This window comes from Oncorhynchus tshawytscha, linkage group LG04 (genome assembly GCF_018296145.1).
Source record: "Oncorhynchus tshawytscha isolate Ot180627B linkage group LG04, Otsh_v2.0, whole genome shotgun sequence".
Lineage (NCBI taxonomy): Eukaryota > Metazoa > Chordata > Actinopteri > Salmoniformes > Salmonidae > Oncorhynchus > Oncorhynchus tshawytscha.
In genome coordinates this window covers 22771588-22902476 of record NC_056432.1, presented here as the reverse complement: position 1 = coordinate 22902476, position 130889 = coordinate 22771588, and the positions used below count along the sequence as shown (strand labels likewise).

Here is a 130889-nt window from a genome sequence, read left to right as displayed (position 1 = left end):
GTCAATGAGATACAGATGTTTTCACTTTGGCATTTAGGGACATTGTGTGTAAATTGGTGAGAAAAAAATCTATTTAATCCATTTTGAATTCAAGCTGTAACACAGTGGCACTCATTGTGCAGCCTGCGAGCCCTTAATTTGCGGCTCAGGGTGATTTGCCTATTTTCCATTCATAATACATAATGATAAAATTTCAATTTTGGCAGATAGATGGCAGTATAGTGCAGCTGTTGAAAGGCCGAAATAGAATGCAACTGCTCAGCTAAAGCGACTGACAAATATCAGTTTGCTGCTAGCTAATTTTGCAGGCTGGTCGACATGGATAGATTTATTGTCAAAAAAAGAAGAAAAAAAGAAAGGTAAATCTATTGACAATGAAAATGAGGGGTAAGAGCTGGAGAACAATGTGACAGCTATGAACAAACAACCACCGGAGAACCAGGAAAATCAGGAAGATAGCTAGCTGCATTTCCCCGCTGCCAACGTGGCTCCGGTGGCCAAGAGAAGGATGCAGTCTATTCAAGAAGAACACAGGAAGTTCTAGGAGAAATGGACAGACAACTGTTTTTTTGTACTGCATGATGGGGCTAGCTCACTTTGTCTTATTTGCTGGAAGGCAGTCAATTGTTTTAAACAAGCAAATTTAGAGCGGTATTTCCAGTCACACCATGCCCACTTTGACAAAACATATCTGCCACAAAGCAACCTCTGTCGTGGAAATTCAGTACTGAGAGAGGCTTTGTTCAAACAATCATCTTTATTTAATATCGATTAATTATTGCAGTAATGAAACCGTCAACTGCCTAACTGAAAATGAAAAAAAAAAAACATATTATATAGGACCTACAAATGCTTAGTCAGACTGGTTCCAACTCCCAAAAGCCACCTTGGTTATCTCCACAGGATGGTGTTTTACCCCCAACCCGGGTTAGTTTCCCAGATGCCAGGAAGATGAGACAATGAGAGATTGTTCTAAACTCCTCCAGGCTATCTTGGGTCACACACACCACATTTTGTCTATGGAATGCTAGCTGTAGGTTTTTAGGCTCCTCTCAGTTTACACATATATTTTATAAGAACAGAAATGTCTTACTATTAGTATATAAGTGTTAACTATTAATGTCAAACAAATCAAGTAAATAATTAATTTTGCTGTCACACCTCAGAAACAAGACAATAGCGCAACTCAAAGGACAACAACAAATGTTGGACAGATCCAGCACTGTTGCAGAGAAAACGACAGAGGCAATGTATGAGACTGCTTGGAGACTCGTGAGAAACAAGGCCTTCACAGATGTGGAGATTGTCAAATAATGTTTTTTGTCCTCAGCCGAAATGTTGGTTGCTGATTTCACAAACAACTTGCTTCAAAATAGCTTCCTTAAGGGACTGCAACTCTCCGACTCGACCATAACAAGATGTATAGAAGACATTGGCGAGGACATTGTTAAGCAACTGATTACTGACATGTCCGTGGCGCTGTGTTTTAGTATTGCGCTTGATGAAAGCACTGATGTAAGTGACATTGCATGTAAGTGACAATTATGTGTTTGTATCCGCTTTCCTCAAAACAAATCGTTCAGAGAGGAACTTTTATGTTTACTGCCCCTTCAGGGACAAACACGAGAAGAGGATATTTTGAAAGCCCTCAAATCTGGTATCTGTGTGCACTGACGGCGCCCCAAACATGCGAGGGAAGAAGAAGGGACTCATAGGTCTGACGAGAAAGAGAAAGGATATTCCCAAATTTGTTACGTTTCATTGTATCATTCATCAGGAAGCACTTGTGACTAAACTCAAAGAATGTGATGCAGCAAGTCATTTATGTGGTGAACATTATGATTGCGAGGGCACTGAATCACCGGCAGTTCCGTGAGTTGCTGGAGGAATACCAGACAGAATACGGCAACTTGATATTCCACAATGAGGTGAGAGGTCTGTCTCGTGGCAGAGTTTTAGAAAGATTTATCTCTCTCTTCCCTCAAATCCATGAATTTGTTGCAAGCAAGGGGAGAGAGGAGCCAGAGCTGGATGATCCAATGTGGATATTAAAGCTGGCTTTTTAAACTAACATCACCTACCACCTGATCACGGTGAATATCCTACTCCAAGGGAAAGCTACATCTCTGGGCAAAATGTTGCGTGTGGTCACAATTTTTCAAAATAAAATCATCTCACTGTTCATACCTGACAGACAGTTTGTTCATTTCCCAAAACTCAGACCAGTCACCACATCCAACCCAGACATACTGCAACATTTTAGCTATGATGCATTTGTGCATGTGTTGGAAGAGTTGAAGTTGGAGTCAAGATTCAAGGATATCATGGAGTACAAGGAGTTTTTCAACTTCATTGAGGGCACCTTTGATGTGCCAGTGTCATCTTTGACCCCAGTCATCACAGCCGTCTGTCCTGACCGTGCTGGCATAGAGAGTGAGATAATGGAGCTGCAGGCAAAAATTACATATTGTAAGGTGAACTAAGATCAGGTGTTGCCCATTTCTGGTGACTTGTGTCAGACACAGAGTATCCACTTCTGAAGCACTGTGTGCAAAAGGTGACAATTTTTGTCAGCACTTACAGTGGGGCAAAAAAGTATTTAGTCACCCACCAATTGTGCAAGTTCTCCCACTTAAAAAGATGAGAGAGGCCTGTAATTTTAATCATAGGTACACTTCAACTATGACAGACAAAATGAGGGAAAAAAATCCAGAAAATCACATTGTAGGATTTTTTATGAATTTATTTGCAAATTATGGTGGAAAATAAGTATTTGGCCACCTACAAACAAGCAAGATTTCTGGCTCTCACAGACCTGTAACTTCTTCTATAAGAGGCTCCTCTGCCCTCCACTTGTTACCTGCCTCCACTTGTTACCTGTATTAATGGCACCTGTTAGTACTTGTTATCAGTATAAAAGACACCTGTCCACAACCTCAAACAGTCACACTCCAAACTCCACTATGGCCAAGACCAAAGAGCTGTCAAAGGACACCAGAAACAGAATTGTAGACCTGCACCAGGCTGGGAAGACTGAATCTGCAATAGGTAAGCAGTTTGGTTTGAAGAAATCAATTGTGGGAGCAATTATTAGGAAATGGAAGACATACAAGACCACTGATAATCTCCCTCGATCTGGGGCTCCACGCAAGATCTCACCCCATGGGGTCAAAATGATCACAAGAACGATGAGCAAAAACCCCAGAACCACACGCGGGGACCTAGTGAATGACCTGCAGAGAGCTGGGACCAAAGTAACAAAGCCTACCATCAGTAACACACTACGCCACCAGGGACTCAAATCCTGCAGTGCCAGACGTGTCCCCCTGCTTAAGCCAGTACATGTCCAGGCCCGTCTGAAGTTTGCTAGAGAGCATTTGGATGATCCAGAAGAAGATTGGGAGAATGTCATATGGTCAGATGAAACCAAAATTGAACTTATTCACTATATTTTGGTGAAAACTCAACTCGTCGTGTTTGGAGGACAAAGAATTCTGAGTTGCATCCAAAGAACACCATACCTACTGTGAAGCATGGGTGTGGAAACATCATGCTTTGGGGCTGTTTTTCTGCAAAGGGACCAGGACGACTGATCCGTGTAAAGGAAAGAATGAATGGGGCCATGTATTGTGAGATTTTGAGTGAAAACCTTCCATCAGCAAGGGCATTGAAGATGAAACGTGGCTGGGTCTTTCAGCATGACAATGATCCTAATCACACCGCCCGGGCAACGAAGGAGTGGCTTCGTTAGAAGCATTTCAAGGTCCTGGAGTGGCCTAGCCAGTCTCCAGATCTCAACCCCATAGAAATTCTTTGGAGGGAGTTGAAAGTCTGTGTTGCCCAGCAACAGCCCCAAAACATCACTGCTCTAGAGGAGATCTGCATGGAGGAGGGCCAAAATACCAGCAACAGTGTGTGAAAGCCTTGTGAAGACTTACAGAAAACGTTTGACCTCTGTCATTGCCAACAAAGGGTATATAACAAATTATTGAGATAAACTTTTGTTATTGACCAAATACTTATTTTCCACCATAATTTGCAAATGAATTCATTAAAAATCCTACAATGTGATTTTCTGGATTTATTTTTCACATTTTGTCTGTCATAGTTGAAGTGTACCTATGATGAAAATTACAGGCCTCTCTCATCTTTTTAAGTGGGAGAACTTGCACAATTGGTGGCTGACTAAATCCTTTTTTGCCCCACTGTATTCATGTGAAGCTGTCACGACTTCTGCCGAAGTCGGTCCCTCTCCTTGTTTGGGTGGCGTTCGGCGGTCGACGTCACCGGCCTTCTAGCCACCGCCGATCCACTTTTCCATTTGTTTTGTCTGTGTCTTACACACCTGGTTTCACTCACCCAATTACCTGTTTAGTATTTAACCCTCTGTTCACCATGTTTGGTTGTGAGTGATATTTTTTTTATTGAATTTTTTATTTCACCTTTATTTAACCAGGTAGGCTAGTTGAGAACAAGTTCTCTTTTGCAACTGTGACCTGGCCAAGATAAAGCAAAGCAATTTGACACATACAACAACACAGAGTTACACATGGAATAAACAAAACATACAGTCAATAATACAGTAGAACAAAAGAAAACAAAAAAGTCTATATACAGTGAGTGCAAATGGGTAAGATAAGGGAGTTAAGGCAATAAATAGGCCATGGTGGCGAAGTAATTACAATATAGCAACTAATTACTGGAATGGTAGATGTGCAGAAGATGAATGTGAAAGTAGAGATACTGGAGTGCAAAGGAGCAAGATAAATAAATAAATACAGTATGGGGAAGAGGTAGGTACAGTGAGGGAAAAAAGTACTTGATCCCCTGCTGATTTTGTATGTTTGCCTACTGACAAAGAAATTATCAGTCTATAATTGTAATGGTAGGTTTATTTGAACAGTGAGAGACAGAATAACAACAAAAAAATCTAGAAAAACGTATGTCAAAAATGTTAGAAATTGATTTGCATTTTAATGAGGGAAATAAGTATTTGACCCCTCTGCAAAACATGACTTAGTACTTTGTGGCAAAACCCTTGTTGGCAATCACAGAGGTCAGACGTTTCTTGTAGTTGGCCACCAGGTTTGCACACATCTCAGGAGGGATTTTGTTCCACTCCTCTTTGCAGATCTTCTCCAAATCATTAAGGTTTCGAGGCTGACGTTTAGCAACTCGAACCTTCAGCTCCCTCCACAGATTTTCTATGGGATTAAGGTCTGGAGACTGGCTAGGCCACTCCAGGACCTTAATGTGCTTCTTCTTGAGCCACTCCTGTGTTGCCTTGGCCGTGTGTTTTGGGTCATTGTCATGCTGGAATATCCATCCATGACCCATTTTCAAATCCCTGGCTGAGGGAAGGAGGTTCTCACCCAAGATTTGACGGTACATGGCCCCGTCCATCGTCCCTTTGATGCAGTGAAGTTGTCCTGTCCCCTTAGCAGAAAAACACCCCCAAAGGATAATGTTTCCACCTCCATGTTTGACGGTGGGGATGGTGTTCTTGGGGTCATAGGCAGCATTCCTCCCCCTCCAAACACGGCGAGTTGAGTTGATGCCGAAGAGCTCCATTTTGGTCTCATCTGACCATAACACTTTCACCCAGCTGTCCTCTGAATCATTCAGATGCCCATTGGCAAACTTCAGACGGGCATGTATATGTGCTTTCTTGAGCAGGGAGACCTTGCGGGCGCTGCAGGATTTCAGTCCTTCACTGCGTAGTGTGTTACCAATTGTTTTCTTGGTGACTATGGTCCCAGCTGCCTTGAGATAATTGACGAGATCCTCCTGTGTAGTTCTGGGCTGATTCCTCACCGTTCTCATGATCATTGCAACTCCACGAAGTGAGATCTCAGAGGGAGATTGACAGTTCTTTTGTGTTTCTTCCATTTGTGAATAATCGCACCAACTGTTATCACCTTCTCACCAAGCTGTTTGGCGATGGTCTTGTAGCCCATTCCAGCCTTGTGTAGGTGTACAATCTTGTCCCTGACATCATTGGAGAGCTCTTTGGTCTTGGCCATGGTGGAGAGTTTGGAATCTGATTGATTGATTTATTCTGTGGACAGGTGTCTTTTATACAGGTAACAAGCTGAGATTAGGAGCACTCCCCTTTTTAAAATTTATTTTACCCCCTTTTCCCGGTATGCAATTGTTAGTAATTACTATTTTGTCTCATCGCTACAACTCCCGTACGGGCTCGGGAGAGACGAAGGTCGAGAGCCATGCGTCTCGGAGGACACAACACAACCCAACCAAGCCGCACTGCTTCCAAAAACAGCTCGCCTCCAACCAGGAAGCCAGCCGCACCAATGTGTCGGAGGAAACACCGTGCACTTGGCTACCTTGGTTAGCGCGCACTGCACCCGGACCGCCACAGGAGTCGCTGGTGCGCAATGAGACAAGGATATCCCAACCGGCCAAACCCTCCCTAAACTGGACAACGCTAGGCCAATTGTGTGTCGCCCCACGGACCTCCTGGTCGCGGCCGGCTGCGACAGAGCCTGGGAGCGAACCCAGAGTCTCTGGTGGCACAGCTAGCGCTGCGATGCAGTGCCCTAGACCACTGCGCCACCCGGGAGGCCGGGAGCATTGAAGCTCGTCTGGAGGTTAGTTAACACAGTGTCCAAAGAGGGGCCAGAGGTATACAGAATGGTGTCGTCTGCGTAGAGGTGAATCAGAGAATCACCAGCAGCAAGAGCAACATCATTGATGTATCCAGAGAAAAGAGTCGGCCCGAGGATTGAAACCTGTGGCACCCCCATAGAGACTGCCAGAGGTCCAGACAACAGGCCCTCCGATTTGACACACTGAACTCTGTCAGAGAAGTAGTTGGTAAACCAGGCGACGCAATCATTTGAGAAATCATGGCTGTCGAGTCTGCCAATAAGAATGTGGTGATTGACAGAGTCGAAAGCCTTGGCCAGGTCGATGAGTACGGCTGCACACTAATGTCTCTTATCGATGGCGGTTCTGATGTCGTTTAGGACCTTGAGCGTGGCTGAGGTGCACCCATGACCAGCTCTGAAACCAGATTGCATAGCAGAGAAGGTACGGTGAGATTCGAAATGGTCGGTAATCTGTTTGTTAACTTGGCTTTCAAAGACCTTAGAAAGACAGGGTAGGATAGATATAGGTCTGTAGCAGTTTGGGTCTAGAGTGTCACCCCCTTTGAAGAGGGGGATGACCGCGCCAGCTTTCCAATCTTTGGGAATCTCAGACGATACGAAAGAGAAGTTGAACAGACTAGTAATAGGGGTTGCAACAATTTTGGCAGATAAATTTAGAAAGAGAGGGTCCAGATTGTCAAGCCCGGCTGATTTGTAGGGGTCCAGATTTTGCAGCTCTTTCAGAACATAAGCTATCTGGATTTGGGTGAAGGAGAAATGGTGGGGGCTTTGGCGGTTTACCTCATATGAGTACATGAGGGCGATGACAACACATGAGGCAGCAGGAGATTACGACGAGCAGGGACTGCATCAGGAAGTCTTTGGGCAGGGGAAGCTCTCATCCCCCAGTGGAGGGCCAGTCATGTACTGAAACAACATAGGTGAACACGCAGGGACACAATAGCCCATTAAGATATCTGACATTCTTGATTTTGAATAAAGATTTCAAATAGAACTGGCACATTTACTTTCATTGCAATACATGACAATATTTTGATATATTTTTTATCCGGAAGTCGTCTTGCGTGATAAGGAATAAGGCAATTCATTGTTAAACCATAACTGAATCCTGTGATTATGTCCTGTGATTAGGGCTGTTGTGGTGACCATATTACCTACACACCGGCAGTCATGAGTCATGACCCCATAAAAAAATGGTGACTGTAGAGTCACGCTAATCTCCTTTTATGCACTCTGGACATGCGATAGTAGTAGGGTAACAATTAAACATAGTTAGTTGATTAGATAAATAACAATCTTCAGATTAATGTTAAAAGTCAAGTCATGACAATACAATGCCACAGATGTCTCAAGTTTTGACAGAGCTTGCAATTGGCACAGCAGGAATGTCGGCGGAATTTATGTATTTTTTGGCCCTGACAGAGATGGCCGCCTCGCTTCGCGTTCCTAGGAAACTACGCAGTATTTTGTTTTTTTACATATTATTTATTACATTGGTACCCCAGGTAATCTTAGGTTTTATTACATACAGTCGGGAGGATCTGTGCAGGTGTTGTTGCACATGGTCTGCCACTGCGAGGACGATCAGCTGTCCGTCCTGTCTCCCTGTAGTGCTGTCTTAGGCGACCGTTCCACAGGTGCATGTTCATTATTTGTTTATGGTTCATTGAGCAAGCATGGGAAACAGTGTTTAACCCCTTTGCAATGAAGATTGTGGGATTATGGCTGAAGGTGGATTGAAACCTGTATTGTAACGTAACATGGATACGACAACATCAGTCTCTCTGGTCACACCAAAACCAATGTAAAAATAAACAACCATGTTTTAGAAAAGGATAAGCTTTTTATCATGAATGGGAACTGTGATAACATTTGATTGAAAAATCATTCTGATGGATTGTTTAGACAAGAATCAAATGAACCGTGAAGAACAATTCATTTCCAAGCGGAAAAGCCAGTGTGACTCAGTGATCAGGTATCTAGAGCACCGTACTTACTTTCCTCATCCACTACAAAGGTTAGTAACAAAGGACAGGATCAGCAACAAGCATCAATAGGAGTAACTACAGTCCACTTTCCATTTGGAAACAAATGTGCATTTAGAAAAGTTCTGATATTGTCAAATACAGTCAGGTCCATAATTATTGGCACCCCAAAGTTGAACAAAAAATAATACAAATACTGAGCTATATTGCGTTCTCCAATTTATTAATTAATTATTTTATACTAATTCAATTGCCCAGAGAAAGAGATTGTGTAATAAAACACATTTCACAAAGTTAGGGTTCTATCTTTTTTTTATTGGCACCCCTGTTTTCAATACTCCAGCACCCTACCCTTGCGACAACACTGAGCCTTTTTCTAAAACGTTTTATGTGATTGGAGAATCTGACCACAGCACCACCTGGAGTTTGATATACGGCATCGGGACTTGAATGGTAACCGGTGCTTTGGTTAGATGACATGAAAATAGAGCTCTTTGACCACGCACACCAGTAGTGGGTTTGGCATTGGAAAACAAAACTATCTGCAGAAAAGTATGTCACACCATTTGTAAAATATGGTGGTGGATCTTTGATGTGATGGGGCTATTTTGCTTCCACTGGTTCTAGGGCTCTTGTTAAGGTCAAAAGCATCATAGACTTCACCAAGTATCAGGACATTTTAGCCAAAAAACCTGGTTGCCTCTGCCAGGAGGCAAAATCCAAGATTTGTATTTTATTCCATGTATGCTCATCTACATCAAGGGTGCCAATAATTATGGACCTGATTTGTATTTCTCTCTTTTTTTAATATATAACACATCAAGTGTCATTATTAAAAGATTGTCATCACACTTCTACCTTTCAATTATAGTTGCTAGTTTTCGATTTTATACTTATTTTCCATACTTTTATAATGATTTATAAAGTTTTTTGTTTTTCAAAATGCACATACAGTGCCTTTGGAAAGAATTCAGACCCCTTGACTTTTTCCACATTTTGTTACGTTACAGCCTTATTCTAAAATGGATTTAAAAAATAATTTCAGCAATCTACACACAATACCCCATAATGACGAAGTGAAAACAAGTTTTTAGACATTTTTGCGAATGTATACAAAATTAAAAACATAAATACCTTATTTACATAATTGATCAAATGGCGCTGGAGCAGAAGCCAGACATTTTATGTGCCCCCAACCAATTGTTTTTTTTTGTTTGTTTATCTCCGTTGTTTGTAACATATTTAAAAAATATATTTTGGTACATAATGTTGCCGCTACCGTCTCTTATGACTGAAAATAACTTCTAGACATCAGGACTGCGATTTTTCACCACGGACGAGCAGAATCCTTTTCCTTCTTTCACGACTCTGACGAGCCCGAGGTGGAGGATATACGGCTCCCTCTGGAACAGTCCCCAACCTCAATGATCTGCGTGAAGAGGAGGCGGAGAAAGAGAGGCCGGAGGTCGGGCTGCCTGCTGAGGAGTAGGAGGCGATCTAATAAACACCCACTCCCCTCAATTCTGCTCGCAAACATGCAATCATTGGACAATAAAATGGACAAGTTATTGGGAAGATTAAACTACCAATGGGACATTTAAAAACTGTAACATCTTATGCATCACGTAGTCGTGGCTGAACGACGCCAATATCAACATACAGATAGAAAAGCGGCGTCTGGTAAGACGAGGGGCGGCGGTCTATGTATTTTTGTAAACAACAGCTGGTGCACGATATCTAAGGAAGTCTCGAGCTATTGCTCACCTGAGGTATAGTATCTCATGATAAGCTGTAGGTCACACTACCTACCGAGAGAATTCTCATCTATATTATTTGTAACTGTTTACATACATACAGTTAAAGTCGGAAGTTTACATACACCTAGGTTGGAGTCATTAAAACTAGTTTTTCAACCACTCCACAGATTTCTTGTTAACAAACTATGGTTTTGGCAAGTCGGTTAGGAGATCTACTTTGTGCATGACACAAGTCATTTTTCCAACAATTGTTTACAGACAGATTGTTTCACTTATAATACACTGCATCGCAATTCCAGTGGGTTTACAAGTTTACAAAATTCCAGAAAATGATGTCATGGCTTTAGAAGCTTCTGTTAGGCTAATTGACATAATTTGAGTCAATTGGAGGAGTATCTATGGATGTATTTCAAGGCCCACCTTCAAACTCAATGCCTCTTTGCTTGACAAAATAAATCAGCCAAGACCTCAGAAAAAGAATTGTAGACCTCAACAAGTCTGATTCATCATTGGGAGCAATTTCCAAATGCCTGAAGGTACCACGTTCATCTGTACAAACAATAGTACTCAAGTATAAACACCATGGGACCACGTAGCCGTCATACCCGCTCAGGAATGAGACGTGTTGTGTCTCCCAGAGATGAACATACTTTGGTGCGAAAAGTGCAAATCAATTCCAGAACAACAGTAAATGACCTTGTGAAGATGCTGAAGGAAATAGGTACGAAGGTATCTATATCCACAGTAAAACAAGTCCTATATTGACATAACCTGAAAGGCCGCTCAGCAAGGAAGAAGCCACTACTCCAAAACCGCCATAAAAAAAGCCAGTCTACGGTTTGCAACTGCACATGGGGACAAAGATCGTACTTCTTGGAGAAATGTCCTCTGGTCTGCTGAAACAAAAATAGAACTGTTTGGCCATAATGACCATTGTTATGTTTGGAGGAAAAAGGGAGAGGCTTGCAAGCTGAAAATGGTGCACTTCACAAAATAGATGGCATCACGAGGAAAGGAAAATTATGTGGAAATATTAAACAACATCTCAAGACATCAGCAAGGAAGTTAAAGCTTGGTCGCAAATGGGTCTTCCAAAAGGACAATGACCCCAAGCATAATTCCAAAGTTGTGGCAAAATGGCTTAAGGACAACAAAGTCAAGGTATTGGAGTGGCCATCACAAAGCCCTGATCTCAATCCTATTGAACATTTGTGGGCAGAACGGAAAAAGCATGTGGGAGCAAGGAGGCCTACAGCCTGACTCAGTTAAACCAGCTCTGTCAGGAGGAATGGACCAAAATTCACCCAATTTACTGTGGGAAGCTTGTGGAAGGCTACCCGAAACATTTGACTCAAGTTAAACAATTTAAAGGCAATCGTACCAAATACTAATTGAGTGTATGTAAACTTCTGACCCACTGGGAATGTGATGAAAGAAATAAAAGCTGAAAGAAATATTTGTCTCTACTATTATTCTGACATTTCACATTCTTAAAATAAAGTGGTGATCCTAACTGACCTAAGACAGGGAATTTTTACTAGGATTAAATGTCAGGAATTGTGAAAAACTGAGTTTAAATGTATTTGGCTAAGGTGTATGTAAACTTCTGACTTCAACTGTACCACCACAGTCAGAGGCTGGCACCAAGATAGCATTGAATGAGCTGTATTCCACCATAAGCAAACAAGAAAACGCTCACCCAGAGGCGGCGCTCCTAGTAGCCGGGGACTTTAATGCAGGGAAACTTATTCTCATTTCTATCAACATGTTAAATGTGCAACCAGAGGTAAAAGAACTGTGGACCACCTTTACTCCACACACAAAGATGCATACAAAGCTCTCCCCCACCCTCCATTTGGCAAATCTGATCATGATTCTATCCTCCTAATTCCTGTTTATAAGCAAAAATAATTGCAGGAAGCAGCAGTGACTAGATAAAAATGTAGTCAGATGAAGCAGATGCTAACCTACAGGACTGTTTTGCTAGCACAGACTGGATTATGTTCTGGGATTCCTCCAATGGCATTGAGGAGTACACCACATCTGTCATTGGTTTCATCAATAAGGGCATTGATGATGTCGTCTCCACAGTGACCATGTATACATACCCCAACCAGAAACCATGGATTACAGGCAGCATCCGCACTGAGCTAAAGCCTAGAGCTGCCGCTTTCAAAAATCTGGACTCTAACCTGGAAGCTTATAAGAAATCCCGCTATGGCCTCCGGCGAGCCATCAAACAGGCAAAGCGTCAATACAGGACTAAGATCGAGAACACCGGCTCTGACCTCTTCCTGTCCGAGTCTGTAATACCAACATGTTTAAAGCAGACCACCATAGTGCCTGTGACCAATAACACTAAGGTAATCTGCCTAAATGACTACCGACCCGTAGCACTCATGTCTGTAGCCATGAAGTGCTTTGAAAGGCTGGTCATGGCCCACATCAACACCATCATCCCAGAGACCTGCCCGTGTGGTGCCAGGACAACAACCTCTCACCCTACGTGATCAAGACAAAGGAGATGATTGTGGACTACAGGAAAAAGACGACCGAGCACGCCCCCATTCTCATCAACGGGGCTGCAGTAGAGCAGGTTGAGAGCTTCAAGTTCCTTGGTGTCCAGATCACCAACAAACTAACATGGTCCAAGCACACCATGAGAGTCGTGAAGCTGGCACAACACAACCTATTCCCCCTCAGGAGTCTTGGCATGGGTCCTCAGATCCTCAAAAGGTTCTACCATCGAGAACATCTTGACTGGTTGCATCACTGCCTGGTATGGCAACTGCTCGGCCTCCGACTGCAAGGCACTACAGAGGGTAGTGCGAATGGCCCAGTACATCAATGGGGCCATGCTTCCTGCCATCCAGGACCTCTATACTAGGCGTGTCAGAGGAAGGCCCTGAAAATTGTCAAAGACTCCAGCCACCCTGGTCATAGACTCTCTGCTACCACATGGCAAGCGGTACCGGAGCGCCAAGTCTAGGTCCAAGAGGCTTCTAAACAGCTTCTACCCCCAAGCCATAAGACTCCTGAACATCTAGTCAAATGGCTACCCAGACTATTCACATTGCCCCCCCCCCTCTCCACAGCACTGACACTCTCTGTTGTCATCTATGCATAGTCACTTAAATTAACTCTATCTACATGTACATACTACCTCAACTAACCGTTGCCCCCGCACATTGACTCTGTACTGGCACCCATGTATTTATTGTTATTTTTTACTGCTCCCCTTTAATTACTTGTTACTTTTATCTCTTATTCTTATCCATATTTTTTTTACTGGTTTTGTGTCGAGGCACAGATCTGGGGAAGGGTACCAAAAAATGTCTGCAGCACTGAAGGTCCCCAAGAACACAGTGGCCTCCATCACTTTTAATTGGAAAAAGTTTGGAACCACCAAGACTCTTCCTAGAACTGGCTGCCCGGCCAAACTGAGCGATGGTCACTCTGACAGAGCTCCAGAGTTTCAATGTGGAGATGGGAGAACCTTCCAGAAGGACAACCATCTCTGCAGCACTCCACCAACCAGGTCTTTATGGTGGAGTGGACAGACTGAAGCCACTGCTCAGTAAAAGGCATGTGACAGCCCACTTGGAGTTTGCCAAAAGGCACCTAAAGACTCTCAGACCATGACAAACAAGATTCTCTGGTCTGATGAAACCAAGATTGAACTCTTTGGCCTGAATGACAAGCATCACATCTGGTGGAAACCTGGCATCATCCCTACGGTGAAGCATGGTGTTGGCAGCATCATGCTGTGGGGACGTTTTTCAGTGGCAGGGACTGGGAGCCTAGTCAGGATTGAGGCAAAAATGAACAACGCAAAGTAGAGAGAGATCCTTGATGAAAAGCACTCTGGAGCAGGTTAGAACCTCAGACTGGGGCGAAGGTTCACCTTCCAACAGGACAATGACCCTAAGCACACAGCCAAAACAACGCAGGAGTGGCTTTAGGACAAGTTTCTGAATGTCCTTGAGTGGCCCAGCCAGAGCCCGGCCTTGAACCCGATCAAACATTTCTGGAGATACCTGAAAATAGCTGTGCAGCAACACTCCACATCCAACCTGACAGAGCTTGAGAGGATCTGCAGAGAAGAATGGGAGGAACTCCCCAAGTACACGTGTGCCAAGCTTGTATCGTCATATCCAAGATGACCCGATCCTGTAATCGCTGTCAAAGGTGCTTCAACAAAGTACTGAGTAAAGGGTCTGAATACTTATGTAAATGTGATAATTCTGTTTTTTTATTTTGATAAATTAGCAAAATTTTCAAAAACATGTTTTGCTTTGTCATTATTTAATTAGGCAAGTCAGTAAGAACAAATTCTTATTTACAGTGACTACCCAGGCCAAACCCAGATAATACTGGGTCAACTGTGCCCCGCCCTATGGGACTCCCACTCACAGCTGGTGTCTTGTTTTGTTCAACTGATCAACTGACCATGACCTAAACATCTGGGTGGTCTTAACCAATCATAGGATACGGTGGTAAAATGCATCCAATTATAATTCAGTATGTTTACACATGTGAATATTACAGCTGGTTGGGGTCTGAACCAGGGTCTGTAGTGATGCCTCTTGCACTGAGATGCAGTGCCTTAGACCGCTGAGCCACTCTGGAGCCCATTATGGGGTATTGTGTGTAGATTGATGAGGGAAAAAACAATTTAATCAATTTTAGAATAAAGCTTTATCGTAAAAATGTGGAAAAAGTCAAGGAGTCTGAATACTTCCGAAGGCACTGTATAAGGTTCTTTCTCTCCATGATTCAGTAATGAGGTTATTTACATTCCATTCCACATTCCATTTTTCAACACAACCCACTCAGTTTTTTTAAAAGTCTGGTATTTATTTCCTTCCCTAAAGTATTTGGCAGCAATAACACAAAATGGCATGTGCAGTTTACACCCATAGAAATATTTATATATTTATATATATATATTTATATGTATTTATCATACCATTCCCACCCCACATGTTTTGTCATGCCTGCTTCCACTCCCTCTCTTAGGGGCCCACGGCCAGCCTGCCCATCATTACGCACACCTGTCACCATCGTTTGATTTTTTTTTAAACTAGGATGGTCAGTTAAGAACAAATTCTTATTTACAATGACAGCCTAGTGGGAACATTGTTCAGGGGCAGAACGACAGATTCTTCCCTTGTCAGCTCAGGAATTTGATCTAGCAACCTTTTGGTTACTGGCCCAACACTCTAACCACTAGGCTACATGCCACCCCATTGTTATGCACATCAGCGCTTCATTTTACTCACCTGGACTCCATCACTTTATTAAAATGCCCCCTCTCTATCTGTCCTCACATGTTTATTGTTTATGTAGCCCACCCATGCTTCTGGTGTCTTATTACAGACAACAATACACACCTGCCTCTAATTGAGAACCAAGCTAGGCAACCATAGACATATATAAACACCTAGATAGTAAACAACCCCAAAAACCTACAAAACCCCTAGACAGTACAAAAACACATATATCACCCATGTCACACCCTGACCTAACCAAAACAATAAAGAAAACAAAGAATACTCAGGTCAGGGCGTGACACAGTGAGCCATGCATCAGTTAATCATAATTTACAATGGGTGTTGACCATCACAATGGTGCAATAGTGTGCATTCCTTACATTCTTAAGTAAGGTTAGGCTGACATGGTAAACAACACATTGCATGTTCATCCTGTTGTTATTCTGCTGGAGACACATCAAACATCACTTAATTTTTTATACAGTAGAAGATCAGGATGAGCTTTAGGGACATTTGTAGCTGACACAGTCAGACTCTACTCATGGCTAAGTTCATTAACACAAACTGATTACAAGGCTTTCTAGGCATTGAGTAAGATCATCAATCTAATTTGATAGAAAGTTCCCTAATTGCCTGTGTTACGGACATCACTGTTCTTGCTTATTATACTTTCTCTCCTAGAGCAGCTCACACTGAGACTGACTGGAACTTGAGATCTCTGTCTTGCAAATAAACGTGACTACCCTCTTGACAACTTCTCTGGGGTGCGGGGGGAGACATTTCAGGCTGAGGAGAGAGGTTACAAATCCCCATCTGTTACACCTGCTCATTTGAATTCTCTGTTGCTGACCAGGTGAAACAATATGAAACAGACTGATTAAAATAATCTACTGGATTTGCAGAGAAAAATGTATGAAATTTCAGAGTAAAGGAGTAGCCTCTCCTTATATCACATTATGATCACTTTTGTTTGACACTTTGATATTGGCAAAAGAGCTGATCTGATTGGTCAAAATACCAATTTGTGGAAACATAATTGCGCTGCCTGTGTTAATGCACTGTTTAACTGAACAACAAGTTATTTATGGACACTTTATGAGAGCATAATACAACTGATTTCCTTCTTCAAGTGCTCTCTCACATACATTATGAAATAATTATCAAATTAAAACTCCAAGTAGTAAGTAAAGTATACAGTGGAAAGACATTAATTTGTCTGATAAGTGTGGTTAGTGATTACACTAATTTCCACAAAGTTAGGTTATCATGGAGATGACACAGAAAACAACAAAGTTATGGCATAGTCAATCAAAAACAACCATATATATCAGTATAAATAAAAATAATAATAAAATAAAAAATATTTAAAAAATAATATATATATATATATATTATTGTTATTTATTTTTTAATTTGTATTATTATTTTTTATACTGATATATATATATATATATAGCAGTATAAATAAAATTAAAATAATAATACAATTTAAAAAAAAATAAAAAAATAATAATAATATATCCATTATTACCCTGCACCTGTTGTTTCTGGGGAACAACATCAAATGAGATGTGCCCCAAAAAATGTCCTGTCTTCTTGAAGGAGCATCAGCTCATGGTACCTGTCCCCCTTCCTCACTCTGAGCCTGTCCCCAGCTTTTAGTTTAAACACCCCGGACGTGCAGAGAGACTTTTCCCAGTACTGAGTCCCTGACTCCTCCTTGCAGCCCTCTGAACCAGTTGGCTGACAGTCATTCGATTTAGGAATGCAGTCCACTGTGTCAGATGCTGTTAGCAGGTCTCTGTTTTTTTGGTAGCCCTTTGCAAACAGGATTACTTTTTGGGTGAGGATGAAACCTGATTCCTCCTCGTTACACACAAAGTGACCAGGGCTTCGGAACGTGATCTGCAGGTAAACCATGTACATGCCATCATTGAGCACGATGAGGTCGCAGTCATGATACTTAAAGCCGCTAAGGTGAGCAAGTCCAAGGTTGTACTCCCATTCAAGGTATATCACTTTTGAATGATTAAATGAGTATGGAGCTGGAGGAGAGACAAGAGAGGCCATTACTTTTTAGCTTAGTCTTAATGATTGGTCTTTCAAGGAATAGTGTGTGTGTATCATAATTGTACCTGTCAGATGGGCACTTAGATTGTTTTCAATTTGCTGCTGCTGTTGAACGCCACCTATGGTGGGATAAAATAGACAGTGATGATGATGATGATAATGATGATGATGATTAGATTATTATAACCATAGTCATAATAATAGTTTACCCATAGAATCACCTCCAGCTGAAGTGTGCTACAAATAAAAACACAAGATCCATTAAGATTTTATGAGCATAATATCTTAAAAATGTATTTCATTTGGCTCCCAAGTGGCACAGCGGTCAAAGGCACTGCATCTCAGTGCTTGAGGTGTCACTAACGACACCCTGGTTTGATTCCAGGCTGAATCACAACCGGCTGTGATTGGGAGTTCCATAGCGAGGTTAAATATATATATATATATATTGATCTAAATACAGTCCCCAAGTATTACCACAATTAGAATGACAAGCGTGTTCTGATGTTGGCTCTCTAATAATTATACACATTTACTGTAGGCTACTGTACCAGTTTCGTTTCTAACCACACACAACACTATCCATAAATTATTCTGAATCGGGGTTATTTGCAGGTAACAGGTTGATTTAATCGAATAACACTTGTGCGCTGTTGAATGAGAAGCTCACCTGGTAGTCTGCTGCTTTATGATGATATGCGTTTAGCAAGAGTACCAAACAAGACAGAAGTAAAGAGACAAGCGCAGCGAACCGAGTGAGGCACATTGGCCGCCCTTTGTCTCTGCGGTTCACTCGGGCATAACGACTCCTGTCACTCTCCGCAGGGATCTCACAGCAAACTGCCTCAGCGCCAGCAGCTGTCATGATCAGCATGTAGGGAGTACTCAATGGATTTTGACATTCAAGTCCGATTTATATCAATGTTGTCGCCCACGTTGCACCCAGGGGTGTTTCTAGGATTTGAAAACATTCGGAGTTTAGCCCCAAACCAGTAGGGAGGTCTGGGGGATCCTCCCCCGGCTGAGAGAAGATATTTATCGAGTAACTGGCACCTTCGTACCTGCCACAGCAGACAGTTCTAGTACTTAATTACAGTAGCTACTGTAGATCTCTACTCTGGAACACTCTCTACTCTGGAATACATACATCTACAGTCAGTTGTGGAAATAGTACACAATTGTCATACTTGAGTAAAAATAAAGATACCTAAAAATAAAGATACCTAAATTACTCAAGTAAAAGTGAAAGTCACCCAGTAAAATACTACTTGAGTAAAAGTCTAAAAGTATTTGGTTTTAAATATACTTAAGTATCAAATGTAAAAATAAAAGTATAAATCAATTCCTTATATTAAGCAAAGCAGACGGCCACATTTTGTATATTTTTTATTTATTTACAAACAAAGCATGTGTTTATTGAGTCCGCCAGATCAGACACAGTAAGGATGACCAGGGATGTTCTCTTGAAAAGGGTGTGAATTAGACCATTTTCCTGTCGAGGACTTTTGTGTGTCATGGAGAATGTATGGAGTAAAAAGTACAGAATTTTGTTTAATGAAGTAAAGTAAAAGTTGTCAAAAATATGAATAGTAAAATAAAAGTACAGGCCCAAAAATCTACTTAAGTAGTACTTGTATTGTCAAAAACCTCCATACCATTCAACAACTTGACCTGCCCAATAAGCTAAATTGATTAAAGAATCACACAGTACCGAAACACCCTCTCTCTCACACACATGCACACACTAGTTAGAATCCATAGAGCAGCTGTGATACAGTCTACTGTGTGCTCACTCCTCTTCCTCTCTCCATCACTTTTTCTGTGTCTTCTGTTGCTGTCTCTCTTGTCTGCCCTCTTCTGTTGCTGTCTCACAGTCTTCTGTATTGCTGTCTCTTGTCTACCCTCCTCTCCTACCCTGGTTGTAAAAACTGTAAAAGTAAACAATTGTTTAATGGTAATTTTACAGGCCTTTTCACCTCACCTGAAAATGATTTGGAAACCATGTTATAGTTTTTCACTGTCTGCATTTCACCTGTTATCATTTTTTTTGCAAATAAATCAAACTAATTAGAATCTATGGAGCAGCTTGTAGTGATACTGTCTACTGTGTGCTCATCCACACTTTGTTCTCTCTCCATCTCTTCTGTCACTTTTGCTGTATCTTGTCTGTTGCTGTCTCTCTTTTCATCTGTTTCCTGTCTTAAGTTCTTGCTTTTTACTGTCTCCTTTGTCTATCCTCTTCTGTTGTTATGGCCTGTTCTGTTCTTCTGGTGTCCCTCTCCATCATATCCTAGTCTTCTGTTGCTATCTCTGCTTCTTGTCTGGTGTGTTTCTCTTCAAATCAAATCAAATCAAATGTATTTATATAGCCCTTCGTACATCAGCTGATATCTCAAAGTGCTGTACAGAAACCCAGCCTAAAACCCCAAACAGCAAGCAACGCAGGTGTTAAAGCACGTTGGCTAGGAAAAACTCCCTAGAAAGGCCAAAACCTAGGAAAGACCTAGAGAGGAACCAGGCTAGGAGGGGTGGCCAGTCTTCTTCTTGCTGTGCCTGGTGGAGATTATAACTTCATCACCTATTCTTCTGTTGCTGTCTCTGTGTCTTGTCTGGTGTGTGTTTCTCCATCATATCCTACTCTTCTGTTGCTGTCTCTGTGTCTTGTCTGGTGTGTGTTTCTCCATCATATCCTACTCTTCTGTTGCTATCTCTGTGTCTTGTCTGGTGTGTCTTTCTCCATCATATCCTACTCTTCTGTTGCTATCTCTGTGTCTTGTCTGGTGTGTCTTTTTAGTTTTGCCATCCAAAACGGTAAAGGGCATACTGGGGTAGCTTAACTTGTTTTGGGCCTGTGTCTTGGTCACCTAAATCATCCTCTTCCCTACCAATTTCCCCTGGCTACTGCTGTTCTAAGTGCTCCAGTGGCCTGCTGTTCTCATCTGTCCTCCTCCTTGGTTAATCTGCAAGGATGCAACATAGAGGTACAACATGTTATTAGTTTGTTTTAAACGGTGACTGCACTTCCTGATTTGGCCTCGTTTTGGATTTGGTTCATTAAGAAATGCTAGCGGCCATGACTGAATTCAAACGTGAGGTGGTTTCAGGGTGTGGTTTGATGTGGGTGTCTCATGTGTGCTCGCAGGTGGGAAGAGTTATTTAGCCAATTAGCTTCAAGCAGACTATTTGGGGACTGTGAATATATTACACAATGTAAATAGGACAATATTTTCATGTTGAACATCATTTAGTTGTCTCATTAAATGCTTTCAATATTTGTATATGAATTTCTACAATTTATAGTTGGTTTGAGGTTAAGTCATTGCAATTTGGAGCTATTGGAGTTTTAACATATCCCAAGTACATTGTATAATTTACCAATGGTCCATAACTAGCCCCATAGGGATACCCAAAGTCACCCCGAATTTACCACAGGCATTACGATAGGGTCACGTGAAACTGCACTCCAAATGGATGATTACTTGTGTGCTGCCAGCTGTGGGCAGGATTGAAACAAAACCAACCTTCATTTACGTTGTGATGCAGTCACCACCACAAGTCTCACAAAACTCAATTTTGGACAAGACAGACATTATGACCAAAATGATCCCATTTACACTTTGTAGTCAATTTTGACGGTTTGACTCATATCGATGCCACATAGGCTGTTTTCTAAATGAGAAGTTGGTTTTTAGGGGCAGTTGCTCTTTAAAACTTCTCTAGGGTAGGGGGCAACATTTGGAATTTTGGATGAAAAGCGTGCCCAAATTAAACTGCCTTCTACTCAGGCCCAGAAGATAGGATATGCATATAATTGGTAGATTTGGATAGAAAACACTCTACAGTTTCCAAAGCTGTTAAAATAGTGTCTATGAGTATAACAGAACTGTTTTGGCAGGTGAAAACCTGAGAAAAATCCATTCAGGAAGTAGGATTTTTGTTGTTGTTGTAGTTTTATATTCAATGCCATTACAGTATCCATTGACTTAGGACTCAAATTGCAGTTCCTATGCCTTCCACTAGATGTCAACAGTCTTTAGAAAATGTTTCAGGCTTGTATTCTGAAAAATTAGGGAATAAGAGCAGTCTGAATGAGTGGACCTTGCTGTGTCACAGAGCTTTTTCATGCGCATGACCGAGAGAGTGCCTTTCTTGTTTACCTTTTATACTGACAACGTTATTGTCCAGTTGAAATATTATCGATTATTTATGCTTAAAACAACCTGAGGATTGAATACAAACATCATTTGACATGTTTCTATGAACTTTACGGATACAATTTGGATTTTTTGTCTGCCTGTTGTGACTGCGTTTGTACCAGTGGATTACTGAAGAAAACACGCTGGTTTTTGGATATAAAGAGAGACTTTATCAAACAAAATGAACATTTATTGAATAAATGAATGCCTTCTGAGTGCAACCATATGAAGATCATCAAAGGTAAGTGATTCATTTGATCTCTATTTCTGACTTTTCTGACTTGTGTAACTCTTCTACTTGGCTGGTTACTGTTTGTAATGATTTGTCTACTGGGTGATGTTCTCAAATAATCGTACGGTATGTTTTCGCAGTAAAGCATTTTTTAAATCTGACACCGTGGTTGAATTCACAAGAAGTTAATCTTTAAACCTATGTAAAATAGTTGTATCTTTTCTGAATTTTTATAATGAGTATTTCTGTATTTGAATTTGGCGCTCTGCAATCTCACTGGATGTTGGCCAGGTGGGACGATACCCTAGAGAGGATAAAGATACTGTATACTCACATGACCAGGGCAACTCGACTGTAAAAATATATTCAAGTGTCTGCGTAACAGAGCAACACAACTCCAAACATGTCAGATAAGAAGCTACATGAATATAAAGAAACATGAGCTCCCCAAAAATTACCTGTAGAATTGAATATGTTATAAGACCTCTATGATTCATTTCATTTTGTCAGTCTACCAGCTAATGTGAGATTTTTAGATTTCATAACATTTGAGGACACAATTTAAGGAGCTATGTATTTTCAATATTTTTCACAATTTAACCACAAAGCTGGCCATATTTCCCCCTCTCTTTCTGGATGCCCACCCCCTTCCCTTCTAAGTTCAAGTTTGTTTATTTGTCAGATGTACATGAAGTACACAGTGCATTAAAATGCTTACCGGAGCAGCATGTAGCCTATTGGTTAAGAGCTAAGAGCGTTAACCCAGTAATCCCGAGCCGGCAAGGTGGAAAAATCTGCCGTTCTGCCCTTGACCAGGGCAGTTAACCCCCAACAACAACTGCTCCCCGGGTACCCATGATGTCGATTAAGGCAGGCCCCCTAGCGCTTTGAGGTAGTTGAGGTCAGGGCACTGTGCAGGTCAGTCAAGTTCTTCCACACTGATCTCGCCAAACCATTTCCGTATGGACCTCGCTTTGTGCATGGGGGCATTGTCATGCTGAAACAGGAAAGGGCCTTTCCCAAACTATTGCCAGAAAGTTGGAAGCACAGAATCGTCTAGAATGTAGGCTGTAGCGTTAAGATTTCCCTTCACTGGAACTAGTTCTTGGACCGAACCATCAAAAAAAGCCACAGACCATTATTGCAAACTTTACATTTGGCACTATATATTGGGGTAGGTAGCGTTCTCCTCGCATCTGCCAAACCCATATTCGTCCGTTGAACTCCCAGTGGTGAAGTGCAATTCATCACTCCAGAGAATGCGTTTCCACTGCTCCAGAGTCCAATGGTGGTGACCTTTACAGCACTCCAGCCAACACTTGGCATCTGCCACTGCATACTCTCTGTTTAGGGACAGATAGCATTCCAATTCACTCAGTTTTTTTGGTTGATTCTTTCCAGTGCCAAATAGTTCTCTTTTTGCTTTCTCATAATTTAGTTTGGTCTAATTGTGTATCTGTCCTGGGGCTCTGTTTGTGTTCGTGAACAGAGTCTCAGAACCAGCTGGCTGAGGGGACTCATCTCACTATAGGTGAGGGCTTTGTGATGGAATGTGTAGGCATCACTTCCTTTTAGGTGATTGTAGAATTTAACAGCTCTTTTCTGGATTTTGATAACTAACGGGTGTGGTCCTAATTCTGCATGCATTGTTTGTGGTTTGCGTTGCACAGAAAGTACATTTTTGCATGAGATGTCTCAACTGGGTGTTTGTACCATTTTATGAACTCTTGGTTGGCGAGTGGTCCCCAGATCTCACAACCCAAGAGTTCTATAACTGAATGAAATCTTTTTTGACAGATCCTAATTGGGATGTTGAGTTTGATTTTCCTTTTGATGACGTAGAAGGCAAATTATATCTAGAAACCACAGGCAACGTGTGACATAATATTCTGGAATTTTCCAAGCTGTTTTAAAGGCACAGTCAACTTATTGTATGTAAACTTCTGACCCACTGGAATTGTGATACAGTAAATTATAAGTGAAATAATCTGTCTGTAAACAATTGTTGGAAAAATGACTTGTGTTTATTTATATAATTTATGTTTTGCCTCTTGGACCCCTATGGACTTGGGTCCAGCCCCTGACTCACACAATTGACCAGTAATTAATTACCCAATCAAGGCAGAGCCCCCAAATTACCAACGTGGGCCCCCTACCTCCTCTCCTCGCCCCATCTGACGATAAGCAGAGCGGCAGCAGCAGACTGTCTACACTCATTGAGAGCAGGCTCCTCAATAGAGTACCACAGTATGAGTCATAATACCCATAAAACCTAGCGGTCAAACAGGGAAATGGTTCCAAACGTTTTTCCACCATTCATTTTTTCCCATAGGGGATTTTAGAAACACTTCAAATAAGGGCTGTGTTTTGTGTAGATACAATTGTATCTGTCTCCTCATCAATCTACACACAATACCCCATTATGACAAGTCAAAAACAGGTATTTTGAATTTTTAGCAAATTTAGAAAATAAAAACTGAAATATCACATTTAAATACATATTCAGACCCTTTACTCAGTACTTTGTTGAAGCACCTTTGGCAGCGACTACAGCCTCAAGTCTTCTTGGGTATGACGCTACAAGCTTGGCACACCTGTATTTGGGAGTTTCTCCTATTTTTCTGTGCGGATCCTCTCAAGCTCTGTCGGATGTGGAGCGTAACTGCAGAGCCATTTTTAGGTCCGGGCTCTGGCTGGGCCACTCAAGGACAATCAGAGACTTGACCCTAAGCCACTCCTGCATTGTCTTGGCTGTGTGCTTAGGGTCATTGTCCTGTTGGAAGGTGAACCTTCACCCCAGTTTGAGGTCCTGAGCACTCTGGAGCAGGTTTTCATCAAGGATCTCTCTGTACTTTGCTCAGTTAATCTTTTCCTCGATCCTGACTAATCTCCCAGTCTCTGCCGCTGAAAAACATCCACACAGCATGATTCTGCCACCACAATGCTTCACCGTAGGGATGGTGCAAGGTTTCGTAAAGACGAGGCCCATGGCATTCAGGCCAAAGAGTTCAATCTTGATTTCATCAGACCTGAGTCCTTTAGGTGCCTTTTGGCAAAATCCAAGTGGGCTGTCATGTGCCTTTTACTGAGGAGTGGCTTTCGTCTGGCCACTCTACCATGAAGGTCTGATTGGTGGAGTGCGGCAGAGATGGTTGTCTTTCTGGAAGGTTCTCCCATCTCCACAAGGGATCTCTGATCTTCAGGTTCATGGTCACCTCCCTGACCAAGGCCCTTCTCCCCGATTGCTCAGTTCGGCCAGGCAGCCAGCTCTAGGAAGAGTCTTGGTGGTTCCAAACTTTTTCCATTTAAGAATGACGGAGGCCACTGTGTTCTTGGGAACCTTCAATTCTGCAGAAATGTTTTGGTACCATTCCCCAGATCTGTGCCTCGACACAATCCTGTCTTGGAGCTCTATGGACAATTCCTACAACCTCGTGGCTTGGTTTTTGCTCTGACATGTACTGTGGGACCTTATATAGACAGGTGTGTGCCTTTCCAAATCATGTCCAGTCAATTAAATTTAACACAGGTGGACTCCAGTCAAGTTGTAGAAACATCTCAAGGATGATCAATGGAAACAGGATGCACTTGAGCTCATCTTCGGGTCTCATGGCAAAGGGTCTGAATACTTATGTAAATAAGGTATTTCAGTTTTTTATAAATGTGCTAAAATTCATAAAAAACTGTTTTCACTATTGGGGTATTGTGTGTAGATTGATGAGGAAAATGTTTTATTTAATCAATTTTAGAAGAAGGCTGTAACGTAACAGAATGTGTAAAAAGTCAAGGGGGTCTGAATACTTTCTGAAGCCACTGTACCCCCCTTAGGTTCTCGAGAGCTAATGGGAACCTAGCCTCACTCTTACCAAAGAAGATATTGTAGCAAATATCGTGATTCAACAACAATGGATTCGAGTTACAGCTCTTTGGCCATAACTGGTTGTAGACTCTATCGTTATAACACAACAGAACACATAAACTGGCATGACATTTACTCATGGTTGTGCAAAAAGAAATGTGTGTAAAACCACACCTCCAAATATTCCGTCAACCTAGTGCCATCAACCTTACTGATGTTGTCTCCATGAACTGATGGTTTCCACGGTTGTGGCTAGATGTAGTACAGCTCCATCTAGTTGTTGCATCAGGGCCAACTATAGCATTTTAGCTTAGCCCAACCTAAGCCCTTTCCTAACCTGCTACACTAATTCTCCTAACCTGCTAAAAGTCATTTCTGTCCGTAGCTGTACTCCATCTAGCCACAACCATATAAGCCAATCAAGCAATTAGTTCCAAGAAATCATTAGTATCACCACACTGGCCTTGACAACGTTTGCCAGTTGCTCTCTGCTTGCTTTTCATCTCCAACACAGGGCACAGAGTGTAGATGTGGTTGCAAGAACAGTTTAACAGACATGTGTTCAGAGGGATCTGCCATACATCCACATTGCGCGCCAAAACACAACCACGTTACGAAAAGCAGTCCCATTGTGAGTAGTAGGCCTCTGGCCAAAGGAGGAGATGACTATCATAAAAAAAACTATTACAAATCTTTTTATTTTAGTCAATGAAAATGTGACGAGATGAGAATTCCACGTGAGACTAATGGACATTTAATATGACATGACATGCAGACTGCGGTGCGAGAACGGCAACACAGATGAAAGAATAACAGCCCCCTTGAAAATAGAGCTACTGATGTGATCAAAGCAAAAATTGCCTACATGTCTTGGCACTTTTTTTTTTTTTTTTTTGTAGTACAAAGTCATTTTCAGCAATAGGCTTTCTAAACGTTTTGCACAACTGTGATTTTCAATCATTGATAAAGAGTAAAATATTTGCAAGACAATTCTCAAACTGAGACCATTTGTTTACAGTGTATCTGTAATGTGTGTTCTCCATCTTTAACTGTCAGATTATGAACAACTGATATGATGGGCTTGTTAAGATTAGCCAAACATTGTAGGTACCAATCCCAGCAACAGACAGTGTTCCGTTGGACACTGCTCAAGGTTAGAAGTCCTTTTGAAGATCACTCTTTTTAAGATGCCCCCTTTCCATGAAAGAGCCATCCCTTACAGGAATTGATCAAATAGTTTTTACATACTTTGCCAAGCTTGTTTGTTTGTAGTCTCTTATCTTCCGTCACTCTCCTGCTTCTCTCTCATTCTCCTTGGTGTCCTCCTCCTCCTCCTCTTCCTCCTCTGCTGTCTTGGGCCGATCCAACTCACAGATCAGACTGATAGTGGGCACATCGAAGGGGTCAAAGCGATCCAGTTTTCTCAGGTCAATAGGAACAGAAATCCCCCTGGTTTTGGGATGGATGCTGAATGGGGCTCTTCAGCAAATGGTTGACTCCTTTACTGATGTTCACAACGAGCCTAGGGTAAAAGTACTGCACATGACCTCCTTCTCAAAGTAGTGGCCCTTGGCAGTTGTATGTTTGTTTTAGACCAGTCTTAAGTCTTCCCCAGCGCTTCTCAGGGTTTTTCTCAGTCTGGAAGCACCGCAGAAGCTCCTTTCTGACATCTTTGGGCATGAGGGACAGCACTTTGTCTGCAACCTCTTTGTTGCCCAGTATGTCCTGTCCCACTAGAAAGTACTGGGGAAAGTGGTGCTCCACCACCACTAGGGATTGAATTGAGTCTGACAGTACTACTTTCCTCACTGTCTCGTCTTCATCCTTGACCAGACTCAGGTACTCAGACACAGCGGAGCGGAGCACTGAAAGCTTCCGGGTGGCCTTGTCACACACCCAGCAATGCACCCCTCTCAGTGCCGGAAACCAAAGACATCTCCAAGGGCTCTGTCCACGATACGGATGACAATGGTCATCAGAGTCCAGCACTTTGGGCAGATGTCTGCAGCACTGCAACAGCTTCTGATATTGTCATAGTCTGTCATATCAACATCAAACACCTGCTCCTTCTCCAGAGCCTGGAAGGATCCAGACTTGACTGTGTTATACTGATTAGGCCTGTGACTGTAGACCGCTCCAATGTCAATCTTGTACAGATTTATCTTCTGCATCTCCTTCTCCAGCTCGTTCAGAGTGCTGAATGACTATTGTACGTAGATGTCATCCTTCAATGTGAGTAGTTCTTTGTCACTCCTCCATATTTCGGCCACCGGTAATATTGAGAGAAAGGGAAAAGTCTGCGGTAGTAGAGGGGTAATAGCTCCGGTAGAGGGGCCTGGTCGTAATCAGCAGCTGGCATTTCTGAAGTTATTATGCAAATGTATAGATTGAAGTGAAAATAATAAGAAAACGTCTAAAATGTTGATAGCCGACTGTACCCCTCAATTGTTTTAGTGTCCTGGCACCTTGCTTCACATCAGTTCAAACGATTGACAAGTAACTGAAGTGACAGCCTGGAGCTGTGTGGGAGACAATTCTGCCAATGAGAGAGTCGTAGGTAACTGCATACATGGAGTGTGTCTGAAAGTGGGCGTGTCAACAGAAGTGGGAGGATCAACAGAAGTGGGTGTATGGAAATCAGCTATTGGGCAGTTTTGTTGCCACTCAAGACCATTTTGCATGGCTGATTGGGCTGCATGACGAGTCTATTGTTGACAACTGTAGCATTTTAGCTAAGCCTAACACTTTTCCTAACCTTAGCCTCATTCCTCTAACCTGACACGCTAATTATCCTAACCTGCTATGTAAAAATTAAGCTGACTTAATTTTGACTCTTTTCTGGGACTTTCCATCCATTTCTGCAACCATAGCTATGAAGGCCAAGAAACCTACTTCACTGAAGCTCTGACCCTGGCAACCTAAACTTGCCTTTCTCTCACCAAACACCTCAGATCTCCAGCCCCGCAGGCACCCCTACAACTTTCTCCACTGAAACGACACATTCCTTTGTCTTACGCCCTCCTGCACACTTCTCACATCTAGGACTCTCCCTCCGACATACTGCTGCAACATGCCCAGACCCTACATCAAAACTCATCAAAACTTCAGTCACTCGTCAATCTTTTGAACTGATGCGAAGCCAGGTGCCAGGATACTTGACTTGTAACTAACCTCAACTAGGAACAATAATCTTTACTCTCGCTCTCATTTTCATGTAGCTATTCAAGCATTAAGGCCAGAGGGGTTGTGGTTTATTGGTCATATACCATAAACCCCCGAGGTGCCTTATTGCTATTATTTATTATTTTGCCATCATTATTTAGTTGATGTCGTTAGGCCTTCAATTCACAGAAATGCTGCCACTGTAGAAACAATATAACGAAAACAATTCCAGGTAGGGTAAACATGCAAATATAAAAGAGTTAAACACAGTTACAGACTAACCAATAAACCCAATTTTATTATAGCATTGTGTGTGACATTATCAGTTTGTACTATTTACAGTTTTTTCCATTCATTATTTAACAGTAGTTAGGGATGATGGCATGTAGCATATCCTGCAACATAATACAGAGGGTAGGTCTATTGATAGGTCATTTCCTGTGTGGACTGTGCCGAGCCCATATTTGAGTCTTTCAGTGTAAGGGTACTGACTGTTCTGAGCGTAAACTGCACTCTACCTGTACAATAATAATGATCCTATTCACATTCATCTGTACAATGTCCTACTCTTATCTACAGCGATCACACTGGGGAAAGAGGCATTCCCTGAGGAGTGAGTTCCCTTACTAGCTTAACTCACTCATGATACTTTTACCAGAAACAAATCCAGGATATCAATTGTAGTTTATTAAAAACACTTGAGCGGGATTAACGGTGATGCTGCCAGCAACACATCACCAAGATCTGTTTCTATTTTGTACTGTTAAGACTTACATAAGAAATTGTGGCTGGCATCATTGTGTCCTAGAAGTGGATTACTTAAACGAAACCAGCCTAAATGGACTAGTACTAAAAAAAAATTGCAAGAATTTGTTCAGCAACTTCCATTGAGGTAGGCATTTCTCAAACCAGCAGATTTGCACACCATCAGTAAATAGGTCAAAGTGATAATCATAACGAACAATAGGACCAACTGCCCTGCAGTGAACAGTAGTGAGTAGAGAGAGGATACAATGTATGTTTGTTTTATCATCTAAACACCCCTCGTTAATACTCAAGGTAAGGACCTGGAAATTCTTTATACAGGATACAACTGAAAACAAAAGAGGATGTCATTAAGCTAGCAGCCTTCCCATTTCCTATATCACTCACAAAAAAAGACATACATACATATGAAAACATTTTGCCCTTTTCAATTTGCATTCAATATAGCACACAAGTTAAAACACCATGAAACGCACATCTTACATGCGCAACATTTATCCCAAAAAGAAAACTTGAAAATAAATAAGAAATGAATCAAAATAAATGGAATAACAATCATCGTCTAGACTAGATCTCTGTTCAAGTTATAACTTAAACTGTTAGTTCGTTTTAAAAGGTTCTGAAATGCTAGGGTTTCTAGTGTAGTCTGATGTCCATTGAGCTGCATAAAGAACAGTGTGCCATACAACAGAGACATGGGAAGAATCTCAATTGCATACTCCTTGTGTCCTCTCTCCTCACTTCCTTTAGAGGGGAGGGACCTCTGACTTTCACTCTCATCCAATCTATCTGGAGAAGGAGGCTCGGAGAGATAACACGAAGAGTATGCAATTGAGATTCTCCCATGGTCCTCTACTCTTGCATGGGCAAACTCCCCATTACCTCAACCATCCACATCTGTTATAGTGCCCTCTGCAGGCACAACTGAATTTAAAAAGTCTACTGTTCTTTGGACCCTTCATCGACGACTTATTTTACGTGAATCACACAAATCTGAAATGGAGCCCAAACGAAAGGACAAACAGAAACATTCCATTCCTTTTCTCTTTGCAAACATCTGTCAGTATGTTGGTGTCCTTCTGCTCCACAGAAGGAGAGAGGAGCTGGGTAGAAGGAGTCAAGTTACGCATTGAGCTTTGGGTTTGGTGTCCAGCAGCTTTGAAAGTCTTTATCCATTTCATGCCTCTGTCCTGTGAAGCAGGCAGCCAGGCCGGAAGCCTCTCCGGGAGTGTCCAGTCTGTCCGCAGTGTGCTGTCTGTCTGCCCTGTGGGCTAGGCCTTGTAGCAGTTGCCCTGGTTGGTGAGAGCCAGCTGGCCGTTGGGCGCCACCTCGTTGGCCTCGTCTTCCAGCAGGCCAGACACGTCAGCGTTGGGAATGCTGTCATGGTAACTGCTGAAGCTGATGTTGTCCTCCTTCAGCTCAATGGTCCAGAAGGGAGCGTTGAGCTTGCGGTTCTGGTACTCTCTGTAGGTGTACACTCCTCCCACGAAGCCCAGCAGCAGCACCACTACTAGAATGATGACGGCCAAAACGATGATGTTGAACTGGGTCCAGGAGACCTCCGTGAGAGCCGCCGTGGTATTGACTGTGGGGCTGCCCAGGCTGGTGAGCAGGGCCTGGGTGGTGGCTATGCTCAGTAGGATGCTGGAGTTAGTAGTGGAAGGGGGAGCACTGGTGGGCACTGTGGCAGTCAGGCCGTTGCTGCTGGGGGTTGGAGCAGAGGTTGTAGTGGTGGTTTTAGGGGTCTCTGTTGTTGTAGCAGGCTCTGGGGTAAGAACGATCCGTACTGCTAGAAAACAAATTATTCACAATGTGAATGGGATTGAATTGAGCTACTCATGGCTCATTCAATAACTAATACTCCTCTGCACCAAATTATTGAATGACGCTTACCTGGGTGGGTGCAGTTGTGGGCAAGGGCGTCCCCTGTGAAGCCGGTGGCACAGAGCTGGCATTGAGGCCCCGTGGTGTTGACGGTGCAGCTCAGGCAGTGGCCAGTGTCAGGGTGGCAGAGCTGGGCCGGCCCCGTAGGGTCTGCGTTCCCACTGCAGTCGCAGGTGACACACACACCATTGGCACTGTAGAAGCCAGCCTTGCACTGGTCACACTGCTGACCGCTGTACTCAGACAGGCACTGGTCACACACTGGGAACCCATCAGAGTCTAGGGAAACAAAAACACACACTAATACATGTCAGTCATAAAATAGACTTGGCTGATGCACCACCACTAGATGGCACCAGAATGCCAAAGAGATTGATTTCTAATACAGTACAACACAGAGGGTAAGCCCTCTGGCAGGGTTTAGTAGTCTACAAGCTACATACGGGCTACATACGGGCTACACATGGGTTATATAAGACTACCCTGGCTAATAATAGGATTTTCTGTTGAAGAATGAGACATTTTTTAACTTCCCCAAAAGACTCAGTGAAAATATTCAACGATAATAACATGCCATTTAGCAGACACTTTTATCAAAAGCAGCTTACTAACACACATCTCTACAGTGCGGAATCAAATTCAGTTGAACTGTTTTTAAAGACTGATCCCTTGTATCAGAGCAGCATCATCATCACTCATCATTATCAGGAGTCAGCTTTCTCCTCCGGCCTCTGGACCTTAGTAATATGATGCTACTATACAGTGCCTTCCTTCTCTCCTAATGGCTTCACTAACTATGATATATCCCCTTTTGATGTTGTCACATCCATTAAGGGCCAAGAGCTCTGACACCAAATATTATTGAGCACAGTAATTAGGCTTGCTGCATGTCACTAGTGTAAGTGTTGATCACCTCCTACTAAACAAGTTCATCAAGAAAATAGCCACACATTTAATGGTACCTCAAATTTGTGCTGCAGGCTGTAGTCTGCTTAAGATCATTCATCTCTAAATCATATCTAACTCTTTCAGACTTATGGGAACAATATTTGTGCCCACAACAGACACACTTTTAAAAGACACAATACATTTTCAGAAAAGAGTTAGACTAATAAAGTGCAAGAGTGATAACAACTCTTATCTATAGGCAGTTTCTGATTGGTCTGTTTTAACACCGGACTGTTGGCAGTGGAAACGCTTCAGTCAGAGTGAGCCGATGTGTTATATCACCAGGAGAGAACATGACCCAGTCAGCACGGTGACGGCTGGGGGGGCAAACCTTCACATGATGATACTGTACAACCTGACCTGGATATTTACCCAATACCTTTACCATTCCCCCTGTCTACTGCAATACAGCCAGCTCAGTCACTTACAGGCCTGAACATAATTTTCAATCCAGTTCTCTCTCTCTCTCTCACACACACACACACACACACACACACACACACACACACACACACACACACACACACACACACACACACACACACACACACACACACACACACACACACACACACACACACACACACACAGCCCCGTGGCACTCACTTCCGTCATCATGAAGTGTTTTGAGAGTCTAGTCAAGGACCATATCACCTCCACCCTACCAGACACCCTAGACCCACTCCAATTTGCTTACCGCCCCAATAGGTCCTCAGACGACGCAATTGCAATCACACTGCACACTGCCCTAACCCATCTGGACAAGAGGAATACCTATGTGAGAATGCTGTTCATCAACTACCAAACTCGTCATCAAGCTCGAGACCCTGGGTCTCGACCCCGCCCTGTGCAACTGGGTACTGGACATCCTGACGGGCCGCCCCCAGGTGGTGAGGGTAGGTAACAACATCTCCACCCCGCTGATCCTCAACACTGGGGCCCCACAAGGGTGCGTTCTGAGCCCTCTCCTGTACTCCCTGTTCACCCACGACTGCGTGGCCATGCACGCCTCCAACTCAATCTTCAAGTTTGCAGACAACACGACAGTGGTAGGCTTGATTGCCAACAATGATGAGACAGCCTACAGGGAGGAGGTGAGGGCCCTGGTGGAGTGGTGGCAGGAGAATAACCTCACACTCAACCTCAACAAAACAAAGGAGATAATCGTGGTCTTCAGGAAACAGCAGAGGGAGCACCCCCCTATCCACATCGATGGGACAGTAGTGGAGAGGGTAGAAACTTTTAAGTTCCTCGGTGTACACATCACGGACAAACTGAATTTGTCCACCCACACAGACAGCGTGGTGAAGAAGGCGCAGCAGCGCCTCTCAACCTCAGGAGGCTGAAGAAATTCAGTTTGTCACCAAAAGCACTCACAAACTTTTACAGATGCACAATCGAGAGCATCCTGTCAGGCTGTATCACCACCTGTTTCGGCAACTGCTCCACCCACAACCGCAAAGCTCTCCGGAGGGTAGTGAGGTCTGCACAACGCATCCCCGGGGGCAAATTACCTGCCCTCCAGGACACCTACACCACCCGATGTCACAGGAAGGCCATTAAGATCATCAAGGACAACAACCACCCAAGCCACTGCCTGTTCCCCCCAGCTATCATCTAGAAGGCGAGGTCAGTACAGGTGCATCAAAGCAGGGACTGAGAGACTGAAAAACAGCTTCTATCTCAAGGCCATCAGACTGTTAAACAGCCACCACTAACATTGAGTGGCTGCTGCCAACATACTGACTCAACTCCAGCCACTTTAATAATGGAAAAATTGATGTAAAAAATGTATCACTTGCCACTTTAAACAATTTCATATAATGTTTACATACCCTACATTACTCATCTCATATGTATATACTGTACTCTATACCATCTACTGCATCTTGCCTATGCCGTTCTGTACCATCACTCATTCATATATTTTAATGTACATATTCTTTCATTCCTTTACACTGTGTGTATAAGGTAGTTGTTGTGGAATTGTTAGGTTAGATTACTCGTTGGTTATTACTGCATTGTCGGAACTAGAAGCACAAGCATTTCGCTACACTCGCATTAACATCTGCTAACCATGTGTATGTGACAAATACATTTGATTTGATTTACACACACACACACACACAAGCACGTACGCACGCACACCCACACAAGGCAGAGTTTGAGCTGAACATAGAGCACACTGAACATCATGGGCACAGCTGGGCAACTTCACAGCAAGCTAGTCAGGCAGCAACAGAACAGAGGGGGGTGGGCACCACACTCCATTGACTTCACAAGGCAGCAATAGGAGGATCATGTTGTGTGTGTGTCCCTTCCCCTCGCAGTGCAGTGATGTAGCTGCTCAGATTAGCCCCCCTCAGCACTCAGCCCTGGCCGGGCAAACAACCTGACAGGCTTCAGAACCCTCTCCACATGGCTGTTGCCAGGCTGCTGGGACCCAATGGGAGGCTGTCAGCAGTCACATGGCTGCGGCTGATTGGTCAGATCAGAGGTAGGGAGGAGGTGATAGAGAAAGACAGACAGACAGGGACTCTATGTATGTCCTTGACACCAAGGCTCAGGCCTCAGCTGCTGAGGTATTAGTTTAGTATGGGTACAAACGAATGCTGGCTTGCCTGGTTAAAACATGCTTAATATCAAATACGTGTCTACAGGAGCACAGACATACACTGTGACCTAGACTTTTGTGATGAAGCTGATGTGAACAGACCCATGCTCGGTGATGAAACATAACTTGACCAGCAGGGATAAGACAGATAGGTGGGATTAAACATCATCAACCAGAGGGTCCAGATATTGATTCTTTGACAAACCATCACAAGTAAATTGCAATTATCTGTGAAAGATTAGAAGTATCCCTGCGGATGGGGCTATAATAATTGTCAGGGGTGCAACTTTCACTGGGGACGGGGGCCCCACATTCTGAAATTGCAATTTTGTCTTCCCCAGTTTTATCATTGGAATGTGATACAAAACGAGTCAACGGGGTGCTTTAGGATTTTGCGGATGCCTCCTAGCAGTCGGGTAAGTTGTTTAGGGAGGCCCCCCCCACTTCTAAAACCAAAGTTGCACCCCTGGTAATGGGGACCAGAGCCTTCATCCCTGGCAGTGACTGTTGATGGTGTTTTGCTGTTGGAACATTAAGAGTACTCCCGGGCCACTACCTTCTGTGGTCACTCTCTCTATACCAGGCAGGGCACACCAAGACATAATGCCAGATACACCAGCCTAGTAAAAGAACCACGAGAAACCTTGAAACACCATCCAACCTGGAACTGAAAAGATATCATCCTTGCAATCTCCAAAACATAACAGCCCCAACAGGACAACTTTTTCTGGACGTCGTAAAAGACCATGCGCCAAAACTGAAACGGAAGAGATATAGCTAGCTAACAACCTCCTTTTCCAAGTTGAAGAAAAAAGCTGGACAGAGACTTGCTAGCTATGTTAGCTAGCTAGCTGGGATTTTCTACAAGGAATCTGTCACATGAAAAAAGCTTCTCCCAAGTAGGTGTGACACCTACTCCTGTTGCCTGCTGCACTGCTGCTTGGATTCCACCTGGCGATCTGATCACTGTCTGCCATGGCCTGTCTCTCCCCGTCTGGTACAGGTACACCCCCCGAGACTCCTTAAATCTTTCTCAGATTATTATTAATCCCACAATGTTATGACTCCAAACACCCAGAAAAGGCTACTCTCCTTGATGTTATCCTCACAAATAATCCTGATAGGTATCAGTCTGGTGTTTTCTGTAATGACCTGATTTGTCATAGACGCTTGCTAAAAAACTTTTATGAGCAAGCCTTCCTTCATGACCTAGCCTATTAACATTGGTATAGAATCAGCTTGATCCCCTCTGTCGAAGACGCTTGGACCTTCTTTTTAAAATATTTTCAGTGGTATTGTTAACAAACACACCCACATAAAGAAAATGACAATTAAAAACAAGTGCAGCCCCGGGTTCGACCGTGATCTGGCAGAGTTACACCACCTCAAGAATTACATTTGGCGAAATGCTCGGCACACGCTGACTGGCTCTCGTTGAGGCAAATGAGAAATAAGCGTACTCAGGCTATCCGGAAGGCCAAAGTTAGTTACTTTAAGGAGCAGTTCTCTCTCTGTGGGTCTAACCCTAAGAAGTTCTGGAAAACGGTTCAAGACCTGGAGAATAAAGCCTCCTCCTCACAGCTGCCCATGTCCCTTAATGTTGATGATGTGGTTGTTACTGACAAGAAGCACATGGCTGAGCTTCATTAAGTCAGGATTCCTATTTAACTCAGCCATGCCTCCTTTCCTCATCTCCCTCCCCTTCTAATGCAACGAGCCCCATGCTCCTCCCTCTTTTCCCCCTGTCCTGCTACAAAGTTTCTCCCTACAGGCGGTCACTGAGTCTAAGGTGCTAAAGGAGCTCCCCAAAAAAACATCTGGGTCAGACGGTTTATACCCTTTCTCAAATCAAATGTTATTTGTCACATACACATGGTTAGCGGGTGTTAATGCGAGTGTGGCAAAATGCTTGTGCTTCTAGTTCCGACAGTGCAGTAATATCTAACAAGTAATCTAACAATTCCCCAACAACTACATGATACACACAAATCTAAAGGGGCGAATGAGAACATGTACATGTAGGTATATGAATGAGCGAGGGGCATTGTTCTTTAAGGTTGCTGCCCCTATCATTGCCAAGCCTCTCTCTGACCTTTTTTACCTGTCTCTCCTCTCTGGGGAGGTTCCCATTGCTTGGAAGGCAGCCATGGTGGGTCCTTTATTTAAAGGGAGAAATCAAGCTGATCCTAACTGTTATAGATTAATTTCTATTTTGCTCTGTTAATGAAAAGTGTTTGAAAAACTTATCAATAATCAACGAACTGGCTTTCTTGATGTCTATAGTATTCTCTCTGGTATGCAATCTGGTTTCTGCTCAGGTTATGGATGTGTCACTGCAACCTTAAAGGTCCTAAATGACATCACCATTGACTTTGATTCTAAGCAATGTTGTGTTGCTATTTTTATTGACATGGCCAAAGCTTTTGATACGGTAGACAATTCCATTCTTGTGGATCCTCTGAGGGGTCTTTGGCCTGGTTTGCTAACTACCTCAAAGGGTGTAGTGTATCAAGTAAGAACATCTGCTGTCTCAGCCACTGCCTGTCACCAAGGGAGTACCCAAGGCTCGATTCTAGGCCCCATGCTCTTCTCAATTTACATCAACATCATAGCTCAGGCAGTAGGAAGCGCTCTCATCCATTTATATGCAGATGATAGTCTTATACTCAGCTGGCCCCTCCCTGGGTTTTGTGTTATAAGCTCTAGAATAAAGCTTTCTAAGTGTCCAACAAGCTTTCTCTGCCCTTAACCTTGTTCTGAACACCTCCAAAACAAAGGTCATGTGGTTTGGTAAGAAGAATGCCCCTCTCCCCAACGGTGTGATTACAACCTCTGAGGGTTTAGAGCTTGAGGTCATATAGAGTTACCTCATATAATTACTTGGGAGTATGGCTAGAAGGTACACTGTCCTTCCCCCAGCACATATCAAAGCTGCAGGCTAAAGTTAAATCTAGACTTGGTTTCCTCTATCGTAATCGATCCTCCTTCACCCCAGCTGCCAAACTAACCCTGATTCAGATGACCATCCTACCCATGCTAGATTACGGAGACATAATTTATAGATCGGCAGGTAAGGGTGCTCTCGAGCAGCTTGATGTTCTTTACCATTCGGCCATCAGATATGACACCAATGCTCCTTATAGGACACATTACTGCACTCTATAGTCCTCTGTAAATTGGTCATCTCTGTATACCTGTCGCTTATTTATAAAACCCTTAGGCCTCACTCCCCCCTATCTGAGATATCTACCGCAGCCCTCAGCCTCCACATACAACACCCGTTCTGCCAGTCAAATTCTGTTAAAGGTTCCCAAAGCATAAACATCCCTGGGTCGCTCCTCTTTTCACTGCACCTAGCAACTGGAACGAGCTGCAAAAAACACTAAAATTGGACAGTTTTATCTCAATCTCTTCATTCAAAGACTCAATCATGGACACTCTTACTGACTGTTGTGGCTCCTTCGCGTAAGGTATTGTCTCTACCTTCTTGCCCTTTGTGTTGTTGTTTGTGCCCAATAATGTTTGTACCATGTTTTGTGCTGCTGCCATGTTTTTTTGCTACCATGTTGTGTTGCTACCATGCTGTATTGTCATGTGTTGCTGCTTTGCTATGTTGTTGTCTTAGATCTCTCTTTATGTAGTGTTGTGGTTTCTCTCTTGTCGTGATGTGTGTTTTGTCCTATATATTAATATACTATATTATTTATTTTATTTTTTATTTTATTATTATTATTATATTTTCTTTCACCGCAGGAGTCCTTTTGGTAGGCTGTCATTGTAAATAAGAATGTGTTCTTAACTGACTTGCCTAGTTAAATAAAGGTTCAATAAAAAATACAAAAAAGAAGTAGCAATCAGACCGGCAAGGGTTCTAATAAGGCAACCTAACTAAGAAGGGCACTACTGAGGCAGGGGGTAGTGGCTACTCACCGGTGTGACAGGTGCCAGTGGAGGTGGTGTTGGAGCAGGGGCAGGCGACACAGGCATCGGTGCTGGCAGCACCAGAGCTGCGGTAGAATCTGGGCTTGCATTCCTCACAGTTGGGTCCTTGAGTGTTGCCCTGGCAGTTCAGACAGACGCCTGTGTGGAAAAGGAGAGAATATTATGGTGAAAATGTTTTGAAAACTGTCGGAAATATGATACATGTCATTTGTTGACCACACCTAAACCCTATAATGGTTTTGTTTGTACACATTAGAGCAGCAAATACTGCTATCCCGTTGATTTGAATTTGAGCCTCAGGTTGTTGAGTTACCTGTTCTTGGGTCTTTACTCTGCCTGGGCTGGATGGTGAACTTCTTCTGTTACTCTATACCTGTTTAGTAATGCTGTAATTACCCTAGTAACACTGTTGTATTAATATACTGTTTATATACTTACATTCAAATGGACTATTTCATTGATAATTACATAGTGATGGAGTTGAGTGTTTTTTGTGGAATTGAAATGATTCTGTATAGTGGGACATTGCAGACGTCCTCTGTTCTCTAAAATGAAGAAATACACTAAACACTGTTGTTTTCTCTGTCCTTCTCGATAGGAGTGATAATGATGTTCTCTATCTAAAATCAATGACCCTATAGAGGTAGGAACAATCATCTTGATTTTCCAGTTTTCTGATAGAAATGGAACAGGTTACTGCCATGTTAATCTGGAAGAGACAGAGAGTCTTTGCTTTTTAACATACCCTCAGGTTTCTTATGTAACGCTTCCTGGCTGACTGAGAGGGTCATTCTAGTTGATATCAGACCTGAGCTAAGGAAGTAAATATACGGCATTCCTCCATTGATCCCAGGAAAGACTACTGTGCCATCTGGCTATGTATCACAATAGCAAACAGATGGTTTCTACAATTCCATCCAACTTCACCCCCTTCAAGCCTCTCGATATCTTTTAGTGTCCACTCACACAACAATACACAGCTGTGGAGACGGGGACGGAGACGAACAGGATTAATGTGTAGCAGAAACAAGAAAGTGTGATTGTTGTGGTTTGTAGATAGAAGGTGTGGTGTAGTGGATTACTCACCAGATTGTGGGTGGCAGTAGTTAGTAAGGTTGTTGCACTGGCAGGGTTGGCACCCCGTGCTGCTGAAACGGAAGAAGCCTGGGTGGCACTCGTCACACTTGGGCCCGTACACTCCCGTCTTACACACACACATTCCTGAGCTGAAAGGACAGGAGCGCACAGTCAGCACACGGTCACATACTTTGACTCTTTTCTATTTGATTATCCAGCCTTTAGGTTCTGTAACAGCTCAACTATACTGCTGTAATGGTGGAACTGCTCTATTTGGTTAGAGACTCTTCTGATGGCAGGATTGTACTAGCCATGACATTCTGTGGTTTCACGCATGACATCCTACAGGTTCCCCCTGAGTGGTTTCTTCCATCAATCCATCTGCTACCCATAACTCCCATCACAATCCCTTCCCTGGTTAACCAGATCCTCCACTCTGTCCGTGGTGAACAGAACACAGCTACTCCAGTCAGATTCAATAACCTGGGATAGCCTAGCCCCCCATCCTCCACAGTTCTACGCTGTCTAGGCCTTTTATATATAATTCTACTAACATGTTTGGCATGTTCTGGGGGCAAGGGCAGCACGGTAGAGTCTGGACCACAAACTGGAGCACTCCAGGGACATCTGGTCCAAGGCTGTAGACAGTAGCTGCCTGGATCACACAGCCTACAGGCCAGGTTCGATTATACTCAGCCTAGCACAGTCCCTTTCTGCCAGGTTCTCATCACAAGCTAGGTTGCCATCCAATTGGCGACAGTTTAATGCGAAAATCTAAAATCTGCATAAAGAAAATATACACATTTTACCACCAGTGGTGTTTCCACCAAACAGACTTGTTGCAGATAAAAATCAGTGTATGATGACAGTGCACACAAAATGTAAGTTTTTCGCTTCAATTTTAATGTACCGAATACAAAAATCTAAAGTTCAATGTGTATCAGGTACCAAGGTAAGACCCAAGTGCAAAATGTGTGGAGCAACAATGTTTATTGTTACAACAGGGGCAGGCAAATGACAGGTCAAGGCAGGCAGGGGTCGATAATCCAGAGTAGTGGGACCAAGGTACAGGATGGCAGGCAGGCTCAGGGTCAGGTCAGGCAGAGGTCGGTAATCCAGAGGTGGAGCAAAGGTACAGGACGGTAGGAAGGCTCAGGGACAGGGACAGGGACAGGACAGGCAAGGGTCAAAAACCAGGAGGATGAGAAAAACAGAAACTGGAAAAACACAGGCATAAATACACAGGGGATAATGTGGAATATGGGTAACATCTTGGTGGAGACAATCACAAAGACAGGTGAAACAGATCAGGGCTTGATCAACCGATAGTTGTCACAAAAACAAAAAAAAGACTGGTCTTGGTATTTTATGAGGATCCCCATTAGTTGCTGTGAAAGCAGCAGCTACTCTTCCTGGGGTCCACACAGAACATGAAATAATACAGAACATTAGTAGACAAGAAGAGCTCAAGGACAGAACTATAAACATTTAAATACAGCACACAGCCTACATATCAGTACATACACACACTATCTAGGTGAAATAGGGGAGAGGCGTTGTGCTTTGAGGTGTTGCTTTATCTATTTTTTTAAACCAGGTTTGCTGTTCATTTGAGCAATATGAGATGGAAGGAAGTTCCATGCAATAATGGATCTATATAATACTGTACGCTTTCTTGAATTTGTTCTGTATTTGGGGACTGTGTTTTAAAGTACGTGGGCTTTAGCCAACAGCTTGCAGATATAGTGCGGGGAGGCTGTGCGGATAGGCTAGTCTACATTATGAGATTATTATGGATAAGAGCAAGAATAGTTTTATTTGTCAAACAGCAGTCAAGCATTGATCAACATGTCACCAGACCCTCAATATTTATTGGAACTTTTATTTATTAGATCCCACCTTGTCAAACAAAAAAATATTGGTCGGCATTTATAAAATTGAATGAAACTTCCTTTTTCCATCACAGTTGACGTGATTTTTTTTTATACGGTATGACTTTACTTGCATATAACTGTGGATGGATGGAAACGTGGTTATAGACTATTAGAGAGTGACCTTGAGTGGATGGGTCAGGGTACCTGTGAGACCCTCTTCAGGAATTCAGCCCGTCTCAAGGGCCCTCAGCAAGACACAAAAGGACAAACCCTCTCCTACACAGCCCCATCTCCTGCTGGGTAGAAAGAGGGGTCGCTATGACTAAAGAGAAGAAAGATCTGTCTCGAGCAATAACTAATTCACACCCAGTTGCCTCTGGTCATCGTGGACTGACATGCAATTTATAACTAACCCTGAATTGGCAAGGCAAGTCATTCATGACAAAGAATTCACTGTGGTTTAGATTACGGTACAATCCCTTTTGGAATGAGATAAAAGAGAAAAATGACTACACATTAAAAAAACAAATGATTAACACTATTTATTCTTCTATGTCAATCTAAATCTCTAAGATAATAAAATGGCAAGCTAAAACTAAACAATTAATTAGTGTGCTGCTGCTGATGATGCCTATACTAGCTGTGTATGATTGCTGACAGCTGGGACTAAGCTATCTCAGTAGAGGGTGCTTTCTGTTTGATTATCCAGTCTTGCTCTTGCCCAATTGAATCTAATTAAACTTGAGCTCTTTAGCACCCCTTCGAGCTTTGAACATCACTTATTTCATTCCCTAATGCCAACACACTCTACTGCATTTCACCTGCACATTCCACATACTGCTGCGTGGTCAGCCTGCCAAACATACGAGCTGATGCTCCTATTGAATCATACATTGGACAGACTGGAGGAAAAGAAAGGGGGTTGTTCATTCACAGAAAATACATTTTAAAACATTAAAAAATGTATCAGAAAAAAAACTGAAGGCTGCACATCTATAGGCTACGTACACACACGCTCTCTGATTCCAATCATCATGTGTGCTGATGCCAGAGTCTCAAAGGAAGAACACACAGCGATAAGTCATGCCTGATCACTCCCTTTCATCAAAAACAATCAACAAAATAGATCTGTGGACAACAAGCAAATCGCAATCCAGCTCCCAAGAAGTGACAGAGCAGTTGCCTCAATGCCTTCACATGAGTGCGTGGGCCTTATTCAAACGAGGCTTTGTTAAAACACTGCTCTTCATGAAATTCTGAAGTTGATGGTAATGCTTAGTGGGGCGTGTGTAAAATAAATAAATAAATATACATATTTTAAAGACGAAAAACACACGTGTACAATCATATGACTCCATGGGAGTGGAGGCGGAGAGGAGAATGCTACCGTAGCAGTAGACTGGGACAGTGAGCAATAGGGACGTGACACAGTAGGGAAGTGACAACTATTTTCTGTTAAAGTGTTGCAGAATTAACAGCACTTCTAATACCGTAGGGCTATTCCTGACGCTTCCATCTTGATGAGCAAAACTTTTGTGGAATGTACTACACTGCGTACAGACCTTGCTTCCATTCAGCCACAAGAGCATTAGTGAGGTAAGGCACTGATGTTGGGTGATTAGGCCAGGCTCGCAGTCGGCATTCCAATTCATCCCAAAGGTATTTGATGGGGTTGAGGTCAGGGCTCTGTGCAGGCCAGTAAAGTTATTGTCATGCTGAAACGGGAAAGGGACAAATTGTTGCCACAAAGTTTGAAGCACAGAATCATCTAGAATGTCATTGTATGCTGTAGTGTTAAGATTTCCAAAGGCGCCTAGCCCGAACCATAAAAAACAGCCCCAGACAATTATTCTTCCTCCACCAAACATTACAGTTGGCACTGTGCATTCGGGCAGGTAGCGTTCGCCTGGCATCCGCCAAACCCAGATTTGGCCGTCAGACTGCCAGATGATGAAGCAAGATTCATCACTCCAGAGAACCCGTTTCCACTGCTCCAGAGTCCAATGGCGGTGAGCTTTACACCACTTCAGCCGACACTTGGCATTGCGCATGGTGATCTTAGGCTTGTGTGCGGCTGCTCGACCATGGAAACCCATTTCATGAAGCTCCCGAAGAACAGTTATTGTGCTGATTTTGCTTCCAGAGGCAGTTTGGAACTCAGCAGTGAGTGTTGCAACCGAGGACAGATGATTTTTAAGTGCTATGCGCTTCAGCACTCTGCGGTCCCGTTCTGTGCACTTGTGTGGCCTACCACTTCGTGGCTGAGACGTTGTTTCTCCTAGACGTTTCATCTTCACAATAACAGAACTTACAGTTGACCAGGGCAGCTCTAGCAGGGCAGAAATTTGACGAACTGACTTGTTGGAAAGGTGGCATCCTATGATGGTGCCATGTTGGAAGTCACTGAGCTCTTCAGTATGGCCATTCTACTGCCAATGTTTGTCTATGGAGATTTCATGGCAATGTGCTCGATTTTATATACCTGTCAGCAACAGGTAACAGGCTGATTGGTCAGCTATTTGAGCCAGTAAAGGGGGCTTGACTATTCTTGGGTAGCAGAATGACTTTAGCTTCCCTCCAGGTCTGAGGGCACAGTTTCTTGTAGGCTTAGATTGAAGACATGGCAAATAGGAGTGGCAATATCGTCCGCTATTATCCTCAGTAATCTTCCATCAAAGTTGTCAGACGCTGATTCAAGCAGACAATAGCAGATAATCAACATAACTGTAGGGTCATTAGAACAGTCTTCACTGGCACAACGAACGAGACATCATAATATTCTGGACATTCTTCCAAACAGTATTTTACGCACGGGCTGTTTTTGTATCGGGTGCTATAGGCCTATCACAACAACTGCCACTTGACTGTCATTCAGAAAAATATTTCCTCAGCTGATGATGGTCGACAATATCACTAGGCCTAACTAAACAGCTGGATACAAAATGAGCACCCAACAAATATGTATATTAGCCTACACAAAGCCTATTGAAGAACCACACACTCTCCTTTTCATATAGAATACTCTTCCAAGCTTTAGTGTGCTGCTGACAAACTTTAAAAAAAGTGTATTTATTTATTTAACCAGGCAAGTCAGTTAAAAACAAATTCTTATTTCCAATGATGGCCTACCCCCGGACGACACTGGGCCAATTGTGCACCGCCCTATGGGACTCCCAATCACAGTTGGATGTGATACAGCCTGGATTCGAACCAGGGACTGTAGTGACACCTCTTACACTGAGATGCAGTGCCTTAGACCGCTGCACCACTCAGGAGCCCCAAACAGCTGTGCAGAATCTCTAATAATTAGCCTATCCTGAAAAACTCAATGTTCTGAAAAGTATTATTTTATTACTCTTATTTTATATTGATAATTCAATTATATCAAGCAAATTGAAAGAAAATGAATTATTACAAGGTTGAAATAGATTTTTTTGATATGAGGATGTTTATTGATTAATGAATGTATTATTAGACTTATAGATGACATTTTTCAAGTTATTCGCCCAACCTTGTTTTATTTTTTGTCTAAAAGGAAGGCAACGATTGCAGCGCATTTTTATTTATTCATTTTATACAATATTCTGCTCATATGAACAAATTTATATACAATATTCTGCTCATATGAACAAATGTATATACAATATTCTGCTCATATGAACAAATGTATATACAATATTCAGCTCATATGAACAAATGTATATACAATATTCTGCTCATATGAACAAATGTATATACAATATTCTGCCCATATGAACAAATGTATATACAATATTCTGCCCATATGAACAAATGTATATACAATATTCTGCTCATATGAACAAATGTATATACAATATTCTGCTCATATGAACAAATGTATATACAATATTCTGCTCATATGAACAAATGTATATACAATATTCTGCTCATATGAACAAATGTATATACAATATTCTGCTCATATGAACAAATGTATATACAATATTCTGCTCATATGAACAAATGTATATACAATATTCTGCCCATATGAACAAATGTATATACAATATTCTGCCCATATGAACAAATGTATATACAATATTCTGCCCATATGAACACATTTATTTTAGGACATGAGTGAACCCATATATCGAGAGCCTTCAGACAGGTTTAAACGAGTTTCCCCATAGTGCCATGGAGCCACCAGCGCACACACACATTGTTCCCCAGCCAATTGTGCACACACAGGCAGACGAAAGATTCACAGACGAAGGAGTTGACTTCTGCTGCAGCCTTCGCTATAAAATATAACGCATTGGGGCGTTGCTTCGATTCCTGACAGCCCTCTATTTGGTAAAAATCAAATAGGAAATATGGAGGCAGGTTCCCAGCGTCACTGTCAGTGATTCAGTCTCTCTGATGTAAGAGGCTTTTCTTTTCTCGCCAAAGAGAGCAGATGGTGAAAAAATCTGAGTTTTATATGTTTGACAGGACGTAATCAGTGTTATACTACAGCACTGATCTCATCCTTGGTGGCCCAATTCTCCCTGACTGATATCACCCCCAAACCAACCTGTGATGACACACACCCTATAAGCCACCATCTGTGATGACATCTATTGAGTCACAATGAAACTCTTTCAAATTGAATCTAATATATAGATGATGATATGAAAAATATTTTATTTGTAGCTGGGAAAGGCATTCTGTGAGTAGTTATGACTCGAGGAAATAAAAACCACAGGATCCATTCAAAAAGACATTGAGGGCAAAACAGACCTTAGATTAGAAACGTTGGTATGGGGAGCAAGGCTGGGGCCTCTATGGAAATGCCTCCTACGACCAGGATATGGTTGAAAAGCTAGTCACACTCACAATGACCACCTACCTAGCTTGTCAATGAGCAGTTTTACTCCAGGCCCAGGTTACAGCTCATGGTCCCATAGACCGGGCTGTGTTTTCTCCAGTGAGAGTGTGGCTTGGGGGAAAGGGGGGGCTTATTATTGTTTTTGGAGTGGTTTCACTGGGATGCAGGCTGTGCTGTGGTAGGGTAGCCCAGCCGCTAAGTTCCGCGTTACAGCCGCATACTAACTAGGTCAGTATTACATGGCAACCAGGTTTAGCTTAACCCCGTTCTGCTGCTGCCGAGGCAATGCCTCCAATACGTTGCTCGTGTATGCCTGGGGAATCACAATAGACTGAGCACATATCTGTGATGCAGCAGCACTGACTGCATCCTCTTTAGCCACAGGGTGTATATGACCATGCGGGGTGGGAGCAGGGTCGTCAGTCAGGACAAACACACACCGTTTTATACCACGCAGGTTTTAGATTCAGGGCTCACTCTGTCAGATCTTCAGAGAGAGAATGTTCAACAACAAGGGTCAAGAGTTGTGATCCATTCCACAGAGCCCCTGGCTCAGGATCACACACTGGGCCAGTTATGTAACTGAGCTTAGAGTAAAGCCAGACAGAATGTGCTGGCAGTCATGGCCACTGCACTGCACTCCAGCCATTAGAGCAACAAAGCCTCCCCACTGGGTCCAATACACTAATACAGCCCGGGATGCGGCCTGCCACTTGCTAATGTGAGTGTGGGGTCATCTGCAGTGCCCTGTCACTAGGCTTCTTACTACACAGCACTCTCGCCTTCTTTCTTCCTCCCTGTCAAATAAAGCACACAGCTGGGCCGGTCTAGCATATACCAGATGAGCCCTGTCAGGTTTGGATACCATGCACCTACCTACAACCTGCACTCCAGAGCGAATTGCATGCACCACTAGATCAAGAGGCTAGCTTGTCACATTGTAGGAAAGAATAACAGTTTATTTCAGGTCTGAGCAAAGGACATCACTGCGTGAACTGATGCATCACTTTGGTGCCAACCCTCTGTGCTCTGCTAAGCTGGTTCATAATGACATGACCCAATCACAGGGAAGGGAGGATATTGAGAGTGAGCTCCCCGGGTTTCCATTGATTGCCCCAGTAATTCTAACTTGTTCAATCAAACCTACAGGAAAAGGGAGATATTTGCTCTGTGATCCTTGAAAACAGAGAGCTTTTTCAACAGAATATCCCAAAATAAATTCAAGCACCTGAAACACATTTACACCAAGGCGTGTTTTTGTATTCTTTCAAAAGGGCTCACAATCTCTCAATTCCTTCCTGACAAGAAATATGGAAACAAAATGTTATTGTAATTTGCTTAATCCACTGTATGAGAGCGTGAGACTAAAGGAATAGGCGGAAACAGCTGCACCCAAATCAATATTTAATTACAGACTGTTCCCATTCCATAGAGGACGAGGGTGAAGAATAAAAGTGCAACTTTGAAAACAGTGCACCTAAGAATTCACCCAAATAAACTATTGATATTTATGGAAAAAGGAATTAAAAAGGAAAAGGAATTAATCTGAGCATTATTGTTTTTGGTAGTATATTGATTTAACTGTGGAGCTAAATAATGGTAGTGTGATTACAGAGCTGTACCATTTCATATCAGAATACAATCATTAACTAAGTTGCTAAGATACAGCATTATGAAGCCCCCTATAATATCATCTGGGGCTCAATACTGCTGTCTCTTAGCAACAGCTAGGTTTTCCACAGGCTTGAGATTAGTCTAATTTTTAGATTAAAATTCAGTGCTTAGTCACATGTACAGGGTTGCAGGTGTGATTGCAGGGTACAGTGAAAACATGCAGGACTAGGTGAAATACAATTATGAAAATGGTAATAAAAACACATTTATCAGACATCCTACTGTCCTTGTACAGTTTATCTGTTCATCAAGCCCCTAGCCTATACACACGGAGACAGAAAGTGCAGTCGGCACTGTTTCCAATGCTACACTCCTAATTATTTAGTATTAATTTAGGGCAGGTGGACCACCTGTTTAGAGCCCCTGTCACACCCTGATCTGTTTCACCTGTCTTTGTGCTTGTTTCCACCCCCCATTTTTTACTTAATTAGGCAAGTCAGTTAAGAACAAATTCTTATTTACAATGATGGCCTACTGAGATGCAGTGCCTTAGACCGTTGCACCACTCGGATGTCTCCCATCTTCCCCCATTATCCTCCGTGTATTTATACCTAATTTTTTGCTTGTCTGTTGCTAGTTCGCCCCGGTCAAGTCCTACCAGCATGTTCCTGTGTTTCCTGTGCTCTAGTTGTTGTTTTTCCTAGTCTTCCCAGTTTTGACCTTTCTGCCTGCCCTGACCCTGATCTTGCCTGCCGTTCTATACCTGCCTGACTCTGATTTGGATTACAACTCTTTGCCTGCCTTGACTTACCTTTTGCCTGCCTCTTGTACTATAATAAACTCTTGAGACTTGTACTATCCGCTTCCTGTATCTGCATCTGGGTCTTAGCCAGAGCCGTGATAGCCCCACCTGTTTAGCAAGACATTTTGGCATTAAAACATGTCACATATCAGTTTGCAAACAATGTAAAAAAATATATATATCTGCATTCAAACATGGTATCTTTTTTGCTTTCTCGAGGCAGCTCCAAATGCAGATGTTTCAGCCTAGCTTAGTGCTTTCTGTGGTGGTGGGGCAGCCAGCAGAAAATATGGAACGTAGAGGTTGGTAATGTTCTCTAGTTGCGCCGTGATTGGCTCAGTGTTCTATCATTCATGGGGACACTACGTCACTGCGTCACTATGGGGAGAGCTCAAAAATTCAAGCCCCTTGGGTGCTGCCATAGAGTTACCTTGGAAGTGCCCATACAAGAAGGCACTATGTCTTCTTGGGGCGGCAGCGTAGCCTAGTGGTAAACCCCCGAGCTGACAAGGTACAAATCTGTCTGCCCCTGAACAGGCAGTTAACCCACTGTTCCTAGGCCGTCATTGAAAATAAGAATTTGTTCTTAACTGACTTGCCTAGTTAAATAAAGGTTATAAAAAAAGATTTAAAAAAAAGTCATTGGCCACAGATAAAATTATGTCAAATCACGTCATATCTACCGGACTGCTTTGATTGGACTGATCATGTCAACCACATACTTTCAAAATGTTAGCTAGCATGCTAGACAAGCAGTCATCATCATGAATGACCAAGAAGATAATGGCACTGGAGGGGATGGCTTACGTTTTACGGACTCCTAACCAATTGTGCTATTTTGTTCGTTTTTTCGCATTGTTGTAACTTTTTTGTACATAATGTTGCTGCTACCCTCTCTTAAGACCGAAAATAGCTTCTGGATATCAGAACAGCGATTACTCACCTCGAACTGGACGAAGATTTTTTATTTAATAATTCCGATGCGAAGGATGTACTGCTTCTCTGAGACCAGGCCCAAATCCCTGTCATTTGCGTGATGAAAATATGGAAACACAGGGGGCGGAAATCAGGGTGCCTTAACTTCTTATGACTGGGGGGCCGTATTGAGTAGCTTGGATGAATAAGGTGCCCAGCGTAAACTGCCTGCTACTCAGGCCCAGAAGCTAAGATGTGCATATTATTAGTAGATTTGGATAGAAACCACTCTGAAGTTTCTAAAACTGTTTGAATGATGTCTATGAATATAACAGAACTCATATGGCAGGCAAAAACCTGAGAAAAAAATCCAACCAGAAAGTGAGAAATCTGAAGTTTGTAGGTTTTCAAGTCTTTGCCTATCCAATCAATATACAGTGTAAAATTTGGTCCGATTGCACTTCCTAAGGCTTTCACTAGATGTCAACAGTCTTAGAACCTTGTTCAGGCTTGTTCAGGCCTTCAGGCTTCTACTGTGAAGGGGGAGTGAATAAGAGCTGTTTGACTAAGGGGTCTGGCAGAATGCCATGAGCCAAATCAGGCTCGCGCCCGTGAGAGTGAGCTGCGTTACTTTTAATTTCTAAAGACAAAGGAATTGTCCGGTTGAAACATTATTGAAGATTTGTTAAAAAACATCCTAAAGATCGATTCTATACATCGTTTGACATGTTTCTACGAACTGTAATATAACTTTTTTGACTTTGTCTGGACTAAGTGCCTGCGCCTCTTGAAGTTGGATTTGTGTACTAAACGCGCGAACAAAAAGGTGGTATTTGGATATAAATGATGGACTTTATCGAACAAATCACACATGTATTGTGGAACTGGGATTCCTGGCAGTGCATTCCGATGAAGATCATCAAAGGTAAGTGAATATTTATAATGCTATTTCTGACTTCTGTTGACTCCACAACATGGTGGGTATCTGTATGGTGCCTGAGCGCTGTACTCAGATTATTGAATGGTGTGCTTTTTCCGTAAAGCTTTTTTGAAATCTGACACAGCGGTTGCATTAAGGAGAAGTATATCTTTAATTCCATGTCAAACACTTGTAATTTCATCTACATCTATGTTGAGTATTTCTGTAAATTGATGTGGCTCTCTGCAAAATCACTGGATGTTTTGGAAGTAAAACATTACTGAACATAACACGCCAATGTAAACTGAGATTTTTGGATATAAATATGAACTTTATATATGAATATGAAATATATAACTTTTTGTGACTGCTCTCTTTGGCTGGAAAAATGGCTGTGTTTTTCTGTGACTTGGCGCTGACCTAACATAATCGCATGGTATGCTTTCGTCAGAAAGCCTTTTTGAAATCGGACACTGTGGTGGGATTAACAACAAGTTTATCTTTAAAATGGTGTATAATACTTGTATGTTTGAGGAATTTTAATTATGAGATTTCTGTTGTTTGAGTTTGGCGCCCTGCACTTTCACTGGCTGTTGTCAAATCGATCCCGTTAACGGGATTTCAGCCGTAAGAGAATTTGTCGACGAGTGGGTAACTCACCTCTACCATCCGTTCTATTGGCCAACGTGCAATCACTGGAAAATAAAATGGATGATTCTACTTTCGAGACTATCCTACCAACAGGACATTGAAAACTGTAATATCTTACAGTATGTTTCATCAAGTCGTGGCTGAACAACGACACGGATAATATAAAGCTGGCTGGGATTTCCGTGCATCGGCAGGACAGAATAACTACGTCTGGTAAGACGAGGGGTGGGGGTGTGTGTCTATTTGTCAACAACCGCTGGTGCATGATGTCTAATATTAAATAAGTCTCGAGGTTATGCTCACCTGGAGGTAGAGTACCTCACGATAAGCTGTATGTTGGCACTAAGACTGCACTCAATGAGCTGTGTAAGGTCAAAAGCAAACAAGAAAATGCTCATCCAGAAGCGGTGCTCCAAGTGGGGAGTTTAATGCAGGCAAACTTAAATCCGTTTAATGTCATTTCTCCCAGCATGTCACATATGCAACCAGAGGAAAAACAACTCTAGACCACCTTTACCCCACACACAGAAACGCATACAAAGCTCTCCCTCGGCCTCCATTTGGCAAATCTCCTGATTCCTGTTTACAAGCAAAAACGAAAGCAGGACGTACCAGTTACTCGCTCAATACGGAAGTGGTCAAATGATGCAGATGCTACGCTACAGGACTATTTTGCTAGCACAGACTGGAATAAGTTCCGGGATTCATCCAATGACATTGAGGAGTATACAACCTCAGTCACCGGCTTCATCAATAAGTGCATTGACGACATCATCCCCACAATGACCGTGCGTACATATCCCAACCAGAAGCTATGGATTACAGGCAACATCCACACCCAGTTAAAGGCTAGAGCTGCCACTTTCAAGGAGTGGGACACTAATCCGGATTCTTATAGGAATTCCCGCTATGCCCTCAGACGTACCATCAAACAGGCAAAGCATCAAAACAGGACTAAAATGTAATCCTACTAAAGGGCTTGCAAACAATTACTGACTACAAATGGGAAACCCAGGCCCGAGCTAACCAGTGACGTGAGCCTACCAGACAAGCTAAATATATTTTATGCTTGCTTTGAGTCAAACAATATTGAAGCATGCATGAGAGCACCAGCTTTTCCGGACGACCGTGTGATCACGTCTCTCCGTAGACGATGTGAGCAAGACCTTTAAACAGGTCAACATTCACAAGGCCGCGGGGCCAGGTGGATTACCAGGACGTGTACTCAAAGCATGCGCGGACCAACTAGCAAGTGTCTTCACTGACATTTTCAACCTCTCCCTGACCGAGTCTGTAATACCTGGGGTTGCACATTTTGGTGAATATTCAGAGGTGGAAACTTTCTGTGGGAATTAACTGAAATATATGCAATATTAATTTTTTGCATTGGTTATATGTATCATATCATATGGAGACAGAAACATAATTGCAAATGATTAAACCTTGCAATAGAAATAAAAAAATCTATTTAGTTACAAATTGAACTTTAATTAAATGAGTTGACTCTTCACATGGGATGATTTCACTGAACAACAAAAGGGAATATTGAATGATCCCCAATGATCCATCGCATCTCCCAAAAATGTTTTCAACATACATCTGTAAAATGATAGTCTAGAAACTAAAGCTTTGGTTGTCTTCCTCTCAGGCTTCCATGTCTTCTCCCCTGGACCTCCTCAATGTCCACTTCTTGAACATCAGACTCTGAGGCCTAATTTTCACTGTCACTTTCCGAGGATGGCTCGTTGTCAGGCTCAAACAGCTGCACCATCGAGAGCATCCTGACCGGTTGCATCACCGCCTGGTATGGTAATTACTTGACATCTGACCGCAAGGCGCTACATAGGGTAGTGCATATGGACCAGTACATCCCTGGGGCCAAGCTTCCTGCCATCCAGGACCTATATACTAGGCGGTGTCAGAGGAAGACCCCAAAAAATGGTCAAAGACTCCAGTCACTCAAGTCATAGACTGTTCTCTCTCCAACCGCACGACAAGCAGTACCGGAGCGCCAAAAGGCTCCTTAAAAGCTTCAACTTCCAAGCCATAAGACTGCTGAACAATTAATCAAATGGCCAGCCGGACTATTTACATTGACACACACCCCTTTGTATTTACACTGCTGCTACTCACTGTTCATTATCTATGCATAGTCACTTTACCCCTACCTCCATGTACACATTACCTTGACTAACCTGTACCTCCGCACATTGATTCGGTACCGGTACTCCCTGTATATAGCGTCGTTATTGTTATTTTATTGCACATTTTATAGTTTAGTTTATTTAGTAAATATTTTCTTAACTCTTTCTCAAACTGCATTGTTTTTTAAGGGCTTGTAAGTAAGCATTTTAAAGTAAGGTCTACACCGGTTGTATACGGCGCATGTGACAAATACAATTTGATTTGAATCACGTCGACAATCGACTGGAAAACCGTTTCAATCCTTGTCATATGAAGATAAATTACAGATAACACGTATTGGTACTCATTGGCCATTGGATATAAACATTACACAACAAGTTGGAAATCGCATATTCAACAATGAGTGGTTTGGAAGGAATCAGTGGCTAACTGCAAGCATTGCAAAGCAATCACTAGCCTGCTATTCAGTGGAGTGGGTGTGTGATCCAAGACTGGGTTTAAGGGTCTCTTTTCCAAGCTTAAAAAGGATAAACATTCAACACCAAGGGCCAGAAAAGGTTGAACACACCGGCCATGCTGTCAATCGAGTATGACTTACAGTTGAAGTCCGAAGTTTACATAGACTGAGGTTGGAGTCATTAAAACTCGTTTTTGAACCACCAATTTCTTGTTAACCAACTATAGTTTTGGCAAGTCGGTTAGGACATCTACTTTGTGCATGACACAAGTCATTTTTCCAACAATTATTTACAGACAGATTATTTCACTTACAATTCACTGCATCACAATTCCAATGGGTCAGAAGTTGACATACACTAAGTTGACTGTGCCTTTAAACAGCTTGGAATATTCCAGAAAATTATGTCATGGCTTTAGAAGCTTCTGATTGACATCATTTGGAGTCAATTGGCGGTGTACCTGTGGATGCATTTCAAGGCCTACCTTCAAATGCAGTCCTCTTTGCTTGACATCATGGGAAAATCAAAAGAAATCAGCCAAGACCTCAGAAAAAAATTGTAGACCTCCACAAGTCTGGTTCATCCTTGGAAGCAATTTCCAATCGCCTGAAGGTACCACGTTCATCTGTACAAACAATAGTATGCAAGTATAAACACCATGGGACCGTGCAGCCGTCATACCGCTTAGGAAGGTAATGCGTCCTGTCTCCTACAGATGAACATACTTTGGTGCGAAAAGTGCAAATCAAGCCCAGAACAACAGCAAAGGACCTTGTGAAGATGCTGGGGGAAACAGGTACAAAAGTATCTATATCCACAGTAAAACGAGTCCTATATCGACATAACCTGAAAGGCCGCTCAGCAAGGAAAAAGCCACTGTTCTAAAACCTCCATAAAAAAGCCAGTCTACAGTTTGCAACTGCACATGGGGATAAAGATCATACTTTTTGGAGAAATGTCCTCTGGTCTGATGAAACAAAAATAGAACTGTTTGGCCATAATGACCATCGTTATGTTTGGAGGAAAAAGGGGGATGCTTGCAAGCCGAAGAACACCATCCCAAACGTGAAGAACGGGGGTGGAAGCATCATCTTGTGGGGTTGCTGTGCTGCAGGAGGGACTGGTGTACTTCACAAAATAGATGGCATCATGAGGTAGGAAAATTATGTGGATATATTGAAGCAACATCTCAAGACATCAGTCAGGAAGTTAAAGCTTGGTCGCAAATGGGTCTTCCAAATGGACAATGACTCCAAGCATACTTCCAAAGTTGTGGCAAAATGGGTTAAGGACAACAAAGTCAAGGTATTGGAGTGGCCATCACAAAGCCCTGACCTCAATCCTATAGAACATTTGTGGGCAGAACTGAAAAAGCGTGTGATAGCAAGGAGGCCTACAAACCTGACTCAGTTACACCAGCTCTGTCAGGAGAAACGGGCCAAAATTCACCCACCTTATTGTGGGAAGCTTGTGGAAAGCTACCCAAAACATTTGACCCAAGTGAAACAATTTAAAGGCAATGCTACCAAACACTAATTGAGTGTATGTAAACTTCTGACCCACTGGGAATGTAATGAAAGAAGTAAAAGCTGAAATAAACCATTCTCTCTACTATTATTCTGACATTTCACATTCTTAAACTAAAGTGGTGATCCTAACTGACCTAAGACAGGGAATGTTTACTCTGATTAAATGTCAGGAATTGTGAAAAACTGAGTTTAAATGTATTTGGCTAAGGTGTATGTAAATTTCAGATTCAACTGTATGTCATGTTCAAAACAACTGGAAACTCAGAACTGGGAAATCTCAGACTTCAGTGAGTTCAAGACAACTGGTAACTCGGGAAAAAACTAGCTCCGACTGGGAAAATACGTTTTGAACGGTCATCCAACTCGGGCCTCTTTCTTGAGCCCCGACCTGAAGATCTGTCACGGCCTGATCTGTTTCACCTGTCCTTCTGCTCGTCTCCACCCACCTCCCGGTGTCGCTTATCTTCCCAACTTATCCCCTGGGTATTTATACCTGTGTTTTCTGTCTGCCTGGGTCAGTTTGTCTTGTTTGTTCAAGTCAACCAGTGTTTTGTCTCCGCTCCTGCTTTTACCCAGTCTCTCTTTTTCTTGTCCTCCTGGTTTTGACCCTGGCCTATCCTGACTCTGAGCCGGCCTGCGCCTTTGCCCCTACTCTGGATTACTGACCTCTACCTGACCTGACCCTGTGCCTGCCTGCGTCCTGTGCCTTTGCCCCTACTCTGGATTACCAACCTCTGCCTGACATGACCCTGGGCCTGCCGTCCTGTACCTTGGCCCCACTACTCTGGATTATTGACCCCTGCCTGCCTTGACCTGTCGTTTGCCTGCCCCTTTTTTTACAATAAACATTGTTACTTCAACAGTTTGCACTTGGGTCTTTCCTGAAACCTGATAAGATCCCTAACGTCATGATTCAACTTTTTTTTTTGAGTTCCCAGTTGTCTTGAAAGCAACATAAATCCAGAGAATGCCAGACTTTTTTGCCAGAATTTGCCCACAAAGACTGCCGCGCCATCTTCCTGTTTCAGTGAGCACAGCACAAAAAGGTGAGTCAAAAAATGTCTTATGGTGCTACATAAATTATGTAATATGCCAGGGAGATACGTAGCTGTAGCTAAGAAAATAATACTAAGTGCATGTTGTGTAGTAAGCTGTGCCTCACCCTAATAATTTGGTCCCTTTGCCCCTCATAACTTAGCCTAATGTTCTGACTTGGTGGTACACATGTAACCTATAGTCTGTTTTAGAGAAATGTAATTATTCAATATTGTAAGAGCTTCCTTTGTGTGCTTATATTCCCCCTTAATTTATCCTACGGTTCTGACTTGGTGAACAGGGAGAATACTGTAAGAATGGCCTATGTTCTGAATTCTGTCACTGTACATTTCAAAAGTGCTGAAAAACTAATTATATTGACTACGTCTGTCCTAGCTTGGTCATTAATGCCTTAATCAAAATTAGGGATAGCCTCTTGTGCTATCCCCTAGGGGACCGTGCTTCTACACCTGCATTGCTTGCCGTTTGGGGTTTTAGGCTGGGTTTCTGTACAGCACTTTGAGATATCAGCTGATGTACGAAGGGCTATATAAATAAATTTGATTTGATTTGTCCCCTATTCTATAGTTTGTACATCTCAATTGTCAGTAGAAACCACATTTGTTTAAGCAAGTCTATCACGTGGAAACAGGGGACACAGGGTTGTGAGACATGGCTTTAATTATAGACACAGGAAAGGTAGGAAGTATACGGAGGGTATGGGGCATAAGAAGACGAACAGCAGAGGGACTAATGAGATCTTGGAGCGGGGGGGGTGTCTCGGCTTCCGGGGGTGTAGTCACAGGGCTATAGTGGAAGTGGCCCGGGTCTTACTGAACCCCTCCCAGAGGTCCTGGTACTCCGTGGGAATGGCAGAGAAGTCCAGGGAAATTTCCAAGCCCCCAGGAAGACGTCCAGGGGCAGGCAGAGCTGACTTCAGGCAATGAGTGTGGCAGAATGGGCACCAGCCCCCGATGGCACCAGTAGACCAGTCAATTGAGAGATTGTGTCGCTGGAGCCAAGAGAATCCCACTACCACGGGAACCTGCAGAGACTCAATTAACAGGAATTGGATAATCTAGCTGTGGTTCCCTGACACTCGTAGGTTGATGGGGGTGGTATAGTGGGTGAACCCGCCTATAGAGCGTCCGTCCAGTGCTCTAACATCCATGGGAATGGAGAGGGGTTGAGTGGGGATGCCCAGCTCGGACGCCAGGATAGCGTCCATTAGACTCATATCGGCCCCTGAGTCGATGAGTATCTGGAGAGACTTGGACTGGTCGCCCCACAGCAGGGTGGCATGGAGAGGGGGGCGAGTAAGGGGAGAAGCAAAATTATTCTTAAGACTCACCAGAGTAATCATTCCTACCAATAAGCTAGGTCTCTAGAAGGGACAGGTAGATACATAATGACTGGCATTACCGCAATACAGACAACTCTGGGTGTTAAGTCTGTGTAGGCGTTCGGCTGGAGACATGCCGAGCTGCATTGGCTCGGGAAAAGGCAAATCGGCTATCTTCGGAGGCTCTTGGAAGAAGTCAGGGAAGCTCGGATACTCTCGGGGACGTAGACGCAGGGGACTACCGGAGTTCATCAGATGCAAGGTGGGATCCTTGAGTGAGCGATTTGGACCGCAATCAGACCTCTTCTCCTTCCTACGTTCCCATAGCGACCATCGATCCGGAGGGTTAAAGTGATGATTGAGTCGAGATTCGTTGGTAGTTCCCGGGCTGCGTGTGAAAATCCACTACATAGTCTGCCACACTGAGGGAGCCCTGCCGAAGCTGGAGTAATTTCCAGGCAGCCTCTCGCCCGGACACCGGAATCTCAAACTTTTTCACCTCTGTCACGAATTCCTCCAGACTGAGGCAGACGGCAGATTGTTGCTCCCACACCGCCGTGGCCCAGGTGAGTGCCCTCCCGGACTTCAGCATAATGATGTACGCTATCCTTGAGCGGTCCGAGGGGAACGGCTACCCGCCGGGTTACTGAGGGGCTGGGAGGTTACCGTCGTGGTAGGCTGCCTAGTAAGCAACCCATGGAATTTCTCCCGCAATGCATCCAATGCTAGGTTGTGATGTTCGGCCTTGGCCTGGAAACCTTCCATCAGACTGCGAAGCAACTCCTCGTGCCAATGGTGGCTCCTTGGGAGGAGACGGCGTTGCGGAGCTGGTCCAAGTCTGCTGGATCAGTCATATTATCAGGTTTCAGGTAAGACCCGAGTGCAGACTGTGTTAAAGTAACAATGTATATTGCAACAACAGGGGCAGGCAAATGACAGGTCAAGGCAGGCGGGCTCAGAGTCAGGACAGGCAATGGTCAAAACCAGGAGGGCGAGAAAAAGAGAGACTGAGGAAAATCAGGAGCTGTTGGTTGACTTGACAAACAAGACGAGCTGGCAACAGACAAACAGAGAACACATGTATAAGTACCCAGGGGATAATGGGGAAGATGGACGACACCTGGAGGTGGGTGGAGACAAGCACAATGACAGGTGAAACAGATCAGGGTGTGACAAAGTCAGCCATATCAGCTATGTTTTTTTTTTAAAGGCGGTAAACTGTTTTGCTGCCAGACAAGGCTCTGCTGTAGCAGTGGTAAGGATTAATTCCATGGTGCTGAAAAGAAAGCTCTGCTGTTGGGTCAGCTTTATGTAGGCCCTAACTGTTTATGTGCACCATTTGTCACCATTATAGTGCAATTATTGTATTGTTTAGTCTTGTGTAGTGGCTTTGCTTGGGGAGTTTGCCCCACCAAGACGTACCTGCTCAAATCGCCACTGATTGAGGACCAAGATGAATCAGAGTACAAGAGCTAGTCAGGAGTACGAACTGGTACAAAACCCATCCTGTTTGGCTGAGGGTTGGCATCAAATCACATTCACATATTCAGGTTGGGCAATTCCATGGTAATGGAATTACGGTGAGACTCAGTATTTGATTTCAATGGTTTTTGTTTGGTATACATTTTAAAGAGAAAATCAGTCTCAGCGTAATTCCGTTGGAATTGACCAGTTGCTAACGCACATCATGATTTAGAGAACTGCTAAAGAAAAGACTGGCCAGGTACATGTATGTTTCACCTCCCGCATTCGGCTGTCTGTATATGTGCAGTGTGCACGTACTGTATGTGCTAATGAGCATATTGTCAGCCTAATGGGTATAGGTCAAGTCATTATCACTAAGACGAGCTCACAGCTCAGTAGCTTTTGTTTTGACTGATGAGCCCTGTGGCCAAGGATATATTCCCTGTTTGTTGTTGGTCCCCTGTGGATTTTATTTTGGTAAAGAGCACAGCGGGGACACAGTAAAATATAGCTTCTTACAGACGAGTGAATTAAAAAGTAGCAACTGCCTACCAACATGATCTAGTGGTCTGGGAGCCAAGCAGATTCTTATTGCAATATAGTGGCGCTACAAAGAGGAGCTCATCCTTCCTATGCAAGATAACTGAAACAGTACATCTCATACAGTGCTACATCCAGAGTACCTCATCCTAAACTACTTTCAAATCAAATTTTATTAGTCACATGCGCCGAATACAACCGGTGTAGAACTTACAGTGAAATGCTTACTCAAGAGCCCCTAACCAACAGTGCATATTTAAAAAATGTGGATAAGAATAAGAGAAAAGTTGAGGTAGTATGTACATGTAGGTAGGGTTAATTAAAGTAATGGCAACAGAGAGTGGCAGTGATGGGGGGGGGGGATTGCGTTGCAATACAAATAGTCTGGGTAGCCATTTGACTAGATGTTCAGGAGTCTTATGGCTTGGGGGTAGACGCTGTTTAGAAGCCTCTTGGTGCTCCGGTACCGCTTGCCGTGTGGTAGCAGAGAGAACAGTCTTTGACTAGGATGTCTGGAGTCTTTGACCATATTTAGGGCCTTCCTCTGACACCGCCGGGTATAGAGATCCTGGATGGCAGGAAGCTTGGCCCCGGTGATGTACTGGGCCGTTCGCACTACCCTCTGTAGTGCCCTGCATTCAGCTGTAGAACCTTTTGAGGATCTGAGGACCCATGCCAAATCTTTTCATTTGATTGACCCTGTTTTGGTCTTTATGAAGAGAACTGTTGCACTATTAGAGACACTTTACAGATCAGAAGTATGCTCATCCTAGACCCGATCAGTTCATATGTCCTTGATGAAATGTGAAGAAATCCCAGGCAGGCAGCTCTGATCCAGACATCTGCAATCCTACTCCATCCTGGTCCTTCCCCAGGTTCCAGGCTGGATCAGGTCAGTATGCGGTGTTCTGGAACCAGTAGGTTATAAATGTAATCCAAGCCCTCGGTTCCTGGCCATGCAATTAAATAGACCTAAGTGAGAACAACACACAGACACACTGACAAAGTTCCAATAGCAAATGTGATAGAATGCCAAAGTTAAATATGAGTAGGACTATGACTGTAATACAGAAAGGCTGGATGGTCCATCAGTATATGAGAGAAATCCCCTAAAGCGTGAGGCTGGGGGGTCTGGGAGCCAGCTAATCTGTGTAAATCACAGTGCTTACCAGCTGGGAGAGAGCTGGCCTGGCCTAGGTTAGACCACTGCTACATTAGCTGGGTTAGCACTGTTGGCTCAGACTGTCTGAGCAGGATCATATTATGTGTGGTAGTATTATTGTGTGAGGGCAGGGCTAGCCCCATATGTCCCTGCCCTCAGAATAACCCCCTGGCCTAGTTGACCCTTTACCCACTTCTCACTTGATCTATACTGTAGGGTTCCCCAACTGGCTGCCTGCAAAGTGATTTTTTTTTCAGCACTATTTTTTAAAATAAATAACGTTTTAATTTTTTGTTGGACATAAAAGACATTAAAAACACCAGCAAATCAGCTCTAAGTGATTTCTAATTATGGGAATCTGTTCCAATGTATAATTTTCCAAAATTATTCCCATGCATAATAGAGAGATATTGGATACAAATGCAAACATGGTTTGAAATGGTTATGGTTTAGTCAATATGTTTGGGCTTCTTGTGGTCAATTTGCAGTCTAAAACTTATTTGTAATTATGTTCCGGCCCCCTGACCATCTGCTCAAGAAGAAAAATCATCCTGCGGCTGAACCTAGTTGATGATCCCTGCTGTATCGATTCATTTTTTTGTGGTAAATGAGAGAATGAGGCAAAAGGTGGACATTTTTATCCTACATAGGGTTGCAAAGCTACTGGTAATTTACCAAATTTACTGGAATCTTCTGTCATTTTGGTAAATAACAGTTAATCTATGGTAACTTTTGTATTTTATACTTGAATAACGTTTTAAAAGTTATTTTTTTATATCTGTGTCTATATTGTTTCTAGTGGATAGACCATATGGTTCAAGAGAAAATAGCCTTATTGAAAAAAGCATCTAATCAACAACGGAATTATCTTCAATGAACTCTGCAACTCTTCCAACTGTTCACAACTGCCACCAGTTTGGTGCCAAAACATATTGACATAGTAAAATAAATAAAAAAGTGCCTTAAAAAAATGTCAAGGATATTTCATGTTGAAACCCTCATTTGGCACTCACTAAGTTTATGGTTTTTACTTAGGATAATGTTTCACAGCTTTGTCATTCTATTTATTATTTTCAAATCTCATTTGAGTATTTTATATATACTTTACATGTGATAAGGCCACACAGAGGGCCAGATAAAATTACAGACACCTGTGATAATTTGAGGTACTCAAAGGCCACTAGATGTCATCTGATAAAATAAAAACTTGAAAGTTACCAAAAGTCTGGTAGTTTACAGGTAAACTTTAAAAGTTTAGTAATATACCCTCCCTTTGTAACCCTAATCCTACAATGTGAGTCCTATGTACTGTATATCATTACATTCATGTATAAAACAGCAACATACATGTTGAATGTTCTGAATGTTTGTCATAGACTTACTTTGGCACAATAAAATATAAAGCTACAGGTTGTTGACCTGCTCTATATTAAATAAATATATATATATACAGTTGAAGTCAGAAGTTTACATACACTTAGGTTGGAGTCATTAAAACTCATTTTTCACCCACTCCACAAATGTCTTGTTAACAAACTATAGTTTTAGCAAGTCGGTTAGGACATCTACTTTGTGCATGACACAAGTCATTTTTCCAACAATTGTTTACAGACCGATTATTTAACTTAGAAATTCATTGGATCACAATTCCAGTGGGTCAGAAGTTTACATACACTAAATTGACTGTGCCTTTAAACAGCTTGGAAAATTTCAGAAAATGATGTCATGGCTTTAGAAGCTTCTGATAGGCTAATTGACATCATTTGAGTCAATTGGAGGTGTATATGTGGATGTATTTCAAGGCCTACCTTCAAACTCAGTGCCTCTTTGCTTGACATCATGGGAAAATCAAAAGAAATCAGCCAAGACCTCAGAAAAAAAATTGCAGACCTCCAAGTCTGGTTCATCCTTGGGAGCAATTTCCAAATGCATGAAGTTACCACGTTCATCTGTACAAACAATAGTACGCAAGTATAAACACCATGGGACCACGCAGCCATCCTACCGCTCAGGAAGGAGACGCAATCTGTCTCCTACAGATTACATACTTTGGTAAAAGTGCAAATCAATCCCAGAACAACAGCAAAGGACCTTGTGAAGATGCTGGGGGAAAACAGGTACAAAAGTATCTATATCCACAGCAAAACGAGTTCTATATCGACATAACCTGAAAGGCCGCTCAACAAGGAAGAAGCCAGTCTACAGTTTGCAACTGCACATGGGGACAAAGATCGTACTTTTTGGAGAAATGTCCTCTGGTCTGATAAAACAAAAATAGAACTGTTTGGCCATAATGACCATTGTTATGTTTGGAGGGAAAAGGGGGATGCTCGCAAGCCGAAGAACACCATCCCAAACGTGAAGAACAGGGGTGGAAGCATCATGTTGTGGGGGTGCTGTGCTGCAGTAGGGATTGGTGCACTTCACAAAATAGATGGCATCATGAGGAGAAATTCTGTGGATATATTGAAGCAACATCTCAAGACATCAGTCAGGAAGTTAAAGCTTGGTCGCAAATGGGTCTTCCAAATGGACAATGACCCCAAGCATACTTTCAAAGTTGTGGCTAAAGGACAACAAAGTTAAGTTATTGGAGTGATCCTAACTGACCTAAGACCTAAGATTTTTACTCTGATTAAATGTCAGGAATTGTGAACTTCAACTGTATTTGACCCTCTTTCTCCCCAATTTCATGATATGCAACTGCAATCCAATTACAATCTTGTCTCAACGCTGCAACTCCCCAACGGGCTCGGGAGAGGCGTTGAGTCACGCGTCCTCCGAAACATGACACGCCAATCCATACTTAACACCCGCTCGCTTAACCTGGAAGCCAGCAGCACCAATGTTTTGGAGGAAACACCGTTCAACTGACAAACGAAGTCAGTCTGCAGACGCACGGCCAGCCACAAGCAGTCGCCAGAGCATGATGAGCCAAGTAAAGCCCCCCTGCCAAACCCTCCCTTAACCCGGATGACACTAGGCCAATTGTGCGCCACCTTATGGGACTCCCGGCCACAGCCAATTGTGACACAGCCTGAGATCAAACCCGGGTCTATAGTGACGCCTTAGACCACTGCGCCATTCGGGAGGCCCAACCTGCTGTATATTCTGACAGCTGATTCACTGCCACTAGGCATTAGAAACACACGGATTTCAAGGATGTTTACTCAGATTTCTGACCAGCCACATCTCTTTCAACGGTTTAAAGTTAAAAATATGACAGCTATTTTTACCATGTTCCTAAGCTACACACGCTGCCTCTCTCCAAGTCACACTCTTTCCCACAAACTGTAAGGCTGCATCTGGGGCAGTGTGTTGTTTAGTTCAAGATATGAGAATCAACAGAGGTATGGCAGCCCCACGGTCTCTTCCTACAAAGGCCAGGGGTATGGTGGCCTGGCTGGCCAGGCTGCTGAACAAGACCAGGTGGATAATGACTCCACATGATGGATCCGGTATATCATAAACACTAGCTATTTGGAGCAGTTCGAACTCTACAACTTCCTGTGTGACAAGATAAATGTACATTTCAGAACAGTATCTTTATGCACAACAGCGTCTGCTAAATCAGTTATTCAAACAGATTTGACTTCTAAACTACATCTTCCTGAATTTTTGCCAAAGATGCAGTATATATATGGACTCAAAAATGTAAATTAATTCTGGCTTGGTAGCTAGTAGCTATAAATATCCTTTCAAATAGCTCTTTGTTGACTGTTGCTGGGTGCTATCGTCCTCCATCAGCACCGGCCTGTACCCTACCTGCCCAAAGCTCTCTCCTGGCCCCTTACACTAGGTCTGAATTTGTCCTGCTAGGTGACCTAAACTGGGACACGCTTAAACCACATGACCAAGTCCTAAAGCAATGGGACTCCCCAACTCTTCCTCAGATTATTACCAATCCCACAAAGTATGACTTCAAACACCCGGAAAAGGCTATTCTCCTCGATGTTATCCTCACAAATAATCCTGATCAGTCTGATGTTTTCTGTAATGACCTTAGTGATCACTGTTTTACAGCCTGTGTTCGTAATGGGTGCTCAGTGAAACGACCTGTCCTGATTTGTCATAGACGCTTGATAAAAAAACTTTAATTAGCAAGTCTTCCTTCATGAAGTCGCCTCTGTAAAATGGTATAAAATCAGCTTGAGCCCCTTGTCAGACACTTGGACCTTCTTTTTTGATATTGTTAACAAACATGCCAACATAAAGAACATGAGAATTAAAAACAGGTTCAGACCCTGGGGCGACCGTGATCTTGCAGAGTTTCTTCATCTCAAGAATTCCATTTGGAGAAAGGCTCGGCACAACCATACTCAGGATGACTGGCTCTCGTTCAGGCAAATGAGAAATAAGCGCACTCAGGCTATCCGGAAGGCCAAAGTTAGTTACTTTAAGGAGCAGTTCTCTCTCTGTGGGTCTAACCCCAAGAAGTTCTGGAAAACAGTTAAAGACCTGGAGAATAAACCCTCCTCCTCACAGCTGCCCATGTCCCTTAATGTTGATGATGTGGTTGTTACTGACAAGAAGCACATGGCTGAGCTCTTTAAAATCACCACTTCATTAAGTCAGGATTAATATTTGACTCAGCCATGCCTCCTTGCCCGTCCAACATATCCTCATCTCCCACCCCTTCTAATGTGACTATCTCCGATGCTTCTCCCTCTTTTCCCCCTGCCATGTTTCTCCCTGCAGGCAGTCACTGAGTCTGAGGTGCTAAAGGAGCTCCTTAAACTTGACCCCCAAAAAACATCTGGGTCAGATGGTTTAGACCCTTTCTTCTTTAAGGTTGCTGCCCTATGTCCATCCTCTCTGGAGAGGTTCCCATTGCTTGGACGCCAGTCACAGTTCATCCAATATTTAAGGGGGAGATTAAGCTGATCCTAACTGTTATAGGCCTATTTCTATTTTGCCTTGTTTATCAAAAGTGATGGAAAAACTTGTCAATAATCAACTAACTGTCTTTCTAGATGTCTATACTATTCTCTCGGGTATGCAATCTGGTTTCTGCTCAGATTATGGATGCGTCACTGTAACCTTTAAGGTCCTCAATGATGTCAACGTTGCCCTTGATTCTAAGCAATATTGTGCTGCTTTTTTGATACGGCAGACCATTCCATTCTTGTGGGCCGGCTATGGAGTATTGGTGTCTATGAGAGTTCTTTGGCCTGGTTCGCTAACTACCTCTCTCAACAAGTGCAGGGTATAAAGTCAGAAAATCTGCCCTCTCAGCCACTGCCCGTCACCAAGGAAGTACCCCAAGGCTCGATCCTAGGCTCCACGCTCTTCTTAATTTACATCAAAAACATAGTGCAGGTAGTAGGAAGCTCTCTCATCCATTTATATGCAGATGATACAGTCTTATACTCAGCTGGCCCCTCCCTAGATTTTGTGTTAAATGCTCTACAACAAAGATTTCTTAGTGTCCAATAAGCTTTCTCTGCCCTTATCCTTGTTCTGAACACCTCCAAAACAAAGGTCATGTGGTTTGGTAAGAAGAATGCTCCTCTTTCCACAGGTGTGATTACTACCTCTGCGAGTTTAGAGCTTGAGGTAGTCACCTCATACAAGTACTTGGGAGTATGGCGAGACGGTGCGCTGTCCTTCTCTCAGCACATATCAAAGCTGCAGGCTTAAGTAACATCTAGACTTGGTTTCTTCTATCGTAATCGCTCTTCTTTCACCCCAGCTGCCAAACTAACCCTAATTCAGATGACCATCCTACCCATGCTAGATTACGGAGACATAATTTATAGATTGGCAGGTAAGGGTGTGTTCGAGCGGCTAGATGTTCTTCACCATTCGACCATTAGATTTGCCACCAATGCTCCTTATAGGACACATCACTGCACTCTATAGTCCTCTAAACTGGTCATCTCGGTATACCTGTCGCAAGACCCACTGGTTGATGCTTATTTATAAAACTCTTTAGGCCTCACTCCCCCCTATCTGAGATATCTACTGCAGCCCTCATCCTCCACAAACAACATCCGTTCTGCCAGTCACATTCTGTTAAAGGTATTATTGTATTATATATATTATATTTATCTTTAATCCCAGGCCCCCGTCCCCGCAGGAGGCCTTTTGGTAGGCAGTCATTGTAAATAAGAATTTGTTCTTAACTTCCTGGTGACAGGGGGACAGCATTGAGTAGCTTGGATGAATAAGGTGCCCAAAGTAAACTGCCTGCTACTCTGTCCCAGTTGCTAATATATGCATATTATTAGTAGTATTGGATAGAAAACACTCTGAAGTTTCTAAAACGGTTTGAATGATGTCGGAGTATAACAGAACTCATATGGCAGGAGAAAACCTGAGAAAAATCCAACCGGAGAAAAATCCAACCCGGAATTGGGAAATCTGAGGCTTGTAGTTTTTCAACTCTTTGCCATTCCAATATACTGTGTAAATGGGGTCATATTGCACTTCCTAAGGCTTCCACTAGATGTCAAGTCTTTAGAACGTTGTTTCAGGCTTCTACAGTGAAGTGGGGGCAAATGAGAGGGGATTGAGCCAGGTGTCTGGCAGAGTGCCACAGGCTCTAAGGCGCAGTCACGAGAGAGTTGCTTTTCTACAGACATTGGAATTCTCCGGTTGGAACATTATTGAACATTTTTGATAAAAACATCCTAAAGATTGATTCTATACTTAGTTTGACAAGTTTCTACGGGCTGTAATATAACTTTTTGAACTTTTCGTCCAACGTTCGGTTGAACCTGAACGCGCGTTTAACAAAAGAAGCTATTTGGACATAAATGATTAACTTTATCAAACAAATGAAACATTTATTGTGGAACTGGGATTCCTGTGCATTCCGATGAAGATCATCAAAGGTAAGTGAATATATAATGCTATTTCTGACTAATGTTGACTACACAATATGGCAGATATCTTTTTGGCTGCTTTGTTGTCTGAACGCTGTACTCAGATTATTGCATGGTTTGCTTTTTCGGTAATGCTTTTATGAAATCTGACACAGCGGTTGCATTAAGGAGAAGTATATCTCTAATTCCATGTATAACACTTGTATTTTCAACATTTATGGTGAGTATTTCTGTGAATTGATGTGGCTCTCTGCACAATCACCGCATGTTTCAGAACTACTGAACGTAACGCGCCAATGTAAAATGAGATTTTTTTTATATAAATATGCACTTTATCGAACAAAACATGTATTGTGTAACATGACGTCCTATGAGTGTCATCTGATGAAGAGCATCAAAGGTTAGTGATTAATTGTATCTCTATTTGTGCTTTTTGTGACTCCTCTCTTTGGCTGGAAAAATGGCTGTGTTTTTCTGTCAGTTGGTGGTGACCTAACAATCGTTTGTGGTGCTTTCGCTGTAAAGCATTTTTTTAAATCAGATACTGTGGCTGGATTAACGAGAAAGTTATCTTTAAAATGGTGTAAAATACTTATGCTTGAGGAATTTTAATTATGAGATTTTTGTTGTTTTGAATTTGGCGCCCTGCACTTTCACTGGCCGTTGGCGAGGTGGGACGCTACTGTCCCACATATCCCAGAGAGGTTAACTGACTTGCCTAGTTAAATCAAATGAAAATAGGTGTCTAGTGTTTAATTCCCAGTGCCATTAGTGCCAATGGGAAGCGAGAGCTCTTACCTGTCACAGAGGTGGTTGACAGCTCCGTAGGAGTCACAGCCACAGGGTATGCAGCCGGTGGTGCCATTGGTGAAGTGTCCTTCCTCACAGTCCTCACAAAGCAGCCCAGTGTACCCTGACATGCAGAAACACTGACCTGTCTTCTTGTCACAGTCATCCACATCTAGAGCCCCCTCACTGCTGCAGTTACACAGAGACTCTGCAGGGACAGACAGCAAGAAAGAGGGGGAGACTGTTATATTACACCACCACTAGGATATTCTGTAAATACACACACACACAATGAGAGGCGCCAGATATCTGCATGACCGTGTAGACTCTGCTAAGTGGGCATGTATTATTTATTTGAGCTCAGGCATGATGAGCATGGAGTCTGACTGTTTCTCTCCCGTCTGTTTCTAAGAGAGAGATGGAGGGGAAGGAGGAGGATGCAGTGGATGCAGTAGGATACAGACTGCTGTTGTTGGAGTATGAGATGACTGTTGTGTCTCCCAGAAAAAACAGAGTAATGACATGCAGAGGAAATACCAGGCTGCCATTGGTGTGGTGTTGAGCACATGTGGGCTGTTCTTACAGGAGAGGAGACAGGTTGCTGTTATTCACACAGTCTAATTTCCAGGAATGATGTGGGAAGCAGGCAGGGCTGCTGCATACTGTAAACCATTAGAAAATACTGTACATTGAAAGCTGAGAACAAAACAGAGGATTGTGGAAATGGTTAATTGTTGAATATGTGTCATATTATACACATGACTAGTGAAAATGAACAGTTGGACATTGATAGTGTGTTGACTAGGTTGCTTGTCCTTGCAAGGTCCGTGTAGGAGATTGAAACTGTGAATGATGGGTTTGAAATAGAAGTGTCCCCTATGATCCAACAGGGTACTGTTTTACAAGCGGCACGGTTGGTGGTGCCACTGACTCGAGGCGCCAATATATGAAATTAGCTGAAGTCTTGAGCCGGGGCCGCCCGCCACACATGGTTGACCAATGAGCAGAGTTCATCTTGACAACCAATCAAACAATGTTTCAATTACATAAATAGAGCTGACAGAAACCGGGACCGCTGGTCTCTACACACGGTAGGCAGATTTTCTCACAGTTCAATTGCAGTTTACCGCGGAACATCTGTAAACACCTTCAAACTTTCAGAACACTGTACTCTATTGTTGTGCCATCTTCTCAGACATCAGCTTGGCCATTCGAGACGACTTAATGTCATTTTCTGAAACAGTCGCCTCCTCCTCAGATTAGCCCTCCATCTCTGGCCACTGTTCCAGCTTTATGTAATAGGGAAAGGGCACGGTTATGCAAGCATGGAGAGCACTGTCAGCTTTCCGTTTGTTCACTGAAGTCATCTTCCCTGCACAACTGTCAGCCAAGATCACACCCCAGACTCTGAGATCTAGGGCCGTGCAGCTCCCTCTCTCTCTCTCACACACACACAATTATAACCATGTTACACACAAATAAATAGCACTGAGCTACTGTAGGATCCATCACATCAAGTTACTCGTCACTTCCTATCTGGGCACAAAGCACGGAGGAAGAGAGGTTAACCTTGGAACCAAATTATGCAATAATAAGTACAGGTGCAAACCACATAGTATAAGAATGGAGGATCAAAAACCCATGCCGTGTGTGCAGACGAAATGTGCACATGACTGATGTCTGTTTGTGTTCAATTTCAAAGCGGCAGAAAATTAGTTTGAGGGGAAATGTAAGCACAGTGAAAAAAGGAGATGAGGAAATGTCCATCTTCCTCATAGTAATTAGTTCCAGCAAAGTGAAGCAGTGTGGCTGCATGGTTCAAGTATGCAGACGGACACATTCAAAACAACCTGCTGCTGTAAAATGACCTCTGTCTGAAGTTACACACCCTCCTATGACAGTGTTTATGCTACTAACAAAAAACATGGGAGGGTGGTACCACCTCTCCAACTGTAGGCTACTGTGCTTTAAACTCCAGAACATGCGGGAAGCATAGAATGTGATATTTTATCACCATGATTTGCATTGAATGATTGGGAGGGGTAAAAAGAAAGACATTACATGTCAACACACTAACAGTGACACAGCAGAAATGTGTTCCATCAGGAAGAGAATTTGTGTCAGTGAGGTGAGGCATTAACCCGGGTTGTTGATATTGTTATCAGAGTGACCTTTACCCGAAAACAACGGAGCCTCGACAAGGTTGTAGAATCGCTGACTAGTTAACTACCCCCAAATCGGACTGGTGGCTGCGCATAATTTCATAGTCCCCTGATACTCACCTGGGAGGCCATTTTATACAGTGACAAATAGCTGTTTCACAAGTGTTGCCCACCCCAAACTCCACAAAGGCTCTGTCGGGACGTTTATCATCTGCGATGCATACGAATAGCGAAGCAGCGGAGGTGAGAGACAAGCCGCTGAACATATAGCAGTGCTGGCTCATTCATGTCTTGGTCTGGTCATTTTGATTGGATGCGGAGTAGCACATTCCCCTATCCCTCTTCCGTGGTCTAAGGATGTTGAATAGACACAAAGGGATCAGACCACTATCCAAACGGACATGTGTTATTGTCTGCTTGTATGAAAAATACAATCTCATGGTTTTATGCGGACAAGGAGAAGTCTGGGAATGGATAACTAAAAACATTGGTTAAATGCCGTCCCCTCCTATCCAATCACCATAATATCTGACACACTTGTCACATAAGAATAAGGGCAACATCTCTGTGAGCACAAAACGTAGCCTATAGCCTATTTATATTGCGCAATTGGTAAATATTGAACCGGAATGTTGTAATTAATATGGATCATTCGGTTATTTGATAATTTTACAAGGATACTGCCGTCCATGGTTTGAGGTCCATGATCTATTGTTTCTACAAGCTGTCAGTTTCTTAGCCCGCCTGTGCTCTGCGTCAAAAGCCATAATACCGAAATTGTTTTGACTGTGCCTTTGGCCACATATGAATTGAGATTCTGCATCAAAAGGGCAATTTCTGCAAACCTAGGTGAATGTGTGAGGCGATTAATTAAAGTCCAGAGACTCAATCCTTTCATATATCAGTCTATTTATAATTACGTGTAACCAGGTGTGGCAGTCTAAGGATATTCTGTACAATACACAAGATCAAATGACAATTACATGCTTCTTAGAACATTATATATTTTATTATCACACCCAAGAGCAAACATAGGCTACTCACCTTGACCATTCTCGGAGGATGAAATCGATGCATCGATGTTATCTGAAGACCATGCATCATTAGTCGTCCGCTGAGAAACCATGGAGACCATGTTCGTTTTTTCTGGAGGAAAAACTGATGCTTGCCCATCAGCAGATATTTTGCTTGAATTGGATGTTCTGGAGCTCAAAAACGTATTTTTTTTCCTAGTGTTGAAAATCATTTCTGTGCTTGGCCTTGGGGTTGTAGGGTCAGTTGTTGGTGGCTGAATGGTGGTTGCAGTTGGCGAGACAGGAGTCGTGGAGACCCGTATCGTTTTGCTGGCCACTCCGGTGAAACCAATAGTAGGGGACGGCGTGAGCCCAGTTAGTTGGCCGAGCACAAACCTGCCCTCAGGTAAACGATTAGGCAATGTGGTGTAGAGCGGTTCCAAGCTCTCGGAGGCTGAGCGAGGCTTCCTGGAGATAGGCGAAGCATCGTAGGAGTTGACGCGAGGTGCAGCATCAGAAAATCCAATATACAAAATAAATAGCAAAGCCAGGGATATGTACATCATTAAGGTCGTTAACCTCATATTCAATTTCAGCTCTCCATGTAAAGCCCTACCTAGTAAGGGTCTGTCTCAGACCTTTCCCTGAATGGACTAGCTCGCGTACTCGACTCCACCATTGACGTCCTCAGCGGCTATTCTCAGTGATTGTGAACCGAACTACCCGCAGTTTCTTGGCTTCACTTTCTGTTCAGCCTAGCACAGCGCAATGAAACGCTCTAAATTGTTACACTCTTCAGCCAATGAGGACATTGATGGGAGGTCTCGTGGTATATTAAGGTGCGTTTGTTTTCCTTTCGTAAAGGCATTTGATTGGTTCAATGCGTAGCCTAATCTGAGCGAGTGCACATTGAGTGCAATGAGAAGTCTGTTTTACTTTTCCTTATTAGTCCAAAAATAACATCATTGGATACACTTAAACAAATAATAATATTACATTACTTTATGTTCCTAGGCTGCGAGCCTACATCAATTCGATTCTGGGACATTCGGCCTAGGCTAGGCTACTCAATAAATAACATAAATAACATGTATAAAAAGTGAGTGTAGACCAAAAAGTACATTTAACCCATACTACCGACTAGGGTCCCAAGAGGGGATCTTTTTTTAAATATATGTTTTTATCATAACCCAAATGTGTTTGTTTTTTATTCTTCTGATTTTTCATGACTTTGTCAACCAACTTGATCTAAATCATTATTTAATGTTTCTGTACTTTAAAAAAAATCTAATCCTCTGGGGTAATTTTGACCCCAGCCCAAAACACTAATTCTGCCTATGGTAATTTGATAGATATGTCCTTTATTTGAATGTAGGTTTCTCTGGAGACATAATACCAAGTTATCCATATCACCAGAGGGTGGAGGGGGACCTGTATCAGTTATTTTGACCAGATAGACAGATAATCTGTAGAGATATAGTTCTCCATGTACTTGCCTAAGATTGTACTTTTCTATACAACATCGTATGGCTGTGTACAAAACCAAAAACAACCTTATTTTTGTGCCTTCTGGTTTCTCTGGAGACATAATATTAAGTTATACATATCCTCAGAATGTGGAGGGGGACCTGTTGGAGTGATCTTGGCCTGATAGACAGATCACCTGCAGATATGGAGAACCTAATGTACTTGCCTATGGTTATAACTATGTATGAACATGTACAAAATAAAAAAATTACCTTAGATATATGCTTAGTTACAGTCAAAACAGCTCATAAAAGTCTGTCCGTGGTATGAATACTAGGTAGAACTGTAATACAGAAACCAGCTACCCTCTGAATGTGTACATAGTGCTGTATTGGTGTGTATTAGCAGTGCTGGCTCATTCAATATTGTCCAATATTCAATATGTGCAACTTGTGATATTTTGGTTGCTATACCATGTGGTTTGAAGTGACTTTGAGGATTTGTGCATGCTTTTTGAAGCATCCTGCCATAGGCTCTACCACATTGTTTCACTTCCAGTGATGCTAATGCTGGCTGTGGGGTAAGTAAATAATGAAAGCGTAGACATATATTTTTTTGTCATTGGCTCTCAGGATAAATGGATGAATCACTTTTTGTCAATAAAATTAAATATATTTCACATTTTGGTGTACTTCACCTTTTAAATGGAAGTCATTTTTACCCCTCAAATATGACAAAATTAACATTTACTTATACATTTGAAGAACTAAATAATACTACAATCAAATTATGGCAAATCAGCATTTTAGTACTAATCTGGATTGTACTTTGGAAAAAGCTGCACATTATATAAGGGAAACATTTATATGTTCATTTGACAGAATATGCAAATTGCTGTAATTTTGCTTAAGTAATAGTCTGTTTTGAATATATACTTTTTCAGATAACATTATTTACATTTCTAATAATGTTTTCATAATAGTTAAGTTAATATAGTTGCTTTTCCCAATCATTTCTTATTGGGGTCAACATGACCCCAATTGGTAATCCATTCGTGTAAAATATGTTGGTCGTAGGCTATTATGAGGGTTAAATGAAACAAATATGATTGTGATATTTATTAGGCGTATGCAGGATATGTGCGCTCAGTAGCCTAATCACCCATTGTTTCTACTGTGTGCGAGCGCCGCTGTGCGGCTACAGGCCTTAACACCTGTCGTCAGCAGTATTTACGTTGATCAGGAGTGACATGAGCTGCACAACATGATACCAGAGGCTAGTTATGAAGCCAAGAGCTACAGAACTGTTACATCCAATAATTATTAATTTGACTATGATTTGACAAGACTTAAAGAGCTCACAATATGCACTGTCCGGGTCCGGAGGATATACAACCAAATTCTGAGGCCTATAGTATGTATGTGCGTATCCTACACAGCAGATGGCAGCACAACGCAAACTGTTCAGTAAATCTGCCTGACGGAACCGAACATGCACAGTAGTAGAAACATTAGCGAACAGCTGATACAATGGCGCCACTGGACCTGGATAAATACGCGGAGATTGCCAAGCAGTGTAAATATTTACCTGAAAACGACCTCAAGGTGAGAATCAATGCCTTAGCAATGGTAATCACCTCTAAAAAAATAAGCCTGATGAGCAGCACGCATAGAAGCCTACTTATCAGATATAAGCAACAGCAAAATCAGTATCACTTCTAACCATATCGAAGCATCCTGACCTGAAATCATAGACTGTGATGCCATAGCCTAGAATTATAATTCAATGGATGCCATCATCATGCTTGACGAAATAATTGGTATGAGAGTGTCATTTACAGTAGCTTAGTTGTCACTTGTGAATGTCTCTACTATGCCATTCATTCATTAAACGATTGCATGACACATCACATTGAAGTCTCTGAAACTGTTACGTTATGCTTCTTATTCTTACCAAGTGTGGGTTTTTCCTCAGAGGTTATGTGATTATGTATGTGACCTATTGCTGGAGGAATCCAATGTCCAGCCTGTGTCCACCCCAGTGACTGTGTGTGGAGATATACATGGACAGGTAGGCTACTTTATTGACCATCACAGTTTTACAGTAACATTGCTAGATATTTGTGTTTGAAGCTGATGGATTTGACATTTATTTTCAGTAGTTATAAAGTGAACTTGGTTGTTTCTTCTTCTTACAGTTGTATGATCTGTGTGAACTTATGTAGTGAACTTGGTTGTTTCTTCTTCTTACAGTTGTATGATCTGTGTGAACTTATGTAGTGAACTTGGTTGTTTCTTCTTCTTACAGTTGTATGATCTGTGTGAACTTATGAAGTGAACTTGGTTGTTTCTTCTTCTTACAGTTTTATGATCTGTGTGAACTCTTCAGAACCGGAGGACAGGTCCCAGACACAAACTATATTTTCATGGTTGGTTAAAACTCATCTTTTCTCCCCTTGTCCACTCCCATTTATCTTCATTGATTTGACTGTTACTGTTTTTTCATGTTTACAACGTCCATCAAGAATCACCCCATCATGATTTGGTGTCTGTGTCTCTACAGGGTGACTTTGTTGACCGGGGATATTACAGCTTGGAGACATTCACATACCTGCTGGTGTTAAAAGCCAAATGGCCTGACCGCATCACGCTTTTAAGAGGAAACCACGAAAGCAGACAAATAACCCAAGTATATGGCTTTTATGGTGAGATTTTCATTACTTCACCATATCCAGCCCAACCAAATGTTGCACTAATAGGCTACATTTGTAGTTATCGTTCAATCCAAACCATTGACTCCAGGTGCACTGGTTGTAAATGTGATGTCCCCGGTCTATTTTTCCTTTCAGATGAATGCCAAACCAAATATGGGAATGCCAATGCCTGGCGCTACTGTACCAAAGTGTTTGATATGTTAACAGTTGCAGCGGTGAGTACAACTCTATTGCTTTGTATTTCTGATTTCCTGCAGTCAAATCCCCCATGTCACAATTTTAGCATATCAAGCCAACATGGAGATGATTACACATGAGCCTTAAGTTATTCTAATGCTGTACTTTGGTTGTATTCTTGTGCCAGCTGATGGATGAGCAGATTCTGTGTGTTCATGGGGGCCTCTCCCCAGACATAAAGACCCTGGACCAAATCAGAACCATTGAGCGTAACCAGGAGATCCCCCACAAGGGAGCATTCTGTGACCTTGTCTGGTCAGACCCCGAGGATGTCGACACCTGGGCCATCAGCCCCAGGGGAGCTGGGTGGCTGTTTGGTGCAAAGGTCACCAATGAGGTAAGATTAGTCTTGTTCACCACTGATTAGAGATGTACACTGGAGTACATACATTGTCAATTTCACACAGCAATATATATGAAATGGGTAATAGTCATGTTTTATTTTTCACATTCATCTCACTCTCTTTTTTTGTTTATATATCCCTCGATGTGCAGTTTGTTCACATCAACAACTTGACGTTGATCTGTCGGGCACATCAACTAGTCCATGAAGGTTACAAGTTCATGTTTGATGAGAAGCTGGTCACGGTCTGGTCAGCTCCTAACTACTGCTATCGCTGCGGCAACATTGCCTCCATCATGGTCTTCAAAGACGCCAATACGAGGGAGCCCAAGCTGTTCCGGGCAGTGCCCGACTCAGAGAGAGTCATTCCACCCAGAACAACGACACCATACTTCCTGTAAACACTGCACTAACTATCATCATCATCTTTGGCCGCACTGTTATCAAGCACCACATTTGTAATGCATCACATACAGTGGAGTGACAACAACTCCCGTTGAAGTGACACCACTGATTATGTCATCCATATTTTACCAGTGGAGGCTGCTGAGGGGAGGACGGCTCATAAGAATGGCTGGAATAGAGCCAATGGAATGGTATCAACCACATGGAAACCACGTGTTTTATACCATTCCATTGACTCCATTCCAGCCATTCTTATGAGCCGTTCTCCCATCAGCAGCCTCCACTGTATTTTACTGTAGGCTACTGTACGTAACTTATATACAGTACTGTGTGTTGTTGTGTCTGCTGTAGATCTGCGTGCCAACACGTGTTCACACAGAAGTACTCTATCAAGTAATGCCACTACTCTGTTTCAAACTTTTTAGGTGATAGCAGTGTCAATATTTAATGTTTTTATCAAACACATGTTAGATTTAATTAATCATGGTAGATTACAGGAACACTTATTTTAGCCACTTTACAGGGAGAGGACACTGTTTCTGTTTGACTTCGGTCTATTTGCAGCCTATTAGGAATATACTGTAGAAGATGTTATTTGTCAGATGTTAGTTTTTATTTTTGTAATGTATATTTATTGAATTTCATGTATCGTGTAGATATATATACAGTATAAAGCACTCAAATTAGAAATATGTTTAAATGAGAATTTACTCATGCACTTAACTTAGTTATCTTATTTAGTCTTGTAATAAAGCTATAAGCCTGATAATTGAGGTGAGAAATTATTATAATGAACATCACTGATCTAAAACATATAGATAAGTTCTGTGATGGAAAATTGTATGTTGGTGCTTTTCTATTTACCATTTTCTATGTTCTGTGTTTGTGCTTTTCTATAAACCAATTTCTGTGTTCATGCAAGTGACTGATTGACCGAATCCTCACAATTAGTGTCTGCAATTTGGCAGTACGCCCAGATCCTTGTTTAGAGAAAGGGATATCTCAGTTTCAAGGTCTCAGCTTAGAGAGAAGAAGCCTCGTGAGGTATTAGTCTGTCACATGCATGACCCAGTATTGGTCAGTCACATGAATGAAGTAAACATTAATGATTAATTAATTATGAATAAGCTAAATGCAACTATGACTTGTCAGTATATAAAGGAACTAATAGGACTGCCCCGTTAGAGCTCCTGACAAACGTTCACTATGGTGCATCAACTTTGTTGGAACCTCTCCAGCGAGCTGAAAAAAACAATGATTCATTTAAGATTGACTTCGACCCTGTGTAAGAATTTCCACAATAGTTCATATGTCTGTAGATAACCTGATTCAGCAGTAAGGCTAGCTGTGGTTATTTGTGTGAACTGTCTGTGATACAGAATGAGCTTGTGAGCTTGTAGGCTATCAAAATGAGGGATGATGCTATTACTGTAAATCATTAAATACGTGGAAATACAATCAATGGATCTTATGTTCACAGAGAAATGTCATTTTCAAATCAAAATGTATGGGTCACATACACATATATAGCAGATGTTATTGCAGGTGTAGCTAAATGCTTGTGTTCCTAGCTCCAACAGAGCAGTAGTATCTAACAGTGCAGTAGTATCTAAAACAATTCACAACAACACACACACATGGAATTAAGAAATATATAAATATTAGATCCAGCAATGTCAGAGTGGTATAGATTAAAATACAGTAGAATAGAATACAGTATATACATATGAGATGAGTAAGCAGTATGTAAACATTATTTAAGCAATACGACTAGTGTTCCGTTATTAAAGTGGCCAGTGATTCCAAGTCTATGTATATAGGGCAGCAGCCTCTAAGGTGCAGGGTTGAGTAACCGGGTGGAAGCCGGCTCGTGATGGCCATTTAACAGTTTGATGGCCTTGAGAAAGAAGCTGTTTTTCAGTCTCTCGGTCCCAGCTTTGATGCACCTGTACTGACCTCGCCTTCTGGATGATAGCGGGGTGAACAGGCCGTGGCTCGGGTGGTTGATGTCCTTGATGATCTTTTTGGCCTTCCTGTGACAGTGCTGTAGGTGTCCTGGAGGGCAGGTAGTTTGTCCCCGGTGATGCATTGGGCAGAATGCACCACCCTGCGGTTGCAGGCAGTGAATTTGCCGTACCATACAGTGATACAGCCGAACAGGATGCTATCAATTGTGCATCTGTAAAATTTTGTGAGGGTTTTAGGGGCCAAGCCAAATTTATTCAGCCTCCTGAGTTTGAAGAGGCGCTGCTGCGCCTTCTTCACCACACTGTCTGTGTGGGTGGACTATTTCAGATCGTCAGTGATGTGTACGCCGAGGAACTGGAAGCTTTCTACCTTTTCCTCGGCGGTCCCGTTGATGTGGATAGGGGTGTGCTCCCTCTGCTGTTTCCATAATTCCACAATCAGCTCCTTTGTTTTGTTGATGTTGAGTGAGAGGTTATTTTCCTGGCACCACTCTCCCTCACCTCCTCCCTGTAGGCTGTCTCATCATTGTTGGTAATCAGGCCTACTACTGTTGTGTCATCTGCGAACTTGATGATTGAGTTGGAGGCGTGTGTAGCCACTCAGTCATGGGTGAACAGGGAGTACAGGAGGGGGCTGAGCATGCACCCTTGTGGGGCCCCTGTGTTGAGGATCAGCGAAGTGGAGGTGTTGTTTCCTACCTTCACCACCTGGTGGGAGGCCCATCAGGAAGTCCAGGACCCAGTTGCACATGGCAGGGTTCACACCCAGGGCCCCCGAGCTTAATGATGAGCTTGGAGGGCACTATGGTGTTGAATGCTGAGCTATAGTCAATAAACAGCATTCTTACATATTGATTCCTCTTTTCAAGATGGGACAGGGCAGTGTGCAGTGTGATGGCAATTGCATCGTCTGTGGATCTATTGGGGTGGTAAGTAGATTGAAGAAGGTCTAGCGTTTCAGGTAAGGTAGAGCCTCTTAAAGCACTTCATGATGACAGAAGTGAGTACTACTGGGTGATAGTCATTTAGTTCAGTTACCTTTGCTTTCTTGGATACAGGAACAATGGTGGACATCTTGAAGCAAGTGGGGACAGCAGACTGGGATAGGGAGAGATTGAATATGTCCGTAAACACTCCAGCCAGCTGGTCTGGGCATGCTCTGAGGATGCGACTAGGGATGCAGTCTGGGCCGGCAGCCTTGCCAGGGTTAACACTTTTAAATGTCTTATTCACGTCGGCCACGGAGAAGGAGAGCCCACAGTTCTTGGTAGCGGGCCACGTCGGTGGCACTGTGTTATCCTCAAAGCGGGCGAAGAAGGTGTTTAACAAGACAGAAGCAAGACGTTGGTGTCCACGATGTGGCTGGTTTCCCTTTGCTGTCCTTGATTGTCTGTAGAACCTGCCACGTACGTCTCGTGTCTGAGCCGTTGAATTGTAACTCAACTTTGTCTCTGTACTGACGTTTTGCCTGTTTGATTCCCTTACAGAGGGATTAACTACACTGTTTGCATTTGGCCATATTCCCAGTCACCTTGTCATTGGTAAATGCGGGGTTTGTGTTTTCAGTTTTGCGCGAATGCTGTCATCTATCCACGGTTTCTGGTTTGGGTAGGTTTTAATAGTCACAATGGGTACAACATCTCCTATACACTTCTGGATAAACTCAGTCACCATATCCGTATTCGTCAATGTTATTCGTCAATGTTATTCCCGGAACATATTCCAGTCTGCGTGATCAAAACAATCTTGAAGCATGGATTCCGATTGGTCAGACCAGCATTGAATAGACCTTAGCATGGATACTTCTTGTTTGAGTTTATACCTATAGGAAGGGAGGAGCAAAATGGATTTGTGATCAGATTTGCCAAATGGAGGGCGGGGGAGGGCCTTTAGGCATTTTGAAAAGTTGACCAGAGCGAGTACAACAGTCAATGTGATGGTAGAACTTCGGTAGCGAAGTTCTACCGTACTATAAGCCCACTCCGAATACCTCTTCTACACTGGCGGTTTTGGAGCAGCCTCGAATAAGTTCAATTGCCCTGGGGGGTACGAACAAAGGATATCATTCGGGAAAGTCATATTCCTGGTCGTAATGCTGGTGAGTTACCGCCACTCTGATATCCCAACAAAAATTTCCGGCTGAATGTAATAACACAAAAAACACTCTGGAGTAATAATGTAAGAAATAACACACACAACACAAAAAAACCTGCGAAGTTGCTTAGGAGCTAGGAGCAGAGCTGCCATATATGTCTGCACCATTTTATACACACACAGGAGTAATCCACTCAGTGTCCGTCGCCCTGTTTTAGTTGACTGACATGAAGTAGAGTGAATATTTTTCACACCTCGCTTTAAGATGCAGTCTAAATAAGAGAAAGGGGGCTGGCAGGTAGGATTTACTTTCTCCCTGTCTCTGGTCCACACTCCAGTACAGTAGGTGGCAGGAATGCTCCATAACGTTGGATAACAACCACCGATAAATCCCACAAACGAAGAAGAAGACCACCACCACCACCACCACCACCACCACCCCTCCCCCTCTCTCTCATCGGATATGTCAAATGAACATGGACCCATATGAAACGTCAGCACAGTGAGTGTAGTAGCAGTTTACGTATTGATGTTAGCGAGCTAGCCTAGTAAAATACAGTCCAGACATAGAAATACATTTGTCGTAAAGCAGTATATTTGTAGAGTTATTACATTGGGAAACGGTAGAGTTTATATTCGTTGCAGATAATACGTTTAACGCAATGGACTTCACTTGGATTTTTTTACTTTCTCGAAGTTCATACGGTAAGAGATTCCATTGATTAGCTAGCTACTGTTAGCTAGAGGATAACAGTAACCATAACAGCGTCAGCTATACTAGCTACTGTTAGCTAGAGGATAACAGTAACCATAACAGCGTCAGCTATACTAGCTAGCCATCTTCATTGTTGAAACCATCTGTCTTTTCATGATCAAGTCGTTAACTAAACGGGGACTGACGGATTTCTTAAATCTCGAAATGTTGAAATATTTACAGAATGATAATGAACTATTCAGCTAGCTATCTAGTTGGCAAACTGCTAACCGTAGCTAACTTGAAGCGAGCAGCCATTGCCAACACTGTGAGTAGCTAGCTGCCATAGCTAGCTACATCGTCTCTCATCTTGTCATCCAGCTAAAATATCATTAGCCTCTTTTAGATGTCTCTTTTAGCAAACTTACTAGTTAAACCTGCTGTCACGTATCTGTCAACTGATCTGGTGACATGACAAATCATAAGTGCGGCACAAAAGGACTATCTGCAACTGCAAGTTTTTCCAACTACCAGGAAACATGCATCACTCACTATATCCTCATTCCACATCTCTAATAGTAATTGTCTTCATGCTGATTACTGTGACACTCTCTCTGTTGTCTGTTTCAGATTGAAAGAGGAATGACAATGACAGTTCCCTTGCCTGTGAGAGGAGGCTACACTGGAATACAGTTGTTCTGTGACCAAAACAAGGGACCTTGAAGGACCACAGCCCGTGTGACAGAGGACTTGCATTCATTGTGAAGCTTTTGGGGAGAGTAGCAGGCAGTACACTTGTGTAAAGAAACACTAAGGCAAGGTGGAGATGTTTGCCAAACTGAAAAAGAAGATAGCTGAGGAGGCAGCCACAGCCCCCCGGACCGGAGTCCGCATGCCTCGGTCCTATAGCAAAGAGTCCATTACGTCAGTGGGGGCAGACTCGGGGGATGATTTTGTAAGTACCAGTTTTGTTACCTCACTGTCACTCTGTCCATGCCAGTCATCTTTTGAACCCACCAAGAGTAGTTGGTCACATGACACGAAACACAATCACACACGATTCTGTTCGCTTAAGAAGTTTTCCAGAGCTATTCTATAAAGGAGGCATCATGGAAGATAAGGGAGGTTTCTTTTAAACGATTACTTTTGGCCTCTAATTTTAATTGGCTTTAACTTTGCATTTATGAAACACAAACAATGATAATTTTTATCCTGTACACTCTTTCAATTCACCATAGGCTATTGTATTATTACAGTTTTCTCAGTGTTTAGAGATATTCTGAGGCCCCTCCCAGACAGTAATGGCCCAGGCCCTCCATTAGTGTTTCTCTCTGTGGCCTGGTAAGAGCATTTCAGTGGCTCTCTCCTATGTAATGGAGCTCCTGGGACTGTCATGATGCTGTAAGTCACTACCATATACATGGAGCATATCAGATATCCCCAGTACCGTGATGTCAATAGCCCTGAATTTTATGAGATCAATATCTAATAATGGCTTTATGAATTTCAGCAAAATTGTAGGCCTAATGTACAAGACTTACATTATGCAGAGCCAGGGAAAGAGCAGTAAAGTAATTTGCTGCATTTTTAAGTTTGGTGTAATTGTCCTTTATTAACGAGTAGCCCTGCCTATATTTTGATGACATTGCCTTTTGGATTATGAGTTGCGTCTGTGAGTCAGCTAGCTTATTGTTATATGGTTGGGTGTGTCTGGAGATAGGCATCCAGAAGCCAGTGGATGCCACGGCTTAGTGTAAATATATGAGTTCCCCTACGACCGCTCTTTTGTAAATGATGAATTCACATGAATTCTAAAATTGTAGGCGCAAACCTGTGTAACCTGAAGCCATGCTCGGTTGTCAGCTCTGCAATGCTCTGTTCACTTGATGACACACAAAATGTTTATTTTCTCTTTTGGAGAAGGTAGCTTAACATACTATATGTTGAGACAATTCAGGTTACATTTTCATTAGGCTAATCAGTAATACTTGTGATGGTGTTATACCACATTGCACAGTTAAACATATAATTTATATTCAGAATATCATGTATTAGGCACTGGAAAATATTTTTTTGTCGATGTTATTGGAAATGCATCATAAGTGTTAATCAGTTCAGTGGTAATTTTACACTTCCCACGGCTACAATTATGAATAAAGTGGCTCATCTTACAGGGTTACCCAGATCCAGTCTTCTGGGGCTGATGTGTATTTAAGTCATTGACTGGCAAGAAGGTCAAAACACCTGGTAGACTATCCCTTGTCATCCTGATTCTACTACAAATTTGACATCAAGCTAAAGTAAACACACTCGTAGCCATGAGTTAGGTACCGATGATATGACATGTTGTTATAGCAATAATGGACTGGAGCCTGGCCTGTAGGCCTTACATCATGTCACCTAGTCACAGCCTTGGCTGGCATGAACAATTAACTTTTGTGTGGGTATGATGGGGTGCTATTCTATGTATGTTGTGTCAATTGATGTATTTATATGGAAGCAGTTGCGCTCTTTAATTGTCCAAGTCAAATTTGCCCTTGGACAATAACGTACATCTTATTGTATATACACTGAGTATACTAAACATTAAGAACACCTGCTCTTTCCATGTCATAGACTGACTAGGTGAAAGCTATTATCCCTTATTGATGTCACCTCTTAAATCCACATCAATCAGTGTAGATGAAGGGGAGGATATAGGTTAAATAATGATTTTTAAGCCTTGAGACAAATGAGACATGGATTGTGTATGTGTGCTATTCAGAGGGTGAATGGGCAAGACAAAAAATGTAAGTGCCTTTGAATGGGGTATGGTAGTAAACGCATCTCCTCCTCACGGACTGCACCAGATTTGCCAGTTCTCGCTGTGCGATGTTACCCCACTCTTCCACCAAGGCATCTGCAAGTTCCAGAACATTTCTGGGGGGAATGGCCCTAGCCCTCACCCTCCGATCAAACAGGTCCCAGACGTTCTCAATGGGATTGAGATCCGGGCTCTTCGCTGGCCAAGGCAGAACACTGATATTCCTGTATTGCAGGAAATCATTGTCATGCTGGAAGGTCAAGTCAGGATGAGACTGCAGGAAGGGTACCGCATGAGGGAGGAGGATGTCTTCCATGTAATGCACAGCGTTGAGATTGCCTGCAATGACAACAAGCTCAGTCCGATGATGCTGGGACACACCGCCCCAGACCATGACAGACCCTCCACCTCCAAATTGATCCCGCTCCAGAGTACAGGCCTTGGTGCAATGCTCATTCCTTTGACGATAATCGCAAATCCGACCATCACCCCTGGTGAGACAAAACCGTGACTCGTCAGTGAATAGCACTTTTTGCCAGTCCTGTTTGGTCCAGCGACGGTGGGTTTGTGCCAATAGGCAACATTGATGCTGGTGATGTCTGGTGAGGACCTTCCTTACAACAGGCCTACAAGCCCTCAGTCCAGCCTCTCTTAGCCTATTGCGGACAGTCTGAGCACTGATGGAGGGATTGTGCGTTCCTGGTGTAACTCTGGCAGTTGTTGTTGCCATCCTGTACCTGTCCCGCAGGTGTGATGTTCGGATGTACCGATCCTGTGCAGGTGTTGTTACACGTGGTCTGCCACTGCGAGGACGATCAGCTGTCCATCCTGTCTCCCTGTAGCGCTGTCTTAGGGGCGTCTCACAGAACGGACATAGCAATTTATTGCCCTGGCCACATCTGCAGTCCTCATGTCTCCTTGCAGCATGCCTAAGGCACTTTCACGAAGATGAGCAGGGACCCTGGGCATCTTTCTTTGGGTGTTTTTCAGAGTCAGTAGAAAGGCCTCTTTAGTGTCCTAAGTTTTCATAACTGTGACCTTAATTGCCTACCATCTGTAAGCTGTTAGTGACTTAATGACCATTCCACAGGTGCATGTTCATCAATCATTTATGGTTAATTTAACAAGCATGGGAAACAGTGTTTAAACCCTCTATAATGAAGATCTGTGAAGTTATTTGGATTTTTACAAATTATCTTTGAAAGACAGGGCCCTGAAAAGGGGACGTTTCTTTTTTTTGCTGAGTTTAGGTTCCAGGCACACCAGTTTGTGTTGAACTGCAATGCTGCTGGGTTTTTCACGCTCAACAGTTTCCCGTGTGGATCAAGAATAGTCCACCTCGCAAAGGACATCCAGCCAACTGTGCGGCGCATTGGAGTCAACAAGGGCCAGCATGCCTGTGGAACACTTTCGACACCTTGTAGAGTCCATGCCCCAACGAAATTAGTCTGTTTTGAGGGCAAAAGGGAGGGGGGCCAACTCAATATTAGGAATGTGTTCCTAATGTTTGGTATAGTCCGTGTTGATCTTCTCAGTGTGATATTTCATAGACTCTTCAACCCACAACGTAGATGTTTCTAGTACCCGCTGACCCATTACTATGGAAGCTCCAGTGTGACTTGCTGAGTTGCTGTGCTGATGAGGATCCCTCTGTTCTGTGTGTTTGTGTTGACCTCCAGGCCTCTGATGGCAGTAGCTCCAGGGACGACCTCTCCTCCCAGATCCTCAGAAGGAATGATCAGATTCGCAAGCTGGAGGCCAAACTATCAGGTAAGACATGTCTGTATTGAGCCAGTATAAACAGAGTAGGATGAGGTGGCCATCCTAAGATTAGTTTTGCATTTCCCCATTCAATAGTTAAGCTTAGGTTTGGTGGTGGATAAGCTGATTCTAGATCTGTGTCTAATGTACTTAAAAACAACTTCTACCCAGAGCAGTTCACTCAGGTCAAAGGTCACATAACCCACAGGTGATGTCTGGTTTCAGACCTCCAAGGTTTTTGTTCTCAACACTGACCCTCATAAGGTATGATGGGGGTAACTCTTACAATTTCTTTATTCTTTACCACATTCCCATTCGGTGAACATTAAGAACAAATGCCATGGCTTTTAGTCTACCTTTGGGGGTTCTGTGTGTCTTCTCTCCCAGATTAGTGTGATAGCTACTCCTCCCTCAGATGTGGTGTGTGTGTGTGTGACCCCTTAGAAGAGGTTAAAAGTTGCACGTCCTCATGCAGCGTCTTAACCAGGATGGATTTCTCATCTAAGAAAATCATTGTTTTCTTTCCTTTTGTATGCCTCTCTTCATTTATTTTATTCCTCCTCCTCCCTGTCCCTTTACCATAATCCACCTATCCCCCTTTCCTGGGTGTGTGTGTACTTGTGTGTTTCTGTGATGTTGGTATCCCATCACCCCACCTCCTGCCAATAGACTACGCTGAGCAGCTCCGACTTATGCAGAAGACCAAGGACAAGCTTGAAATTGCATTAGAAAAACATCAGGATTGTACGTACCTTTATTCTCCTCCCATTTTGCTTCCTTTCTGTCTCATTTGTTTGTCTGCTGGATGGGGTAATGGTCACCCTAAGCACCATCAGTCGCTCGCGGAGGGGTTGAGAATCATGCTGTCACTTCTATAGATTTCCATGTAAACAAATAAATTGATGAAACCAAGGACTTACATGCTTGTTCATATAGAATTGTTTAGAAATGTTTGTGGCACTCAGCAGCGTTACAGTTCTTGACACAAACCGGTGCGCCTGGCACCTACTACCATATCCCATTCAAAGGCACTTAAATCTTTTGTCTTGTCCATCCACCCTCTAAATGACACGCATACACAATCCATGTCTCCAATTATCTCAAGCCTTAAAAATCTGTCTTTAACCTGTCTCCTCCCCTTCATCTTTACTGATTTGAAGTGGATTTAACAAGTGACATCAGTAAGGGATCATAGCTTTCACCTGGATTCACCTGGTCAGTCTGTCATGAAAAGAGCACGTGTTTTTAATGTTTTGTATACTCCGTGTAAGTCCATGTGGGATGTCTCTGTTGGCCATGCTTAGATGCACAGCTTGCCTTTGCTTCTGGGGAACACTTAGTTTGGTATACTGGACACATTCTATGGTCAATTTTACCACCCGTTCACAGCTAGCAGCAACTAACCACTGACAATTCCATAACTAGCTGTTTGAACCGAGCCATCTTTGGCTAGGCTGTTGTGTTCACCCTCTTTCTGTCTTTCACTATCCAGCCTCCATGAGGAAACTGCAGGACCAGAATGAGACTCACCAGGCCAATAGAGCCAAAATGGCCGAAGGCATGGCTTTGGCACTGGACAAGAAGGATCAGGTGAGCATCATATCCTTTGCACCACAAGGCATTCATTTGTGTGTGTTTATACTTAGATGAATTCCTGTCTTTGTCTGTAGGAATGGATGGAAAGGATATCTACGCTGGAGCAGGTACGCTAACATCTAAACTGCATTCTAACATCTGACAAAAGTTATCGGTTCTCATTCAGCCAGTCAGTCTTTGCATGTGTAGATGAGAGATCTAACTGGGGGTCATCCTGTCTGTTCCTCAGGAGAAAGCGTCTCTGTCTGTGAGGCTAGATGAGATGATGGAGCAGAGCCTTACTCTGTTCCAGAAGAGGGATGACCTGGACGAGCTGGAGGGCTTCCAGCAGCAGGAGCTCGCCAAAGTCAAACACATGGTACGCACTACTGACAACAAGGTCCCACTGTCTAACTCTAACCCACCCACCACATTGCGTGTATGAGGAAAGTCAAACGTAGACTTGTCAGTTTGTGCTTTATCCGTCTGCCTGTTCTGATTCAAGCTGTAGCTGTGTCAGTAATGATCCATCACAAGTCTTCCTATTACTCTAGACAATAATTGTATTTCAACATTTTTTATAGTGAAGTCCTTTCTGTGGTTGATTCTGTTATGTTATGGTAGTTACTGAGTAAGGAGGAGCAGCTGGTCCAGCAGGAGCGAGTGCTCCAGCAGAAGGGTGCCGAGCTGCAGATGGCCAAGAAGGGTCTGGCCGAAGCCCAGGAGCAGCTGCGTGTTCTGGGAGAGGAGCATCAGGAAAGTTGCAGGCTCAACACAGAGCAGGAGATGGAGAGGTAAGGACAGGACACAGAGATTGCCTTGATAATGCCATGAATTCAGTAGTTGCAGAGATGCTGGTCTTGATGACTGAAAGTAATGACCTTACTCATTGTAGAGCTTGCCCCCCCCCCACCTCTTTTCTATAAGGGAGAGTTAGTATGCCAATTCTTTTGATGAAGTCTGCCTGTTTTCTTCTGGGTTGTCTGTGGTTTTGGTGGTTGTCTAACAGTACAGGGTGTGTGTGGTCTCCTTTAGAGAGGAGCTGCTGGAGGTCAGGGAGGAGGCTGAGAAGAAGATTACTGAGCTGGAGGGCAGAGGCCAGAACCTGCAGAAGGTCATCCAACAGGTATCTGAAGACTTCCAGAAGGTGAGCCCTCTAACCCAGAGAGAAATCCTTTACCAAAATCCTTTCACTGCATTGAAATGGTACAGATTTGTAATGACAGCATATGAATACGGTAAACTAAATGTGATAATATTTGATAAAATATTTCAGATTTAGTGATCTAATTGTGTATCTTCTCAGTCGCGGAGCGCGGCAGCAGCTGTAGAGAAGTCTCTCCGTACATTACAAATGGAAAACAATGCCCTGAAGCTGCAGCAACACAAAGTAAGACCAGACCACCATGTAGCTACCTATATCTACCCCCTATTCGTTCTCTTCACACTGCCCTGTGGAGGGAGGTACAGTGTGCTGTGTATTGACCCAATCCTCTCTATCCTTGCTGTGGTCCCCAGGCTGCAGTGACTGATGAGGACAAGGAGCGTGTGCTGCTGGACCTGCAGGAGAAGATCTCCTCTCTGGAGAGACGTCTGCATGGTAACCTGAGTGAAGACGAGCTCCTCCAGGAGCTTCTCAAAGAGGTAACATAAACAGTCAGCTAATCCTAAAGACAGAGGGACTCCAGTGGAATTAGTTTAAAGAAAATACCACAGAGAATGGCGATTCATTTCTTAGCTCCTTTTTCCTGATGTGTAGAAGTCCACTCTGGAGCAGAGGCTGGAGGACACGAGAGTTGAGCTGCTGGAGGCACGCACCAACCATGCAGACACGGTTAGCTCTTTGGAGACTCAGGTAAACAGTCCTCTCTCTACCTCTTCATCAGCATGATATACTTCTTCACATGCCACTGGCTTAGATGCTCCATTAGGTAACAGTAATACATGAAAAACTGTATGAACTCATCTGTTAAGCATATTGTATCTCAACTCCCCCAGATATCCAGTCTCAACAACAATGTGACTGAACTACAGACCCTGCTACGACACAAGGACGACTCTTCCAAGAACTACAGAGAGAGAACGGACGCACAGGTAAGAGAACAGGTACACACTGGTGAGAGAGAACAATGTAAGCATTTAAGACCTGTGCTCTCTCTCTACCTTCAGTCTCTCACACAGCCCCATGTCTCTGTCTCAGATAGCAGGTCTGGAACAGCAGGTGCAGGAGAGCAATGAGAGGCTCAAGAACACTGAGCAGCAGATCTCTGACAAACAAGCACATCTAGACAAACTGGTAAATAAATGTCAGATTACGGGGAAAGATGCTCTACCACCACTGTTCATGGATTAAGTTGAACATGAGGCTGGAGCAAATGCAGTTTAATTGTATTTATTTTCTTTAGACTGAGTAGGCTTTTAATGTGATGTTAAGACGGCCCTTTCCCCTGTGGTCCCTCCCCCAGCAGGCAGAGTGGAGTGTGGAGAGAGACAGTCTGCAGCAGCAGGTGTCTGCAGAGCGGCAACAGGGCCAGGAGAGGGCAGGTCGGCTGGAGGAGCAGCTCACTGCACTGCAGACAGAGAGAGACACCGAACACACCTCTGCCCAAGCCAGGATTGTGAGTTACAGTTCTCATCTCTCACATCCTCTGTACATTTTAATTCACAAAACTGTTCTAAATTAAATGTGCTGCGTAGTTTTGTAACCTGAATATTAAAGTCAACTGTATCTTTGGTATTTGATCATTTCTATGCAGATTTTGATCAGTTTATCCATTGGTCTCTGTGGATTGTTAATTGTCCATTATCGGTTGCCATGTAATTTATCTCTGCTACAGGGCTGGCATGAAACTGGACTCTCAAACAAGGCCATCAATTTTTGTATCTATCGATATTGGACTGTGTTCATATGCATTCTAATTTCTGCTTTTCTTTCTCAAACATCCCTTTGTCTCTGCTTCTCTCTCCCTTACCAACCACTCTCTCACTCTCTCTCGCTCTGTCTCTCTCGCTCCCTCACCCATCTGTGTTGTATTTCCCAGAGTGAGTTGGAGCAAGAGAGAGCATCTCTGCTGAGGGGGAGGGATAAAGCTGATGTTGCTCTGAGGAGGCAGGCAGAGGGGCTGGAGCAGGCCAGGGTCAGACACACTTCCTGCTTTATATTAGGCAGTCAGTTGAAAACAGGAAGTCACAGATTTCCTGAAGAAACAAGATATTTTTAAAATTAAATTGCGTTCTTCAATCATTCCAGCTGTTTTGCATACTGTGCCACACCATTTCTATGAGAACTGCATTCCTACATTACAACTCCCCAAAAATTGTCCTGTTGCCTGTACAAACGGGGTAATGATGTCCCTATATGTGTCCCCAGTCAGAGCTGAGCAGCAGGCAGACAGTGAGTGTGGAGATAGCCATGGCTCTGGAGGACACCAGGAGACAGAAGGAGGTGCTCCAACTACAGGTCTGGAGATGCATACATATTTACTCTCACAGCATACATTTTTACTGTACTCTTTGAAATAACAAACAGGATTCTTTACACTGTGTTGGAACGAGGTTTGAAACAATTGCAGATGCATTTTCCTTAACGCCCATAGTGCCTGAGTATGATTATCTGTTACAAAGCCATGAATTCAGCTTGTGTTGATTATGTGCTCGTAAATAGATGATAATGTTACTGTCTCCTTTTCCAGGTAGGAGAGATGATGGCGTCACTTCAAACAACATCGCAGGAACTGGCCCACGTCACTGAGCAGCTGAAGCGGAAAGAAGAGGAACTCCAAACACTTCGCAATGGTAAACACTTTCTCTGTCCACAGGTGCCCTTTTCCTCCATCTCCCATGCTATGTGAATTCAGAAGTTGTAGTGTTTGTCTGATGTTCCCTTCCACGCTATTCGTTTTGCAGAGCTGCAGAGTGCCCAGAGCTCCCTGTCCCAGCTGCAAGAGGAGACAGAGGGGCTGCAGGCAGCAGCCCAGGAGAGGCAGGAGGAGAAGGACAGCCAGCTGGTCAGCTTGAGGCAGGAACTCCTAACCCAGAATGAGCAGTTGGACTCCTGCCAGTTACGGGTCAGAACACACACAGGGAGCACAGCCATTAAGCTTTTAACTCATAACCTGTACATAAGTCCAAAGTCTGTCATTACATATCATGTTAGGTCTGCATGTCTGTTGTTGATTGACTTTGCCTGCTTTGTCTGACTGTGCCTCTGTGTGTGTCTGTGTCCCTCCCAGGTATCGGAGCTAGAGGTAGAGACTCTGACGTTGCAGCAGACTCCAGAGCTGTGTGAACTGGACCAGAATGGGACTGTGACGGTGGATGACCTGGACCACATGCAGAAGGCCAACCGAGACCTGGAGCAGCAGCTCAGTGACAAGAACAAGGTCAGTACTGGATGAACCAGAAACCATGATCACCACACAGGCATGGTCAGATAATTAATGCTTGTCTGAAATAGCTGGAGCAGGACCATTTCATTATTCCTGTGTGTTTTAGGTGCTGTTATTGATTGGATGACTGTTGCTTTACAGACCATTAAGCAGCTGCAGCAGAGACTAGCAGAGCTAAAGAGGACCTTGCAGAAGGAGCTGGTGAGACATTTAGATAACTTAGTATGGGTATATTTAAATCAAATTAATTTTTTTCAGTTCATTAAAATATTGTTTTGTTTCATGGTTTTTGTCTGTTTCTGGTGCAGAAGCTGAAACCTGAAACAGAGTCCGATGGGAAAGAGAGGGCCCAAGAAGGGAGAGAAGAGAGGCCAGACAGAATCTTTACAGAGCTCACTCTAGGCCCGGCCCCGGGCCCAAACACCACTGTCACCAACACATCTGATCTCAATGACTCACGAGAGATCAACTTTGAGTACCTCAAACACGTGGTGCTAAAATTCATGTCATCCAGAGAGGCTGAGGTGAGAGCAGTCCACCTGGTCCCTGTTACAGCTAGGCCATATACACAGCTAGGCCATATACACAGCTAGGCCATATACACAGCTAGGCCATATACACAGCTTGGCCATATACACAGCTTGGCCATATACACAGCTTGGCCATATACACAGCTTGGCCATATACACAGCTTGGCCATATACACAGCTTGGCCATATACACAGCTTGGCCATATACACAGCTTGGCCATATACACAGCTTGGCCATATACACAGCTTGGCCATATACACAGCAGCTTGGCCATATACACAGCTTGGCCATATACACAGCTTGGCCATATACACAGCTTGGCCATATACACAGCTTGGCCATATACACAGCTTGGCCATATACACAGCTTGGCCATATACACAGCTTGGCCATATACACAGCTTGGCCATATACACTGAGTGTACAAAACATTAAGAACACATGCTTTTTCCAGGTGAATCTAGGTGAAAGCTATGATCCCTTATTGATGTCACTTGTTAAATCCACTTTAATCTGTGTAGATGAAGGGGAGGAGACAGGTTAAATAAGTATTTTTAATGCTTGAGTGGCACAGCGGGCTAAGGCACTGCATCTCGGTGCAAGAGGTGTCACTACAGTCCCTGGTTCGATTCCAGGCTGTATCACATCCGGCCGTGATTGGGAGTCCCATAGGGCGGTGCACAATTGGCCCAGCGTCGTCCGTGTTTGGCCGGGGTAGGTCGTCATTGTAAATAAGAATTTATTTTTAACTGACTTGCCCAGTTAAATAAATTGAGACATGGATTGTGTATGTGTGCCATTCAGAGGGTGAATGGGCTAGAAAAAATATTTATGCCTTTGAACAGGGTATGGTTGTAGTTCCCAGGTGTACCAGTTTGTGTCAAGAACTGCAATGCTGCTGGGTTTTTCACACTCAACAGTTTCCCGAACACTTTCAACACCTTGTAGAGTCCATGCCCTGGTGAATTTAGGCTGTTCTGAGGGAAAAAGGGGGTGCAACTCAATATTAAGATGGTGCTCCTAATGTTTGGTATACTCTGTGTATACAGTCAGTTTATTAGGTACACCACCCCATTCACGAAAATGGATCGCTCCTACAGACAGTGAGTCACGTTGCCGTGGCTTGCTATATAAAGCAGGCAGACGGGCGTTGAGGCATTCAGTTACTGTTCGATTCAACGTTAGAATGGGACTTTGAGCATGGTATGATCGATGGTGCCAGGCGCGACAGATTCAACTGACAAGTGACTGTGCTAGATGGGTGTACCTAACACTCACCAGGAATTGTATATCTGATGTCTATGGTCATGGATGAAGTCTAAATCTCTCTGTGTCCCCCTCTCTCTGTATCTTAGGCCTATCAGCTGATCAGAGCAGTGTCTGTGTTGCTGAACTTCACTGGTGAGGAAGAAGACATGTTGAAGCAGACTCTGGAGTACAAGGTGGCTTTCTCCTTTCACACCTCGTTTCCCTGAAACTCATGTCAAATGAATGGATGTTATGGCCTGAACCACAGTCAGTGTGTATCACATGAAATAGGCCATGACCCTATTTTGTCCTCAAATGTTGTCATTTCTTAAATGTGCGAGCTATCTGTTTCTTTTAGAATGACTTAAGCTGCATCTGGAGGGAAATTGTTATTTTTATAGAGGATACTATAACATTCAAACCCATGTTTTGCTACCTATAGACCCTTTACCAGTTGTAATACTAGTTTTAGTAGTCCAATGATATTTCATTTGATATAATTGTAACTATCGCTGTATTTTTCAGATGTCCTGGTTTGGATCCAAGCCTTCTCTGAAAGGTATTGTCCGGCCATCAGTTTCAGGGGCACCTGCTCACTGGAGCTGAGGGGACTGAGAGAGGAAGAGAGGACAGACACACACACACATTACTTTTATCATGCGTTTGCATGACTTCTCCCACCACTGTGGCAACCAAATGAACACTGTAAAGAGAACACAACCCAAGCTTTAAAATGGTTTCTGACATGACACAGATTCCTATGTACTGTAGCTCCTCAATCTCTCCTGATCATTTTTTTCCCTTAATCTTCAAGAGAAAAGAGAATGGTTCTACAATGACTTAGAAGGGCAAAGTCTTGTTAATGTGGTCTGTTTTGGGGTTTTTTTGGGGGGGGGGTGATTTTGATTTAGAAGTAAAATGGTTAAAGCAGACATGGTGTTGACCCATTTGATAAATGTTAACCTTAAGAGAAACCCTCCTCCCTCCCCTTGGAATGAGGTTAACATTAGATCTAGCTCTGTCATGGACACAGTACAAGTACACTACATTACCAAAAGTATGTGGACATCTGCTTGTCTAACATGCCATTTTTTTATATATTTTTTTATTTCACCTTTATTTAACCAGGTAGGCTAGTTGAGAACAAGTTCTCCTTTGCAACTGCGACCTGGCCAAGATAAAGCATAGCAGTGTGAACAGACAACACAAAGTTACACATGGAGTAAACAATTAACAAGTCAATAACACAGTAGAAAAAAAGAGTCTATAAACATTGTGTGCAAAAGGCATGAGGAGGTAGGCGAATAATTACAATTTTGCAGATTAACACGAGTGATAAATGGTCATGTACAGGTAGAGATATTGGTGTGCAAAAGAGCAGAAAAGTAAATAAATAAAAACAGTATGGGGATGAGGTAGGTAAAAATGGGTGGGATGTTTACCGATAGACTATGTACAGCTGCAGCGATCGGTTAGCTGCTCAGATAGCAGATGTTTGAAGTTGGTGAGGGTGATAAAAGTCTCCAACTTCAGTGATTTTTGCAATTCGTTCCAGTCACAGGCAGCAGAGAACTGGAACGAAAGGCGGCCAAATGAGGTGTTGGCTTTAGGGATGAAATTCCAAATTCATGGGCAATTAATATGGAGTTGGTCCCCCCTTTGCTGCTATAACAGCCTCTACTCTTCTGGGAAGGCTTTCCACTAGACGTTGGAACATTGACGCCGGGGACTTGCTTACATTCAGCTAAAAGTATTAGTGAAGTCAGGCACTGATGTTGGGGGATTAGGCCTGGCTCGCAGTCGGCGTTCCAATTCATACAAAAGGTGTTCGATGGGGTTGAGATCAGGGCTCTGTGCAGGCCAGTTAAGTTCTTCCACACCGATCTCAACAAAAATGTTCTGTATGGACCTCATCATGGGCACGTGGGCATTGTCATGCTGGAACAGGAAAGGGCCTATTCCAAATTGTTGCCACAAAGTTGGAAGCACAGAATCGTCTAGAATGTAATTGTATGCTGTAGCATTAAGATATCCCTTCACTGGGGATTAAGGGGATTAGCCCGAACCATGAAAAACATTATTCCTCCTTCACCAAACTTGGTAGTGAGTGATGCAACCTGAGGACAAACGAGTTTTTACACGCCATGCGCTTCAGCACTCGGTGGTCCTCTTCTGTGAGTTTGTGTGGCTCAATGTACTCAATTTGATACACATGTCAGCAACGGGTGTGGCTGAAATAGCCGAATCCACTCTTGTAGGGGTGTCCTCATACTTTTGTGTATATATGGCGTATGTCTTATTCTCCAGGTGTTAAGAGTGGGATGGGTCAGGCCTACCAGACTGTCACAACTCTTTTTGACAGAGAAGATTATGTCTCTGTGCTCCAATGTTTTTTCTTTAATTTAGACATAAAAAATGGTATTTACTGCCGTTGACTACCTATGCCAGGGTTCCCCAAATAGCGGTCCATGGGCTGAATTTGTCCTGAGTGTGATTTTATTTGGCCCCCAATGTTTTCTGAGCAAAAATGCTATTTTTATATATATATTTTTTTATATTGTTGGACATAAGACTGTAAAAACGTCTGGAAATCAGCTCCAAGTTATTTTAATTTTGGACATCTGTTCCCAAATAGCTTCCTGAAATTATTGTTTTAATCTAAAATTCTTTCTGTTTGGGATTCTTGCGGTCAATTTGAAGTCTACCAATATTTGTAATTATGTTCCAGCCCCCCGACCATTCCAAAAAATGAGCCTGCGGCTAGATCCAGTTGATGATCCCTTCTCTATGGTTGGGAAAGAGATATTGTGGAATTGTGAGTGCATGATAACAAGAACCTTGAAAATGCTACCATCCCAATCAACCCCTCTTCAGTTGAATGGAACGCCCCAAGATTTCTGATGGACCCTTCACAACAGTCTTTAATTTGGTTCTTTCCATTAAAAATATAACTTCAGATGGCTTATGTAGGAATAATCCATGTTAAAATCAGAACTTGTGATGTTTCTGAAGGGGAGGTGAGAGTCATACATCAATGTCTTTGATATCAATGGAGAAAATCTACGTCATGTAGACAGGAGAGGAGTACTTTTTAAATATGTTAAATAATTATTGAAAGCTATCTAAATCAGAATTATCGACAGATGTGCTCTACCTTTACCTGCCTTGTGTTTGTGTAAATGACAGTACATTCCATGTCTATTTATATATGATAACTGTACATATGCATTGAGAACTTTATAAATCACTGGGTGTAAAATCATTTGGTTTGACCTCTTGCAGTATTTTACACCATGTTTTACCTGTCTGTCCATGTAGCCAGTCTTGGCTTGATGTTCTGTCTCACTGTTCATTGACATCCTGTACAGAACTAAGTGACCATTTGTGTGAGCTTACAATGTGAGGGCATTAACAATGTACTGGAGGAAAGACCCCTTAATACAGTATGCATGCCTTATAGCAAAATGCATTGGTTTTCTGCAGGGGGAAAACCTGTCTCCTTACATTCTGAATAGAATGTGAACCATATTAATGGCTAAGGTGTGAGGCAACAACACAGCAGTCTGCACTCTGAATTCTACTCCCATATCATGTGAGAAATATCCATGTGTCTGGTTACATTACAGTACTGTAGCATTTGATGTCACATTCATTGGGTTTATGCGGTCAGTCAACTCTGGGGCTGGGAGGTCGAAGAGGAAGGTGACAATGATGCATTTTGTGAATAAGGTCCTCCCCGTCTTTAAACTGCTGTCATAAAATGGACACGGTCTACATTCAATGTCAAAACACCACACTGTGTTAAGTGACCTGCTATTGAATAGTATCTGGTACCACAAATGTAGTATAATTCCATAGAACTACAATAATATCACAGCACAAGTGACTATGACTCTACTGCAAGGTCACCATAAAAAAAAACTTATGCACTTATTTTTTTTCACTTCTGTTTGATTCTGCTATGTGTGGCTAACTTTGGTTTTTAACAAACAATCTAATAAATCACAACAAATTCTATTAATTCTCATTTTAACAAGGGCTACCACTACAAATTATTTTATTTTGTTTTGTCTTCATTTCTTGTTAATAAATAAATGTTAAAAAGCATAAAGGTTTGTTTCCATTACTTTTTCTTGGGGACATGTTTTTTGGGTCTTTCCACGTGATTCTAAGCAGAGATGCAGCAGAACAAAGTAACAATAATTCCCACCTGAATCCACTGAGTGGCGCTGTGGGCATTTTCCCCGATACGCAACAAAAGGAACGCCTCGGACCGGAAGATAGCTTCTGAGCTAACACGTTGTCGGTCTTTCTTTTCCTGTGGCAGCAACGAGGAACATGGTGAGAGGCTCGCGTCTTTCGTTCAATTCATTAAAATTGCGGTGTCTAGTCCACATAAAACGACCACAGTTGATAACATCCATGAGCATAAATATCTTGTCTTGCCACTTGTTTCTGACTGCTCAAGAGAGGTCCTTTATCTGTCACTTACCACCATAATAACCGAACGCGAGCAAGCTAAAAGCTACCGCTACTAGCAAATGCATGGATGTCTAGTTTGCAACGTCGGCTATCAAACATGTCTAGTTATACTACTTGCAAATGAAATGGATGTTCGCTAAATAACTAGTAACGTCGGTGAACTTTCAAACATTTCAGAACAATGCTTTCGATGTAGTTAACGTATGTTGCCAGTTACAATAGTTATATTCATTTTCAGCCCACGTTCAAAATGGGTAGCTCGCTGGCTACGTAACTTTACATTTTCAAAGATAACTTAATGAATATATTTAGATGTATCCCCGTTTGTCAATCTTCACAGGGCAAGATCAAGGCTAGAGATCTGCGGGGCAAAAAGAAGGAGGAGCTGCTCAAGCAGCTAGATGACCTGAAGGTAGAGCTGTCCCAGCTCCGCGTAGCCAAGGTTACTGGTGGAGCTGCCTCCAAGCTCTCCAAGATGTGAGTATTATTTGGGCTGCATAAATGGTAATTAAGAGTTTGGCCTGGGTTCTGAGTGGGCTGTAGTTAACACTGTCACACAATCTATGGCTACATCATGGTGGAGAAATTAGTGGTTTCTCAGTTGTAATCTGAGTAAGGCGATGGGTAAGTTATATGATTGAATTGGTATGTAGAGATTTGTCACTGAACATGGCATGCCTTCAATTGTGTAGGCAACTCCACGCACATTTACACTGGGGGATAAAAAGAACGACACGTCCCGTGTGTGGATATTGTCTCAAATTTTGAGCAACTAAAGTACCACGCACATAGACAAACGTGTCGAGCAAGTTCAAATGTAATTAGATTCAATATTCAGGCTTGAAATTTAAATCTCTACGATTTTGCAGTGTTTTGTTTAACTGTATACCAATAATTGGTATTCAATTTGTGTTTATTAGTCAATGTATTTAGGTGTAGTAGGGAAATAAAATGTGCTTCTCTTTTTGCTCAAATCTCAAACACCCTTTAAGTTGAGGCTTCTTTTCCTTGCATTATAATTAACCCTTAATTTTGGTTCTGTTTCCTCTAGCTGTGTCGTCCGCAAGTCCATCGCCCGCGTTCTGACTGTCATCAACCAGACGCAGAAGGAGAACCTGAGGAAATTCTACAAGGTAAGGGCAATGCCATCCATACACGTGTATTTAACAAATCCGTTAAGCAAAACATAACCTGCTGATGAACAGTCAAAAGCAATGGGCAGGCATTTGACCACAGAACATCGGCTGTCGTATTCTGTTCATTTCCCAATGATTCTACATGTTGACTGGCCACTGTTCATCAATACCCAACAGGTGATCTACTGCGCATGGTGCGGGTTATGGTGTCTTGTCAACATGTTAAACATTCTACAGATTAGTTTGTAATGTGACCCATGTAACCTCAATATTTGAGAACTAGGATGAGTGACAACCCTGACTATTCAGCCCATCTAAGTGCTGAAGACCATAATTTAACAAAATGCAATAGCAGCAACTGTTCTGATTTTTAGTATTGGTTTAAATGACCATGTAGTGTTTATTTTAATTTGATTGTGAATGTAATTTCAGGGTAAAAAGTACAAGCCCCTGGATCTGAGACCCAGGAAGACCCGTGCCATCCGCAGGAGACTTAACAAGCATGAGGAGTCTCTCAGAACCAAGAAGATGCAGAGGAAGGACCGCCTGTATTCCATTCGCAAATTTGCTGTCAAGGCTTAAAGCTGTTTCTCTTGTACAAATAAATTGACTAAAAGGAGAAGTATGTCGTCTTCTGTAAAGGCATGTGAATCATTAGTGTGGTAATATATCTGCTTCAGTGAGCAGGTGGAATATTGATTGCAAACATTTAGAGTAATTATTTGGTGAGACATTTTATATCTGCTTTGCAATGTTAATATGCACTGATAAGGGATGTTTATGTATGCTGATGAGGATCCTGTTGTGCTAGAAAATGTTTTTGGTTGGAATTGGGACAGCAGCAATACCTTTGCTAAAATACTGATCTGAAGAATGTTGTATTTCATAGGACTAAAGACCTGTGGCATGTATTCATTGACAAGGGCACAACTTTTTAGAAAGTTTTAGAAGTGGGGGACAAAAAAAATAAAATCCAGTCGGATGAACACTCCAAACAGCCTACCCAACCACTCGGAGGTGTCCACATGGTCCTAAAGCACACTGTTGCCTAGTTTTGATTCACAATCCAATTATAAAATGGGGGGTGTCCTCAATGACTGTTGCGCCCCTACATATTGGTTTGTGTACTTGAGGTGATGATGAAAGGAATCCTAGGGCTATGTGAACAAGCGTGGTACTATACTTCCTGTCTTATCCATCTATGTATTGTATGTGCAATATCTTTCTAATACTCAGCTTGAAGTAGGTAGAAAAAATTGTGTTTTTGGGACCAGGAAACTTGGAAGGCTGTTGGGGAAACATCAGACATTTGTCTGCAAGGACAACATGTATCCCACACCTGTCTTGTATAGTGCACTGTTTTCCATTTTGACTTTGGTAAGTCTCTTGAAATGTGTCCTGTCGGTCGTCCAATAAAGACCACACAGCAGATATTACAGCTGGCCATAAAATATAATTTAATGTCATCTGGACAGCTCTGGGAACATGCAACTGATTTCATGTGTTCAGGAGAACATTTGTTTGCAGATCCACACATTTTAAATCTCTAAGCATATTGCCAAATTCACTTGGAACATACCAGTACTTGACCCTAATTGCACTGGTTTGTAATGGGAGATGGGCTAACACAGGGCATATTAGGCTAGTGGCAAGGCCTCCACATTTTTAAGATGCCCTTACCTGAGGTAAAAATGTTTAAATTCCATTTATGAAATGTAAAATATTTCTAATTTTATTACAAAAGTGGTTCAATTGATGGATACTGTGAGACCCCCTAAACTCTCAAAGTGCAGAATAATGGCTGGGGAGAGGATGGGCCATGTAAGTTCATTGCAAGCTCTGATGTTGCTGAAATTTGATGTAGCCAGTTGTCTGCACTACACAAAATAAACAATAGGATATCTTAATGCATATTGGAAATATAGACCTCTTAATGCAGAGATACTATAGGCAGAAATATAAACTATGAATGTAAGTATTGTGAAATGTAAAGAGAACATTGGTTTAATCACCAGAACACAAATCTTTGCAATTGAGTTGTTTTAACCAGTTAATTCAATAGCAAGCAATGCAAGATACGTGTTTAAAATTGCCCTTAGAAGTGCTGAAAGTAATATGCTACAGTACAGTAGATTACAGTTTTCACATTAGGCAATGCACTTACATTACCCAACAAAATTGACAAAACATTTCCATAATATCTTTCCAATGTTTAATCAGAGGTGTGATCAATGAAGACATCTGCTACAATCATTCATACAAAAAAATCATATTTTTCAGATATAATTGCAACATTGGTGTACTGTCTGTAATCACATGTAAGAAATTAAATGCATTTGGCCATACATTCTCATCCACATCACAGTGAATGTCCTCATTGGTCATGCACTGTGGGAAAATGTTTTGGCATGGCAAATCCAAGCTTGACATTGGTCTGCATTGATGTCGTCGCATGCATCATCCATGGCCAGAAGGAGGGTGAAACGTTCATGGGGATGGTGATCATACACCTTCCACCTCCATGCTGAAAAAAATGTCTCAATAGTGTTGAAGAAAGGAGAGTATGGGGGTTTCGGGTCATGAACCAGGGATGGGCCTGAAACCTGACATTGTCCCACACAATGACATAGGTGACCCCTTCACCCCTTCACCTTGGCAGGCCTGCTCAATTTAATTGAGAAACACAATGAGGTGTGCAGCGTTGTAGGATCCAAGTAATGGCCGATATCCTATCACGCCATCTTCAGAGATCGCTGCGCACATGGAGATGTTTCCCCACGTTGCCCAGGCACTTAGACGGTCGCCCGTTGGCCGATGAGGTTCTGCCCACAGCGTCGAGTTTTGGCCATATTGAAGGCCGCTTCATCAACGAAGATATACTTGTGATAGTTCACAGCAGCATCAAGCACCACCCTCTGGTTAGTTATTTTTACAGTATTGTTCCAATATGATATTGTGAAGGAGCCTATGCTTCACCCGGTCATTGTTTCTCTCAAAAGGCACTAGGTAAATGTGTTTCATAGGTATCTGGTGCCTCTTCAAAAGGCAGGTGATTGTTGGTAGGCTGATGGACGCCACATTGGCAAAGGTGTAAAGCGCATATCCTGCAGACTTTCCAGTTTTCTTGGTGAAATGTTCTCATGATCAAATTGACAGTGATCTTTTCAGATTGGGGTGAACTAATCTGGCAGCCTCTGCCATGGTAAGTCCTCTGTTTATCAAATGGTCAACGACGATGGCCCGGACAACAGTTCCCTGCCGTCTGCCTGTCTCTCTCTGATGTCCACCTTTTTGACGGGGCCCATGCCCACCTCTTTGACGGGGCCCATGCCCACCTCTTTGACGGGGCCCATGCCCACCTCTTTGACGAGGCCCTTGTCCACGAACTCTTTGATTTCTTCCTTCACACACAACCTTTTATATGGTGACCAATTGCAGTTACCACTATGTTAAATCAATTAGCATTAACAAGTAGTCATTATGTATGGTTATATATCATATATATAATTTAGATGTTTATAGTTTACAAACACACATATTTCTATAGTTCTCAAAATCCATATACAGTAGGTCTGTAGCAGTTTGGTTCAAGAGTGTCCCCCCCTTTGAAGAGGGGGATGACCGCAGCTGCTCTCCAATCTTTGGGAAACTCAGACGACACGAAAGAGAGGTTGAACAGGCTAGTAATAGGGGTTGCAACAATTTCGGCAAATAATTTTAGAAAGAAAGGGTCCAGATTGTCTAGCCCGGCTGATTTTTAGGGGTCCAGATTTTGCAGCTCTTTCAGAACATCAGCTAACTGGATTTGGGAGAAGTAGAAATGGGGGAGGCTTGGGCGAGTTGCTGTGGGGGGTGCAGGGCTCTTGACCGGGGTAGGGGTAGCCAGGTGAAAAGCATGGCCAGCCGTAGAATTATTACAAGTCAGCCATATCAGCGATGTTTTTTTAAAGGCATTAAATGAGGCTGAATTAACTGTTTCGCTGCCGAACAAGGCTCCGCTGATAGCCAGGTGTAGCAGGGGAAAGGTGTTGGGACTCTACTGTTGGGACAGCTTTAAGTAGGCCCTAACAGTTTGTGGGAACCGTTTGTCACCGTTATAGTGCAATTCATGTATTGTTTAGTGTTGTGGTGTAGTGGCTTTTCTGGCATGCATCCCACATTTACTCTAGGATGCATGTACATAGTCCACCACAAGGGGGCAAAATGTATCCACACATACTTTGATGTAACTAGGCCATAGGGCCTACTACTGTAAGGTATCAACCAAAGTAAGGTAGTAAGTAATGTTATTTGTGCCAGTGTGACATTTGGATAAGGAAAGCTGAAATAAGGGGCTCCGGGAATAGGCATTACTAAGTCAGTAGCTTAAGAAATTTGATTTGCCAGAATTTTCCACTGCTCTGCTTATACGGCGATGGGAAAAGTCTCAGCTGCTGGCCATGGCACACAGAAACAGTGAGATTGAACAAAATATTATGTGATTCCCATCCATTTGCTGTTTTCCATGGAATACATGTGTCTCTTGTTTCAGTTCTGTATTCGCTACACCATTATTTTAATGTTGTTTATATTATGTCTGAAGGGATCTGGACAATTTAAGAACCCAGTCATGACATGGACACAGTGCCCTTTTGTTTGTGATCTATTTGCATACTTTCATGATATCTCATATGATAAGATGACCCAGGTCTCTATTAGCCCAGAGCTAAGTGTGTAATATATATGTACAGTGCATTCGAAAAGTTTTCAGACCCCTTTTTCCACATTTTGTTACATTACAGCGTTATTCTAAAATTGATTAAAAAGTCCCCCCCCCCCTCATTAATCTACACACAATACCCCGTAATGACAAAGCAAAAAAATGTTTTTTAGACATTTTTGCAAGTGTAAAATAATAAATATCTGAAATATCACATTTACATAAGTCTTCTTGGGTATGACGCTACAAGCTTGGCACACCTGTATTTGGGGAGTTTCTCCCATTCTTCTCTGCAGATCCTCTCAAGCTCTATCAGGTTGGATGGGGAGCGTCGCTGCACAGCTATTTTCAGGTCTCTCCAGAGATGTTCGATCAGGTTCAAGTCCGGGCTCTGGCTGGGCTACTCAAGGACATTCCGAGACTTTTCCCAAAGCCACTCCAGCGTTGTCTTGGCTGTGTGCTTAGGGTCGTTGTCCTGTTGGAATGCTGCCACCACCATGCTTCACCGTAGGGATAGTGCCAGGTTTCCTACAGATGTGACGTGTGGAATTCAGGTCAAAGAGTTCAATCTTGGTTTCATCAGACCAGAGAATCTTGTTTCTCATGGTCTGAAAGTCCTTTAGGTGCCTTTCGGCAAACTTCAAGTTGGCTGTCATGTGCCTTTTACTGAGGAGTGGCTTCTGTCTGGCCACTTTACCATAAAGGCCTGATTGGTGGAGTGCTGCAGAGATGATTGTCCTTCTGGAATGTTCTCCCGTCTCCACAGAGGGACTCTGGAGCTCTGTCAGAGTGACCATCTGGTTCTTGGTCACCTCCCTGACCAAAGCCCTTCTCACATGATTTTTCAGTTTGGCCAGGGGGCCAGCTCTGGGAAGAGTCTTGGTGGTTCCAAACTTCTTCCATTTAAGAATGATGGAGGCCACTGTCTTCTTGGGGACCTTCAATGCTGCAGAAATGTTTTGGTACCCTTCCCCAGATCTGTGCTTCGACACAATCCTGTCTCAAAGCTCTACGGACAATTCCTTCAACCTCATGGCTTGACTTTTGCTCTGACATGCACTGTTAACTGTGGGACCTTATATACAGTGGGGCAATTGTGCAAGTTCTCCCACTTAAAAAGATGAGAGAGGCCTGTAATTTTCATCATAGGTACACTTCAACTATGACAGACAAAATGAGAAGAAAAAATACAGAAAATCACATTTAGAAATCACGAATTTCGAATGAATTTATTTGCAAATTATGGTGGAAAATAAGTAGTGATGATGATAAGTATTGATGAGGGATTGTTTTTTATTTTGATCCATTTTAGAATAAGACTGTAATGTAACAAAATCTGGAAAAAGTCATATCTTTCCGAATGCACTGTATGTTTACATACATGTATGTTTGCTTTTTCATCAGGAAACTTACACCCTCTTCCTCTCAAAAAAGAGACGAATACAAATATTTACCTTTTCCTGAACTGGAAGTAAGATCACAATATCTTTTTAGCCTCTGGCATTCCCTTTGTTCAGGTTATGTGAGATTGTGTTTTTATGCAATCACAGCTCCCTCTGTATGTAAGGTCTAACCTTTCAGCTGACTAATTCTTATGGTTGGAATGAATCTGTTTGGTCTCCCTTGCAGGTAAGATATGCCAACCTAAGATATGGATTGACAAGGGATTTGAGTATCTGCCAATATAGCTCTGCAGAACATAATAATCTCCAGGGGTCCAGAGAGGCGCCATACAAAAGGTCTTGGTGGTTTTTATTTTGGGGAGTCTGACCACATGCTGCCTAACAGACGTAGGGCCCCTCTCTTTATGAACAGCTGCAGGCATTATTTGGAGAGGGATGCATTTCTGTTCCTGTTCCATGTCTTGTCCGTGTGCCCTCTGCTTTGGGACCACAACGCCAGCTGTTCTGCAATATATTATCTTATCCTGGGTTGTCAGTGGGATCCATACAGCTGATGTCTTCTGTAGGGACCTGTGGCCTGATGATGTCCTCTGAGGGGCCCTGTAGACTGGGGTTTAATGTAGGGGCCTCCTGTATTTGGACGGTTTCAGTATGATCTGGTTGTAGACTGTTGTTGTTATTAGGGTTCTGCATAGTTAACTCTTGAGGTGGTCAGCATTCTGATTGATGTCTGTTGTGTCTTGTAGGCTGTTGTTTTTTACTCTAGGCCTGTGTTAAACAGATAATGATTAGAATGTAAATGGATGACAAATGTTTAATTTGGCCTCACTAAGTTAACATGTACTGCAAAACTTCTCACCATATGTGTTCCTCTGCTATAATTTGATCAGTAGTTTTCGTATTTCTACACATGATACCATGGGAGATATGACACATTCTCATGAATTCCTGCTGAGGGCCTATGGGCAAACTTGTTCATGTGGTGTTCCCTGCATGTTTCTATCAAAAGCTTTTTTGTCTCCCCACCCACTCAGTGACATCACTAATGAGATCTATTTCAGGGCTGTTATTTCTGTAAGGAGAGCAAAAGCACAGCTATGACGAGAAATATATTATCTGAGGAACAACCCATAATAACAATGCAGATGGTCAGATGCTTACGTATAATGTGCATGTGTGAAATAACAACCATATAACATTCATAACTCAAACCATACCTCACATCCTCCTTATTCTCCAACTCCATCCCTATCTCCATCTCCTGCACTTCATCCTCATAGTACGATGACGAGGGCAGATACAGATGCAGTGTGAATGATGTTGAGAAAGGCCTTCTCCACACCACGTGTCCTGCTGCTGTCCATGAGTGTTGTCATGTTTGGCGTTGCAGGGCACTCTGGGACATTCTTACAAGAAATGTGTTTCAAAGTCAATCCGTCTGAATGTGAGGGATGTGGTTTAGGAATGTCAACAGCTACTCTATGAAACTACAGCTGCAGATGTTTGATGAAATTCACTTCTGGCTAATGTCCCAAATACAACATCTTGAAATTAGCATGGTCAGTGTATAAGAGATTGGGCATGACTATATATCTGAAGCAGTGTTAAGACAGTGTGACCATTACCGATAGAAGATTTCGAAGGTCATTAACAAAAGCTGCAGCTCAAAAACCCACACCACCACACAACTAACACACACACAGACAACTTCATGTGAGTGTAATAAAATGGGTTGATTATTTGTTAGGGAAACCACAACTGAACCACAGCTGTTTTGACTGAAGTCAGAAAGGGAAAGCGTTCATTGTTTGGTTATGTTTATGGGTGTTTGTGAGGCAGATGGAAGCCTGTGTGTCTAGGCTCTAGTGTTGACTCTCAACACAGCCCTCTGATCAAAGGGCATTTTGAGTGGTTAGCACCGAGGGTAAACAGCAGCCTCAGTCGCCCATTATGGCAGTGATGATTATACTTTAGCTGCAGATGCTGCAGTCTGGGTCAGGTTAGCCACTTAAGCAGTAGTAATTGGGCTTTAGATTGTTTGATTTGTTACACGCAAAAAAGCTGGCGTGTCTTCCATGTTTGCTTTGTGGATTAAGGGACTGTGTAAGCAAGCGGAATAGAAACAGGAGATGAAAAATGAGGAGATATAGTTCTGAAGCTGATAACAATGTTTACTTTGGTGGAGAGGTAAGAGGAGAGGAGGCATGGCAGGTCTATGCTAGAAAGAGTTGCACATCCTGTAATTCATTGCCCTGATAGAAGAAGATCATATGATTTGCATGTCAGAAAAAATTTGACTGTTGGAATATATTCAATATTTTCCACTAAGGCGAGGGTGTTTACTAGTCCTGTACCTGACTTCAGCTCCATGACCCGGACCTTTGCGCCCTCCTCCTCCCGCATGTGTAGTAACAGGCTGTTCTCCAGTTTACCCAGAGAACTGCTATCTGGCATCCCTCTCCCTCCCGCTTCGCTGGCATTGTTCCTGGGAGTCACCCTAGCTCTGCTGCTGCTGGGCCTCTGCTGCAGAGTGCATCGCTAGTCCTGGGCTGAGAGAACACAGGCAGAGGTAGAACAGTCTCTTACAATGAAACTAACACCAACAGAGTTTTGATATTACTTTAATGCACAAAACTAATTTCCACCCCACCCCTGTGTGAGCACTGAATCAGAAGGAATGCAGTGTTCTGATTTTGTGGCTGCGGATGTGTAGGTATTGCTCTGAGAGATCCCCTCTGGAAACAGGATGTTGGTCTTTGTAACTAGGATGTTGGCCTTGGTAACCATGCAGAGTTCCCCCTATTTGTTGATAGAAACAGACTTTGGTCTCTGAAGTATATTCAACTTTTCTCTCTGGCTCATTTCATAAAAAATCTGTATTAAAATCAAATGCATACAGTTTGAGTGCAGCTGGCTGTGACTCGTGGTACATTAGATGCAGCACAATCCTTAAACCTGAATCACCAAGGACACAACATCTGCAAAAGAAGATGAAACATACTTTCTGGAGCATTACACATACATGCCTGCAAACACATAGGAAATGCAGATGTTTGAGTATAGTGATGTTTGAACATGTCCGTCAGAACACTATCAATACATACACAGACTGAACACGGGCACCGTGTATCTATGGAGATGTTGCTAGGGGTGGGGGAAAAGTGTGACACCAATCAGGCGCCCGAGGACTAGAGATGCCCACCCCTGACTTACGCCATAGTTTGTACATCTCAATTGTCATTAGAAACCACATTTGTTTAAGCCATGTCAGCTATGTTTTTTTTAAAGGCAGTAAAGGCAGACGCTGAATGAACTGTTTCGCTGCCAGACAAGGCTCCGCTGATAGCCAGGTGTAGCAGTGGTAAGATGTTAGGACTCTGCTGTTGGGACAGCTTTATGGAGGCCCTAACAGTTTGTGGGCACCGTTTGTCAACATTATGGTGGAATTCATGTATTGTTTAGTGTTGTGTTGTGTATTGGCTTTGCTGGCATGCATCCCACTTGTATTTTATTTTTTGCCCCACCAAGATTGACATGCTAAAATCACCACTGAGTAGGATTATAGCGATATTATGTCAGATCTCGCAAACAGTGTCAAGTATGTATAAATACAGGAAAAGGAGGACCGAGGACGCCCCCATTCTCATTGATGTGCTGTAGTGGAGCAGGTCGAGAGCTTCAAGTTCCTTGGTGTCCACATCAACAACAAAACTAGAAGGGTCCAAACTCCCCAAAACAGCTGTGAAGGCACGACAATGCCTATTACCTCTCAGGAGAATGAAAAGATTTTGCATGGGTTCTCAGATCCTCAAAAAGTTATACAGCTGCACCATTGAGAGCACCTGGTTGCATCACCACCTAGTATGGCAACTGCTCGGCCTCCGACCGCAAGGCACTACAGAGGATAGTGCGTACGGCCCAGTACATCACTGGGGCCAAGCTTCCTGCCATCCAGGACCTCTATACCAGTTGGTGTCAGAGGAAGTCCCTACAAAATGCCAGACTCCTGCCACCTTAGTCATAGACTGTTCTCTCTACTACTGTACGGCAAGTGATACCGGAGCACCAAGATTAGCTTCCTAACAGCTTCTACCCCCCAAGCCATAAGACTCCTAAACAGTTAATCAAATGGCTACCCGAACTATTTGCATTGTGTGCCCCCCCTCCACTTTACCTCTACCTACATATACATTTTACCTCAATTACCTCGACTAACCGGTGCCCCCTCACATTGACTCTGTACCAGTACCCCCTGTACATAGCCTCGCTACTGTTATTTTATTGCTGCTCTTTACATTTTTCTCATACTTTAGTTTAGTAAATGCTTCCTTAATTAACACTTATTTTTCTTAAAACTGCATTGTTGGTTAAGGGCTTGTATGTAAGCATTTCACTTTATTCGGCGCGTGTGACAAAAAATTCTCATTATTTAAATAGGTATTGATTTTTAATCCAAGGGTATCCTGCAATGGCACTTGTTGAAATATGCAACATAATGTGACAACAACAGTAACTAATGAGGCAGTCTAGGCCGCACAGGTGAGTGCAGGTAGGGTAGACAGAGCAAGTGTTTGGTGGTTGCAGCCATGTTCAACCCCTTTGTGTTAATTCATTCATATATGCAAATACACCCAGTATATTATGCAAATTATGCACATATAATTTTCTATATTTTAACACAAAATATTTTGTTAAAATGCCTGACACAATGAGAACATGTATGAGTGCATTCAAAAAAGAAAAGTGAATATGTTTTGCTTTTTTGCTTTGCAAAGGTATTAAAAACATATATCAATGCAATATCATAATAGAAACAATCCAACACTTATATATCATAGATTTACACATGTATATGCATATACGTATAATCATACAGCATGATCCTGTCACTGGAAGCAGTACTGTATACATTGTGGTCTACTATGTCTGGCTTTATTTTGTGTTTGTGAGAGTGGCAGTGGGCAGTAATCAGGCCTAATACCTGAAGGGTAAATGTTTGGCTAAGGTTTCTGTGATGATCATAAACAGCTGTGAGTTGGGCAGTAATCAGGCCTAATACCTGAAGGGTAAATGTTTGGCTAAGGTTTCTGTGGTGATCATAACCAGCTGTGAGTTGGGCAGTAATCAGGCCTAATACCTGAAGGGTAAATGTTTGGCTAAGGTTTCTGTGGTGATCATAACCAGCTGTGAGTTGGGCAGTAATCAGGCCTAATACCTGAAGGGTAAATGTTTGGCTAAGGTTTCTGTGGTGATCATAACCAGCTGTGAGTTGGGCAGTAATCAGGCCTAATAACTGAAGGGTAAATGTTTGGCTAAGGTTTCTGTGGTGATCTTAACCAGCTGTGAGTTGGGCAGTAATCAGGCCTAATACCTGAAGGGTAAATGTTTGGCTAAGGTTTCTGTGGTGATCATAACCAGCTGTGAGTTGGGCAGTAATCAGGCCTAATACCTGAAGGGTAAATGTTTGGCTAAGGTTTCTGTGGTGATCTTAACCAGCTGTGAGTTGGGCAGTAATCAGGCCTAATACCTGAAAGGTAAATGTTTGGCTAAGGTTTCTGTGGTGATCATAACCAGCTGTGAGTTGGGCAGTAATCAGGCCTAATACCTGAAGGGTAAATGTTTGGCTAAGGTTTCTGTGGTGATCATAACCAGCTGTGAGTTGGGCAGTAATCAGGCCTAATACCTGAAGGGTAAATGTTTGGCTAAGGTTTCTGTGGTGATCTTAACCAGCTGTGAGTTGGGCAGTAATCAGGCCTAATACCTGAAGGGTAAATGTTTGGCTAAGGTTTCTGTGGTGATCATAACCAGCTGTGAGTTGGGCAGTAATCAGGCCTAATACCTGAAGGGTAAATGTTTGGCTAAGGTTTCTGTGGTGATCTTAACCAGCTGTGAGTTGGGCAGTAATCAGGCCTAATACCTGAAGGGTAAATGTTTGGCTAAGGTTTCTGTGGTGATCTTAACCAGCTGTGAGTTGGGCAGTAATCAGGCCTAATACCTGAAGGGTAAATGTTTGGCTAAGGTTTCTGTGATGATCATAACCAGCTGTGAGTTGAGTTTACAGAGCAGGCCCTGATTAGAGGATCACAGTGGATGGAACTGGATTGTCACTTTGATTAGAGGTCTGGTGTCGATCTAACTAGATGGGAATATCTTAATGCAAGAGGTACAGTTTAACCTGGGAACAATTCATCCCCAAATCCCTTGAACTGCTCTCTCGTAACCTAACTTCTATCTCAATATATTATAATGAATATACAAGGCTTGTAATTCTGGAATGGATTCAGTAATGATATTTTGTTTTAGTGCATTGGGAAAAAAATCTCTGTAACACAGAGCCTTTCAGCATTTCCACCAAAACAATGTTTTCCAAACCATTCTTGCCTGCTCGCCCAAGACCTTGAGGGAATGTTTCTGTGGTGTTCTGATTGTCAGCACATTTTCTAAAGGGTTTCTCTGAGTCTTTGTCCACACCTAGGGATTTACAGGGCTGACGATTAAATCCACTTTACTGTTGCCAAGGGCACAATGAGCTAAGTTGCAGGTGGGATTTGTTTGTGGTTTGTTTGTGCTTTGTTTGTGTTTGGATGAGGTGTCAATATTGTCATAGTAACAAAAAATAAACATACTAACAAGTGGATATGATTCACAGACATCCTGGTTAATAGTCTATGAACAGTTTCTCAGTTGAGAGTAAAATAAGTCATTAATTCTCTGTGGAGCAAAAATAAACCATTGCATGTACTGTACACTTTCCTGTGCAGGGGAGAAAATATGTTGGAAGTTATAACCAACTATGTTTCTTTTTGGGTCCCATAAAGCTTGTTTACCTGTCATGAACCTAAAGTTGGGCTCTAGATATGTCCCAGGACACTAAATGTTTTAAACCATTGATTCTTGAATAGTTTTCTCTATTATTCAGACTTCAGGCTTTTACTGTTCTGTTCTTTATTCGAGCAACAATGTCAGTAAAGAAACAGAAGGCACTGAATCCCAATAAATCCCCAATGACCTCATCTCAGTCTTTGGCCTCCTGTGACGTAGAAGTCCGTCACTGGCCGCGGGCAGCATTGGGTTCTTTAACGCACACACATATTCATCACTCCTCCCTGCGCCATTATACCATAAGTTAACAATGTGGGTCGACACACAATTTAACTTCTGTCTTGGTGCATGCATTTCACACTTGTCAATGTTCATATTTGAGAGATACAATAATTATTATACTTATCAATGTTGTGGATGAGCGCATTGTTTGTTTGTTCTGTTCCTCTCTCTCCATCTCTGTAGCTTCTGGGTATGCTGGAAAAGGACCCGAGCTAAGGGATTTGGGTTGGCTTTATAGTGCCTGTCCCGAATGGCTCATTAATGCATATGGGCATATTGAAAGATATTGTCAGTAGTGATGTAATGTTGTAAATGTTATGTTGTGATATTGTTTAAAACCATGTTGCAATGTATATCCTTGAGTATGTTTAGTTCATGGAAAATGTAGGTTTGTATTGTTAATTGATTAATTAATTAGGGTTAATTGTTCTGAGGGGAGGGGCTAGCCCTACAAAAGGAGCCTCTCTCCAGTCTCTAAGGGGGATTTTTTTGGATTGAGCTGTGGATGGGGCAGCATTGTTGTTAAGCTGTCCCATAAGGTAGACGTTGATGGCAGTACTGTTGTTTTCTGTTCCGGAATCACTTGTAAATAAACACCTTTGCACAGAAGAACTTTTGCGGTTCCGCCATCGGTTCCCACCGACAGCTGGGCATTAAAGGCTTGAGGACTACTCCCTACCATCCCCAAACGGATGGGCTCGTAGAGAGATTCAATCAAACGCTCAAGAACATGCTGAGGAAGTTTGTGGCTGACACTGGTAAAGACTGGGATAAGTGGTTACCCTTTCTGCTTTTTGCTTACAGGGAGGTGCCTCAGGCATCGACAGGTTTCTCGCCATTCGAACTCCTCTATGGATGGCCAGTGCAAGGACCACTGGACCTGCTGAAGAAGTGCTGGGAAGGTTCCCCAGTAGCTACCTCAGGACAGGGGATTGTCCAGTATGTCCTCCAGATGCGAGACAGGTTGGAACGGTACCGAGAGGAAGCTAGAGCAAACCTTCAGCAAGCCCAGAAGGCCCAGAAGAGAGGCTATGACCAGCACGCTCGCCACAGAGAGTTTGAGCCAGGACAGAAAGTCCTGCTCCTCCTTCCCTCGTCTACCAGCAAGCTCCTTGCGCAATGGCAAAGACCGTACCTAATCGGGAGGAAGATGGGCCCAGTGACCTACGAGGTGCTGCACCCGGACAAGGGTAAGAAGAAGCAAACCTACCATGTGAACCTTCTCAAGGCCTGGGAGGAGAAAGAGGAACTCTCCAAAGGAAAGTCCTTTCTGGTCCGCAGAGTAGAAGAGGATGAGTCGGATGGAGTCACAGAGGCATGGAAAGAACGAGCAGAAGTCATACTGGCTCACCTGGAAGAAGACAAGCAAGATGAGCTGAAGCAGCTGTTTGGCAAGTATCCGGCCCTCTTCAGTCAGAGACCAGGAAGAACCAAAGTCCTGGAACACGTCATTAGTTTGAAACCTGGCCAGAACCCTGTCCGCCAGCATCCTTACCGTGTGCCTGAGAGGCTGGTGGTAGCCCTCAAGGAAGAGGTCCACACCATGATAGAGATGGATGTTGTTGAGCCATCTTCAAGTGAATGGAGCAGCCCTATTGTCATTGTCCCAAAGAAGGATGGCTCTTTGCGCGTCTGCATGGACTTCCGTAAGGTGAATGCCATCTCCCAGTTTGATGCCTATCCCATGCCCCGCATTGACGACTTACTGGAGAGAATAGGTAGAGCTGATTACATCACCACATTGGATCTCTGCAAAGGGTACTGGCAGGTGCCCCTGGATGAACAATCCAAGGCCTACACTGCATTCCGGACGCCAATGGGCCTGTTCCAGTTCAAGGTCATGCCGTTTGGCCTTCATGGGGCCCCTGCGACTTTCCAGAGGCTGATGGACAAGGTCCTCCAGGACTGTGACGATTACTGTGCTGCTTACTTGGACGACGTGGTGATCTACAGCCACTCCTGGGAGGAGCACATACAGCATCTTAGCAGCATCCTGGGGAAGATCCATGAAGCAGGCCTCACGCTTAACCTCCTGAAATGTGAGTGGGCGAAACAGGAGACAAAGTACCTGGGTTACCAGCTGGGTAAGGGTGAAGTTTGGCCTCAGGTGGAGAAAGTGGAGTCCATCAGGAATAGCCCTCAACCCAGAACCAAGACACAGGTGAAGTCCTTCCTAGGTCTGGCAGGGTGGTACCGGAGATTCATTCCACAGTTTTTGACCATCGCTGTCCCTCTGACCAACCTCACTTCGAAGGGGGCCAGCAACCCTGTGAAGTGGACTGAGGAGTGTGAGGAAGCCTTCATGACACTGAAAAAACGACTGTGCTCATTCCCTGTTCTCCAGACCCCTGATTTTAAGAAGAGATTTCTCGTGCAGGTGGACGCTTCGGCTGTAGGAATTGGAGCTGTACTGGCCCAAGGGGAGCCAAGAGAAGAGCTTCCTGTGCTGTACCTGAGTCGGAAGCTGTTGCCCAGGGAAACCAGGTATTCTACAATCGAAAAGGAGTGCCTGGCTATAAAGTGGGCCCTAGATAGCCTCCGTTACTACCTTCTTGGGAGGGAATTTGACCTGCACACGGACCACAGAGCACTGACCTGGATCCAGACCATGAAGGACCGGAATTCTCGTGTGACCAGGTGGTATCTGGAGCTCCAGCCCTTCAGGTTCTGTGTCCGTCACAAGGCAGGAAAAGAGAACGTTACTGTGGACTACCTATCAAGGCTCCCGAACATGGTCGCTTCAGGAGAGGAGGAAGGTAATGTGACGTAGAAGTCCATCACTGGCCGCGGGCAGCATTTGGTTCTTTAACGCACACACATATTCATCACTCCTCCCTGCGCCATTATACCATAAGTTAACAATGTGGGTCGACACACAATTTAACTTCTGTCTTGGTGCATGCATTTCACACTTGTCAATGTTCATATTTGAGAGATACAATAATTATTATACTTATCAATGTTGTGGATGAGCGCATTGTTTGTTTGTTCTGTTCCTCTCTCTCCATCTCTGTAGCTTCTGGGTATGCTGGAAAAGGACCCGAGCTAAGGGAATTGGGTTGGCTTTATAGTGCCTGTCCCAAATGGCTCATTAATGCATATGGGCATATTGAAAGATATTGTCAGTAGTGATGTAATGTTGTAAATGTTATGTTGTGATATTGTTTAAAACCGTGTTGCAATGTATATCCTTGAGTATGTTTAGTTCATGGAAAATGTAGGTTTGTATTGTTAATTGATTAATTAATTAGGGTTAATTGTTCTGAGGGGAGGGGCTAGCCCTACAAAAGGAGCCTCTCTCCAGTCTCTAAGGGGGATTTTTTTTGGATTGAGCTGTGGATGCATTGTTGTTAAGCTGTCCCGTAAGGTAGACGTTGATGGCAGTACTGTTGTTTTCTGTTCCGGAATCACTTGTAAATAAACACCTTTGCACAGAAGAACTTTTGCGGTTCCGCCATCTTTTTATTTTTATAGAGGTTAGGTTATCCAGTTTAGCCATCTGGCCTACTCTACGTGACACCTCCTTGTACCAGTTCTTCCCTAGTTACCCATTCGAGTCACCCAGTCCCTGGTCCCCAAACACATGGCTGTGCTATAATAAGAGATGGGATGTCTGAATGTGGAAATGAACCGTTGGACATAGGAGTAGTGTGCTCATGTCCCCGACACTGCCTGTCCTTGTCTGTAGGCCCATTAACTCCACAACATTTAGAAAGAGGTCTTGCCCCCCTCACTAGTCCCACTATGGGGGTTTCCTGGCCTTCCCCATGATGTCATCCTGATAGCTTAGGGTGTCTGGGTTGGGCCTTTTTATACTGTCAAATGGTTGGGGCCTCACTGTAGGGGGTACAGTGATGAACTGCACATGATATTTACTGGGCCAGAACTGTAATACATCTGATCCATCTCTCCATCTGTACTGATGAGGTGTTCCATTTCACCTAGAGCCAACCTTAAACGCTTCAGTTGGGAGAGACCTGTACTGTCGTTCACATCAGTTTACTATTACACCCAAAGAGACTGAAGTCTCTCTGGGTTAGGAGAATGTATTAACAGCACACAGCCCATGGGATCCTAGAAGGCCAGGCGGTGATGAGAGAGAGTTAAAGCATGGTTCATGTGGAGCAGGCTGAGCACATGTGAGATGAGGGGCACATGCTCTGGATGGGGGAGGAGAGGGAGGAGGAGGGGAGGGAGGAGGTGTTGAGGGAAGGTTGTGTGGGAATGTGAGGGGCTGTTCAAGCATTGTGGTATCTGTTCTCATCATCCAGGACTGATCCAGGTCTTACCGCTCCACTGAGAGATGGGAGAAGATTTTATCAGCAGGTGGGCATTTCAACACACCATGGTGTGTACATTCCCAGTAAAGAGAGCTATAAAATGCTTTGTGTGTGGTAATTGCAGTTCAGGATGTCATCCAGATAGATTTAGGTGAAAAACGTTATTTCCAGGCAATATATTTATTATTTTTATGATATCCAGTTGGTAGTTACAGTCTTGTCCCATCGCTGCAACTCCTGTACAGATTCGGGAGAGGCGAAGGTCGAGAGCCATGCGTCCTCCAAAACACAACCCTACAGTATCAGTGTTCATACGCCTGACCTGCCACAGGAGTTGCTAGAGCACGATGGGACAAGGACATCCCGGCCGGCCAAACCCTCCTCTGACCAGGACGATGCTGGTCCAATTGTGTGCCGCCTCATGGGTCTTCCAGTTGCTGCCGGTTGTGACACAGCTCGGGATTGAATCCGGGTCTGTAGTGACGTCTCAAGCACTGCGATGCAGCTTCCAGGAATTGTGTACAGATCCTTGCGACATGGGGCCGTGCAATATCATTCTGAAACATGAGGTGATGGCGGCGGATGAATGGCACGACAATGGGCTGCAGGATCTCATCACAGTATCTCTGTGCATTTTAATTGTCATCGATAAAATGCAATTGTGTTTGTTTTCTGTAGCTTATTGTTGTCCGTAGCTTATGCCTGCCCATACCATAACTCCACTGCCACTATGGTGCACTCTGTTCAAAACATTGACATCAGTAAACCGCTCGCCCACACAACATTGTGAGGCTGTTTGGACGTACTGCCAAATTCTCTAAAACGATGTTGGAGGTGGCTTATGGTAAATTCTCTGGAAACAGCTCTCTTGGACATGCCTGCAGTCAGCATGCCAATTGCATGCTCCCTAAAAACTTGAGACATCTGTGGCATTGTGTTGTGTGACAAAACTATGCCACACCTGTCAGGTGGATGGATTACCTTGGCAAAGCAGAAATGCTCACATTTCCAGGCGATGTATTGAAATGATTTCCGGATGCACTTAAGACATGTATAAATACTGTAGTGTGTGGCCTGAGAAAATAACCTTTAATTCTGTTGAAAATGTCCAAAACCAGATTTTTTTTTAGCCTTGTTTACTTCCCATATTAAGGTCACTTATGATGGGATGGGAGACAAGAGGCCATGTTGTTTGACTGGAGTCCGGAGGCTAGTGGTGATGACCCCAGTGGAATTTGTTTTGGACGTGGAGAAGATCTTAGTTCAACCTCAACAGAATCCAATACAAACAAATAAACGCTCCTCTACTAAACCATGAAATGTGTCAACAAAACAAATGTGACAGTTTCTACACAGATTTGAATGCACTAAAACATAAACACACAGTTTGTGCAGAAGTTCTTTGGTTGTGCAAACCCCCAGTTTTATCAGCTGCCCGGGTGGCTGCTCTCAGATGATCCCACAGGTGAAGAAGCCGGATGTGGAGAACCTGGGTTGGCGTGGTTACACGTGGTCTGCTATTGTGAGGCCGGTTAGACGCACTGCCAAAATCTCTAAAACGCCACTGGAGGCGGCTTATGGTAGAGAAATTAACATTAAATTATCTGGCAACAGTTTTGGTGGAAGTTCCTTCAGTCAGCATGCCAATTGCTCCCTCAACTTGAGACATCTATGGCATTATGTTGTGTGACAAAACGGCACATTTTAGAGTGCCTTTTTATTGTCCCCTGCACAAGGTGCACCTACGGTATGTAAAGATCATGCTGTTTAATCAGCTTCTTGATATGCCACACCTGTCAGGTGGATGGATTATCTTGGCAAATGAGAAATGCTCACTAACAGGGATGTAAAAAATATGTGCACAGAATTTGAGAGAAATAAGGTTTTTGTGCATATGGACATTTTGGGGATCTTTTATTTCAGCTCATGAAGGGACCAATACTTTACATGTTGCGTTTATATTTTGGTTCAGTATAGTTATCTCTGTGTCCACTTCTGAACATACAGTATTTCAGCTACATACAGCTAGTGTAACACTGAGGCCTCACAGACAAACAAACACCACAGCTTGTATCATTCCACTGGTGGTGCTTGTGCTTCTGCCACACTGATACTGACAGATACTGTTCTTGATGCAAAACTATATAGATGTATACTAGAAGAAATACAAATATCCATCTGTTGGTCACAGATACCTTTTTAAAAAGGTCCCACTCGTCTTCAATGGCTGTGCGAAATTACTGGATATTGGCGGGAACTTGAACATGCTGTCGTACACATGGATCCAGAGCATCCCAAACAAACTAAATGGGTGACATGTCTGATGAGTATGCAGGCCATGGAAGAACTGGGACATGTTCAGCTTGCAGGCATTGTGTACAGATCCTTGTGACATGGGGCCTCAACAGAATCCAATATAAACAAATAAATGCTCCTCTACTGAACCACAAAATGTGTCAGGAAAAAAAAGTGTGACAGTTTCTGCACAGAACTGAATGCACTAAAACAAACACACACACACATTCAGTACACAGACGTGCACATACATACCATACATGGAATCCAACATAAATGCCCCTATATTACTACATCACTAAATTAATACATGTGACAGTTTTTACTCTAGATTAAATACAAACACACACACACAGTTAGTTTCCCTCTTTCACACCCGTGCTTGCCACGCCTCTGGTCTACCTCGAAGGGTGCCATTCACCAAATGTGTTACAATTCTGGGGATAGCTCTCACTATTTCCCTGGCTGATTCCTCGAAAACTTATTCAGAGTTAAATACAGTGCGTTCAGAAAGTATTCAGACCCCTTCACTTTTTCCAAATCTTGTTATGTTACAGCCTTACTCTAAAATTGATTAAATTGTCCCCCCTCCCTCATTTTATTTAAAAAAAGTTTATTTAACCTTTATTTAACGAGGTAGGCCAGTTGAGAACAAGTTCTCATTTACAATTGCGACATGGCCAAAATAAAGCAAAGCAGTGTGACACAAACAACACAGAGTTACACATGGAATAAACAAATGCACAACTCCTGTTGGGGAATGTTCTCCCACCTCCACAGAGGAACTCTGGAGCTCTGTCAGAGTGACCATCGGGTTCCCTGGTCAATCTCCCGATTGTTCAGTTTGGCAGTGTGGCCAGGTCTAGGAAGAGTCTTTGTTGGTTCCAAACTTCTTTCATTTAAGAATGATGGAGGCCACTGTGTTCTTGCAGGGCCTTCAATGCTGCAGAAAGGTTTTGGTATCCTTCCCCAGAACTGCGCTTCGACACAATCCTGCCTCAGAGCTCCACGGACAATTCCTTTGACCTCATGGCTTGTTCTTTTTGTTTTTTTACACTGTCAACTGTGGGGCCTTACGTTGACAGGTGTGTGCCTTTCCAAATCATGTCCAATCAATTGAATTTACCACAGGTGGACTCCAATCAAGTTATAGAAACATCTCGAGGATGGTCAATGGAAACACGAGGCACTTGAGCTCTATTTCGAGTCTAACAGCAAAGGGTCTGAATACATGTAAATAAGGTATATATTTATTTTTGAACCTGTTTACACTTTGTCATTATGGGGTATTGTGTTTAGATTGATGAGAATTTTTTTATTTCATCAATTTTAGAATAAGGCTGTAACGTAACAAAATGTGGAAAAAATGAATGAGACTGAATACTTTTTGAATGCACTGTATGTGTTTGAATAACCAATCGTACAATATTGTTCCCATTGAATGAATCATTTTCCTCTCCTACCCTAAATATAGAGCAAGGGATTGTAAAATTAGGGGACTGACAGACAGGGCTAGAACAACAGTTGAGCAGTACAAGCACAGCCATAACAGGGAATACTGTAGTAGACCACCCTGGTAGTCAACTTGCCTGGCTACCCAGACTGCTTGCTCTGGCCAAATGCTACGCTGTGTCCACGGGCGTTAGTTTCTTCTCCGACATTGAGTCTGGACCTGAGTACCTCTTTGACCCTTCCCAGAATGTGAACACATTCGGGGCAGTCTGATTGGTCCAGAAACCGATTGGTTGGGCCAGATGGGTAGGGCCAGAGCTGTAACACACGTGGGTAAAGTGGTGGTTTTAAAATGTGTCATTGGCTTTGGTACTATGATTGCGTAGGGACGATCCAATCGGCTGATTACTTTGTTTTGTACAACACCCCACATGCCCCTCGTCACCACAAACTACTACAATTATGTCAGTCTCAGACCTAACTGTATAGTGAACGACAGAGCAGCGGAAGAATTTAGTATGAGTTGTCAGGCTAGTAGTCAACAGCCTACAGTAAACCCCCCCCATATTAGATACCTTGGCTGCCCAGCGCAAAAGCTTATATCCCTGAGCGTCTCATTTCGGACTTAGTCCTGTTCTATCTCCCTACTCCTGCAACCACATTGTCCTTTGCCATACACTTATCCTTTTGCTTATGTAAGTAAAAAATAAACAAACATACAAAAATAAAATCAGCTTTGAGCGAATCAAAACTATGGAATATATATATGCTGCACATGTATGATACAATTCCACTTTTAAAGAGAAAAAAGGGAGAGAGGTGACAGGCAATACTCATCCTCCCCTCTAACCTCCTGTCCTCTACAAAGAAACGAGTCTATCAAAATACTCCCCCACAAATGTCACTGTTGACTGCTGTGGCTGTGTCTGTGTTGTGTTTAGTGGGAGGGTCACAGGGGTGAGAAAGAGTTGGGGGTGTTGACTGTGAAATAGACTCCCATTTACCCCTTTATGGAGGTCATCTGGTCCGTTCACAGATATTTGTTAACTCATTTGTTGGCTAATTAACCAGAGAGTTAGCGATTTTACTAGAGTACATTTCAAACATCCACACATATTCTAGCATGCGGCCAGAACTGTAAACAATTATTCATTGCACTTGAATGTCTGGGGTAATCTACTCATGGTCTCCTGACAGATAGGTCAAGTAATCAAACATGGGGTAAATGTCCGCATCATGGAAAGGTTTTATGCATGATTATTTACATTACACATAAACATTGGCTCTCTCCCCCTCACCTTGACTGCCGCTCCCTAGGTCTGTACAGTATTTATTCCTATCATGATAGGTGTAGGACTGGAGAGAAAGATAGAATGAGAGAGTAAGAGGGATAGAGTTAGAGAGAGAGATATGAAGAGAGAGAGAGAGAGAGACAGAGAAAGAAAGAAAAAAGAAAGAGAGGGATTTACCCTGAACCTGAATCCACATGGACATAGAGAGAGCAGTGAACAGCAGCTGGTGTGCGTTAGAGTTCATGTTAGTGACTGGCCGTACTGTTAGAGGGAGATGGTGCAGGGGGCTGTCTCCTCGTTAACACAACCCTAGGATAGTGGGAAGGAGGAAGGGGGTCTGGACCAGCTGGTCATTTGGTCCTAATTATGCCTGGTATCATTGAGAGAGAATCCAGATAAATTAGTCTCCCGTGTTGAACAGTGAAAAGTGTCTGGTGTCTCTCAGCCAGTGAACCTCCAGTGTTAAAATGAACAGTGACATGGGCTTGATTCCCAAAGCTCGTCTTTGGAAAGAACAGGTTTGACATTTTCCCTACAAGCTTTAATTTTCATGATGAGAAAAAGTCCCCTCACTGATCAGTGAAAAGTATCTGGTGTCATGTGGTGATTGTGTGCTGGACACTGTTCTATTTTGTTCTCCCAGCTGTCCAGACTCTGGTTCGCTGGGACTTTTCCGTCAGTCAGTCTGTCAGTCTGTCTGGCTATCCCATCAAACTGTCCCACACATTCTCTCCAAGTGAGATCTCTCTCTCTCTTTCTCTCTCTCGCTCAGCCTCTGGCATACCAACCACTCCATTGTCCTGGAACATGTACCCTATGGGTATCACTATTAACATCACCACTGAATACTGGCTTGCCCAAAATTACCAAATAAAATATACATTAGGTCTTACTGTGTATGGGGGAATAAAGCAATACAAATAAGGTCTATCCCACTTGTCCTACCCCCAACATTTTGTAAATCCTTTGTAAGATACAAATGTAGGGGGCCTCCCGGGTGGCGCAGTGGTTAAGGGCCACCAGAAACCCTGTGTTCGCGCCCAGGCTCTGTCGTAACCGGCTGCGACCGGGAGGTCCGTGGGGCAACACACAATTGGCCTAGCGTCGTCCGGGTTATGGAGGGCTTGGCCGGTAGGGATATCCTTGTTTCATCGCACACCAGCGACTCCTGTGGCGGGCCGGGCGCAGTGCACGCTAACCAAGGTTGCCAGGTGCACAGTGTTTCCTCCGACACATTGGTGCGGCTGGCTTCCGGGTTGGATGCGCGCTGTGTTACGAAGCAGTGCGGCTTGGTTGGGTTGTGTATCGGAGGACGCATGACTTTCAACCTTCGTCTCTCCCGAGCCCGTACAGGAGTTGTAGCGATGAGACAAGATAGGAGCTACTAAAAACAATTGGATACCATGAAATTGAAATTGGGGAGAAAAAGGGGTAAAACATTTTTTTAAACAAACAAAAAAAGATAAACATTTCAATATTTGTCTTATGATTTCTTGCCTGATAATTGCGACCATGCACCACAGGGAATTTATCTTGAGAGAGGTCCAGAACTGGTCTGTGTGGAGGAAGTTTTCTAAGATGTGATAGTCCGCTTTATTAGTGGGATTCCATCTTCTGCAGAGTGCTCTCTGTATTCACAGATCTTTCCATTTTCTTCCCAACACCGCTCTGACAATTCCTCAGAAAGAATGTTGGAATTATTCATACTTTTCATGCTCACTTGGTTCCTTCTCTGTTTTACAAGTGAAATGAAGAGCAGGTCTGCCAACATCTGGCCAGAGCAAAAATCCTGTAAATCCACTTTTGTATTTGACTTTTTGTCATTGGGAGTGCTGGCCTGCACCACATACGCCCCGTCTCTCAGGACTCTCAGGACAACAGGATACAGATATTGGATTCTTTGGGTTGATATCCTTGGCATGACCACCCTTAAGGGTGAAATCACCATTACACCGGAAGTCTGCCGCTTCTCTGTTCCAGTCCCACTTTTCCTTTACTGGAAGAGTTACTGCTCACTTTTATCCCCTGGTTTATGAGAGGAGCCATTTTTATTGTGCTCAGCAGGAGATATAGTTAAAGGGATATTTAGTGTTTATGAACTCTTCGGTGGATATGAGACCTCACAACATGTCTGACCGATTATCCTGGCCATTCTGAATGCCTGTCTTAGATCATCATTATGTAAGCCCCCAAGAATGTATTTTTCTGTCAAACTTTTACAAATGGGTTTTCTGTAAGAACGGGCGACATACAGTGCCTTGCGAAAGTATTCGGCCCCCTTGAACTTTGCAACCTTTTGCCACATTTCAGGCTTCAAACATAAAGAGAATAAAACTGTATTTTTTTGTGAAGAATCAACAACAAGTGGGACACAATCATGAAGTGGAACGACATTTATTGGATATTTCAAACTTTTTTAACAAATCAAAAACTGAAAAATTGGGCGTGCAAAATTATTCAGCCCCTTTACTTTCAGTGCAGCAAACTCTCTCCAGAAGTTCAGTGAGGATCTCTGAATGATCCAATGTTGACCTAAATGACTAATGATGATAAATACAATCCACCTGTGTGTAATCAAGTCTCCGTATAAATGCACCTGCACTGTGATAGTCTCAGAGGTCCGTTAAAAGCGCAGAGAGCATCATGAAGAACAAGGAACACACCAGGCAGATCCGAGATTCTGTTGTGAAGAAGTTTAAAGCCGGATTTGGATACAAAAAGATTTCCCAAGCTTTAAACATCCCAAGGAGCACTGTGCAAGCGATAATATTGAAATGGAAGGAGTATCAGACCACTGCAAATCTACCAAGACCTGGCCGTCCCTCTAAACTTTCAGCTCATACAAGGAGAAGACTGATCAGAGATGCAGCCAAGAGGCCCATGATCACTCTGGATGAACTGCAGAGATCTACAGCTGAGGTGGGAGACTCTGTCCATAGGACAACAATCAGTTGTATATTGCACAAATCTGGCCTTTATGGAAGAGTGGCAAGAAGAAAGCCATTTCTTAAAGATATCCATAAAAAGTGTCGTTTAAAGTTTGCCACAAGCCACCTGGGAGACACACCAAACATGTGGAAGAAGGTGCTCTGGTCAGATGAAACCAAAATTGAACTTTTTGGCAAAAATGCAAAACGTTATGTTTGGCGTAAAAGCAACACAGCTCATCACCCTGAACACACCATCCCCACTGTCAAACATGGTGGTGGCAGCATCATGGTTTGGGCCTGCTTTTCTTCAGCAGGGACAGGGAAGATGGTTAAAATTGATGGGAAGATGGATGGAGCCAAATACAGGACCATTCTGGAAGAAAACCTGATGGAGTCTGCAAAAGACCTGAGACTGGGACGGAGATTTGTCTTCCAACAAGACAATGATTCAAAACATAAAGCAAAATCTACAATGGAATGGTTCAAAAATAAACATATCCAGGTGTTAGACTGGCCAAGTCAAAGTCCAGACCTGAATCCAATCAAGAATCTGTGGAAAGAACTGAAAACTGCCGTTCACAAATGCTCTCCATCCAACCTCACTGAGCTCGAGCTGTTTTGCAAGGAGGAATGGGAAAAAATTTCAGTCTCTCGATGTGCAAAACTGACAGAGACATACCCCAAGCGACTTACAGCTGTAATCGCAGCAAAAGGTGGCGCTACAAAGTATTAACTTAAGGGGGCTGAATAATTTTGCACGCCCAATTTTTCAGTTTTTGATTTGTTAAAAAAGTTTGAAATATCCAATAAATGTCGTTCCACTTCATGATTGTGTCCCACTTGTTGTTGATTCTTCACAAAAAAATACAGTTTTATATCTTTATGTTTGAAGCCTGAAATGTGGCAAAAGGTCGCAAAGTTCAAGCGGGCCGAATTCTTTCGCAAGGCACTGTATGTGCCATGTGCGCTATCTGGACTATCAAACTGGATGCAGATCATTGGTGTATAAAGAGCATTTACTTTTGGAACTAGATATGATCATTCTAAAAACAAGACAAAAACACTGTCAACGTTCATTTTATCTGTCAACGTATACTAATACATTACAAAGGCAAATTCAACGTCCAGTCGAAATGTGTTATCTTGTTTCACAACACCATTGGTCACCAGTCCTGTGTCCTGCCTGTTCTCAGTGCTGCATTCTGCAGAATGATAATTTGACATCTGTGAGAGACTTCATATCACACAGTATTATATGATGAATATGCTGCATGCATCCATGGAACACTAGGCATTAGTAGCATTAGAAAACATCCAGTCTCAACACATCCTCTCACGAAACTGAATATCTACGGCCATAGTGTCACAATGTGTGCAAGCCAGGGGAGATTACATGGGAGTTTCCTCCTCTTCACCCATGTGAAATTGATTTAAGCAGCAGTTGGGCCCTATGTATCACATCTGGTGAGAAGAAGCTCACTGGCTTGTCTGTCTCCTATGGAGGAACTGGATTGAGTTACAACGTCGAACAGCGCAATTGGAGTTCTATATACAGTAGAGAGACGTAACATTTGTTAATTGCCACTCGACTGTACAGTATTTGTTATGTAATGGGGTCAACCACGGCTGCAGTATTTTAGCCTCACCTTTACTGATGCTCAGAGCTATGTACTTGGTTAAGTCCACAGGTCATGCTCATGGGAATGTGGATTATGGTTCCTATAGGGATTAGTTCTGAGGTGGAGCTGACACATGACTCTCCTCATATTGGTGTCTCCCTAATGGGAGCCAGGCTGGGGAGGAAGGGCTTGGTTTACTTCCTGGTTTATCGGCTGAAAGTGCTCCATTAAACGGTGTGTCTGACTGACTGCATCCACAAAATGAGCTAGATTAGAATGCAAATATGTTGATCTCCAGTGGTGCTGTCATGATGATATAAGACAGCAATGTAGAACTGGAGGAGGAAGTGGATGATTAGTGAAGGGGTGACAGGGATCATGACCATTGGAAGCAACACATCTGTTTAGACAGAACACCTACCGTCTGAAGCCCCAGTACTGAGGCACCTTCAGAGAAAACATAATTCATCCTCCCACAAACCTCTGATCTCCTGACAATGTTTCAACTGCTGGCCAGACCATTTCCAAAGCCCCTTGTTGTATTGTCTTATGTTATAAATAAGGTCTGTGTGAGTGGATTCCATAGAGAGGCTCTGAAAGTAGAAAGATGTGTCGTAGCATTTAGCTTCAGATTAGCTGAGAACAACAGCTGCATGTGATGTGGTAAATGGAAGAGGGGGATCTGAATGGTCACATTCTTCATTAGCTTAGATTCTGTTTGCTGTCGCCAAGCCAGCATTCCAGCCAAAAGGCCAGCGCAGCCATTGGCTTTAGTGCTGAATGTCAGAGACCTCTTGGATTTTTGTGGACCCATCAGAAATGACTTTTGATCACAACTGTAAGGAAGAAGATGGAGGCTGAAATTCAATCCCTGCACTGTGTAAAACTAACATGGGCCCTGTGCACGTTCCAATTAATGCAATTAGTTACACTGTTCAAACCATTAAGAAACATATTTTATTTTGATGAAGACGTGCATTTCTTCAGTGAAAGAACAATATATTATGAACTGCACATTTTGTATTTCACCCTGATATTTGTATTCACAATACGCTGCATAACTCAAAAAGCTTTTAAAGAATGACCTGTCAATGTCAATAGACATACATCAATGATATGAGACATTTTAAACTAACCCATCGATGTTCCACCACCTGCATGCCTGCCTCCAGTCCGACAGCTGCTAGTGTTGATGACTTGCCTGGCACTACATGTTAAGGCAGGGAGCAGTCTGACTGATGGCATAGCTGAGTCAGAGGGAGGTAGCTAGCCTAGCCCTTTTGGTGGTATTCCAATGTGCCAGGCCAGACCAGCTGTCGGGATATCGTGCTGGGCCCTGGGCTGATTGCATTAGAGGTGTGACTCTGAGCATTGCAGTACATTGTTCTTGGCCCAGCCCCAACCCATTGGGTCAGTCTCTCTGCTCCACTCCCCTACACCCAGCAGAGCAGTGCATTCCCCTTCCCTTCACATGCAGCTCACCTCTCTCAAACTGGGCCCAGATAAATATTCTGATATTTTGGGCTCCCAAGTGGCGCAGCAGTCTAAAGCACTGCATCTCAGTGCTAGAGACATCACTACAGACCCTGATTCAATTCCAGGCTGTATCACAATCGGCTGTGACTGGGAGTCACGGCCAGTTGCTGATAAGCTATGCTTACAGTAGGGCGGTGCACAATTGGTCCAGGTTTGGCCAGGGTAGGCTGTCATTGTAAATAAGAATTTGTTCTTCACCGACTTGCCGAGTTAAATAAATGTTTTAAAAATGATTTGTTATTTTGTTTCTCAAGACTAAGAAAAGAGGGTGTTGCTAATGTCAATGCAGTCTGGAAGTGATTTGTACAATTTGTTATTTTTTTTCTTGGGGATTTCTCTCAATCTTTCTGTTTTTCTGAGGGTTTCTCTGAGGGTTCCTCTGATAGTTGCTGTTGGAACATGATGATCAGTATGACTTCAGTGGAGTCAGTCAGTAGTACGGAGGGTCAGAGAAATACTGTAGGAGATGATGTCATTACACTGATGCGGTTTGATCTTGTTACAGTCAATACAGTGTACATTGTGTGTACAGTACATGTTGTAGTGCAGTAGAACGTAGAAAACTGCAACATTTGTAATGAAAATTTTAGGATGACTGACAGCATACATATGTTAGTCTACTACACATACACTGAAAAGAACAGTAATAATCAGGTAATGTGACAACTACAGATGATAACTACAGGAAGGTCCAAGTCTGGAGAGGCATATCAGCAATCACACCACCACATGTCTTTTGTGCCTGTTTGTTGACAGATGTATCCTCTGTCACCATAGTGACCAGATGGTGCCACATCTTTGCCAAGTGCTGAAAATATATTTGAAACATTTTTTGTGTTTCAAATAGGGTCTTACTTTTTCCTTTCTTGGCCTACCTGCTATCTATGTTAAATATATATATATTTTAAAGACCTGCTATCTATGTTTCTAAATGGCGCTATTGCTATTTTATTCAGATGTTGCTACAATGCTGTAATGTATAGTCCATAAGGGAAAGAACACAAAGAGAGCAAAGTGGATAAGCTATGCTTAATCATCCGTGAGCATAGTCGCTAGAGCAATGGAGCAAACAGAGCACCACTTTTTTACCAGAAAATGATCATGATCCATTGGGTCATTTGTCATTTTCAATTAATAGTCATGTTTTGAGCTAGTCTATATTAAAATAGATATGTCCATTTTATATATGATCTAATAACTAACAGATTGCATTTTGCATCCACTCCCCCCCGTCGCCTCAAGATGAATTGTTTTGACCACTTGCCTACCACTGTTTTGGTTCATTGCAGTTACCAGAAATCTATTTAGCACGTTGGGGGTGATAAAACAACGGAGCCCCGTTAGTTTTCAATGAAGGGAAGAAGGGAAGCGAAGTGGGTGGGAACTTTTGGGCGATGCGACCCCTTGACTTTTTTTTACATTTTGTTATGCTACAGCTTTATTCTAAAATTGTCACGCCCTGGTCTAAGTATTTTGTGTTTTTCTTCATGTATTGGGTCAGGCCAGGGTGTGGCATGGGGTTTTTGTATTGTGGTGTGTTTTGTCTTGGGTTTTGGTGTGTATGTATCGGGATTGTAGCTAGTGGGGTTATCTAGCAAAGTCTATGGCTGTCTGGAGTGGTTCTCAGAGGCAGGTGACAAAAAATTGATTAAATATATGTTTTTCCTCATCAATCTACACACAATAGCCCACAATGACAAGGAAAAACAGTTTTTTAGAAATTGTTGCTAATTTATAAAACATAAAGTATTCAGACCCTTTACTCAGTACTTTGTTGAAGCACCTTTGACAGCAATTACAGCATTGAGTCTTCTTGGGTATGACTTTACAAACTTGGCACACCTGTATTTGGGGAGTTTCTCTCATTCTCCTCTGCAGATCCTCTCAAGCTCTGTCAGGTTGGATGGGGAGCAATGCTCCACAGCTATTTTCAGGTCTCTCCAGAGATGTTTGATCGGGTTCATGTCCAGGCT

The 130889-nt window shown here is 43.0% G+C and overlaps 4 protein-coding genes and 1 pseudogene across 9 annotated transcripts; 3 read left to right on the top strand and 2 right to left on the bottom strand.

Annotated features, from left to right (window-relative positions):
- Nucleotides 1–26953: 26953 nt before the first annotated feature.
- On the bottom strand, nucleotides 26954–28365 carry LOC112249670 (annotated as a pseudogene).
- Nucleotides 28366–29441: 1076 nt separating this feature from the next.
- LOC112248330 (multiple epidermal growth factor-like domains protein 9) lies at nucleotides 29442–73194 on the bottom strand. Of its 4 annotated transcripts, none has more exons than XM_024417249.2 (6): nucleotides 72494–73194; nucleotides 69297–69495; nucleotides 40403–40542; nucleotides 39305–39454; nucleotides 31822–32091; nucleotides 29442–31714 (listed from the first exon to the last, which is right to left on the bottom strand). In XM_024417249.2, the coding sequence occupies exons 1-6, from the start codon at nucleotides 73044–73046 to the stop codon at nucleotides 31200–31202; spliced, it is 1827 nt and encodes a 608-aa protein (XP_024273017.1). In that variant the 5' UTR covers nucleotides 73047–73194; the 3' UTR covers nucleotides 29442–31199. The 4 variants fall into 4 exon arrangements, with proteins under 4 accessions (XP_024273017.1, XP_024273016.1, XP_024273018.1 ...); XM_024417248.2 differs by having other exon boundaries at nucleotides 29442–31717; nucleotides 72494–73191; XM_024417250.2 differs by lacking the exon at nucleotides 72494–73194 and adding an exon at nucleotides 71570–71767 and having other exon boundaries at nucleotides 29442–31717.
- Nucleotides 73195–73273: 79 nt separating this feature from the next.
- On the top strand, nucleotides 73274–77826 carry LOC112248331 (serine/threonine-protein phosphatase 6 catalytic subunit). Its single transcript, XM_024417251.2, has 7 exons — nucleotides 73274–75533; nucleotides 75904–75999; nucleotides 76292–76357; nucleotides 76492–76633; nucleotides 76778–76857; nucleotides 77007–77216; nucleotides 77375–77826. Exons 1-7 carry the CDS (start codon nucleotides 75459–75461, stop codon nucleotides 77621–77623), a joined length of 918 nt encoding a protein of 305 aa, XP_024273019.1. The 5' UTR covers nucleotides 73274–75458; the 3' UTR covers nucleotides 77624–77826.
- A 4323-nt stretch (nucleotides 77827–82149) lies between these two features.
- Nucleotides 82150–95837, top strand: LOC112248329 (golgin subfamily A member 1). 3 transcript variants are annotated; one of them, XM_024417245.2, is made up of 24 exons: nucleotides 82150–82393; nucleotides 83013–83337; nucleotides 86865–86955; nucleotides 87616–87690; nucleotides 88439–88536; nucleotides 88617–88649; nucleotides 88772–88900; nucleotides 89146–89315; nucleotides 89557–89668; nucleotides 89828–89911; nucleotides 90040–90165; nucleotides 90281–90376; nucleotides 90520–90615; nucleotides 90722–90817; nucleotides 90990–91139; nucleotides 91563–91658; nucleotides 91892–91981; nucleotides 92214–92316; nucleotides 92428–92588; nucleotides 92754–92903; nucleotides 93051–93110; nucleotides 93218–93433; nucleotides 94796–94882; nucleotides 95214–95837. In XM_024417245.2, the coding sequence occupies exons 2-24, from the start codon at nucleotides 83209–83211 to the stop codon at nucleotides 95292–95294; spliced, it is 2529 nt and encodes an 842-aa protein (XP_024273013.1). In that variant the 5' UTR covers nucleotides 82150–82393; nucleotides 83013–83208; the 3' UTR covers nucleotides 95295–95837. The 3 variants fall into 3 exon arrangements, with proteins under 3 accessions (XP_024273013.1, XP_024273012.1, XP_024273014.1); XM_024417244.2 differs by having other exon boundaries at nucleotides 90987–91139; nucleotides 95214–95836; XM_024417246.2 differs by lacking the exon at nucleotides 87616–87690 and having other exon boundaries at nucleotides 90987–91139; nucleotides 95214–95836.
- A 3056-nt stretch (nucleotides 95838–98893) lies between these two features.
- Nucleotides 98894–100928, top strand: LOC112248328 (60S ribosomal protein L35). Its single transcript, XM_024417243.2, has 4 exons — nucleotides 98894–99029; nucleotides 99511–99647; nucleotides 100222–100303; nucleotides 100739–100928. Exons 1-4 carry the CDS (start codon nucleotides 99027–99029, stop codon nucleotides 100886–100888), a joined length of 372 nt encoding a protein of 123 aa, XP_024273011.1. The 5' UTR covers nucleotides 98894–99026; the 3' UTR covers nucleotides 100889–100928.
- Nucleotides 100929–130889: the final 29961 nt, after the last annotated feature.

Coding starts and splice junctions, on each gene's coding strand:
- LOC112248330 (XM_024417248.2), bottom strand. CDS start 73,046: ATGAGGTTAACGACCTTAATGATGTACATATCCCTGGCTTTGCTATTT. Junction 40,543..69,296: donor GTCAACCACCTCTGTGACAG/GTAAGAGCTCTC, acceptor CTGTCCTTTCAG/CTCAGGAATGTGTGTGTGTA. Junction 31,718..31,821: donor CCACAACTGCACCCACCCAG/GTAAGCGTCATT, acceptor TTTGTTTTCTAG/CAGTACGGATCGTTCTTACC.
- LOC112248331 (XM_024417251.2), top strand. CDS start 75,459: ATGGCGCCACTGGACCTGGATAAATACGCGGAGATTGCCAAGCAGTGT. Junction 76,000..76,291: donor GTGGAGATATACATGGACAG/GTAGGCTACTTT, acceptor TTCTTCTTACAG/TTTTATGATCTGTGTGAACT. Junction 76,358..76,491: donor ACACAAACTATATTTTCATG/GTTGGTTAAAAC, acceptor GTGTCTCTACAG/GGTGACTTTGTTGACCGGGG.
- LOC112248329 (XM_024417244.2), top strand. CDS start 83,209: ATGTTTGCCAAACTGAAAAAGAAGATAGCTGAGGAGGCAGCCACAGCC. Junction 91,982..92,213: donor AGGAGGTGCTCCAACTACAG/GTCTGGAGATGC, acceptor CTCCTTTTCCAG/GTAGGAGAGATGATGGCGTC. Junction 92,317..92,427: donor ACTCCAAACACTTCGCAATG/GTAAACACTTTC, acceptor TTCGTTTTGCAG/AGCTGCAGAGTGCCCAGAGC.
- LOC112248328 (XM_024417243.2), top strand. Junction 99,648..100,221: donor GCCTCCAAGCTCTCCAAGAT/GTGAGTATTATT, acceptor TGTTTCCTCTAG/CTGTGTCGTCCGCAAGTCCA. Junction 100,304..100,738: donor ACCTGAGGAAATTCTACAAG/GTAAGGGCAATG, acceptor ATGTAATTTCAG/GGTAAAAAGTACAAGCCCCT.